This window comes from Myotis nattereri (assembly GCF_964212035.1).
Source record: "Myotis nattereri genome assembly, chromosome: 3".
Classification (NCBI taxonomy): domain Eukaryota; kingdom Metazoa; phylum Chordata; class Mammalia; order Chiroptera; family Vespertilionidae; genus Myotis; species Myotis nattereri.
In genome coordinates, this window is record NC_138077.1 from 189,812,421 (window position 1) to 189,943,074 (window position 130,654).

At 43.7% G+C, this 130,654-nt stretch overlaps 4 protein-coding genes and 2 pseudogenes across 10 annotated transcripts; 2 read left to right on the plus strand and 4 right to left on the minus strand.

Annotated features, from left to right (window-relative positions):
• Window positions 1-4,756: 4,756 nt before the first annotated feature.
• Window positions 4,757-52,894, minus strand: SMAP2 (small ArfGAP2). 4 transcript variants are annotated; one of them, XM_081085867.1, is made up of 11 exons: window positions 52,348-52,876; window positions 44,831-44,937; window positions 19,214-19,347; window positions 17,672-17,757; window positions 16,637-16,715; window positions 12,867-12,953; window positions 11,774-11,855; window positions 10,707-10,816; window positions 8,979-9,144; window positions 8,233-8,549; window positions 4,757-6,118 (listed from the first exon to the last, which is right to left on the minus strand). In XM_081085867.1, the coding sequence occupies exons 4-11, from the start codon at window positions 17,752-17,754 to the stop codon at window positions 5,993-5,995; spliced, it is 1,050 nt and encodes a 349-aa protein (XP_080941993.1). In that variant the 5' UTR covers window positions 17,755-17,757; window positions 19,214-19,347; window positions 44,831-44,937; window positions 52,348-52,876; the 3' UTR covers window positions 4,757-5,992. The 4 variants fall into 4 exon arrangements, with proteins under 4 accessions (XP_080941993.1, XP_080941991.1, XP_080941992.1 ...); XM_081085865.1 differs by lacking the exon at window positions 44,831-44,937 and having other exon boundaries at window positions 52,348-52,883; XM_081085866.1 differs by lacking the exons at window positions 8,233-8,549; window positions 44,831-44,937 and having other exon boundaries at window positions 52,348-52,894.
• On the plus strand, window positions 46,790-47,406 carry LOC308516940 (large ribosomal subunit protein uL13-like; annotated as a pseudogene). The gene has a single exon. The product of its transcript is annotated as a large ribosomal subunit protein uL13-like (transcript).
• Window positions 52,895-53,560: 666 nt separating the features above from the next.
• Window positions 53,561-62,844, minus strand: LOC308515567 (pre-mRNA-splicing factor 38A-like; annotated as a pseudogene). The gene is made up of 2 exons: window positions 62,731-62,844; window positions 53,561-54,400 (listed from the first exon to the last, which is right to left on the minus strand). The product of its transcript is annotated as a pre-mRNA-splicing factor 38A-like (transcript).
• On the plus strand, window positions 62,843-77,804 carry COL9A2 (collagen type IX alpha 2 chain; the record flags this gene model as incomplete). Its single annotated transcript, XM_081085871.1, has 32 exons — window positions 62,843-62,914; window positions 64,002-64,076; window positions 65,312-65,347; window positions 65,430-65,492; window positions 66,665-66,718; window positions 66,845-66,880; window positions 66,984-67,007; window positions 67,298-67,351; window positions 67,646-67,699; window positions 67,821-67,868; window positions 68,108-68,164; window positions 68,247-68,300; window positions 68,584-68,637; window positions 68,994-69,047; window positions 69,142-69,195; window positions 69,313-69,366; window positions 70,485-70,538; window positions 70,934-70,987; window positions 71,219-71,272; window positions 72,026-72,070; window positions 72,444-72,497; window positions 73,047-73,100; window positions 73,391-73,444; window positions 73,530-73,601; window positions 73,837-73,872; window positions 73,987-74,031; window positions 74,117-74,149; window positions 74,277-74,423; window positions 74,663-74,717; window positions 75,011-75,199; window positions 76,522-76,599; window positions 77,030-77,804. The coding sequence occupies 32 exons, from the start codon at window positions 62,843-62,845 to the stop codon at window positions 77,227-77,229; spliced, it is 2,067 nt and encodes a 688-aa protein (XP_080941997.1). The 3' UTR covers window positions 77,230-77,804.
• Window positions 77,805-78,098: 294 nt separating this feature from the next.
• Window positions 78,099-119,617, minus strand: ZMPSTE24 (zinc metallopeptidase STE24). Of its 2 annotated transcripts, none has more exons than XM_081085862.1 (10): window positions 119,354-119,574; window positions 117,400-117,546; window positions 113,219-113,305; window positions 108,381-108,497; window positions 107,860-108,012; window positions 106,410-106,551; window positions 100,538-100,722; window positions 88,872-88,976; window positions 86,408-86,551; window positions 78,099-79,305 (listed from the first exon to the last, which is right to left on the minus strand). In XM_081085862.1, exons 1-10 carry the CDS (start codon window positions 119,474-119,476, stop codon window positions 79,054-79,056), a joined length of 1,455 nt encoding a protein of 484 aa, XP_080941988.1. In that variant the 5' UTR covers window positions 119,477-119,574; the 3' UTR covers window positions 78,099-79,053. The 2 variants fall into 2 exon arrangements, with proteins under 2 accessions (XP_080941988.1, XP_080941989.1); XM_081085863.1 differs by lacking the exon at window positions 78,099-79,305 and adding an exon at window positions 82,149-83,942 and having other exon boundaries at window positions 119,354-119,617.
• Window positions 119,618-122,803: 3,186 nt separating this feature from the next.
• TMCO2 (transmembrane and coiled-coil domains 2) lies at window positions 122,804-125,896 on the minus strand (the record flags this gene model as incomplete). The annotated part of the gene is made up of 2 exons (XM_081086082.1): window positions 122,804-123,118; window positions 125,657-125,896. 2 exons carry the CDS (start codon window positions 125,894-125,896, stop codon window positions 122,804-122,806), a joined length of 555 nt encoding a protein of 184 aa, XP_080942208.1.
• Between the last annotated feature and the right edge of the window lie 4,758 nt (window positions 125,897-130,654).

Consider the following 130,654-nt stretch of genomic DNA (forward strand, 5'->3'; position numbering starts at 1 on the left):
CAAGACAAGGGGCCAATCAGAGGCTGGTTGTAGGCCCCTCCAAGGAGGCCTGGCCCCCTCCACGCACCTGGTGAGCCCATGCACATGTGCATGTATTAACTTAAAGACAAATATTAACTCCTATTATGATTCCTGCTTGAGTCTACTTTTTTTCATTCTGAATTTCTACAATCAGGAGAAAGAAAAAACCCCAAGACATCCATGTTTAAAAGTGAGGTCACCTCCCAGTTCATGCTGGACCAACTGTGACGTCACTCCTGGTCAACACAGAGCCGGACAAGCACAGTCACTCCTGGTCGACGCTAACCCCGGGCCAGCACAGTCACTCCTGGTTAAAGCAGACCCCGGGCCAGCACATGAGGAGGAGCTGGGAGCTCAGGCTGCACTGGTCCCAAGAGTCAGAAGACTTGAGCTCAGGATGCAGACACTACACATTTGGGCGACTTCCCTCTTGGGGCGCAGTCCCATAGCTCCAAGTCCTGGGGGCCTAGCGAACCAGGACTCCCACAATGCAGCGCTCCACCCACACACGTGTGTTTCCACCTGTCATTGTCCATCGTGAATTTGGCTGACACTTCTATTATAGAGAAAGGGCGAATAGTGATATTAAAATATTTCTTGTACCATCTCACACCTGTCAGACTGGCTATCATCAACAAATCAACAAACGACAAGTGCTGGAGAGGATGTGGAGAAAAAGGAACACTTGTGCGCTGCTGGTGGGAATGCAGACTGGTGCAGCCACTATGGAAGACAGTATGGAGTTTCCTTAAAAAACTGAAAATGGAACTCCCATTTGACCCTGTGATCCTACTTCTAGGAATATATCCCAAGAAACCAGAAACACCAATCAGAAAGGATATATGCACCCCTATGTTCATAGCAGCACAATTCACCATAGCTAAGATCTGGAAACAGCCTAAGTGCCCATCAGTAGATGAATGGATTAGAAAACTGTGGTACATCTACACGATGGAATACTATGCTGCTCTAAAAAGGAAGGAACTCTTACCATTTGCAACGTCATGGATGGAACTGGAGAGCATTATGCTAAGTGAAATAAGCCAGTCAATGAAGGAAAAATACATGATCTCACTCATTCATGGATAATAGAGACCATTATAAACTTTTGAACAATAATAGATACAGAGGCAGAGCTGCCTCAAACAGATTGTCAAACTGCAGCGGGAAGGCCGGGGAGGGTTGGGGGGCAGGAGGTAGGGGGGTAAGAGATCAACTAAAGGACTTGTATGCATGCATATAAGCATAACCAGTGGACATAAGACACTGGGGGATAGGGGAGGCTAGGGGACTGTCTAGGGCGGGGGGATAAAATGGACACATATGTAATACCCTTTGTAATACTTTAAGCAATAAATAAAAATAAAATAAAATAAAATAAAATATTTCTTGTAATTTGCCCTTACCGGTTTGGCTCAGTGGATAGAGCATCTGCCTGCGGACTGAAGGGTCCCAGGTTCGATTCCAGTCAAGGGCATGTACCTCGGTTGTGGGCACATCCCCAGTGGGGGGTGTGCAGGAGGCAGCTGATCGATGTATCTAGCTCTCTATCCCTCTCCCTTCCTCTCTGTAAAAAATCAATAATATACATATATATATTTTTAAAAAAATATTTCTTGTAATTAATTTTCTTTCAATGTGCACGAATTCATGCACTAGGCCACTAGTTTCTTATAAAACTAAACATACTCGCCCTGGATGGTGTTCTCAGTGGTTAGAACATAGGCTCTCAAACAGAAGGGCAGATTCTCTGGTTTGATTCCCGGTCAAGGGCATGTACCTGGGTTGCACGTTCAATCCCTACTCCTGGTGTGTCTCTTTCACCTCTCTCTTTCTTTCTCTCTTCTTCCCCTTCCCCTCCTTCCTTCCACTCTAAAAATCAATGGGAAAAATGTCCTCCAGTGAGAATTAACAACAACAATAAAAAAAAAAACCCAACAACGAAAAAAACCATAAACATACTCTTATCATACAATCCAGTCATCACACTCCATGGTACTTACCCAAATGAATTAGAAATTTGTCCACACAAAAACCTGCACACAAATGTTTATAGTAACTTTACTTATTTTTTTATTATCTTTAAAATTATTTTTTCAGCAGTTTATATTTTCTAATCCTTGTTATATAAATTCACTACTATATACCAGTAAAGCAGCATTTTAAGACAGGCTAAAAAGTATAAAGATCCATATAACAATCACCTGCTTATTTTTCCTGTAGTTTAAGAAATAAAGCATTACCTAAGTTGTTGGTTCTCCCTGGTAATCTGTCCCAGCCTCTTTCCTATAGTAACTTTACTTATAATTGCCAGAACTTTGGAAGCAACAAAGATGTCCTTCAGTAAGTGAATAAATGGTAATATATCCAGACGATAGAGTATTATTCAGTTGTAAAGTATACGAGCTATCAAGACATGGAGGAAACGTAAATACATATTGTTAAGGGAAATAAGCCAATCTGAAAATGCTGTATGTAGTATGATTCCAACTATGACATTCTGAAAAAGGCGCAACTATGGAGACAGTAAAACAAAACAAACAAGCAAACAAACAAAAACCTGTGGTTGCCTGGAGTCAGGAGGGAGGGAGGAATAGGTAGACCTCACAGGATCTTCAGGATGGTGAAACTGATCTGTGTGATTCTATAATGTTGAGTTGGTGTTACTATATATTTGTCAAACCCCATAGAATGTACGCCAAGGGTGAACCCTGATGTAAGTTATGAATTGGTGGCGACAGTGTTGTGTCAGTGTAGGCTCATCAGTTGTAACAAATGTACCTCTCTGGTGTGAGGTCAAAAGAGGAGGAGGCTGGGGAGGGGGCAGCAGGTATATGGGGAATCTCTGTACCTTCCACTCAGATTTGTTAACCTAAAACTGCTCTAAAACAGAATTAATTTTGTAAAAAGTCTTTACCACAAGACTTTCCAGAGCCATTACCATTGGGATGTCATATTCCAGATGCACAAGAGGTGTCATAATATGCAATCTTTCCCAAACTCCTTTCAGCGTTGTTATGAAACACCTTTGAGCATCTCACATACCTCAAAAGCAGTTCATGGATTGCTGCTCTCAGCCACTCCATTCTCCCCTACCCCTTCTACCATGGCCCTAGTTCAGCTCTTACCCTTCCTCTGTCCCCTAGATCTGGTCTTACTCCCTCAAACACATTGTTCTCAGTAGCTGCCTAAAACTCAAATCTGACTATGTCTCTCCACTGTTTACAACACTTCAAGCTAAACCCCTTCCTAGGGTATAGGAAGCCCCTGTCACCTGGCCCAACCCCCCCTCAATCTTACCTCTTACCACCCTAATTCACATACCTTAGAAACATCGAACTGCTGTGCTTGCCCGAATGTTCTGTGCTCTTGTAGGGCTCTGTTTACACCCTACTATCTGTCTGTAATACTCTTCTCCCCACCCACTGGTTAACTACGGCCACTCCTCTAAGTCTGTTGCCCCATGAGACTGTGAGCTGAAGAGTGGGGACTATGTCAAATTCCTTTTTTCTGATCTATTTTTTCCAAATTCTAGAAGCCAATGGCCCCCAGGCTCAGTCCTCGTCCCATGGGGCTTTCTTAGGTGACAGCCCCAGTCTCAAGGCTTTCCGTACCATCAATCTGTAACAGCTCCCAGACTGACACTCCAGCCAAACAATTTCCAGTGCAGACATTGACCTTTTTCTGTCGGCTCCTTCTCCAGATCCCCACACAACTGGCGGCTTATTCAGGCCTCAGTTCAAATGGCACCTCCTCCTGAATTCTCTATTCGAATGGTCCCATACCCACTTTTCCCCCTTAACTTACCTTGTATTATGTTTGAAATGAAATCATTTTACTTTATTGTCCACCTCTCCTACCACACTACCCTATGAGATTGGGGAGTTTTGTGTGTTTTTTTAAAAATATATTTTATTGATTTTTTACAGAGAGGAAGGGAGAGAGATAGAGAGTTAGAAACATCGATGAGAGAGAAACATAGATCAGCTGCCTCCTGCACACCTCCTACTGGGGATGTGCCTGCAACCCAGGTACATGCCCTTGACCAGAATCAAACCCGGGACCCTTCAGTCCGCAAGCCGACGCTCTATCCACTGAGCCAAACCCCAAACCGGTTTTGGCAAGAGATTGGGGAGTTTTGATTCATTACTTTATTTCAGAGCCTAAGCCACTGTTTGGCACATTGTAAACACTAAACATTTGTTGAATGCATGAATGCCTAACATAGGTCTGATACTTGCTAACGCTTGAGTGATGAGTGCTCGATACTGTGCTACATGCACCACAGGAACTGCTTCCTTTTACCTAAGTATTACCTTAGCCTCTTTCACACTGAGACATGGGGTTTATTGCTTGCCCAGGTCAGACAGTAAGCAGGGATATGAATATTGGCAGCTTGATCCAAGCTTCCTTTCTTAGCCACTGTGCTATCCTCTCACATCTGGAAGTATTCACAAGGTGTATTCAGAGGAAGGCAGGGAGGCAGGGAAGGGGGAAATGCTTCTAGTTCCAATGTTCTGCGACTCTAGCAGGTGCAGATGTCCACGGTTTCCTCAGCTCACAGCTCTAGACACTCCTGGATAAAGGCCCCCTTTCTGCGGCCTGGGCCTGGGCCTGGGCCTGGGCCTGGCCCTTGGGTTTGCCCCACACAGGAAATGAGAAAACTGGCCCCCGAACGCGAAAATGTGGGTGGAACTCACCCTCCTCCAAAAGTGACACACAGTAACAGCAAGCAAACGGTGCTTCCCTGCAATATTTATTAAGGAATTTACACATACACAGGAGAAAGGCAACCAGGGATTGTGGTTCCCACAGCTGAAATCTTTTAAGCAAAGTTTTCTTGTTTTAATTTTCAAGTAGGGTGAACAATGACTGAGAGGAAAGCTGCCCGGGCTCTCTGCCTCATCCCTGGCACAGGTGGGGAAACAGAGCAGCCCGGATACACAGGCATGAACGAGTGATTAGCAGGTTGGGAGGGGAAAGGAGGGAGAGAGCCATCAATGAGACTGCAATTCTTTTTTTTTAACTATAAGAAAAACTGGCAACAGTTTTAGGCTGTTGATAAATTAATTCCTCTCTGTTGTAAACCTAAACCTGAAAAACCAAAAACAAAAATACTCAGAGCAGATGGGGAGAGAGTGGGAGGAGGAACACACACACACACACACACGCACGCACGCACGCACGCACGCACACGCACAGTACACGCGTTAAGCTCTGCGTTCCCTCTGGAAGGGCTGGTCCCGCAACCGCGGAGCCAGATCCTACTGCAGGCAGGATGGAGGCAGGGGAAGGGCTGTGTGTTTTGTGAGGGACCTCCGTAAGTCTTTGGTGTTAATAAAGGCTGACTGAAGCAGCAAGTCCTGAAGCTTCAGATCCAGAAAGCAATGCAGGGGACCGGGGAGTAATGTTTTTGCTCATCCTCATAGATGGGGTTTGTATCTCCCCAAGGTTAGGGGCCAACCTGATCTCAGACCCAGTAAGTATTTGATCTTATTTCAGTACTTTCTTCATTCCCATGAATCATGGGAGCATAATCCTTCCCTCTTCAACTAATAATTTAAATATGTAGAAATAGTTTATTAACACACATGGAAGTATCTCCAAACCCTCCCCTCTTTGCCTAAAACACACCTACAGACCCTTCTGAGAATCTGATTGGAGGTTTAACCTTCCACAGTAAGTGCCTTCTGCCAAGAATTCCTAAGGTGCTGGTGCAGGAGAGGACTGGGGTGACCGGGAGGAAGTCGGAATGGCTAGGGGACATGTACATATAAAACAACAGAGAGGTCTGCGTGTCTCGGAAGTGGCTGGGCTGGGCAGAATGCCAAACCCCAAATGACAGATTGAGCAATTTCTAAACCAAACAGAGAGAGGTAGGAAAAGGGGAAGGGGTGAAAGAGCTGGAGAAAGAGGAAAAGGGGGGAGAGAGGGGGTGGAGGAGAGCGGCAGCCATATAGGTGATTTGTATTCATTTCCACATCTGAGAGCTGAGAGTCTGACTTGCTGCCTGTCCATTTCCGCCGCTCATCGACGGTCCATAGCTCAGCATGCCATTGGCTCCACATAAGTTCATCCCAGCCATCTGCTGGGTCATCTGAAAGGGAGAGAGGAGACTTTCAGACCAGGATGTGGGCATGCAGCCAATGAGTGCAAAAGGCAGGGCAGGAGTCCTTCCGTTAGTGGGGATGGGAGAATGAGACAAAGAACTCTTATGGTACTTAACTGCTCTGAACCTCAATAGAGCATTGCAAGGACACCAGACCACGTAAATGAAGGACTTTTCAGAAAAGAGATATTGACAGAGACTAATCATACTCAGGGAGGGAAGAAGGAATCCTGGAGCGAGACAACATAAAAGCAGCATGAGAAGTTATTGTTTTTTCCTTCCAGGCCCTCATCCTAAAGAGAAGGGGCTGACTGTTCATTTGCCGCCAACAACCCCGAGAGTACAGAGAAACCCCCTCGCCAGCGCCCAGCCTGATCTCCAGCAGAGTTATTACTGCCAGTGAAAGTGCTTGCGCACGCTCCAGCAGAGAGAGAAAGAAACTGGAGTGTTCGGATGAACAAAGGAAGGCACACAAAAAAGCCCACCGTGTCTTCGGTGCCTGAGAAGGGAAGTTGTCGGGAGAAAAGAGGCAGTGGGGTCAGGGCCTCTTTTTGAATTAGACTGAAAGACCAGCCTCTGGCAGAGAACGGAAGAAACAATCCATCAAAGCAAAACACCTTACATTTCCTAAGCCCAGGACATTTTCTCTAGAAGTTCTTTTTCTTTAGGAGTCTATTTTTCTTCCACCAACTTCTAAAGAAAATTTCAAGCTTACAGAAAAGCTGAAAGAAATAGTACACTGAAGCCCATCTATTCCTTTCTTTCTTTTTTTTTCTCTATTCCTTTCTTAAATTCACCAATTATTAGCATTTTGCCATCTTTTCTGATACATCTGTATAAACTTGAAAAAATTTGATGGGCACTAAAAACTACAGATATTGTGACATTTCACCCATTACGTCAGGATGCATTTCATAATAAATAACACATTCCTGGAACCACAATATAATTAACATGCTCAAGAGATTTAAGATTAATGCAATATTCTGATATACATTTCATTTTCATATCTCTTTAGTCCCTTTAATCTAGAACACTTCCCCCACCACATTTTTCTTTTTTCCCTGACACTGTTTTAAGAATCTAGGCCACTTACTCGGCAGAAAATCCTTCCATTTGGATTTTATATGATTGAATCCATTTCTGGCAATAATTTATGAAGGTGATATTATGCCCTTCTTAGGTCTTAGCGCAAGATACCAGAAAGCACATGATATTAATTTGTCCCACTGTTGGTAATTTTATGTTTGATCACTTGGCTAAGGTAGTAACTGTCATTATGTTTTTCACTGTAATTAATACATACCTGAAGCATATTTCTTTGAGAATATGTGATACCTATTTTTCTACAATTATTAGTTGTCATTCTTCTGTTACAATCCATTAGTGCCATTTTTAGTTCAAGAGCACCCTCTTCTGTTAGTACAGTGAAATGACTATTTTGCAGGGAGAAGGATGGCGAAATACACCGTCCTTCGAAGAGCACATTCTCCTTTTAGGTCACCCCACCTCCCCTAGAAGCCACGTCTTCCAGGGCTATCATCTCTAATCCTATATATTTCAATCCCTTATTTTTGATTCTACATATAACGAGAGCCCTAACCTACCAGGTCTCAGACCTCTTCTCAGTATGTTCCCAGTCAGGGTAGGTCTTTCTCTTTCTGGGGATAATTTCATCTATAGTCTGCCACCTCCTCCGTGAGGCTGGCTCTGCTGGGTTTAGGTGTTTATATGCCAACTGCCATGTAATCTGAAGTCTGGAGCATTCTGTCTACTGGACGTGGTAGCCATGGGTAAGTTATAGGTTTTATTTGCGCTCCTTGTTTATCTGTAAAGGTTGTTTTTGTTTTGATGGATGCATAGAGAGATTTAGGTTTTGGCAGTTACCCTTATTCTACAGGAATCCAGAACTCTGCAGAAAGTCTGAATTTGGATAGACCTTCTAGAAAGAAGAAAGAAAATAAATGCAAACGTAAGCATAAGAATGTTTCTCGTGTTATCTCATCTACTGTGAAGATTTAAAGGATAAGAGAGAGACACAAAGTGAGGTGGCCTTGAGGAAGTCTGAAAACTCTTGTCCCAAATAAAACGGGGTAGCTTACCTGAGTAAGGTTCCATTGCAGCTGCTGAGCTGGCTGAACCCCATACATAGTCTGGGGCATAGCTGCCATGCCTGCCATGTAGCCAGCCTGCTGGGTGGTCATCATTCCATTTGGCACACCCATCATTGATGCCTGCATACCACCCATATAGCCTGCAGGCATGGCCATGGGGGCAACCATCCCAGAAGCCCCTGGCTGAGCTACCATGCCTACTGGTGGGGGCATCATGCTCCCCATTATGCTATTAGGAGGTGCAACCCCAGGGAAGCTGGGGTAGGCTGTGGGATATGCCATCTGAGCAGGAGCCATGAACATTGCTGCCAAGAGAACATACGTACAGATTTGTTAGGAAAGCACACAACGTCAGCCCAAAGTCTCACTGGCTGCTCCTTTCCAACTAGAATTTCTCAGGACTCAACTCAGAATGCTCTTTTATACAGCCACACAGTTACACAGATGCCTACACGCCTTGTCATGGCTTCCCACCAGAGGGTTCCTGACCTAGCTACTTCCCCTTTACGGTCTAGATCCAGGCTTGCGTCAGACTTCACAGACATGTGACACCAGAGCCCACAGAAGAATCTGCTGGTACTCTGTGGCTTCACAGAAATGTCATTCACGTGCAGGCTTGTTTGGAGTATGATATCACAGCCCCCATAGCAACTGCCCTGTCACAACAAATAACTCCTACATTGAAGTCCTCGTGTCTCTATCTGGCATATTGCCAGGCCCTCCAAGAACTCTACCTTGGGCAGGCATCTGAGGCGTCTGGGATCCGTACAGTGAGAGGATGGAGTCTTTAGAGAGCTGTTTCTTGCCTGTTTCTTCTGATTTGCTTCCTGGCTCTGGAAACAGGTTCAGGTTTTCAGGAACAGAGCCGGCACTCCCTGCAGTTGGCATGGAACCTACCACCTTAGGGCAAAGAGGGCAGGGGGACAATTGGAATGGTCTTCATGGGAATCTCTGTAAAGATCTCCCTCATTTCTCTGTTGCTTCTAACATGTGCATTAAGAATTGATGGCTGGCCCTGGCTGATGTTTCTCAGTGGTAGGAACATCAGTCCACACACTGAAGGGTTGCTGGTTCGATTCCCAGTCAAGGGCATGTACCTGGGTTGCAAGTTTGATCCAGGCCGGGCCAGAGTGCATGTGGGAAGAAACCAATCAATGTCTCTCTCACATCAATGTTTCTCTCTCCTCCACCCCGCTCCCTTCCTTTCACTCTTAAAAAAAAAAAAAAAAAATCAATGGGAAAAATTTCATCAGGTGAGGATTAACAACAACAACAACAAAAAACCCCCAAAAAGTCCTAGCCATTTCAGTTTAGTGGATAGAGCATCAGTCTGTGGACTGAAGGGTCTCGGGTTGGATTCCAGTCAAGGGCATATGCCCAGGTTTTGCAGGCTCGCAATCCCCAGTGTGGGGCGTGCAGGAGGCAGCCGATCAACGATTCTCTCTCATCATTGATGTTTCTCTCTCTCTCTCTCTCTCTCTCTCTCTCTCTCTCTCTCTCTCTCCTTTCCTCCCTGAAATCAATAAAAATATATTTTAAAAAATAAAACAAAAAAAGAATTGGTGGCTGAGGTTGGTAGTTGGCATGGAACCTACCTCCTGACATTTTTACCAAACAAATATCAGAAAACACCTAATAGTTAAGCTCTGGAACAATGCTTTGTTCTTTAGTAAAACAATGTAATTTGCTAAACATATAAGACAAATTTTAAAACTAAAAGCAACCGCCCTAACCAGTTTGGCTCAGTGGGTAGAGCATCAGCCTGCGGACTCAAGGGTCCCGGGTTCAATTCTGGTCAAGGGCATGTACCTTGGTTGCGGGCACATCCCCAGTAGGGAGTGTGCAAGAGGCAGCTGATTGATGTTTCTCTCTCATTGATGTTTCTAACATCCCTCTCCCTTCCTCTCTGTAAAAAATCAATAAAAAAATAAAAATAAAAATAAAAGCAACCTATAAATGATACAGCCAGAAAGAACTGAGTTTAGATGCTGGGCACATAAATTTTCTGAACTAATGTTTCCTCATCTATAAAATATCATTTTGCAGGATTGTAATGAAGATTTTAAATTATAAGCGAAATATACAAAAACACCTAGCACTGTGCCTGGTACATAGCAGATATTCCACAAATAGTAGCCATCAAATGTTTCAAGTCTTTCACACCTACAAATCCTCTGGCAATAACTCAGGCCGAGGAGTTGACCTCAAGTATCAGCTGTACAACCTGACACACCTTAGACAGAAGTCCACTCAAAGAGCCCACCCTTTTTGGGCAGGAGAGAATGGAACGAATAGTAATCTTAGGCTGTAACAGAGACAACAGTGTATTAAGGAAAGAATCAAGAACCAAGAAAACCAAAGCCTAGTTCCACCAAGGAAGCATGACTCAGCTCCATGATTAAGTGATCAAAATCACTCTTTTCAGAATACTCTTTAAATCCTGAGGAGCCTGCCAGACTCACCTTTCTGGAAGTGGAAGAAGAGGGGGATGGAACAGAGGCCAAAAGATCTAAGTCCTTCTCTAGGGCATTGCTGGTCTTACTGCTGGTAATGGAGCAGGCCACAGGAGCATCTGGAAAGAAAGATTAAAGTAAAAAAAATGTAGCACTGCTCATTAAGCCCAGGCCCTCCTTCTATTGTAGACACAATGAAGACAGGGAAAGTCCATATACTCCATCATGGATCTGGAAATCTAGGCTTCTGGAACCATCTAGCTTGGATGGGGCATCTCAAGAGAGGCCTTGCCCCACATTCCCAAGAGCACTCAGGAGAAGCCTGCAGCCCAGCTATCAGGCAAAGGGGGCTGGCTGGCTCCTTTCTGGCTATTTGAGAGACAACCCTGTGTAGGGTTCATTTTCAGAGATAAATTAAAGATACATTAAAATTAGAAGCCTAAGTAGCCAATAACCTAAATCAGCAGAAATGGATTGAAATAAAGTACAGCCATCAGTACTGTGAAAGATAAAGAACAGGTTTACTTCTGAATGGGGCAGGGTTTTCAGGTTTAGAGAAAAATGAGCACAAGATAAGGGGCATCTCAGAAACAGGCTGCACCTAAAAAATGAGAGGGACGGTGCAAGGCTCACAGGTGCTGGTTTAGTGAAAACTGCTACCATGTCCTGAGTGCTTAGTATGTGCCAAGCAAGGGGCTAAGAGCTTTAGAGGCATTATCTCACTTCATCCTTCCAGCAACACCTTTGACATGGACACTTATATCATCCTCATTGCATAGACAGGAAAGGAATGTTCAGAGGTTATGTGAACTACCCAATGTCACATAACAGCAAGTGGCAGAGCTGGGACTCTGGCTCTCAAGGCTGTATTCTTAACCACTCCATTGTACTGTCGCTCTGAAAATGTCACAGTAAAACTTTCTTAGCACAACTGCTCAGACACAAAACAATAGGAAGAACACGAGAGAACACTCTTAGTGACAGGGATACAAACTGCAAGACTCCCATCTCTGCCCAGCTTCCCAGGGTCAGAGAGAATTTGCAAGATTATGGGAGTAGGAAAGTCTGACTCTTACCAAGGCCTAACAAATCCATGACAGGTGCTGTGGATTTCGGGGAGCTTTTCCGAGGTAGCTGTGGATCTTCTTTTTTCTGTGGCTAAGGCGAAAACATGTTATTGAAAGAAATAAGCAGGTGTTTTGAACCCTTTCCCCTCCCCACTGTAAAGCCACAGGTTTCCTTGTGGTATGGTTGATGTTATTCAAAGAGAGTAACCAAAGAAACAAAACTCAGGAAGTGTCAGGTGAAAGAATCAAGTCAGAGGTACAAGTGCATAAATCAAACCTAAAGTGAAAAGCAAAGGTGTCATCTGTGCTTGTTTGGCTTTCCAAAGAGACAGGTCTGTCTGAAACCAAGACAACCACAGATCAGGGGTCCAACAGAAGTAGCAGGTTTTGGTTCTGGGAAAAACCAAGAATAAAGGTAGGTGTCTGATGGTGCAAGAGCCAAAAGCCAGCAAATCCCCCAGTGATTAGAAAACCTTTAATACCAAAAGGGAGATCAGTCTAAGGATTACCTAACTCACTCTGCCAATATCACTAATGACTGTGTTCTTTAGACAGTGCGATTCAGAATGACGATAAAACACTCCTCCTTAAGCAAACAGTAAAAAGTCCTCTCTCCTAAGATTCCAAGATCTGATATTAGATATCCACTACCACAGCCACAATATGTCCTGTGGAAAGAAAAAGGTGTCTACTTCAATATGACAGAGCAAGAATACAAGAAGTGATTGCTTAAAATGGATCAGTCTGGCCTGGCTTCTGGACTGTTCTTAACTGTAACAGGAAATGAGATACAGAAGATCTAATAAGAGGTAACATCTACTCAGAAGGTGTCATACAGCCTTGATATTCTGGCATGGAACATGCCTTTTGCTTAAATGGAACAGATGTGGTTCCTAAGCTGCCATCTAACTCCAAAGAAACTGTTACAGAGCAGATTAGGTGACAATTAGCTGGGAAAGAAGCTGAAGTGGCAGCAGATGAGCTCATCTAAATGCAAAACCCTTTAGTCCCAGGTACAATATGCTATCAACCGCAGGCCACCCCTCCACCCTTATAAACACACCTGAGGCCATCCACAGATTTCAAATACTTTCCCACTTACCATTTTCACTTTCTCAAAAACAATAGGTTCCATTTTTTTCTCTGAAGCTGGCTCATTCCCTCTTTTCCACTTGTCATCTTTTTCTTTCTATAATGATTTAAAAACAAGACAAAGGACACAGGCCCAGTAGTGACTAGCAGTTTTGATAAATTGTCATTTCAAATGTCCAAAAAGGAAACAAAAAGTCCCTGTTGACTCTGAAACAGGAGTCTGACAAGCTTTGGAGTTTCTTGGTGTGGGGTATGAGAGTCGGCCCCGTCCACATCAGCCTCAATGCTCTAAGAGGCATCCTTCAAATACCTTAAGCACCCGCCCTCCCTCATCTGTCTTATGACTCTTGAAATGTGCAGGTTAGACTATCTACAGAGGAAAAAACATTTTGCCCGTCTGCTGCTCCTTTCTGACTCAAGTTTAATTTGCTCATGCTTTGAGGGGTCCCCCCTCATCTTGGTGAAATAAGTTCATGTTCATCTAACTAATACATATCCTTTGTGATTTTATAAATTCAGTTATAACTTCTTTCCATCTTTACCTTTTTTTTATATCAGGAAAAAAATGTCAAGCTTAATGGTTAGAAAAATAATAACCAAGGAAATAGGGCCAAAAAAGAGTAAAAGGATTGCAAAATATCCCAAATGAGCCGCCTGTATAAAACCAACACGTACATCAAAAAAATATATTAGAAAGTCTCTCTCAGTTTTTGTTACTTTCAGAGGCTGTTTCATAATATTTTCACCCGTGTTATTGGTCATATTTTAAAAATCATATAAACATTTACATGTCAAACAGAACCACAAAGTAAACTCAAGAACCAAAGAGGTAGACCACACATGTGAAAATGTAAGGCTTTGCTACTGATCAAAAAGTGCAATTTAAAATGCCCTTTTTTTGCGGGGGGGGGGGGGGGGGGGGATGACAAAGATCTTAATAATACCTAATGTTGGTAGAGATGAAGGAAAACTAGTACTCTAATATAGTGCTAAGAAGACAGTATAAAATAGTACAACATCTGGAAAGTATACTGGCAAAAGTATGAAAGACAAATACTGAAACCCTATGACCTAGATAATACCATATTTTGTAATATATCTTAAGAAAATAATCCAGCCGAAACCGGTTTGGCTCAGTGGATAGAGCGTCGGCCTGCGGACTGAGAGGTCCCAGGTTCGATTCCGGTCAGGGGCGTGTACCTGGGTTGCGGGCACATCCCCAGTGGGAGATGTGCAGGAGGCAGCTGATCGATGTTTCTCTCTCATCGATGTTTCTAACTCTCTATCTCTCTCCCTTCCTCTCTGTAAAAAATCAATAAAATATATATATAAAAAAAAGAAAATAATCCAAAATATGGAAGACCTCAAGACCTCATAGGTACCAAGTAATTCACTCCATAATTATTTATAATAAATAATTATGCAGAAGAAAAATGTAAATCACAACCCTTATGCCACAAAAGGAAAAAGGTAAGATAAACTGTGATCTAAGAATATCAAATAAAAAAATTGAAATAGCCTTTTGGTAAACAGGAGTTTTTTCCTTCCTAAATGGAAATATCTAGTGAGTAAAACAGGCTGTTTTCATGAGCACACTATCTTCCTACAGAAACTCTTCCCTCATCTTCGGGATGACCTCAGATACCCTTTTCTGAGCTCATCTAATTTCACATCTTCAGGTACAACGAACAAACGTAGGCAGACAGACCACAGTTTTCTACAAATAAAAGGCAATATATGTACTTTGGTTTCAAACCCTTTCTGATGCCATGCAAGCTGTAGCTATATACTGGGTTAATCTCCCTTGGAACAGTTAAGATAACTTCCAGATCCCTTTTCTGGATGACTATGAGGTAAGAGTATTACCTTGCACTTATCTATCTGCATTGAAATTCACCTACCAATTAATGCCTTTTCACATAACCTCAAAAGATCAATTTGGGCCGAAACCGGTTTGGCTCAGTGGATGGAGCGTCGGCCTGCGGACTGAAGGGTCCCGGGTTCGATTCCGGTCAAGGGCATGTGCCTGGGTTGCGGGCACATCCCCAGTAGGGGATGTGCAGGAGGCGGCTGATTGATGTTTCTCTCCCATCGATGTTTCTAACTCTCTGTCTCTCTCTCCCTTCCTCTCTGTAAAAAATCAATAAAATATATTTTTAAAAAAAAAAAAAGATCAATTTGGAGCTCTAAATAACCTGGCAGGGCTTAGAGCCCTGTGTAAACTTAATGACTTCACTAACTAGTGCATCCTCCATTAGAATAACTAACTAGATGGATGACAGATAGGATCTGTGCTAGAATTCGAGAATACCATACTTTCTATCTTTCTGTGGCTCAAGAAATAGTCAATTACATCTAAAGAAATTTACTGTAGAACCTTGTCAAAGGCTTTTTAAAGGTCTAAAGCAGGGGTCCTCAAACGACGGCCCACGGGCCACATGCGGCCCGCTGAAAACATTTATCCGGCCCGCCGGGTGTTTTTGCTGCCGCTGCCTGTTGCTCAGCAGCCAACTAGTTTTTTTTTTTTTTTAAAACTATAGTCCGGCCCTCCAACGGTCTGAGGGACAGTGAACTGGCCCCCTGTTTAAAAAGTTTGAGGGCCCCTGGTCTAAAGAGTCATATTTATTGGTTCTTTAGTTGTCAGTAATCAGGATTACAGTCTTCTTCCAGAAACCATGTCATATTTCCTCCTGTATATTATACTTGTCCTAGTTATCATACATCGTATTTCAGATTCTAACCACATGCCTAGGATGAAAAAGCATACTTGGCAACTGGTAGTCTCCATCTAAAACCTTTCTTAGGAACAAGGGTCATCCCATTAGCAATCAGTCCACCAATGCACAGGCAATACATGCTGGTCAAGCTGAAGGAAACTGGTGATTTAATTACACTTAATTGTTGACTTCACTTATGGAAACAAAATTTAAGTATGCATGAAGGGTTTGTATGTGTGTATATATAAATAATATAAATTTACATGTATACACATATACATATATATGTATATGTACATTTTCTATTTCATCTCATATGCCCAACATGTCCAGCTGAAGAAATAATTTGGAACTGGGAGTCACTAGCATCCAAATGCAGATCAAGACAAAGAATTCACTGATGGTTTGCCCTGTCTGCCCTTGAGGCCAAACTTTGCTTCATGATATTTCATGGTCTTGATTCAATAACTGGCTTTTTTCTACCTCTATATCTTTATTATTTTATTGGTTTGAGAGAAAGTGAGAGGAAGGGGGGGGGAGATATAAAAAGGGGGTGCGAGAGAGGGGAGGAGGGGGAGAGAGAGAAAGTCATAGATAAACATAGATTTTTGTTGTTCCACTTATTTATGCATTGATTGGTTGATTCTTGTATGTGCTGACTGGGAATCAAACCCAAAACCTTGCTGTACTGGATCGATGCTTTAACCAACTGAGCTATTTCTTAAATGACAGTTTTTGAGCATGTTAGTAACTGATCTTCAAATTCTTCCCTGGCCCAATTAATAAGCAAATTACTTATTATGAACAAAACTTGAAAGAGGCCGAAACCGGTTTGGCTCAGTGGATAGAGCATCAGCCTGCGGACTGAAGGGTCCCAGGTTCGATTCCGGTCAAGGGCATGTACCTGGGTTGCAGGCACATCCCCACTAGGAGATGTGCAGGAGGCAGCTGATCGATGTTTCTCTCATCGATGTTTCTAACTATCTCTCTCCCTTCCTCTCTGTGAAAAATCAATAAAATATATTAAAAAAAAAAAAAAAAACTTGAAAGAGTTACAACCAACCTTAAGGGCACTGATGTCTAGACTTCGGTCCATGTATTTCTTCTTCTCATATTTATCTCGAATAAATCCCTCGACAGCTCTGCAAAAAGCTTATTAAGGATAAATCAAGCAAGTCTTTCCCAGGATGACTAGAAAAGGTCAATCTGTATCCCATGGAACGTTGTTCTCGCTCCCTCCTGCCTGGCTTCCCCATACGGCTTCTGTCTCTTCACATGTAGTTTCCCTGACCAAAACCTTGAAATGCCTCCCTCCCAGTTATTGCAGGGAATCCCATTTCCTGATTTTCCCTCGGAGCACTGATAGCATCAAATGGGATTAGTCTTCATATTGCCAGCAGAGGAGCCTGTGGCTGCTCTAGAAGACAGATAAAGCAGCAGTCAATTACCTATTTTAAAGCCCTTAGGTCAATAGGCCTTAAACAAAGGCAACTAGTGACCCTAAAAACTATAAACTCTTGTGCCCCGTGGCCAGATTCTGTGGCCCCAAATCTGCTTTTTAACAAGTTCTACCTGCACCAACCAAAAAGCCAACTCTAACAAGATGGTCAACAAACCATGGCTTTTGGGCGTTGGTTTTGTGAGCTGGGTGCTCTCCCATGCAGAGGGGACGGGAGAAAAAAGTTACTAATTGGTCAACAACAGCTAATTCTTTCACACAGAACATAAAAAGGCCTTAAAAAGCGAATGGTAGTTTTGCTGATTCAACACAACACAGTAAACGATTTTTACCAAACAATAGCTTCAGAGACCCAAATAACTACTGGAGATGTCACTTTACAGAAGAAGTCACAGTGAAACTGAACCACTGCAGTCTTGATTCCTGAGTTTTCCCCCTGTGGCACCACCATTCTGACACAGAAAGTATACATGTGCTTTTCGTAGGCCTTGGTTGCAGGAGAGAGAAAAAAACAAGATATGGCTAATCCACATAGATTAGATCTGACTACACAGACAGACCATGAGATGTGACTATTACATGACTCTCCCAAAACACCAAAATACCACTCAGTCTTCTAAGTCGCTCCAGAAAAGATACGGGTCTATCTGAGGTCGCCGGAAGGTCTCAGGAAGGTAGGCTTCATAAAGTCGGTTTGCCTTTCCGTTCCCCATCTCTTGCATACACTGCAGTCAAAGAGATGTGGAAACACGGAATGTCAGATTAGGAAAGAATTTTAAAACTTCTCACCCAATGGCAGCATTTTCATTGAAGAACCAACCTAGAGGGGTAGAACCAAGATTAAAACCTGTGTATTTTGAGTTCCAATCCATGATTCTCTCTACTTTGCTCGCAACCATTTGCCCCCACAGCTGTCTTTCCTACCTCATCCCTGAGTTCCGTTTATTGAAAGATCTGTCTGACAAGATACATTTAATTTAGTAATAATTCAAAATTCCATTTTAAAGTCCAAGACACAGCTACCAAATGTCTGCTTGGCAGGCAATACTCAGTGCCTGATCTGGCAGGCAACATACAGGCAGTAACTACACTCGGAATTTATACTATTAGTTAACCCATTCAGCTTTATTACCAATAACTGTGTTTTACACTAGGCTTTTGAAATAGATTCCTTAGCACTTGTGAGGGATAAATCCCAAGATCTTTTAAAATCTTCAAATTCCCAAATACCTCTATGGCATGTAGTTTCCTTCATAAGATACAGTAAAGTGCAACTGAAAGTATAACTAAACTTTAGACTTTTAAAGAATCTATAAGCCCTTGCCGGTGTGCTCAGTGGTTATGGTGTTGGCCCGAGCACCAAAGGGTAAAAGGTTCAATTCCCATTCAAGAGCAAGTATCTAGGTTGCAGGTTCAATCCCTGACCCTAGTTGGAGGACGTGTTGGAGGCAACCAATCGATGTGTCTCTTCCACATCCACGTTTCTCTCTCTCTCCCCACTCCCTTTCTCCCTTCCACTCTCTAAAAATCAATGGAAAAAATATCCTTGGGTGAGGATTAACAAAAAACAAAACACACACACACACATACCAGTCTAAAATATTTCTAAGGCCATGTTCTGGTTAAGAATAATCTCTTATTTCTACCATCTACTTTAGCAACTGGTTTTCTTTGGATCCACTCTCCCCAAGAATTTTTTTTCTTAATTATTATAAAAAGTTTCAATGCAGGATGAGAACAGAGAACAATGAAGCCACATTGAGGTGCAGATCTTGGGCCAGCTGGACTCACTAACTCTACTGTCTCACTCTCAGCCCACCAGCCTAACAGCAAGCATTTTATCAATAAAATGTTATAAGTCTATGAGAGGGCTTTTTAAATTTGTTTTTAGAGAATATCTAAAACTACAAATGTTAGATCTGCAGATGTCAAGGGTCTTAGAAAATAATCCAAAGATCCTCCTTTACATCTTTCTCGATCCATGGGGTCCTAGACCATAAACCATTGGAGGTAAAATATAGGTGGAATAATTTGTACTTTAAATAGAAAGATTAACATTTTCACTATTAAGGTATGAGAACTGGATATAGGTGTCTGACAACTAAACTTTCCTTTATCTTTGTGCCCAGTTTGAAATTTATCCAGAACTACTTTAGCACACTCTTGGGTTGTATTAAGTACCTGAATCTGTTCTTGAGTCCACTGGTCAAGGTTAACTGATTTTACCCTGGATATGTGCACCCCCAAATTCCTGTGGATTCCAGCACATCGAATGCAGATGAACACACCAATGTTCCAGGAGGCCCATCGTGGCCCTGTGAAAGTCAGGAACAGTCAATAAAGTACAAATTAAAAGAACATTCAAGGCTCAACCTGTAATATTTAAATTATGAAACATTTCAGCTAGAACACAAGTGAGAGGATTGTTATCTCAATCACCTTTTTATTGGTTTAGTTCATTCCTCCATGAATAGGCTTTCCTTTTTTTCATTTAGCTTTAATTTTTTTAAGTGTACAAAATAGTGTTTTTTAGTATACAGGGTGAGGCAAAAGTAGGTTTATAGTTCATATGAAAAATAACACAATAATTAATAAATAATAATATAAGAATAAACCCTCTGCTTTGCATAGTCACAACTGTAAACCGACTTTTGCCCCACCCACCCTGTATTCACACAGTTGTCCAACCATCACCACTATCTAATTCCAGAACATTTTCACCACTCCCAAAAGAAACCGCAAACCCATAAGCAGGCATTCCTCGTTTCTTCCCAATTCCTCCCCAGGCCCTAGCAACCATAAATCTAATCTGTCTCTATAGACTTGCCAATTCTGGACATTTCATATAAATGGGATTATGCAATATGTGGACATTTGTGTATGGAGCAGCCTTTTACAATGTCTGGTAATATGAGTACTGAAATGTAGATGTTGAAATACTGTTACTTATATAAAAAAAAAATCCTAGGAGAACAGTGAAAAGTTATATCACATTCTATTTAGTATCTTACATGAACGGCCCTCCCTCAAGCAACTTTTCCATGGTGGTGGGGCCTGGATTCACTTTTCCTACTAGGAAAAAAGATACAGACATGCCATACTGGCCTAAGGTTCAACCTGAAATTTAAAACTTTGTTTATCCTCCCCTCCCTAGCAGGCCTATAAAATATGCATCCAGATTAGGTTAATAGGATCCTTTCTCCTTGGGCCGATGTCCCTACTTTACCCTATAGAATTACCTAGATTCAAGAATGTCAAGTAAAGATGTTTACTGAAATAAAAAAGAAATCTCAGATATGTATTTTAATTAAAAATGGTTACATAATCTCCCATCCCTTGCCAACTTTGCTCACCCTAATAATCACTCTGGAAAGTTATCAAACTCCTCTTCATAATCTTTTTTTCACTCTTCATAATCTTTGTACAGGAAAAGCAACTTATTTTTATATAACACCTGACAAATACTTACTGAAAAATCACTAATATTTCTTCTCCAACATTCTACTAGGCAGAAACTTACCACATAAAATAAGCATGATATCAAAGTTAGCAGTTGCAATAGAGATGAAAAGACACAAAATTATTTTCCTCCTGAGATAAACAGGATCCTGGGTTTTGAACAACTAAGGGCACAAGACTTCAGTTCTGCTGGACACAATTATTTGGTTGGTCTGCAGTTTTTGACAGTAGTCTCAATAAAGGAAAGCTAGAATTGTATGCCAGATATTCTCAGAAATTTGAATCCACGACTATCATAAATAAGAATGTAATTTTTAAACAAAGATATCATTCAGATACTATGGCGAATACTACAAATACAGAAGGCTCAAATCCTCCTTATAACCACCAGGTGGTGTTCTCTGCCTGAAATTTTACCCCAATATCTTCTTATTGCTATATCTCGATAGCCTCAGATTTATCTTCTAAAAAGACCTTCAGTCCCTTCAAATCCCTAGATAGATTTGCACAGTAGATCTGCCTTATAGCTAATAAACATATAAAGGATTCACACATTTCTTTCGGTGGCAGGGAGTTACATAAACACAAACAAAAAACCTAAACAGATATGAAGTTTCATAGGGGGCTGTATGTCTATTTTAGGTTATAGTTTTCATAAAAGAACTCAGATAATGGTCTAAGTTATATAGAGTTAAAAATGGGACCAAAAGTTAATATCTCATATTTCTTTACCATTTTCCCTTTGCTTTAGATTCTAGAATTCATGATAAAATAAAGTACAGTTGTTTGTGAGCAAAATCAGAAGCCAAAAACATTAATTACAAGTTGCTGTGGAGCATAAGGAATAAAGTCAATAATCCTATATAATAAAAGCCTAATATGATAAGTGTCCAGTCATCCGTTCAATCAATCAATGTGTAATATGCTAATGATATGCTAAGGCCGCTCAACCACTCACTATGATATTCACTGACCACCAGGGTGCAGACAGTCAACTGGTTGACCAGTCACTATGACGTGCACTGACAACCAGGGAGGACAGATGCTCCAACCGGTAGGCTAACTTGCTGCTGGGGTCCAGCCGATCTCGGGACTGAGCGAGATGAGCTGGACACACCCTGGAGCCCTCCTGCGGTCCCTTCCCTGGCTGGCCAACCTCCTGCATCCCTCCCCTACCCTGATCATGCACCGGTGGGGTCCCTCGGCCTGGCCTGCGCCCTCTTGCAATCCAGGACACCTCGGGGGATGTTGGAGAGCCGGTTTCTGCCTGATCCCGCAGGTCAGGCCGAGGGACTCCACTGGTGCATGAATTTGTGCACTGGGCCTCTAGTAATCTAATAACTATGTACGATATCAGAGGTACTAGACCTATCAAAGTGATCACTTCATATGTTATATAAATGTCTAACCACTATGCTGTACACCTGAAACTAATATAATATTGAATATCAACTGTAATTTCTAAAAAGTTTTGCCTTAGCTGGTTTTGCTCAGTGGATAGAGCACCAGCCTGCGGAATGAAGGTTCCTGGATTCGATTCCGGTCAAGGGCACATGCCCAAGGTTGCAGGCTCAATCCCCAGTGGGGGGGACGGGGTGCAGGAGGCAGCCGATCAATGATTCTCTCTCATCACTGATGTTTCTCTCTCTCTCTCTCTCTCTCTCACCCTCTCCCTTCCTCTCTGAAATCAATAAAAATACATATTTTAAAATGTTTTAAGACTTAAATTAAAAAGTTAGATGTGGAATGTTATGGTTTGCTTCCTGGCCATAAGTCAGAAAGTGCTTCTCAGTCATGTAAGCCACCATCACACTGTGGAAGTTCTCCAGATCCTATTGCAGAGTATTTAAAGACTCTGCCTCTGAGGAGTGTAAGACTGATATGCTGGAACTACTAATAAGGCCTCAGTACAGAAATACAGGGAATAACATGTTCATGAAAAGCCAGGAGAGCCTCCTCTGGCCCCTCCCATACCACATCCCTCCTACAACCTTTTCCCAGTGAAATAATGACAGTTCTACCCCAGACACTCAGCCTCCTTTAGTTTTAAGCCACTAGATTTATTAGTCAATAGCTGTATTCTCCATAACAGATTCTGAAATTGGGTAAGAAAAATAAGATACAAAAATTACTTATATGGCTGAAAATAGTGTCATTATTAAAAGTATAATCTTTGCAGCAACATAAAATTTAGTTTGTATGTCAGCTCCATCAATAATTAGCTATATGACCTTCAGAGATATTTAAATTTCCTAAGTCTTGGTTTAATCATGTTCAAAATATGTACAATACCACCTACCTCACTGTGCTTAGAATGTAGAGGGATAGTGGCAAAAGAGAGTTCCGTAAGTACATGGTATAGAATGAGACTTCCACAACCCATTTCCAACTCATCTTCTTCACTGACAAGGACTGGTTAACTCATTCAGATGTATATACCAACAATCTACGCAACAGTGGAGAATGCTTTTTAGACATGAGTTCCAGACTGAAAATGTCAGAATCAAAGTTGACTGACTGGATAGAAAAAAGAAGGAATTTACTCTAGATCCAATGTCAAAGTCTTCTAGAAAACATGACATTTAAGCATCTTCCTTTATCTCCCTCAAAATATTCCTTGAAAATGCACTATCTAAACCCCCACCCACTTCCCTTCTCCACTACACACTCCCACCCTGCCCTGTGCGCACACATGCTTCCACTGCACATACCAAGGAAGGCCCAAAGCTGCTGGCCTGCCATGCCTGGGCTCCACAGCATCTGGTATTGCTGCTACAAAGCCAGATTACTTAAGTCTGGTATACTTGCAAAGATAAACCAATTGCTCAATACACATCAGTCAATAAGTAAAAGATGCCATTTTGAAATTGAAAATGGAAAGGGACTCTGAGAGGCAATATTCTGAACAATTTTAAAAGCAAAGAGGATGGACAAGTGATATAAATTGGTAGCGATGAGCACAACACAAGAACAAGGTCATAGCTAAGTGAGCATATTCAACAGGAGCCTAGGAGCAGGCTCAGGAAGCATGAGGCAATATTAAAATTAACATATAATCACTGTGCAATAAGGAATCAGTGAAAATAAAGTATATGGATGAGGTTGATGAGTCAAGAAATCGACTGTAGTAAATATCAGCCGAAAACCAGGGAAATCTGGGATGACACTGATAAATACACTAGGCTTTCATTTTGATGTCTCTCTCGGGCTATGACTCCATTTATAAAATGGAAAGTATATAAGTAATAGCCAATTTATATTCAAATGCTGAGCAGCTTCTAGTGTTCAGTAACTACTGGTGCCCTGCTGCAAACATCCCCCCCACCCCCTGCCCTTGCTGCTAAGACTTCCCCCCAAGGACCAGCGCTGCTAGGCTTAGACCGATTCTGGGCTTGAGGAGTCAGCAGAAATGAGAACTAGAGTTATAGGCAGCTTGAAGAGACTAATTACAGATCAATGCCTCTAACCTATGGAGTTCCAAACAAATAAATGTTGAGGGGGGGATGATAAATTTTTAAAATCAATGTAAAATAAAATCAAATCTAGTCAATGTCTATGCAGAGACTTGCTGGCATCATGGAGCTGTTGAAAAGCTCTTCAACAGAAGAAGAGTCAAGGATGGGAGAGAAAATATCTTCCATCTTACATGCAAGCCCTGTTGAACCTACCTTGGAAATTTTCCCTGAATCTATCCCTCTTTACCTAGACCTTCTCAACTCTCATATCTAAGCATTCATTCTGTTAACATTACTTATTGAGTATCTACTACATGCCAAGCACTCTGCCTGCTAGTTATTATGGATAAAAAGGCAGAGATAATACAGATGAGATTCCTGATTCAAAGAATTCATGGACTAACAACTAATTGGTCTCTAGACTCTCACCAGAATCTTTCTAAAACACAAATCTGTACAGATCAGGCCTCCAATTATAAGCCTTTTGTGTAGTCTCATGTATACTAGTAAAGGTGAAAATGCAAATGGGTGCACATTTTCTAGGCATATAACAAACTGAGCTCTCTCCCTTGCCACAAAACCTGCTCTTCCTCCATTTTTCCCCATTTTAGTCAGTTATACCTCCAATCACTCAGATGCATCAGTCAGAAATTTACACATCATCTTTGATACCTCTCTCCTTCAGCCTTCATATCTATACCATCACCAAGGCCAAAATATCTCTCAAATCAGTATCTCTTCTCTCTACATGCAACACTGTCACTAATCCAAAGTCACCAGATCCCTTGGACTAGTGCAACAACCTCCTAATGTCTCTCTACTTTTACCTTTATATTTCCTTCTCTTCCAACCCTGAACCAAAACCATTCTCCACCAAACAGCTTGAGCCCTACAAGAAGCAAATGTAGCCGAAACCGGTTTGGCTCAGCGGATAGAGCGTCGGCCTGCGGACTGAAAGGTCCCAGGTTCGATTCCGGTCAAGGGCATGTACCTGGGTGGCGGGCACATCCCCGGTGGGGGATGTGCAGGAGGCGGCTGGTCGATGTTTCTCTCTCATCGATGTTTCTGACTCTCTGTCTCTCTCCCTTCCTCTCTGTGAAAAATCAATAAAATAAAAAAAAAAAAAAAAAAGAAGCAAATGTAACCTTGCCACTCAGTTACTTAAAACCCTTCTATAGAAGGCCTCCTTCTGCACTGTTGGATTAAAGAATAAAATATTTAACATGGTCTCCAAGGTCTTATATGATCTGGCTCATGCCTACTTCCTCAGCCTCTCGACTCTGACAACACCAGCTTTCTTTCATTTCCTCAAAGCACCAACATGTTCTTTACTTAGGGCTTCTGGCCTTTTTACACGCTGTTCCCACTGCCGAAAAAGTTCTTTTCCCAACCACCACCCACCACTGGTAGCCTGGTCAACTCCTACATTATCACAAAGGTCTCAGCTGAAAAGTTTCTTTCCTTGGCCCCTGAATGTAGACCGGTTATAACTTCACTTCCATCTTTTCTTCAGATTTATACATTCCATTATGGAAAATTTCAAATGCATAATTAACCATCAGCTTCGACAATGATCAATCTCAGGCCAATCTTGTTTCAGCTATACTTCTACCCACTTTACCTCACTCCCAACACCTTGTAATATTTTGAGGCAATTCCCAACTATTGTACCATTTCATCTGTATATACTTTGGTATATATCGCTAAAAGGTAAGGACTCCTTAAAGATAAACTTCTATTTACCTTTCACTTTCCCCAAGTGATACCACACTTTAGCATATATTTATTTGACTGTTTAATATGTCTTTTCCACTACATTGTAAGGGCCGCAAGAGCAGACAGCAGATTTGTGACATTCACTGTCATATTTCCAGGGTATGGCACAGTTCCTTGCATACAGCAGTAAGGCAACATTTTTACAAAAATTAATTAAAAATACGTAAATCCTTAGACTCCTCCCTCCCACCACTTACAAGAATTCATCAGGGAAACAACAGGGCAAGTGCATAAAGAAATATAGTTAAGAATGTTCTAATACAAATTAGAAACATCAGCCGAAACCGGTTTGGCTCAGTGGATAGAGCCGTCGGCCTGCGGACTGAAAGGTCCCGGGTTCGATTCCGGTCAAGGGCATGTACCTGGGTTGCAGGCACATCCCCAGTAGGGGGTGTGCAGGAGGCAGCTGATCGATGTTTCTCTCTCATCGATGTTTCTAACTCTCTATCCCTCTCCCTTCCTCTCTGTAAAAAATCAATAAAAAAAAAATAAAAAAAAGAAACATCAACAGATTACATGAAAGAATTATGGTATCACCATACAATAGAGAAAAAAATTTTCTAGCTCTCTATTTAATATAAAGATATTTCCCAGAACCAAGATGGCGGCATAGGTTAATGCCGGAGTTTGCTGCTTTGAACAACTACTTCAAAAGTGAAACCAAAAAAAACGGAAGGGACATCACCCAGAACCACAGGAACGCTGGCTGAGTGGAAGTCCTACAACTAGGAGGAAAGAGAAACGCATACGGACACTCAGAGGAGGCGCAGTGCTGAAGTCAAATTCTGAGGTGCGGAGTGCGCGGAGCGGGCTGGCAGCTGAGGGCACGGTTGGCGTTTTCAATCGGGAGGGAGTCGCAGACTCTGAGCTCCAGATCCGGGCGAGTCTTTAGGGACCCAGACTCAAACGGGAGAAGCGGGACTGTCTGGCTTCGGTCAGACAGAGTGCAGCTTTCTCTCCGAGGTTTGCAGCCATTGCTGGGACTCAGAGAGGCAGAGCCCCTGGGGACAGGACTGAGAGCCGCCATAACTGCTCTCTCCGGCCCACCCTGTTGATCCTGTGCGACCCGCCCCGCCCAAGTCCTGCACACAGGCATTTGCCGGATAGCCTCAGGCAAAGGCTAGATTAGCACCTCCCTAGAGGACAGAAGTTCTCTCACTGCTGACACAGCTGATTCTCATAGCCACTTGGCCTGGAGGTCAAACCCTCCCTGGAATTAGCTACAACAATCAAGATTTAACTATAAGACTGCGAACAAAGACCACTAGGGGGTGCACCAAGAAAGCATAACAAAATGCGGAGACAAAGAAACAGGACAAAATTGTCAATGGAAGATATAGAGTTCAGAACCACACTTTTAAGGTCTCTCAAGAACTGTTTAGAAGCCGCCGATAAACTTAATGAGATCTACAAGAAAACTAATGAGACCCTCGATGTTATATTGGGGAACCAACTAGAAATTAAGCATACACAGACTGAAATAACGAATAATATACAGACTCCTGACAGCAGACCAGAGGAGCGCAAGAATCAAGTCAATGATTTGAAAGTCGAGGAAGCAAAAAACACCCAACCGGAAAAGCAAAATGAAAAAAGAATCCAAAAATGCGAGGATAGTGTAAGGAGCCTCTGGGACAGCTTCAAGCGTACCAACATCAGAATTATAGGGGTGCCAGAAGATGAGAGAGAGCAAGATATTGAAAACCTATTTGAAGAAATAATGACAGAAAACTTCCCCCACCTGGTGAAAGAAATGGACTTACAGGTCCAAGAAGCGCGGAGAACCCCAAACAAAAGGAATCCAAAGAGGACCACACCAAGACACATCATAATTAAAATGCCAAGAGCAAAAGATAAAGAGAGAATCTTAAAAACAGCAAGAGAAAGAAACTCAGTTACCTACAAGGGAATACCCATACGACTGTCAGCTGATTTCTCAACAGAGACTTGGCAGGCCAGAAGGGAGTGGCAAGAAATATTCAAAGTGATGAATACCAAGAACCTACAACCAAGATTACTTTATCCAGCAAAGCTATCATTCAGAATTGAAGGTCAGATAAAGAGCTTCACAGATAAGAAAAAGCTAAAGGAGTTCATCACCACCAAACCAGGATTATATGAAATGCTGAAAGGTATCCTTTAAGAACAGAAAGAGGAAGAAAAAGGTAAAGATACAAATTATGAGCAACAAATATGCATCTATCAACAAGTGAATCTAAGAATCAAGTGAATAAATAATCTGATGAACAGAATAAATAGGTGATTATAATAGAATCAGGGACACAGAAAGGGAATGGACTGACTATTCTTGGCGGGGAAAGGGGTGTGGGAGATGCGGGAAGAGACTGGACAAAAATCGTGCACCTATGGATGAGGACAGTGGGTGGGGAGTGAGGGCGGAGGGTGGGGCGGGAACTGGGAGGAGGGGAGTTATGGGGGGGGGAATAAAAGAGGACCAAATGTAATAATCTGAACAATAAAGATTTAATTAAAAAAAAAAGATATTTCCATGTCATATTAATTTTAAAATGCAGTTTAAAACCAGTATGCACAGAACAATGCCATTTTTGTTTAAGAATGTGAATAAGTGTATATGTATGCACAGAAAAAATGTCTAGAGGATATATGTAAAATATTAAAAGCTGTTATTTCTGGTAGTAGGGTTATGAAATATCTATTTTTTTTCTCTATATGTTTATATATTCTCTGACTTGTTTGCAATGAGTTTGTATTACTTTTGTAATGAGAAAAATAACAGTACAGGTCATTTAAGAAAAAACACCACCACTGTCCATGGCTCCTCACTGGCTGCAGGATAAGTTGAAACTCCTTAACATGACATAGAGAGCCATTTAAGAGCCTGTGTTTTGTGAGTGCTGAGCAAGTCATCATTCTGAGCATGCCGTCACTCTTTGCCTAAACCATCCTTCCTACCTGGAATGGCTTTCTCCCCAGTTCCCTGCTTGACAAACTTCAAAATGTAGTCCACTGTCACCACTTCTGTGAGGCCCTCCAACGGAATTAATCTTGACCTTCTCTTTGGCTAATAGTTCACTGTATGCTTTGTTCTTCTAATACTATCTTATTATAATTAGTTGCTTATAGGTCTCTCTTGCCCCAAATAGACTGTGAGCGCTAGAAGGCAAGGCCCATGCCCCTTCATCATTTATCTCAAACACTTAGCACAATGCTTACAAACAGTACATACAAAATTAGTATTTGTTAAATGAATTCATCAATAAGAAAGATAAAAGTGTACAGAACCAAGATGGTGGCATAGGTAAACACCAGAGACTGCTGCCTCGCACAACCACTTCAAAAATACAACTAAAAGCCGAGACCGGTTTGGCTCAGTGGATAGAGCGTCGGCCTGTGGACTGAGGGGTCCCGGGTTCGATTCCGGTCAAGGGCATGTACCTGGGTTGCGGGCATATCCCCAGTGGGGGATGTGCAGGAGGCAGCTGGTCGATGTTTCTCTCTCATCGATGTTTCTAGCTCTCTATCTCTCTCCCTTCCTCTCTGTAAAAAATCAATAAAATATATTTAAAAAAAAATACAACTAAAAGACGGAACGGACATCATCCAGAACCACCGGAAGGCTGGCTGAGTGGAAATTCTACAACTAGAAGGAAAGAAAAGCATACCGAGACTCAGAGGAGGTGCGGTGCGTAAGTAAAATACAGAGGTACAGAGGCGCGTGCGGAGAGTGTTGGCGGCTGAGGACACGGTTGTCTTTTTCAATTAGGAGGGAGTCTCAAGCTCTGAGCTCAAGTTCCGGGTGAGTCTGTGGGGGCCCTGACTCATATGGGAGAAACTGGACTGTCTGGCATTGGTTGGAACTCGAGGGCAGCTTTCTCTCGGGGGTGCTTGCAGCGATTGCTGGGACACTGAGAAGCAGGGCCTCTGAGGGCAGGACTGAGAGCAGCCATAACTGCTCTCTCTGCCCTGTTGATCCCCTGGGACCCTGCCCTGCCCAAGCCACGGAGGCTTTTGCATATGAAAGGCCTGGCCCTTTGCAATCTGATAATTACCTAACAAACTGCAGCTGGCCCAAGGCCCCAGGGCAACTTGCAGTGCATCACAGCTGGCTCCTGTGACAGGATCGCAAGAATCAAGTCAACGATTTGAAATACGAAGAAGCAAAAAACACCCAACCGGAAAAGCAAAATGAAAAAAGAATCCAAAAATATGAAGATAGTGTAAGGAGCCTCTGGGACAGCTTCAAGCGTACCAACATCCGAATTTTAGGGGTGCCAGAGGAAGAGAGAGAGCACGATATTGAAAACCTATTTGAAGAAATAATGACAGAAAACTTCCCCCACCTGGTGAAATAAATAGACTTATAAGTCCAGGAAGTGCAGAGAACCCCAAACAAAAGGAATCCAAAGAGGACCACACGAAGACACATCATAATTAAAATGCCAAGGACAAAAGACAAAGAGAGAATCTTAAAAGCAGCAAGAGAAAAACAGTCAGTTACCTACAAGGGAGTACCCATATGACTGTCAGCTGATTTCTCAACAGAAACTTTGCAGGCCAGAGGGAGTGGCAAGAAATATTCAAAGTGATGAATGCCAAGAACCTACAACCAAGATTACTTTATCCAGCAAAGCTATCATTCAGAATTGAAGGTCAGATAAAGAGCTTCACAGATAAGAAAAAGCTAAAGGAGTTCATCACCACCAAACCAGGATTATATGAAATGCTGAAAGGTATCCTTTAAGAAGAGGAGGAAGAAGAAAAAGGTAAAGATACAAACTATGAACAACAAATACACATCTATCAACAAGTGAATCTAAAAATCAAGTGAATAAATAATCTGATGAACAGAATAAATAGGTGATTATAATAGAATCAGGGGCATAGAAAGGTAGTGGACTGACTATTCTTGGGGGGAAAAGGGGTGTGGGAGATGCGGGAAGAGACTGAACAAAAATCGTGCACCTATGGATAAGGACAGTGGGGGTCGGGGGTGAGGGCGGAGGGTGGGGCGGGAAACGGGTGGAGGGGAGCTATGGGGGGAAAAAGAGGAACAACTGTAATAATCTGAATAATAAAGATTTAATTTTAAAAAAAAGTGTACAACTGTTTCCTGTTTTGGAAAATGAAGGGAGAAGTCTTCAAACACCTTAAAAGTGAAGCTATCACAGAGAAAAGGAATTAGTTTGCTCTGGTGAGGCTCCAAAGGCAGAACTAGCATCAATGAGTGGAAATTGATTTCAGCACACTCTGGGGAAGAGTTTTCCAACAATTAAGGTTGTGTGAAAACAAATGTAGCATATCCAGAACTAGTAAAAGCCCAGTAAGTATAGCTGTTCAAGCAGAGGCTGGATGATGCACTCTCAAGGACGGTAGAGAAATGATCTCCGCACAGTGGGTGGGGGCACGGTGAGCCCGAGGGTCCCTTCTACTACTGCAGTTCTACCACCTAACTGAATGGTTCTCAAAATGCAACACGAGATAATCAACTCATGAAGATGTTAGGTCTTGATGAATCTAAAAAACTGAATCAAATTCAGTTCATGGAGCCTGAGACTAGTATAAACATGATTACAAACAACAACAACAACCTGAAAACTGGCTTAAATGTAATAGACACATAAGGAAGAACCTATTGGGGTGGTGAACACATCCTACATAATAAAAGCCTAATATGATAAGTGTCTGGTCGTCCATTCAACCAATCAAAGCGTAATATGCTAATGATATGCTAAGGCCGCTCAACCGCTCGCTATGACATATGACCACCAGGGGGAAGATGTTCTGAGTGGTAGGTTAGTTTGCTGCTGGGGTCCAGCCAATCAGGACTGAGAGAGACGGGCCGGACACACCCTGGAGCCCTCCCACATTCCCTCCCCAGTTGGCCAACCTCTCACGTCCTGCCCCATCCCTGATTGTGCACCAGTGGGGTCCCTTGGCCTGGCCTGCGCCTTCTTGCAATCTGGGACCCCTCAGGGGATGTCGGAGAGCCAGTTTCAGCCCAATCCTGCAGGCCAGGCCGAGGGACCCCATTGATGCATGAATTCGTGCACCAGGCCTCTAGTAATACAATATACAGATAATATATTATAGAATTGTATACCTGAAACCTATATAATCTTATTAACCAATGTCACCTCAATAAATTCAATAAAATGAAAAGAAGGGAGGCCAAAATTTCAGTAATCCCAAAGACTCCATTAAATTTGTACTATACTTAGGGTGCTGATGAACAAGTAACAACTTGGACATGACCTGTGGTCATTGAAGGAGCAGCTACTAAAGAATGGTGGTGTTAGGGTGCATCCTGATAACTTTTCATTTGAAGTTCAGGAAGGAAGTCTTAATAATATATTTTTCAAGGTGTACCAAATACAAACATGCTACAGGTCACATTTTAAAATAAAACAAAGAACCTGTGGTTTCTTATACATTCTTGCTAATTTATCATGTTGTTTCTACTGAACTCTGACTATGTAACATCAATCTGAAATAACATTAAAGAGGAAGTGGATGATTTTTCAAAGTATTAAGCTGTAAGACAGAGGGGCACATAATAAGTAGCTCTACATTGAACAGCTAAACAATGCCCAGGTGGCATGGCTTAGTGGTTGAACATCGACCTATGAACCAGGAGGTCACGGTTCAATTCCCTGTCAGTGCAGATGCCCAGGGTTGAGGGCTTGATCCCCAGTGTGGGGATTGCAGGAGGCAACCAATCAATGATTCTCTCTCATCATTGATGTTTTTATCTCTCTCTCTCTCTGAAATCAATAACAATATATTTAAAATAAATATCTATATATATAAAAGTCTAAGTGACCATTTGACCGATAGCTATGATGTGCACTGACCACCAGGGAGCACACACTCAATGCACAGGCATGGAAACATGGAACAGACTGATGAATCTCAGAGGGAAGAGATTACCAAAAATCTCATATGCATACTAGAGGCCCAGTGCATGGATTTGTGCACCGGTGGGATCCCTCAGCCTGGCCTGCAGACATAGGGCCAAAATCGGCTCTCCAAGATCTCCCAAGGGGTCCTGGATTGTGAGAGGGTGCAGGCCAGGCCAAGGGACCCCACCAGTGCACGAACCCATGTACCAGGCCTCTAGTATAAAATAAAAATAAAAAAATAAACAGCTAAGCCAATTGTCTTTTGCTGCTTCTAAGGACAGGTTAACTTGTGGCTGGCATAACTACATAGAAAGAAATAATTCAGACTTTTCTTTCTTCACAAAAGGATGTAGGAAAAGCTATATGAGATGCTGATTATCAAACTTAGAGCTGGCTGAATTGCAGATCATTCCAAGGTCAGTACTGTATATCTTTAGTTCTGAAGTAAAGATTTTACATTAGTCAAGAGGAGTCTTAAAGCAACATAAGGGAAACATTGATGGCTGGTAAAGGGAAAGGAAATATTTAAACTTACAAAGAAAATAAAGGAGCAGTTTTATGTGCTGAGAACAAATGACAAAAAACAGAATCTGGGTTATCTTTTCTCCTATTTTTACTCATGATTCACATTTTTTTCAAGCTGCTCCATGTGTGTACCATAGTTGGCTCACGATAAGGGAGATAATTATGCACTCCACCTGGATTACATGGCGATTATACTATTCTGACCTGGATTTTTTCCCCATCACATCAACAGTTAAGAATTCATATGCAGACACAGGGCCTTGTGCCCTGCAAAAGGCGCCTGGTCCCAAACTGCTCTTAAGGACACATTCTGCATGTTGCTAACTCTCGCTCCGTAGAGCCAACTAGGTCATCCTTAAAAAACAAACAAATAAATACATAAATAAGGAAGAACCTAAATCAATAAACTCTGATTTGAAAACACAATTTAATTCACTTTGATTTGGCCCGTTATTAACTCTAACACAAAAATTGGGAGTCAAAGTGAAGAAGAAGCAGTATTTGTTTTAAGAACAATTCTAATGCCAGTTTCCTCAGTTCTACTCATTACATCCCTCCACCCCAATTCACTACAGATACACAGAAACACCACTGCCATCTTGGAGCATTTAAGTGGGGCCTGAGAGGTATGTCTACACAAAGGAGAACTCACCTCGTCCTCTATTCCAAAACAACAATAAACAGTAACCTTGAACTCTGTAAGTACAAACATTTTAAGGAACCATGAGACCAAAATAAGGACTTACTCAATCAACCTTTGTTCCCATCCGGTCCCTCTCGCAAGAATGTTGTTTCCTTTTGTCAAAAAGAGACACTGTCACAAATACTGACTGAACTACATCAAGAACATATAGTGAAACTTTGCCGATAACTAATCAAGGAGGGAATTTACTGCTTAGAAAAAAAAAACTGAAAAAAAACTTCCCCAAATATATGAAAACACCAAAAGAAATGCAACTCCTGTGGAAAGATGGCCAAAAATCTAGAGAAAGAATTAGAAAGAAACACTTCTTTCTATTAAAGATGGATTATGTCCCATGAGAAAAAAAAACTCAACAAAGTTGATTGGCATCCTAGCCACTGAGGAAAAGCTCAACGAGCTAAGGGGGGAAAAAGGTCACAGCAGACAAAAATTGGCTAAAACAGAGCTTAAATCCCAAGCTTCTCCACAGTGGGCCTCAGGGTCACATTCAGGTCAGCTTCCACAGCAGCAGCCCCCTGAATATCCACAACCCCAGGAAAACATTTACCTATGTTTTCTCTCTTTAAAAAGTAATTCTGATTTATCTGTTTTTCTTTAATGGCTATTTAACTGATGCTACATTTGCTCTTATAATTCCTAAGATAGTGTTTCATATAATGCTTAAGAGCATATTATTTCTACTTCACTAGACTCTAGAAGCGGACACTATAACTATTGTATTTTGACTGAAATAAAAGATCCCCTATTACTTAAACCATTCATTGAAGTTTGACATGAAACAATATAGGACATGCAGCAAGGTGTTATTGTAAATCTACCAAAGTAACTTAATATTTATCTCAATAAGGTTTGATTGGTTTTAAAAACAATGCAAAAAAAACCAACCCTAAACAATAATACCCCTAGCTAAACTTAGCAATATTATTATTAGTTTAACCCCAAATTCATAGATTAGTTTAGGGGAATTGGCATCTTGTAATTATTTGGGGTTTTTGTTGTTGTTGTTAAATAAATATTCTCACGAGAGACTAGTGTAAAAATGTGATACATACTGCTGGATCTCCAAGTGGGAGCCTCATTCTTTCTGGAGAATCTTGAGTTTCACCTGCAGGACAATGTCTCTATGCCAGTATCCTCAGTAAAGGGCCGGGGTGCCTATCTACTGAGAAATGAGCCCTAAGTGAGCAGCAGCACAAGAACGCTAGTTCGGCTCTTACTTCTAGGTCAAGCTCTAAATTCATGGGTGGTGGATTCCTACATAGCACCTTACATACACAGGAGGGTCTGGTGCCAAGAAAGAAGAAATCAAGCAAGGTAATTAAGAGTCTACACTGATCTGTAACACTTTTAACAATAAAGATACATTAAAAAAAATAAAAGACTCTACACTGGTCCTGTAAAGCTGAGGCACAGAGATCTCAGGACTGTGAAGTGGAGCAGGGACTGGGAACAAGCCAAGGAAGGGTCAACAAGTAAATCTTAAAAGAGTGACTTTTTTGTTGTTATTAATCTTCAGCCAAGGATGTTTTTTCCATTGATTTTTGAGGGAGGGAGACAGAGAGAAACATTGATGTGAAAGAGACACATTGATTAGTTGCCTCCCACATGGGGATCAAGCCTGCAACCGAGGTACGTGCCTTGACCGAAATCGAGCCATAAACCCTTCAGTCTATGGGCCGATGCTCTAACTACTGAACCAAACTAGCTAGGGTGGAGGAAGAACAATTTTTTTCATATATTTTGTGGTAATTTCCATTCTTTGCTTCCCCTTTGTTGTTAAAGTTCTAAAAAGTCTTAACAGGGCTAAGGGGAAAGAAGCAAACGAAGTGGTTGATGTGGTGTCTGCACGTGAAGCAGAGCGTCAGAGCAGAAGCAGCAATGTGATGAAAGCGCCAGTCACCCGAGAAGCAGCCCCAGCGGGGGAGAGAAGTGGGACACATGGGGGCCACCTGGGCAATTTCCATCTATGCTTGTGGATTCTCCTTCCTGAATTCATATTTTGGAGGTTCTCTCTTTTGACCAATAAGGAAAACTAGACTACTCATACTTCTGGTTTAACGTATAAGCTTTACGGGGCTATTGCTTCCATTAGCAAAACATCATTTTGTGAAAATCTTGCTCCATCCTATTCTGACTCCCACAATCTGTCGTTCTGCTGTGACACTCATCTATGATTGTTCTGTTGCTGGGTTTTATTTTTGTGAGCTCCTTTAATATAATTTTGTATACTTAAAAAACTAGTATTTGTCTTATGTGAACTTGAGATTCAAAACACTTATTACTCAGAAAATCATCCAAAGGTCACTGAAATAACTTACACAGAAAGCTGGGGGAAAGAGTATAGAGTATCCTTAACATTCCTCGACTCGGGTTAGCCCACAGTATTTTGGCTGTAGACAATTATTTCTGCACAAAGACCTTGCTTAAAGCATTTATGAATAAACTAGGAGTCTCGGTGAGGCATGGCTTCCTGAAAAAGGGAGGAAATAAACAACTGCTTTCATTGGGGGCAGGAAGGACATTATTTCATTTGGAGCTAAACAGCAAGATTATCTCCGTACAAACAATTGTTTGGCTTGAAGGCTCCCTGCGGCCAATCACTCCAGTAAAGGCTCAGCTGAAATGGAACCCAGGACTTGCCGGGACCGAGGGATAGGGACTGACACAGGCTCAGTGTTGGCTTCGTCATGGCTTTGGGGTCCCAGAGCATGCCAGCAAGGATGCTCACAGAACACACTCTACTCCAATCAGCAAATAGCACCATTCTGCACCCAACCCAGCCAAGAATGTAGATTTAAAAGAGATGAAGAAAAGATGGCATTGGGGCAAATACATTTATTCAATCTAAAACTGACATTTTATAGCAAACATGACAAGTATAAAAATTAGATCTCGTAAGAGAGGTAATACATTTCAATCACTATCTCAATGGCTAACAGCAGGCGCAGGGAGGAAGTGTGCAGGGAGGGACTGCTGAGCTAACAGCCAGGCAATCATTTCAAAGTCTGCAAGTTGGACCTGATATTTCAAATTTGACTTTATAATTAAAGTAATTTCCCATCAGTCATGACCTCACTTCAGGTAACAAGTGCTAAATCTAACTTGGTTCGCTAGAAGTCACTTTCTTCACTCCCTGGGGATGTTCAGTTCTTAACATTTTAACATTCCTTCAAGTTAAAGTCTTAACTTCCTCTTTGCAATAACCAGTATCCTACTCCTAGTCTGAAAACAAACAAACAAAAAACACTGAAGATGCACAGTGTCCATTTGGGGTATGCATATCTTTGAAAGAAGCTACTAAAGAAGGGTGATAGGGCCATAAGCGAAAGAGGAACAATGTAAAAAGGGATGTTAAAAATAGCCTACATCCAAACAGCACCACTTTCTTTCCTTTACAGCAGTGGTTTTCAAGAGAAGCAATTTTCCCAAGGGGCAACGTCAATGTCTGGACACACTTTTAGTTGTTATAATTGATAGGAGGTGGGGGTGCTCCTGGCATCTAGTGGGCACAGGCCAGGGATGTTGCTAAATATCCTGCAATGCACCAGACAGCCCCACAAGAAAGAAGTATCAAAAATGGCAAGAGAACCCAGCAAGTACACTTCTGGGAATATATCCCAAAACACTAACTCAAAGGAATATATGCACCCCTATGTCACTGCAGCATTATTTACAGTAGCCAGGGTTTGGAAGCAGCCCAAGTATCCATCAGTGGGTGAGTGGATAAAAAAAGCTGTGGTACATTTTACACAATGGAATACTACTCAGCCATAAACAAGAAGGAAATCTTACCTTTTGTGACAGCATGGATAGACCTGGAGACTATTATGCTAAGTGAAATAAGCCAGTCAGAGGAAGACAAATACCATATGATCTTACTTTATGTGGAATCTAATGAACAAAATAAACTAACAAACAAAATAGAAATAGACTCATAGATATAGAGAACAGACAGACAGGTGTCAGGGGGAGGGGGTTGGGAGGCTGGGTGAAAAAGGTAAAGGGATTAAGCAAAGAAAAAAAAATCATAGACACAGACAACAGTATGGTGATTACCAGAGGAAAATGGGGGTGAGTGAAGAGGGTAAAGGGGGGGATAAATGGTGATAGAAGGAGACTTGAGTTGGGGAGGTGAACACATAATACAATATACAGGTGACATATTATAGAATTGTACACCTGAAAACTATATAATTTTATTAACCAATACCACCCCAATAAATTCAATAATTTTTTTTAACCTTAAAGAAGGACTTCCCTTTAGCCAGTACCATTAATATTATATTCTATGCAGCACAATAAAGATCTTTGTACCATAAATAAATAAATAAATAAACAAACAAACAAACAAACAAATAAATATCAAGAGTGCTGAGGTTGAGAAGCCCGGCTCTAGAGGAACCATTTATAAGCCATTTAGTTTGGAGCATGTGAGATAAAAGAATATACCAGTTCTTTGGAAAAGCCTCTTCTGTTCTGTAACAAACAATTTAGAGTACAAAATTCCAAAATTGGAAAGAACCTTAAGGGTTATCTAGTCCAAGCACAGTTGGAGAAACTAAGGCCCAGAGAAGTCAAGCCATTTACCCAATTTCACAGAAGAAATCATCAGCTGGACTGAATTAGAACCATCTTTATACTGGTATACCCCAAATGTGTGTTATACATGGTAGGTGCTGAATTACAGTCACTGAATTGATACCCTGTTCTTTTCTATTTCAACACTCAACTCACCCTCTGCTGCCAGGAAGCCAACACCTGAGGCTGTGCATGAAGGCTTATTCACACCACTTCCCACCCCCAAAGGAAGCCCAGGAGTGGAGGACAGTATCACACACTAGAGCTCAGAGACAGGTGCCCAGGCTGGGATGCTTTCCCGTTGTTGGAAGGGAATCTCATGCCTTTCACCCAGGCAGAGGTTTCACACAAAACCTTCTGAGTCAGCAGATGAACCCTTGTGCAAGATCACGAACATGTAAACTTCTCTCCACAATGACGTGCGGCAGCTTCCCTGACACATCAGAGGAGCGCCAACCAATGGCAAATAGACAGAAAATCAGTGCCAGGTTAACTGAATCCCAACCGTATCCAAACAAGCTAGACCTTCATTTCTAAACCAGCAGCAGAACAGAAATGAATTCTGGGGTCAAAGAACAGTTAGTGCAGTGGCATGCTGAATGTTAGTCATCAAAACGGCCCTGGCTAAAGGGAGGAGAGCAAAAGTGGAGATAGGCCCTTTCAGAAAAAAAACATTCACTACTGTGTTTCAAAACCTAGGTATTTCAAAACTGGGTATAATGAGGTCCAGAGGAGTGGGGCGAAGATGCCAGTCATGTAAATGGAAAGAGCCTGTAAAGCAGCGGTTCTCAACCTGTGGGTCACGACCCCTTTAGGGGTCGAACGACCCTTTCACAGGGGTTGCCTAAGACCATCGGAAAACACATATACAATTACATATTGTTTTTGTGATTAATCACTATGCTTTAATTATGTTCAATTTGTAACAATGAAATTGGGGGTCACCACAACATGAGGAACTGTATTAAAGGGTCGCGGCATTAGGAAGGTTGAGAACCACTGAGTTAGAGCAACTGTTTTGGACCAAGGATAATTTTGAGAAGAGATCTTCCTTAGAGTGAGTGCCATAATAACGTCCCCAGCTGGTATGTGAGAGAAAGTGTCATTAAGTGCAACACTGGACTCAGAAGACTCCAAACCAGCTCCTCTGAGCATTCTGACTTGGTTCTGAGCCTTATCTGTGAACAGAAAGCAGCCTGACAGAAGTCACTCAAATCAAGGGTCTAATATTGGGTGCAGAGTAAAAATGGGGTTCAGTTTCATTAGACTTCTTATGTATTTATGGGGGAGAGGGGGGGAGAATTCTATATAATAAAAGGCTAATATGCAAATTGTCCCCTTGGGAGTTCTACTGATCAGGAGTTTGACCACTCGCTGTGACATGCACTGACCACCAGGATGCGGCGTGGAACGAAGGCAGGCCCCGGCCGACAGCCAGAAGGAAAGCCCTAGCCAGCAGCCAGAAGGCACTGATTGGCCCTGATCACCTGTCAGGCCTAGGGACTCTACCGGTGCACAAGTTTTGTGCACCCGGCCTCTAGTTGTTACCATAGGATCAGACTCCCAGACCAGCTGTTTTTTGTCTTGTGGGATTTGGGGGAGTGGGGAGGTAGAAGAGTCCTTGTGCTTATTAGCTAAACATCATTAAATGTGATTTCTTTAGAAAGCAAATCTTTATTTTTCTGATTATGAAAGTTACTCACATTTGTGATAATGCTCTTTGAGAAGAATGAAGTATAGTGATGCAGAAGATATTGCCCATACCCCATTTTGCTTATTTTTTACTTGAGCTTATGTTTTCATTATGGTTTTTGTGTAACATTTATTATAAGTGTTTTTCATGACAATAAAAACATCTAAATACCTTTATTGTATTCTGTTTGTGTATCATTTGGTGTGCAGGCCGACGCTTAACCATTGAGCAACACCAATGTTTTGTCTTTTGAAAGTTGCCTTCATACTGTTAACACAGATATTTGAAGATCTATACATTCCAGGAAGCTGAGCAAGGGAATCTCATGGTTGCTTTGTGGTAATCACTTCTTTGTGCCATTTTTTTGTGTGCTTCTGGCTTTGGTGCCACATTGAAAACCGGAGCCAGTCACCCAGCTAGTACTCTGCCCTCTCACTAGGAGCTTTTAGAGTGACACATCGTCTTGGGGGAAATGTAGCATGGGGTGTGAAACAGGAGGCTAAAATAGCGGTCCCTTGGCCTTTTTGTGGGAGGGAGTAAGTGTGTAGCCCTGTTCTCAGCTGCCGCAGACATGACTAATAACCTGGCGGCAGCTTTAGAAGGTCCTTGTCCCACTGGAACAGGTGTGTTTACTTTGAAGAACCTTGCTTTGACTCTTTTGAAGCTGTGATTTTTTTCCCTAGAGATTTGCTCTGGGTTTATCTACATAATGTTCCCTAACCCAAGTCCTCATGCCTAACTTCAGACAGAGGAAGCCCCCAGTTCCAAACAGCTATTCTTTCAGTAAAAATGCTTTCAACATAACAGAGGAGCCTGAATCTTCTCATTCTTTCTTTCTCAAACCAGCGGTCACACTTAAATCGGTTTCCATTAGCTCTGCTGTTTACAGCTATTTTGAACAAAAGCATCATGGTAAGAGCAGGGAGTTTCCTTCCTACTTCTCATCAGAGGGCTTGTGTTAATTATAACCCTAGTGGTAAAGTATCAACAAGAAAAAGACACCGGCACCCCTCCCCCCATGAGCTTTAGACTGCAGCCAAAGATGTTCCCAGCTCACATAGAAGATTCTGTGAGAAATTATTTTTTGAAGACACAGAACAAGAACAACCACCTAAATAATATTTTTTTCTTAAATATATTTTATTGATTTTTTTACAGAGAGGAAGAGAGAGGGATAGAGAGTTAGAAACATCGATGAGAGAGAAACATCGATCAGCTGCCTCCTGCACATCTCCTACTGGGGATGTGCCCGCAACCCAGGTACATGCCCTTGACCGGAATCGAACCTGGGACCCTTCAGTCCGCAGGCCGACGCTCTATCCACTGAGCCAAACCGGTTTCGGCCTAAGTAATATTAAGACAATTTTTAACTCAGGGCTTGAAACACTAGAGAACTTAGTTCAAAATCCACACACTGGGGACTTCCAGAAAGACAAGAAAAGAGGAAGAAGTTGACATTTACTTGGTGTGCACTTCAGGAAGCAACGTTGTAGGATTAATATGTAAACCCACATCTAAAAACATAAGCTCTGTGGTAGAAGCTTGGGGATTTATGATCTTTCCATCACTAGCAACTGCGGCAAAAGACTGCCTGGTTATTTGAGAAAAGGCTATTCTCTCTCAAATCGCTATGCTAAGACAGGCTTCCCAGCTACAGACATCAGATCTCACTTCCTCCTATTTCTGCTTTACCATTTTCAATAAATCATAAAATGAGGATGTTGCACACTTGTTTTTTGGTTGAGGGGAAATGACATGAAGCCTGAGGAATCCAGTTCTCACTGCTTTGGATTAAGACATTTCTTTCTGAAAGTTTTGACTTAAAGTAAAAAAAAAAATCAGTACAGCATTCTTCAAGTGGGCTTCTGAAATCCAGTACTTCCTCAATAAACTATATTCTATATGTATGTAAGAGCAAACCAGAATACCCATAGGAAATATACAAGGGGGGGGACTGCTATGTCAACAAAAATGGTCAGAAAACTACTTAACATTACTTAAAAGTGAAAAAAGCAGCAATAATAAAATCCTGTTAACCACCCATTGATATGTTACGAAGGTGGGATTCCAGGGCAAGTTTCAGCCACATATGAGGGAAGTCAGGGGGGAATGGGAAAGTTGGACAAACTGAAGACGACCACCAGGGCAACCTTACACTGATGGATGGCCACAGCCGAAGGCAGATTTGACTCATCTCTGAGGCTTTCCACTGGGGAGGGGCCTGCCGTGCAGCCATCAATGGACCAGCATCCACAAAGCCTGTGGGGAAATACAGGATCCACAGGAGTGGGGTAGGGAAGGAGAAAGTTTGGAAAATGGAAGAGTCAAATACAATAGTGAAATATTGTACTTATTAAACATGAGGCTTCAAAAATGCATACATGTGCCCGGCCAGCATGGCTCAGTGGTTGAGTGTTGACCTATGAACCACGAAGTCACCGTTCGATTCCTGGTCAGGGCACATGCCGGGGTTGTGGGCTTGATCCCCAGTGCAAGGCGTGCAGGAGGCAGCCAATCAATGATTCTCTCTTATTATTTATGTTTCTATCTCTCTCTCCCTCTTCCTTCCTCTCTGAAATCAATACAAATTTTTTAAAAATACATAGATGTACCTCTTAAGTTGAATGGACTGGCTGAAAAGAACTGGTATTCTGGAAAGCAGTCTCATACACTTTTTAAAATACAAATTACATTTTAATGACATCTGGAATTATAGTAATACCTGCCAAGAGGAAATTAATTTTTTGAGAAAAGAGAAAAATAATGAAACCTGTGCAATTTTTACAGTTGGTAACCTTACTCGAACAATGAGGGTCCCTTATCCGCGGCCTCTGTGGAAAATAGCCTAAAAGCAAACATACTTACACTCCACTGAAAACCTTTGCTGGCCTAGTTCCACCAATTCCATTAACGTAGCAGGGGCCCAAAGGCAGGTGACCTGATTGACAAAAAAAGCACTTCTAGAAAGTGCTAAACTTGTATCATGTAACTCCTTAAGCACTTTATAATCAAGAAGAAAACTAGTAGCAATAATTTGGGAAGTTTTGCCTTTAAATGGAGCAGCAGAAACTTTCCTTACAAGATATACTTTTCAGGCCCTGTATAGAAGAAAGTAGATCCAGTGATCTCACCTCCCTCCCCCAGTGCTAACCCATCTGAAGATGTAAGGGTGGGGGAGACAGACAAAGACCAGTAAAATATGTGGCACAAGGGAAATCAGCCCCACCACAATTACCTTAATTATATAAAAAAATAAAGAGTAAACTGCACCATGTTTTAAAGCTGCAATCCTCAAAATTCTCTCTGTATGTCTTAGGTGTAACTGACTCAAGTCTTGCAGTTGTAGAAGGGACAAACTCAATGTATACACATCCTGCTTAAGGATTCCCAGAATAGACAGGGTAGGAACCTATTTTCTGAGTAACCAAATGATAAATCACTCCTGGCAGCGACCAACAGTCAAATCGGATTCAACAGAAGCCAGTTTTCCTAGTCACGCATCCTCTTTGTATGACCAATGACTGAGTTGTTATATTACTTCCTGATACCAATTATTGTTTCAGTTTCAGCAACAGTTAAGAACCTTTAGAAGCATATAAAGTTGTACCTGCTTGAAATCTCTTGCCCGAAATAACCCAACTATTTATTTATTAGGAGAAAGAATATATCTTAGAGGTTTTTTTAAGTGCTTTTGCCTGTTTCCACTTCGATCCTTCCCTTGCTCCACTCTGTCACAGGGAACTACATCTCCCTTGCCAACTGATTTCTGGGTAAGTTCCATCAATGGTTGGTACTGATAAGGATAAGAAATAGGACAGGGGAAGCCAGGCTAATGCCCTCTCTCTTACTTGGTCTGAGTTCCAACTGCCACCAGACAGCTCTTCTTTCCATGCTTCTAGCTCACACCAGATGGCTCAGGCTTCTGGTCTTTGAAGCACCTTCTAATTTCCTTAGGGGTATATATAGTAGCTCCCAGGTTGCTAATCTCTGGGTTGCCTCACCAGCCCATTTACCTTCTCAGCTCTTATATCATCTGTGTAACTTATTCCATATATTAAATTCCCTCTGCTTATACTACCTACCGTTGTTTCTGTTTCCCTAATGGGTCCCTGACTTTAAAAAATATTTTTAAACTTAGCTTCCCTGCCCTAGCTGGTTTGACTCAGTGGATAGAGCGTAGGCCCTCGGACTGTAGGGTCCCGGTTAAATTCTGGTCAAGGGAACATACCTGGGTTGCAGCCTTGATCCCCAGTAGGGGGTGTGCAGGAGGCAGCCAATCTATGTGTCTCTCTCACATTGATGTTTCTGTCTCTCCCTTTTCCCTCCACTCTCTCTAAAAGTCAATGGAAAAATATCCTCGGGTGAGGATTAACAACAAAAACTTAGCTTCTCTAAAAATTAAACTTTCAGATAACTTGTAAAAGATGTCTTCTAGTAAGAAACAACGGATTTATGAATGACAAAAATCAATTAATTCATTCTAACAAATATTTAGCGAGAGCCTGATCTGTGCCAAGCACTGTTCTAGGTGCTGGGAATACTACAGTGAACAAAACAGGCACAACACCCCTGCCCTCACAGAGCTTACATTCTAGTGGACATGTCAACTGTGGCAAATTACCGTTTTAAAAAACTAACCAATATAGGAATATGTCTTTAACAATAGAGGAATTTGGCAAAAATGAATTCACTTTAAGGTGTTCTACTCTACACAGACGTGGTTCCTACCTTTTCAATGTGGTATGCTGAACTGTCACATTCCAGAGGCCAATACAGAACTTCTTCAAAGTTAGTATCTACTTAAACTGGCCACTTGTGCTCAAACAGAAGTACAACTGTGATAAGGATTTAAGCAGACAATAATAAAAGTTAGGCACAGTATGCTTAGAATGTACTAGTAAAACATAAATATGTTTTATGCAGATTTCTGCTTGGCATCTTTTTCACAAGGGATATCATTTGGAAGAACTGAGTTTGGGTCTATTTAATAAGTCACTTTATCCTCATGTATGGCACAGGTAAATACCATCAACATAACATACAAAGCCAGCTGCAATGTACATAATGAGTAAAGTGTTGCAGTCACCAATCGCATGACATTATTCCCAAGATGAAATTTTCAGGCAGAAGAACAGAAACAGACAATGACTCATGTGCTGAACAGTTATACAGACAACCGTGCCCAAGAAAGCTGCCACCTACGTAACAATGACATTAGATGAAAAATGCAGAAAGAAAGTAGTTTTCTGATTTATTTGAAAGCAATAGATTTGCTGAAAAGTGTACTGAGATCAGGCTGCACTTCCTGTTTACACACCCTAAGCACTGAGTAACTACAAGCACACATCAAATATTCAGTACTTTTAGACTGATTATAGCAGCATGTCCAGACTCAAAAACCAATGTCATCCATCCAGAAATGACATAACACTTATTGCTGCCATTTCACTAGACTTTTCTAAGATAATTTAATGTATTCTGGAAGGTGCGCTTCCATGGAGATCTTGTGGGCATAGTACTCAGACCTTTTTTTTATTACTCAGCAATCAGAAAATATTTCATAACTGCAATACTTATACTTCTATCTGAGTAGCAGGTAGACTTCCAGTACTATGGGAGTCTAAAGCATATTCATAATCTCAGTACCACACAGTAAAGTCCCTTGCCACCCCCCAAGATGTAGGTAAAATATACTAAAGATTCTCCTCACACACACATACACGTGATACATCTGGCAGCCTTTGCACATTGTTTCTTCTGCCCAGGATGCAAAGTCCCCTAAATTTACCTGGCAAAGTCATGCTCATCATTCAAGATACAGCCTACATGTCTCTTTGAAGCCACAACTTCCTGAGGCCGACTTTTTGCTTTCTTCAATGCTTTCATTTCTCCCTGCACACAATGCCATAACGCTAATGACAGTATTGCATCATTTATGTGTTTACACATCAGCTTTCCCATTAGACTGTAGACTTCTTGAGCCCTAGTTTTTAATCTACATATCCTGGTACAGTGTCTGACACAAAGTGCGTAAGGAATATTGTCTGAATAAATACCTGTAGTGTGGGATTGCAGGCTTGCAAAGAGTTCTCCCTAAAAGTTACGACATTTTGTAATCTCTGTCCCACTGCCACAGGATATTTCAAGTACAAGGAGAACAGATAGGAAAGTATCTCCCAGGGAACAGGTTTAACAAGTTGATATTAAGACATTCTAATTGGGAATTGGACAAATTAATCTCAGTAAAATGGAGTCAAGCTAACCACAGCTGTCAGAATTCAGGTGAATTAGCTGTTAAAAACCCAAAAAGTTATTTGATCTTGGTTGGAGAAAGCTGTTGGACTATAGATGGAAGCAAAACTTCTTCAAAGCAAAACTTCTTCTGTTGTCTAGGTCTGATGGAATTTTTTAACCTTTCAAAAGGTGACATAGATACAGCGAAAATAATTAAAAATTTATGGGGAAGTTCATGTTTTAAGTAATGATGTTTAACAAGCAATGGTTTAGCTATCAACAGAAACAAATGTAAAGCAAAACTAGAGATTAATTTACTGGAGCTAAAATTTAGGACTACTATTAGAGAATTTAATACAAAGATTCCCTGGTGTAATATTTCAATCAAGTTTGAAGAGTCAGGAAACATCCAGAGACCATCCTCAAGGGTCCCAATAAAGTACATTTACAAAAATGCCAGAACCTCCACTTCTTTCCCAGGTGGCTGCTGAAGATGGCGTTGGGCAGATGCCGGTGCTCCACGGCCGAGGCCATCCTCTGGGTCGCCTGGCAGCCATCATGACCAAGCAGATTCTGCTGGGCCAGAAGATGGTGGTTGTGCACCGTGAGGGCATCAACATTTCTGGCAATTTCTACAGAAACAGGTTGAAGTACCTGGCCTTCCTCCGCAAGCGAATACACACCAAGCCATCCTGCGGTCCTTACCACTCCCTAGCCCCCAACAGCATCTTTTGGCGACCCTGCAAGGAACACTGCTCCACAAGACCAAGCCAGGCCAGGGATGGGATCCTGCCACCCTGTGACAAGAAAAAGCAAATGGGGCTGCAGCCCTCAAGGATGTACGTCTGAAGCCTACATGGAAGTCTGCCTACCCGGGTGCCTGGCTCATGAGGTTGGCTGAAGGACCAGGCCGTCATAGCCACGCTCCAGGAGAAGAGGAAGGAGAGGCCAAGGTCCATTGCCAGAAGAAAGAGCAGCTCGTGAGGCTTTGGAAGCAGGCAGAAAAGAACACGGAGAAGAAAGCTGACAGATACACAGAGGTCCTCAAGACTCATGGACTTCTGGCCTAAGCCAAATAAAACTGACTGTGAATTGTTAAAAAAAAAAAAAAAAGCCGGAACTCCCATATGTAGGAAATGGTTTTGGCTTAAAGACTAGGGAATTATTGCGTGAGTCATTCTCATTGTGCCTTCCAGGAACTAGAGTATTTAAGGGAATAAAATCAGAATGGGAAATGAATAAAATCAAGATAAAATAAATAAGAGCAGCAATGGTAATAAATAATGCTTACATCTGTGTAACACTTTTGTTTACTCAGCACTTTTGTTTTCAAAGGAAGGAAATTAAACTGAGAATGTCAGGTGGCATACAGACGGTCCCAAAGCTAAAATAAGTAAAGGAGTTTAACTGGATATTTCAACATCACGTCTACAGCCCCTTCCACTGCTCTGCTTCTTTGCACCTGTAAGGTGGGCTATGTGCTATGGATGGGCCTAAGACACTTTCTAAGATGCCTTTAATGAGATCAGAGGTTTCCAAATCACTTAAGCATGATAATCTAGGTATAGCCTTAGAAAATACCTTGAGCCCTAACCGGTTTGGCTCAGTGGATAGAGTGCCGGCCTGCAGACTGAAAGGTCCCAGGTTCTATTCTGGTCAAAGGCATGTACCTTGGTTTCAGGCACATCCCCAGTAGGAGGTGTGCAAGAGGCAGCTGATCGACGTTTCTCTCTCATCGATGTTTCTAGCTCTCTATTCCTCTTCTTCTCCCTTCCTCTCTTAAAAAAATCAATAAAATATATTTAAAAAAAGAAAAAGAAAATACCTTGAAAGAATGAGGAAGCCCCTCAATCCTGTGAACCTTCATGTTTCCCATGTTATACTATTGCCTGAAAAATGCAAGGTGCAGCCCTGCCTAGGTAGCTCAGTTGGTTAGAGCATGGGCCAAATGTGCCAAGGTTGTAGGTCCGATTCTAGATCAGAGCACATATAAGAATCAACCAATGAATGCATAAATAAGTAAAACAACAATCTGATGTTTCTCTCTCTCTCTCTCTCTCTCTCTCTCTCTCTCTGCTTTCCTCTCTCACTGCCTTTCTCTCTTTAAAATCAATCAATAAAAATACATTTTAAAAATAATTTAAAAGAAAAATGCAAGCTGCCATTAAGTGGGGTAACACCTACTCTTTGCACAAAAGCACTATTTAGGAATATATTTAAATGTAGTTGTTTGTCTATGCATAGATTATATCTTAAAAGTCACATAAAAAATTACCAACAGTGGTTACTCCCAGGAACGAAAATGGTGACTAAGAAATCAGGGACAGGAACACAACTTTTCACCGTACACATTCCCTTTTAAACCTTTTGAATTTTGAACCACATGCAAGTGCTACCTTTTTCAAAAGGTAAATTTAAATTTAAGAATATATAATGGGAATTGAACAAGATGCAATGGTTAGGTGATTCAAGGTGAAAGGTTTCAGAGATAGGATGCAGCAGAAGAGAAAAGTAAAAAGTATTACAAAGTTTCTGTCAGACTCCAGAATTCCATGTGGTGCTTCAAAGTCTGAAGTAAATATTCCTCAAGGCCATCAAATTTCTTTCTGTTTAATTCTCTGCTCATTATACAGTTCTCGATTTTTTACGAGCCTCGATATTGAGAAAGGAGTGTCCCAAGAGCGGACACAAGTATTCAGGTCATCAGAGAGGTAGATCCTTTCATGGCAAATAAGATACTGACTAATTTAAACCAGTCTCTGAAGAGGTCGATAAGGAGTTATTTCAGGCACACTGATAAAACATGGAACTGCAGAGCTAAAGACTACACCGTGGGCCAGTCAGACCCCACCAAGGGTCTGTGCAAAAACAGGACCCAGCCTTAACTGGGTAGAGCTACCATTGGCATACCTGGAATTTTCAGTATGTCTGTCCTCTGTTCTACCACTAGATCAGTCCAAACAACTTACCCTAAAGGTCACAATAACTTGAAGGCTTGGGATGGTGAGGAAACCACATCTTTGGGCCTAAGCGAGTCACAGTATTTTTTTTTTTAAGGCAGTGCCAAATCAGCTTCCTTTCCCACACAGGAATCACTGTGCCTTAGAGGTACCAGAAAATGGCGAGTCTTGTGCTCAAGAGATTTAAAAAAATCCAGGACTAACAAAACGTGCACTGTATAAGAGAACACATTCTTGTTCTCTACTCTAATGTTTAAATTATGTATCTAAAGATAATAAAATTCTTAAATAAGTATAAGGAGACTCATTGCCAAAGAGTTATTTCTGGACACTGCAAAAATACCTGCTCACAGGTCTGCAGTCCAGGCTACATCATCTAATTTAATATGAATGGATCAGCAATCACTCAGTGATTTTTAATCGGATCAAACCATGAATCTTTGAGGACCCAGTTAGCTCTCAATTTTCTAAGGTAAGAAAGAACATGAGACACAGAGATAAGCTCACATCTAAGTCTCATTTTAGCCAACAGTTTTTAAATTCCTCCTCCCACTAAAGATACCACAGCTAACAGGCAACGTAACCTATTGATTGCAAATGCCTCTTCTTTCCACCATCTGACAGTTGTTCACATGATCGTTATGACAACCAAAATCAGGAAAAAGGAAGAGGAAAATGAGTGAGAGGGGCTGAAATAGTGGAGGGTTTAGATAATTCATAAACTGGGTAAACTGAGGCCTCCACAAATGTCTTATTTAACTGAACTGAAAGATGACTGACATCTTGTCATCTCAATTTTAATACAATAGCCAAGTCACTGAAGCCACCAAGCCAAACTGTTAAACTAACTTGTGAAAAGAAATTGTTTCAGGAACCTGGATTCTACCATCAACAGTAGTTAATAAGGTTTACAAGCCATCATTTACTAGTTCTCATTAAGAATTAACTAATGTTTCATTACCTGATCCCCAGTTAATGCTACTGATAAAGAGCAATGGAAAATTTGGAGAAGTGATCAATCAACCTCTTTCTTCCATATGCTCTATTGGAATATGAGTAAGAATAAGAGTGGTATGATGGGGAAGTGGGGAGTCAATAAGAAAAAAAGGGGGACATCTGTAATACTTCAACAAAAAAGATAAATTTTTTAAAACTTCAATAAATAACTGTTTATAAAAATTCCTTTAAAAAAAGAGTAGTATGACACATGAGGAGTGGGGGTGGGACTAGTCATCAAAATGGCATCTGACTCCCCAAATGTAGCAGGCTCACTCCAGTGGGTTGCTTCACTGTGACTCAAGATCTGTCAACCAAGGACACAAGGGAATTTGAGTAAAATCAAGAGATACACTCCTAAATTTTAAACAGAATCTTCTAATAGATTTAGGACAAAATCTAGCCAAGAGTCAACTTTAAGAAATTAACCTACTCAACATAAACTGATTCTAAAGTACTTTTGAAAATGAATTCTTGCTAATGCAAAAATTCAGAAAAGAAGTCTGAGGACCTGGTTTCCTAATGACACATTTATCTATTGGTAGAGGGCACTAAAATAGATTACTAGGTGTCTAGCAGTATCAATGTATCATCTCCCTGTTCTCCTCACATAACCTTATTTTTCTAAAATAAAAGGTAATAAACCCGGCTGGCGTGGTTCAGTGGTTGAGCATCGACTTATGAACCAGGAGGTCATGGTTGGATTCCTGGTCAGGGCACATGCTTGGGTTGATCCCCAGTGGGGAGCATGCAGGAGGCAGCTAATCAGTGTTTCTCTCTCATCATTGATGTTTCTATCTCTCTCTCCCTCTCTGAAATCAATTAAAATATATTTTAAAAATAAATAAAACAAAACAAAAGGTAATGAGTGAAAGCATCGATTATGCATATACTTCCCTTGTCAGTATTGATAAATACAAATGCATTTGAATATTTCTTGTATGCTATATGCCCAATATGTTACATGGCAAATCCACGGCACGATGAACAGAAGTAAATTAACAATAGTTCCCAAAATATAACTATCTTTCTCCCCAACCAAACAAAAAAAAATTTTCCCAACTCCTCTACTTATATTCCAAATTCAGAAAGATAACAAGGAAACAAAATATTTATAGACACTCGTATCTGTAAATTTCAAGTGGAAACATTTCACTAATAACCATGCTTTCCTATCACACTGATTTTTAATTGGATCAAACCACGAATCTTTGAGGACACAGAAAACAAAGACTACAAGACTGTGCCAATTTATAATGACCATATTTCACCTTTAGAAGGGTAATATCACCATGGAAGCAACAAATTCAATGCGTCCCTTGCTTCCTTCTCTCCAGCGATTATACGGATCCTACACTAAGGCCACAATCCGCTAGCTTCTGCCACCACATACACATTAGGCCTCAAACGCACTCCGGAGCCAGGGCTAGGCTGTCTAGAGACCCGCGCTGTGTCACTGCAGAAAGCAGTTTCCCACTGCACGTATCCAGGAAGAAAGCCACCTCAGCACTGTCAGATCCCAGCAAGTCGGTAAAACGACAGAAGGCACTGCTCACCAAATGGCCGGCAGCAACAATCATCACCTTTAAAAAATCAACTAAGCACTTTTCCTCCCCATCACCACCTCACTTTTCTCCTCTCCCCCTTCCCTCACCCTCTCCTCGCTGTCACAGTCACACAAACTGCAGTTCATCCCCAGCTTTGCAAGTGGAAGGCTGTAAGCTCTGGGCTGCCTCTGGAATGACAGCCCAGAACTCATTCAAAACCCTGAAATAGAGACACCCTCACCCGCACACACCACGCCACTCCCCCACCGCCATCATCACCCCCCGCCCCCCCAACCCCGCAACACACACGCACACTCGCCCTCGCAACCTCTGGGCGCTGCAGAGCCCCTAGCAGGCCAGCAGCAAGAGGAGCACGAGGTTACCGTTCAGGATGACTGGGACGGCCGAAGCTCCAGGAACCCCTCCCCACACAACCACCTCCCAGGCGCGGCGCGGACGCTGGAGGACCTCCGCCCGCCGGGGTGGGGGTCGGGGGGAGACACGCTACCTTTAGACTGGCAGTCCGCACAAAACTTGTTATCCTCCTCCAGCAGCAGGTTGGCCAGGACCGCCTGGTACCGATCCACGTCCTTCACTGACTTGCCCGTCATGGCCAGGGTGCCGGCGGGGGCAGAGGGCGATGCGCCCTCTTCACCCCCAGAAACCTTTGCCTCGGTCCGGAGGTGAGGACTCCCCGTCCCCCACCCAGGGTCACTTCCTGAGCGGGGCAGGACTCTCTCCACTGCCCCGCGCCCCTCCTCGGGTCAGCCGCGCCCGCCCCCCACTCTGCAGCCCCTCAGCGCTGCGCCCCCTGGCGGGCTTAGGAAGGCAGAGAAAGCTGCCGGACCAGGGGCCCTCGGCCCATGCAAAGAGGGCTCTCGGGCCTCCCGGGTGCCTGGCACAGAAACGACTGCCTGGCCTGCCTGTCTGCGAGCCAAGCGTCCCGGGCCCCCGTTTCCCAGGCAGCTGCCGGCCGCTCCGCCACCACCTCTGCCGTCTACTTCCGGCAGATCTTCCTCTTCACTTCCACCCTGCCCAGCCCGCGCATGCGCCACGCCCCCACCACTTGGTACTGGGCTCTTCCCGGGGCTCCGCCTCTGAGTAACCAATCCGGGCAGACGTGAGGGGCGGAGCTTGGATGGGGCGGAGGGAGGAGTGGACACGCCCCTAGCATGCCCTTGGAAGGGAATGAATGGAGCCAGGCAGAAAGACTCCCTTTGAAAGAAAAGAGAAACAGCAATGAACTCCCCCCACCCCCAGCACCTCTTTCATTTAATAAAAAAAAAATCTAGAGATTCTTTATGTCAAAAAGTAAAAAAACACCCCTTGCCTAGCCGGCATGGTTCAGTGGTTGAGCTTTGACCTATGAACCGGGAGGGCACGGTTTGATTCCCCGTCAGGGCTCATGCCCGTGTTGCAGGCTCAATCTCCAGTGTGCGGCAGCCAATCAATGATTCTCTCTCATCATTGATGTTTCTATCTCTCTCTCCCTCTCTCTTTCTCTCTGAAATCAAATAAAAATATATTTTTTAAAAAAACACTAAAATATTCTCATAGCTGCCTCAGGAGTAGATCTTAACCCTTCCATATAGAGAGATGACTTCATATCTGCAGGCCATTTGGACTAAACCTAATCTGAGTTCATTATGCGTTTCCTCTGGCTCTTCTTGTGGTTCTTCTTAGATGTTTTTGGAGATTTTGAGTGTACCCTGTGTCTGTGACTAAGGGGATCTGTGAGGTCTTGGACTCCTGCTCTGATGCCTCTCTCGGCGGCGGGGAAGGGCTCCTCCTCTTGGGAGACCTACTCCGCCTTCAGGGAGACCCACTCCTACTCCTGTAGCGCAGTGTGGGCAACGGGCCTAGTCTCCGTAGCTGGCTTCTCCAGCGGTGATCAGGTGATGGTACTACCCTCTGCAAGTTCTCATCCTCTTCACTGGACTGGACATCATCCATGTCCTTTCCTAGAGCGCTAACCCGAGGCTCCAATTGCTCAGCTTCCTCTAGCAACATAGCGTTTCTGTAGCCGGGGCAGAATGATGTCACATAGACTCTCTCAGCGCAGTAGTTCATCAATGAATTCATCTACGTGCATCAGCTCAAAATCCCCATTTCGGTTCTGGCTCTTGATTTTTCTATAGCCATTGTACAGAGGCTCCATGAACTCGTAGCAATCTATTGCAGTGCCTGTCAGCCTCATGTAAAGTGCTCCCGACATGCGAATGCACTTGAGGTCTTCATTTTTTATAAACTCAACAATGATATCCTTCTCTGGTTGAATCTACAGCAACTTCAAGGTCAAACACAGAAAGGGAGTTGGCTTTATGTTGCCACCGTAGACGCCACCCACAAACTTTAACTCCATGGCTTTATCGACTACAAGTTCAGCCGTCAGTCCAAAGCACTCCTCTTTCCAATACTTGGGCTCATAGATTCGATCTGAATGATCTCCTCCACCAGATATTGAAGGTTGGTGCAGTGGATGCTGTGGGATCCTTCACCCAGCGGTTCACCAATTTTAGAACCTGGTTCCACTTATCTAGGCGTTCATGGATGTGTCCTGACTGGGGATCGGACCGCAACCTCAGCGTATCTGAATGACGCTCTAACCCACAGAGCTACCGGGCCTGGTTCAGATCGATTGATTTTGTAAGTGTCCTGGTCCCCATTTCTCTCATCATAAAGGCACATACTCCACCCCTCCCTGTCCCCTTTCCCACCGCAATCCCACCCCCAGGTAAGTAATGTGAAATCCACAACTGAGCTGCCACCAACGTCCCCCCGCCCCCTCCCCCCACAAGCTTGTTGTCTTTGTGCAGAGCCAGATTTCTCTTAAACCTTTATGTGGTTGCGTTTATCATTCATACACAGCAATCAACATTTACTGAGCACTTACTTTGTGCCAGGCACTATGCTAATCTCCTGACATAAATTATCGTAATATAGTCCTCATATCATTGTTAGATACATTCCTGCGCTCCATTATGCCCTGCTTGGGGCTCTTGCCCCTTCCTGGCGATTTTCCTGTTATTCTCATTATAGGTTTCATGATTAATAGCCTTCAGTTTCCAGGAAACTGCCTCATCCAGTTTCTAGTGGATTGCCTACACCTGGCCCCCACCTGTACCTGGTCTGACCACTTATTGTGACTAAACTTTACTTACAAGAGACATAAGTATCGCTGCCCCCCTGATGACATTTTGGTTTCAGCCCTTCTGCTAGCAGAGGTAAAAATAAGTTTATAATTCTTTTTTAAAAATATAGTTTTATTGATTTCAGAGAGGAAAGAAGAGGGAGAGAGAGGAGAGAGATAGAAACATCAATGATGAGAGAGAATCATTGATTCGGCTGCCTCCTGCAAGCCCCCTACTGGGGATTGAGTCCACAATCTGAGCATATGCCCTGACCCGGAATCGAACCGTGACCTCCTGGTTTATAGGTTGATGCTCAAACACTGAGCCACACTGGCCAGGCTGAGCTGGTGGGATTTAGATAAGATTTTGGACTTTTAGTTAATACTTAAATGGGCTGGGACTTTTTGAAATGAGGCAAATGTATTTTGAATGCAGGACAGACACACATATTGGGGGTCGGGTCAGAGAAAGGACTGTGGTAGGCAGAATAATAGTCCCCCAAGGATGTCCATCTTCTAGTCCTCCGAACCTGGGAATCTATTATATTACATGGCAAGTGGGTCTTTGTAGATACAATTAAGGATTTTGAGATGGAGATTTTTATCCTGGATTATGCAAGTGGGTCTAATGCAATCCACAAGGGTCTTTAAAGGTGGAAGAGGAAAATAGGAGAGAAGCAGAGAGAGATGTGACGATGGAAGAGTGGTCAGAGAGATGTAACTTTTCTGGCTTTGAAAATGAAAGAAGGGGGTCATGAACCAAGAAATATGGGAAGCCTCTAGATTCTAGAAGGTGGAAAAGACTAAGAAACAGGCTCTCCTTGAGAGCATCCAGAAGGGTACACAAGAGACAAGCAAGGGGTAAAACTGAGGCAAAGAGTCAAGTCCAGAGGCAGTTGTAATAATCCAAGCAAAAGAGGATGGTGTCCGAGTCACAGCGGGATGGAGAGAGGCGGGTGGATTAGATAAACATATATAAGGCATAGTGACTGGAACATGGTGATAATACTTCTGGGGGAGGAGAGGGAGGGAAGAGTCAAAGCTGACAACCACATTTTTTTTGCTTATGCACTAGGGCAAAGGATGGAACCATTGGCTATGTAATCAACACAGGAAGAATGGGTTTGGAGGCAAGCAGATCATTTCATTTTGGACATATCGAGTGTGTGGTGCCTGTGGACCATCCCACAGAGGCAGTTGGATAGTGGGGTTGAAGCTCTGGGGAAAACATCTAGGTGATAGTCAAAGTCAGTGGAGTGGGTTAGGAAGAACATGGGTAATAAAAAGACAAGGACAGGATAGGACCCTTTGGCGTGAGAAGCTCGGGCAGATGAAAGAAACCCACAGAGGAACATGAGAAGGAATAGCGAGAAGGAAATCAGGAGAAAATAGCTCGTGGAAGCCAGCATAGTTTACCAGTGTTACCTCAGAACTGGGCAAGAATCAGATGGAACACGTAGGGGCCAGGTGGAACCAGGATCAGGACTGGCCAGTCAGATGAGTTTGGAAGAGCTCTGCTCTACTTGGGAAGGAAGCAGACTGGTTGGCTTTTCTGCCCAGGCCTGTGAGGGCAGCCAGAGTCCAGGTAGGCAGACCTGCTTAAGACTGGGGCTCGGCCCTAACCGGTTTGGCTCAGTGGATAGAGTATCGGCCTACGGATGCAAGGGTCCCAGGTTCGATTCCGGTCAGGGGCATGTACCTTGGTTGCGGGCACTTCCCCAGTGGGGGATGTGCAGGAGGCAGCTGATCGATGTTTCTCTCTCATTGATGCTTCTAACTCTCTATCCCTCTCCCTTCCTCTCTGTAAAAAATCAATAAAATATATTAAAAAAAAAAGACTGGGGCTCAACCTAGAATGAGCAGCTGATTCCAAGAAGGGTTTCCAGCTCCTCTCACTGTGCTATGGTTAAGAGGTTCATGCCCGCCCCCCCCCCCCCCCCCGCCACCTTGCTCCATGGGACTAACCTTCTTCCCAGAGGAAGAGGAAGCATGTCACCTGCCCTGTGTTCTGAACATTTTCCCTGTCCCCTGCCTTTGCTTACAAAGTTCCTTCTACCTAAAATGTTCAAAGCTTGCTGGGCACTTCATGGACACCAAGAGGCATGCTCAAAGAGGTGAAGTGACTTGCCCAGGGTCACACAATTAGTATGTGGTAGAATCAGGGTCCAAGTGTAGCTGAATATAATAGCTGAAATTAGAAGTTCCAATTCCCCAGAAGCCATGATATCTCCCTCGTTGAGTTCCCACAGAGCTTTTGGTCTTTTCTCCCCATTTCATCTCCCAAAGAGCTCCTTGAGAAAGGGGCTTTTATTCAATTTGTTCTCATCGTGTGCTGCAGACGATGACCACTAGGAGGCGCCAGAGCCCCAGAAAGCTGATTTACTGCTGACCAGGAACAGAGGACTTGGTGGGAAAACGAAGAAAACAGGTGGGCTGCCTTTTCTACTTGCCCTCACGTCCACCCCTCCTTCCTATCAGAGTTAGGGAGAAAGAATTAGCAGATTGGAAGGTTAGAGAATAGAGGTCTGAGGATTGTATACTGGAGTGGCCCAGCCCTCAAGTCAAACAAGATTCTAAGAATTCTCTAAACGGGATAGGACCAGCAAAACAACAGCTGTGGCAAGCTGGTGGCCGGCTCTGCTATCTATTTTTGTGCAGAGCCCAAACTGCACAATATTATGTGTGGTCTTAGTGGAAAAGGAAGGAAATGCACATTACTGGTACCTACCATGAGTCAGAAACAGTGGAAATATGTAATCAATACAGGAAGAACAGGAATGAAAACTGTTTTATTCCCTAAGCCTCAGGCTTGGAGGAAATAATCACACGACCAGCATCACATCAACCTGCTGTGAAGACTTGACAAAATGCACGCAACACACAACTACAATGTCTGTTATGTTGCAAGTGCTCAATAAGTATTATTATAAATATAATTTAATGATATACATATAGGGATGATAAATGTTATTGTTCCCAGTAGGGAGTGTGCAGGAGGCAGCTGATAAATGTTTCTCTCTCATCAATGTTTCTAACTCTCTATCCCTCTCCCTTCCTCTCTGTAAAAATCAATAAAATATATATTTTTTAAAAAATGTTATTGTTAATAACAATAGCTCCTGGCTACTCTTTTTATGATTATGTTGTTTAAAGATTTCCTCACACTACAAGCCTGACACATAGCTGTAAGAGCTCTGAGTCTATCCCTCTGAACTAGACCCTGCGAACCTGCCCATGAGAGAGAGGGCGTGGTAGGGAGGAGGCTGAGGGAAGTGTCATGCATGTTAGGGGTTGATTCAGTGACTTGTTACTTGCTCACGCAGAAATCTGTGGACATCTGCAGTTTGGGAGCACAGCGATGAATCAGGCAGACTCAGTCTCAGCTTAAACATGAAATATCTCTATGACTAAGATTTAAACTTTTATTGGAAGAAAGAAAATAAGTTTTGAATTAACTTGAATGAGAAGGAAATAGAAGGGACTTTTCTCTCCCCTGCTACATTTTTGTTCTAGGCTGAAGGGAGGATGCTCCCAGGCTCTGCGCATTCTTCAGGAGAGATAGGATGCGTAGGGTGTGGTGTCAGTCTTCTCTCTGGTCCAGGACCTGGCTTCGTGGGCCCACATTTTCAGACTTGTTCTTGCAGAGGAATTAGCATGTTGTGTGGAAAGACAAGAGCAGAGCCCCGCCGGTGTAGCTCAGAGGTTGAGTGTAGACCCATGAACCAGAAGGTAATGGTTAGATTCCTGGTCGGAGCATATGCATGGGTTTCGGGCTCAATGCCCAGTAGGGGGCATGCAGGAAGCACACAATGTGTGTGTCTCTCACACTGATGTGTCTGTCTCTCTGATTCTCCTCCTCTCTTCCACTCTCTCTAAAAATCAATGGAAAAATGTCCTCCGGTGAGGATTAAACAAAGTATTATGAAGTCAAGTTTAAACATTTTTTCATGGTTTTGTGTATTGCTCAGGAAAGTTTTCTTTACCACAAAATTATTTTTAAAAATTTTCTTTTAGATTTTTGCAGTTTGTTATTTTTACATTTGGGTCCACAATGCATTTGTCCAGAAACACATGTTTTGTACGCTGATGTAGAAATCTAACTTTAATTTTTCTGAATATATATACAGGTGCCTCAACATTCATTAACTGGTCTATCCCTTCCTCATTTACCTTAAATTTAACCTTTATCATAAATGAAATATATAGACTTTTATCATAGATTAAATATATCTGAAAAATGTGTGTGTTTCTTATCTGTCTCTCTTTTTTTTAAAATCTGTTCCTGAGCTGGTAAAACACCTATTTGAATAATTCGTTTTGTACTATGTTGTTGTGTTTTTTTTGGGGGGGTGGGGGGTTTGTACCATGTTTTGATCTCTCATAGGAAAAGACCTTTCTCTCTCTCTCTCTTTTGTTTGTTTGTTTGTTTGTTAATCCTCACCTGAGGATATTTTTCCATTTATTTTTAGAGAGAGTGGAGGGAAGAGGGAGGGACAGAGGGAAACATTGATGTGAGAGAGACACATCGATTGGTTGCCTCCTGCACCAACCCCAACCAGGGCAGGGAACTGAATTGAACCGGAGACCCTTCAGTCCACAGACCAATGCTCTATCCACTGAGCCAAACCGCTAGGGCTCTTTTTTTTTCTTCTCCAACATTTGTTGTCTATTTTCATGCTGTTTTTCTCCTAGATTCTCTTTAGAATCAGCTTGTCAAGTTTCATGAAAACTGCATTGATTTTGATTGGGATTGCATGGAATTTATACATTAATTTCACATTTTTGCAACATTGAGTCTTCCTATCCCGGAATGTGGATAGATGACTATTTATTCAGGTCTCCCTGCTCCTTAAGAGCTGTATGCAATTGACTGGAACCTCTAGTCTACTTCTTGTGGTCCCAAAGCTTTCCCTAACATTTCTCTTAGTCAACTTTGGCTTTGAGCTTCAACTTCCACTGAATCAATTCAGGGTATAGGCCCAAGTGGGATAGGCTGTATTTTCCAAAGAGAGCTGCACCAATATATGTCCCATCCTCCAAGCTCTTCTTGAAATGTCATATTGATGCTTGTCCATCAAGAGGTGAAATCTCTGTTCCCTCCCTTTGAGCCTAGGCAGACTTCTGTAATTGCCTGGACCAAAAGAAAGTGGTGACACTGATGCTGTGTGACTTCTGAGACTAGGTCCTAAGAGGCACTTCTGTTTCTGTCTGGTGTTCTCCCTGTCTCTGATCTGCTATGTGAGAAGTTCAGCTACCATGCTGATGAGACTCCCTGGAAAGCCCACAAAGACGCAAAGGAGAGACAGGGAGCTGCCCAGGAAATTCCAGCTGTTCCAGCCCCACCTAGTGGAGGCTTCCCGTACAGGCACCAGGCATGTGGGTGAAGAAGTCTTCTATGATGCCAACCCCAGCCGCCTCTGCCTGCACCCTCCTAACAGATCCCTGAGTTAGAAAGAATCAGCAGAGCCATTCCTGAATTCCTGATCCAAGACATTGTCATTTTAAGCCACTACATTCTTAGGTGACTTGCTGTGCTGCAATAGACAACTGATATACTAATGTGTGTTGTCCAGATGTGAAGCTCATCCCCGTTCCATAGTTCCCATGAAGCATCCATCTTCTATATAAACTGCTGTTTGAAATTTTAACCCTGCTAGTTGGCTTCTGTAAATGCTTGCTGGCTTAAATAATAAGGAAAATAAGACTACTCCCATTTCAGAGAGGGCAATAAACCTTCCCCAGACGAAGTTATCAGTGCTGGCACCAGGCCAAGTCTTTGGTTGCGGTCTAAAAGCCCCAGCACATAGGGGCTCTTTAAGAACTTGCAAAGGGGCCCAGAAAAACCCATATTTGGGAGACAAAGAGGGTAAAATGGCATAAATACAGGAAATTTCCTGTGTGATTTGGCCCAGAATTTGAGAGACATTTTCCTCTGGGCCCACGCGTAATAATAATAAATGTAACTCCATCTCTCTAAGCGTTGCTTGGTTCTTCTCTGGTTTTCTGTAACACCCACACACAAAAAAGGAAACTTACTCACACAAGGCCTTTGTGTGTTTAGCCCACAAAGAGATGAAGAAATGAATAACATGAAACCAACAGCCCTAGCTGGTTTGGCTCACTGGATAGAGCGTCCGCCTGTGGACTGATGGGTCCCAGATTCGATTCCTGAAGTTATGGGTTCATCCCCACTAGGGGGCGTGCAGGAGACAGCCGACCAATGATTCCCTCTCATCATTGATGTTTCTATCTCTCTCTCCCCCTCCTTTCCTCTCTGAAATCAATAAAAATAAAAATAAAAATAATAAAAAAACCCCAACAACTTTGGACATCCTAGTTCTTAGAAATCCTTTACACATATTACCCTACCCATCCCAGGCAATGCCCATCATCCCTCTCCTACCTCCTCCCATCATCTTACTTCCTACTAACTCAGATCAATGAATTCTCTCCAGCCCATTTTCCTGAGCTCAGCTCCAGCAACACCCTCAAAACCCAGGGACCTTTGCCAACATGCCTCCGGCATTGGACTTTCCTAGGTTCTAGAGGATATTCTCCTGGATTGTTTTGGCTGATCTGCTTGTGGTCATCTTCCCCACACGGGATGCAAGCCTGGTAAACAGAGGGTCCTCAGCAAATCACAGTGACAGCTAAAATAGCAAGCACCTACTAGGTGCTGGTGCTAGGTTAAGCATTCCACATGCAGAATCTTATCCAATCTTTACCAACGCTCTGCTCTGTGAGGTAGGGACTCTCATTATTCCCTTTTACAGATAAGGAAACTGAGACTTCCAATAGTTTTAAGTGCTTGTGGTTATACTTACAGTTAGTAACAGAGTAGGATTCCCGAGCACTTTGCCAACATTGCTTAAGTAAATGAAAGGGAAGGGAAGGGGAGGGAAGGGAAGGGGAGGGAAGGGAAGGGGAGGGGAGGGGAGGGGAGGGGAGGGGAGGGGAGGGGAGGGGAGGGGAGGGGAGAGAATGGCCATGCTGGACAGGTAGGTTTTGGAAACTGGTATAGGAGGTGGTGGCTGTTTCCATGAACAGGAGGGACATCAGCCTAGTGAGGGAGAAGGCCCAATCCTAGAGACGCAGGTGCTTAAGGGAGCTGCAGGGGAGAGAAGGCACTAGAAGAGGGGCCGGGTGTGGAAGCCTGGACAGGGAAGACTTCAGGACCGAATGGCCAAAGGCTGGACTCCCAGCGGAGGCAGAAGCAGGGAGGGGAGAGGGAGAGGGGGAAGTTGAGGGGGGGTGGCAGACAACTCCAATAAAGAGTTAGCAGCGAGCAAAGGGGGAGGAGGCAGATGGGGTGCTCACAGGCTGGCTGACCCAGGAAGGCTTCGCTTCGGGACATTTTCATGTGGAAGAGGCCTGCTTGTGTGTGTAAGGGGGCTGGGCAGACGGCTAAGAGGCCTGAGGCCCCTCCGCCTGGAGAGGGGACTGGCCGGGGCTCTCCGGCAGCAGCGGCTGAGGACGTGGGCCAGTGATGGGCGTGGGCGCGGCGGGTCAGCGGGAAGGTGCAGGGCCCTGGAGGTCAGGCTGGAGGGGCGCCTGGACCGCCCTCTGCCTCCTCGTCCAGAAAGAGGACCACGCACGGCGCCGCTCCTCGGATTACAGAGCCGGGCTGCGGGAGGGAAGGCCGGGCGGGACGGAGGGTGGGCGCTGGCGGCTGGACGGAGCGGGGCGGAGGGGGGCGGAGGGCCTGGGCGTCCCTCCCCGGTCCTCTCAGGTGACAGACCGCAGGCCCCCGCCCCGCCCCGCCGCATATTCAGGGGGCCGGGCCCGCTGCGTCCCAGAGCCGCCAGCGCCGCGCGGAGCCTCAGCCGTCGGTGCGGCGTGGACCCGGCCCTTTCCTCCTCCGCCCGCCGCCGCCATGGCCGCCGCGGCCGCCCCCCGCAGCCTCCTCGTCCTGCTCCAGGTGCTCGGGCTCGCCCTAGCGCAGATCGTAAGTCCCACGGCCACCCGGCGCCGGTCCGGGGTGCGGGGTCTGGGGTGCGACGTCCAGGGCCTCCCTCCCCCCTCTCCCGACACTCCCCAGCCCGTCCGGGCCGTCCCCAGACGCCAGTCCCCTCGGTAGGTGAGCGCACAGGGTGCATCCCGCGCGGTGAACGGGGGTGCATGAGCCGGGGAGCCGGAGGGACCCTGTCCCGAGATGCTCAGCCCTGCCGGGGACAGCAGCGTGCAGCAGGAGCTGGCGCTGGGTCCTGGCAGCCCGGCGAGCCCAGGTGGCGGGGGGACAATGGTGCCCATTCACGGGGCTCGGGAGCCGCAGCCCCTGCCGCCTCCCAGGGGGCGCCGGCTCCAGCCAGACGCTGCTCTCGCCCGCCCGGCGACTTCCGAGGGCATCTGGGGGCCCGGGGTCTAAAGGGACGCCCACTGGTGCCCGGTGTGGCTCGAAGCTCCCCTGCGGGGCTCCAGCGTCGGGAAGGCGCGGGCGGGCCCCTGGCAGCGCGGAGCCCGGCCTGGGTCGGGGCTGGCCCCACCAGACGGCCGCCCCAGGAGGATGGAGGGGCGGTGTTGGTGGAGGGGAGCGAGAGTGGGAGGCGAGAACAGCCCCCACCCCCGCCCGGTCCCAGCCTCTCCTGCTTTCCACTCGGGTTTTACCCTCGCCGGGGGGAAGGGGAGAGGGCGCCTACTCAGCATCCATACCTGTTGGTCAAATAAAAATAATAATAATACCACAACCCTTCATTGTACTGTCTGTGCCTTATCTGAGCCACCAGCATTGCCGTCTGTCCTCACCAGACCTCGCAAGGACGACGTGCCACAGCGGAATCCTGGCGCCACCTCTTACTCCCTGTGGTCCTTCTTAACCTCCGAGTCTGTTTGCACAACTGCACACTAGTATCCGCCCCACAGCCCGAGCATCCTCTAAGATACGCTTGTAACGGGACGCGGTGCCTGGCGCACCCCAGGCTCTCAGCGCACGGGAGCTGGCTGCTCCCGCGGAATTCTTTCCCGGGGGAGGTGCAGCCCTGGGATGCCCTGCTTCCTGCGCTGTCTGAGCTCGCACACCCTGTGTGTGTTTTCAGAGAGGTCCGCCAGGAGAGCGAGGCCCCCCGGGTCCCCCGGGGCCGCCGGGAATGCCAGGATCCGACGGCATCGACGTGAGTCTCTAAACCTGGGACCGAAGCGGAGGGAGGGAGGCTGCGGAGGGAGGGAGGCTGCGGACAAAGGGAGACTTTGTGAGCGCGGGGAGCGGGGAGGGGGTGGAGGGGTTCCTGGAGATGCAGTGCCCTCTGTTGCCAGTAGGCGGCACCGCCCGCCCCACAAGGAACCTGTTTGTTCTGTGGAAACCTCAACCCAGCAGGGAGATGCAGAGCCCGTTATAGCTGCCCACAGACAAGGAGCTGCAGTGCTGTCCACCCTCCACAGCTCACAGCGATTCCTTATCCCCTTCCCCGCCTTTCCCTCCTTTTGAACGTGGGAGACGCCTTAACCCCTGGGCCCTCCCACTGGCACGTCTGTGCGCTTCTTCGGGATAGTTTAGAAACTATGGCCAGACCGCTGACCAGCTGGGGCCAGACTCCTGTCTCTTCCTTTTGCATTTCTTCCCCGATTTAGAACCAGCTGGGCTTGCTCCCTGATCTCCCCAGCATGGTGAGGGTTAAAGCCCTCATTCAGCAGGCTCCGGCAGGAGGTTAGCTCCATGTTTACCCATCTGGACAGACGTCTATTCAGCCTGGTGCCCCCACCCCCAAACACAGGGAGCTGGGTCCCTGCCAGTTCTCTGGCTGCTGCCGGCTGAGATGCCCGGAGGCCGCTCTGGGGCTGAGTCTGACTCCAGGCCCTGCCTGTCCTCCACCAAGGGTCCTTTGTCACCAGGGAAAGGAGTTCCTTCCTGCCTTGGGAAGTTGGAATCTGCCCCTTCAGAGGCCCCCGTACCCCACCCCAGTCTCTTTACTTCACTTACCTCCCCTTTGCGTTTTTCTGAAAGTTTCTTCCCACACTTGCCCAAATCCAAGAGGCACCAACCAGCTCTCCAAGGTAATTTGGAGCCCACGACTCCATTTGCAAGTCTCATAACCAGCACCTCGCCAGCATTGGTGTGTCTACAGCCATGTTGATATCACCTTCTCCTGCCTGTCTGGGGATGGTCTCAATCAACCTATGATTATTTATTTATTGAGAGAGAGAGAGAGAAAGAGAGAGAGAGAGAGAGAGAGAGAGAGAGAGAGAGAGAGAGAGATGGAGCTATTTTCCTAAAAAGTGCAAGGCTGAGGGGATCCAGGACAGGAGGAGAGGGCGAGGAGAAAGGCAGGGGGACCCAGCCGCCGGGGCCTGTGGTGCCGCTGGGCAGCATGAGCCAGAGCCTGCTGCCTCACCAGCTTGTCTCTTGCAGGGTGACAAGGGGCCCCCTGGGAAAGCCGGCCCTCCGGTAAGTGCCTTTTCTCCTTTGGTCTCTGGCTCTTGTGGTTCTTGCCCTCCTCTTGCTAGTATTTGCTTCGCCTGTTTTCAAGGGACCGAAGGGAGAGCCTGGCAAAGCGGGGCCCGACGGGCCGGATGGGAAGCCGGGGATTGACGTGAGTGGCCTGGTTCTGGCGTCTTCCCTGACGTTGTGTTCAGATGGAGCAGCAGGATGAGGCTCTACAGCTATGAGCCCGTCCCCTCCATGAGACGGGTGACCTCACTGGAACCGCACCCCCAGCCCAGGAGCACTGACTCATGGGCAGATGGAGAGGGGCTCCGTTGTCTGCAGCAGCCAGGATTTAGTGTCACATTTCTGGCTTCCAAGCGTCAGGCTGCATCTCTGCCCAGAGCTGTCCTGCACACCCGTCCGCTCCTCCTCCCTTCCCTTCCCCACCCGACCCCCTCGAAGCGCCAGTGCAGCTCAGGAGAGGAGCATTATGTGGCTGATCCCACAGAGTTCCCAGGGGCCCCAAGGTCCCTGGCTCCGGGACACGGCCAGGGCCACTGGGATAGTCATCTGGTTGGGGAATACACTTGGGTCAGTCACCGAAAGATGGGAGGGGGAAGAGGCCCCCGTGAGTTGGTTGGCCTTGCTGGCTCAGGAGGCCCCATCAGAGCTGTGCCCAGCCACAGGGGCTCCTCCAGCTCACCAACACCTTGCAAAGGTTACAAAGCACATGGCCTTCCACATCAATTCTCACACACCCCCCTACAGACGTAAGCAGGATTATTAATCCATTTTGCAGATGAAAAATTAAGGCTCAGGCAAAATTGCCAAGGGCAGACATCAAGAACATGACCATTCCAGCCCGGCCAGCATGGCTCAGTGGTTGAGTGTCAACCTATGAACCAGGAGATCATGGTTCGATTCCCAGTCAGGGCACATGCCTGGGTTGCAGACTCGATCCCCAGTGTGAGGCGTGCAGGAGGCAGCTGATCAATAATTCTCTCTCATCTCTCCCTTCCTTTCATCTCTGAAATCAATAAAAATATATTTTTTTAAAAAAGAAAATGACCATTCCAGATCTTCATCTAAGTCTTCTAGATCCTAAATTGGGAGGCAGGAGGCCCAGGCTAATGGATCTTTGAGATTTGGTTTCTCATCTTTCAAAAGAAAGATAACCCTTCTGCCTGCCCACCTCCTAGGGTTACTGTGGGAACCGAGGAAAGAAAAGTGAGGTGTTTAAGGCCTTTAAGGAGTTGGGTGAAATGCAGTCTGGGCCCACCCAAGAGAGACCTCTGTACCCGCCCTGCCCCTCACTGATCTACCTTCTTTCTTCCCCAGGGTCTCACTGGGGCCAAGGGGGAACCTGGCCCTGTTGGCATCCCTGGAGTCAAGGTAAGGGCCTGCTGGGGACTCACTCAGCATGGGCAATGGAGAGCCAGAGTTTGGGAAGGGCTGCAGTAGAGAGGGGCAGGGACCCAGGAGACCCCAGCCTCTGAGCCTCTCCCATTGCTCTTGCAGGGCCAGCCCGGGCTCCCAGGTCCGCCTGGCCTGCCGGTGAGTATAACCTCCAGAGGCTTTGATGACCTTGTGCGGACTGGGGGCGGGGGAGAGATTTGAAGAAGGGCCATCAACCCAATCTCCTTTCCTTCTGTTCTAGGGCCCTGGCTTCGCTGGACCTCCTGTAAGTCCTCAGGGGAGGGGCAGGGTCCCCGAGACTCCGAGGGAATGATGATACAGGAGGGCTTCTAGGGGACGGGCCATCATGGGCAGGGGCCAGCATGCTCTCATGTCAGGAATGGGCAGACCTGCCAGAGAACTCTGAGCCAGCCCACTCCCGGCCTATCCACTGGCTGTGGGATTCTCTGGTCCTTAAAGCCCTCCCGTGTCAGTCTCTGGCACCTGTCCTTACCTTTGCCCCTGGGATGGGCTAACCCTCTGAGGCATCCTGGCCAGTGATGTCTCTGTTCCTAGGGACCACCTGGACCTGTTGGCCTCCCTGGTGAGATTGGAATCACCGGCCCCAAGGTGAGCCCCAGCCACCCCTCTACTGACTCTGCCCCCTGCGCTCTGCCTCCAAGCCTGCAAGCTAGGTGTTTCTCCAGAAGTTCCTGGGCCTGCTTCTGGCCACCAGGGAGCTCCTCCAGGTCTGGGGCAGAAACCCCTCTGCTGAGCCCACCCTGTGGTAGGCCTTTCAGGGAGACCAAGGGCTGGGACCATCCCTTACCAGTCAGGCCTTGATCTCCCCAAGAGCCCAGATTGCAGGAGGTGACTGGAGGGGAGGCTGCACAGGGGTATGATTTGGGCCTCTCTTGCTTCCAGGGGGATTCTGGACCAGAGGGACCATCAGGGCCCCCGGGACCCCCTGGGAAACCGGTAAGTGTCCTCAGACCTCCCACATGGCAGTGTGTAGCCGAGGAAGGAGAAGGGTACTTGAAGCATGCCTGGGATGGGGTAGGTTCGGGGTCAGATTTCATGGTCACACATCTCCTCTCAGGGCCGCCCCGGAACCATCCAGGGCCTGGAAGGCAGCGCGGATTTCCTGGTGAGAGGTGGTCGTGGGGCAAGGCTAATGCGTTTTGGGGCTGGTCACCTGGAGATGGGCAGTGGTGGAGATAGGATGGGTCTGGAGACAGGACAGTGGGATTTGGGGAGGGGCTTCACAGAGTGGCTCAGCCAGATGGGGTGGGAGGAGGGTTTGGGAGTTGGCAAGATGGGGAAGCACTGCCCAGCTGGCCTGAGGCAGGCCTGTGACCACAGAGCCCTGCGGGATTTTCTTTCCAGTGTCCAACCAACTGTCCAGCGGGTGTGAAAGGCCCCCAGGGGCTGCAGGGAGTGAAGGTGAGCTCCTGGCCTTGGTCTGGGGAGGGCAGAGCCGGTGGTCAGGTGGGGACCTCACACTGAGCTGCCTCTTTTCCTTTAGGGGCATCCTGGGAAACGCGGGGTTCTGGGAGATCCCGGCCGCCTTGGGAAGCCGGTAAGTGAGGGCAGAGAGCCATGGGAGAGACTTGTGGAGAGGACCCCACTTCTTCCTCCTCCCCGCCCCTTTTCCTTCCTCTGTGGTCTCTGGGGACAGAGTCTTGAGCTGGGAAGCAGGAGGCCCATGTTCTAGGTCAGTGTGTCCCTGGACAAGTCCCTTCTTGCTGGGCCGCCATTTCTCCACCTGTCATGTGGGATTGGGAAGGAATGCTATCTTTGGTTGCCTGAATACATGTCTCTCCACCTGCCCACCTGTCCGATCACTCAATCCTGCCCCTTAGGGTCCCAAAGGAGATGTAGGTGCTTCCGGAGAGCAAGGCATCCCTGGGCCACCGGTAAGGAACACTTCCCCTGGGCCTCCTCCCCTGTCCTGGGAGACCTTAGTGGGGTCATGCCCCTGCTCCAGCCCCTAACCTGTAGCAGAGACGCCTGTGCCCGTGGGAGAGGGAGGCTGAAGCTGAGTGTCGGAAGTTGGGGGACAGAACCAAGACGGTCCCGGGCTGGGCTGAGACCCAGGTTGTGCCACTGTCCCTTTGAGTGACTCCGGTGCATGTGTCCCTGGCTCTGAGCCCCAGTCCCTCCTGTGAGACAGGGACGCAGAGGAGCATTGTGAAGTCTGGGCTGGGGTCAGAGAAGGAACCATGAAGCGGGCCTTGCCACTGCCATCGCTGTCATTCTTCTCTCCTGACAGGGTCCCCAGGGTGCCAGGGGCTACCCAGGCATGGCGGGGCCCAAAGGAGAGACGGTGAGTGAGTCTGCGGGCGTCCTGCAAGAGCCGCCCCGACAGCCCTCTGGCCTCTGGGGTCTAGGGCTGACCCGCACCTCCTTCCTCTGCCCAGGGTCCTCGTGGGTACAAAGGCATGGTGGGCTCTGTTGGCACCGCTGGGTCTCCGGTAAGTCTGCTCCTGCTCACCTCCCCGCACATCTCCAGGCTGGAGTTCCTGGGGACGCAGCGGGTGCTGCTCCAGCTGAGCCCGTTAACTCGGATTCCCGTTTGTCCTTCTTGCCAGGGTGAGGAAGGTCCTCGAGGGCCACCAGGCCGAGCTGGCGAGAAAGGCGACGTGGTGAGTCCTCCACTCCTCTGGTCCAGTTAGGGCTCCTGGGAGCACTGGGCAGGGCTCAGCTCCACCTAAGGCTGGTGTGTGTGTGTGTGTGTGTGTGTGTGTGTGTGTGTGTGTCTTGGTGTCTGCATGGGAGTGTCTGGTATGGGAAGGAGAGTTTGTGCCCAGAGCCCAGTCAGCTCTGCCAGCCCCCACTCCTTGAAGCCCAGCCCGTTCCTGATCAAATTCAGATTTTGGGAGAAGCCAGGAGATTCAGTCCTATGGTCACAGGGGCCAGACAATTAAATTCCAGCAAATCAGCCATGGGGCTAATGGGATTTGGTCCAGATGCCAGTTCACTTAACTCTTTATTTATTTTTAATTAATAGACTTTATTTCTCTTAGCAGTTTTGAGTTTACAGAAAAATTGAAGAGAGTAAAACTAACTGTTCTTTTTTAGTTTTTATTATGCAAGTTTTGAAAGATACACAAAGGTAGAGAATGATATAGTGAACCCCCATATAACCTATCTCCCCAAATTAACATTTTGCCAAATTCGCGTTATCCTTCCTTCCTTCACTTTGTTATTGTTTCACGCTGATATTTTCAAGCAAGTCCTTAACATCATGTCATTTCACCCCTAAATACTAGTACTTCTGTGTATATCTCTTAAAAATAAGCACTTTTTCTCACAAAATCACGGTATCATTACCATGCCAAAAAAATTATCAAGTATTCCTAAACATCATCAAATAACCAGCCTGTGTTCAATTTTTCCCAATTACATCAAAAATGTCTCTTCAGGATTCTTGTTCAAATTAAGACCCAAACAAAGCCCACACGTCACATTTGGTTGCCATGTTGCATAGTGGAGCCCAGAGTCCCGCTGGGCCTCAGCGAGTGCTGGCTCCTTCCCACCCCCAGCCCAGCCCCTTCTGCTTGGATTGCCCTCCACTCCCTCCTGCTGGGTCCAGAGCCGAAAGGGCACTCCCAGGCCCTTCTGCTCCAGCCCCTGCCCAGCGTGGCCTGTGCCTCAGGGACCCTGGGATGCAGAGGCCACTGTTCTCAGCTGTTCCCCTCTGGGAACCACCAGGTAGGACTTCAGTGCCCTAAAGGTGACCTGATCTCTGTCTACTTTGCAGGGAAGCCAAGGTGTTCGAGGACCCCAGGGAATAACAGGCCCAAAGGGAGCAGCTGTAAGTGGTCACCCAGACAGAGGGCAGGTTCCAGTCAGCTCTGCCCAAGCCCCCAGGGACTCTAGACTGAACTCTGTTGCTGGCCCACTGGCTCTGCCACCTCGGGAAACGCCCCCTTTCTGTGCCTTAGTGTTTTCAGCTGTAAATGCTGTAGGAGAGATCATGGGAAGCTTGCAGCAATCTAGGACACTTGTCACCCTACAGGGAGGGCGTGTGGTCCATCCCCGAAGTCCCATTCCCACGTCCATTCCCTTCCCCCAGTTGACTGATGGGGCTTCAAGCGACGACCAGACCACTTCCCTGCACACTGCAGCTGTCACAGAGCGACATGGGTGGGAGGCCTGACCCCAGGCATCTCCCCATTGTGAGTCTACCTTCAACTCTCCCCTGAGCAGGGTCCCCCAGGCATCGACGGCAAGGACGGGACCCCAGGCACACCTGGCATGAAGGTAGGAGTGGGGACCGCTGGTGGGATTGGGGCAAGAGTCAGGGCCCCTCCCAGCTCAGGCCTGAGTCCCATCACTGGGATCTTGGAGGCCTATGAGCCTGGGACTCTCAGGTGTGTCATCGACACATCCCTTCTTGCCCCTGGGCCTCAGTTTCCCTGCCTGCATTCTGGTGGAAGCCATGGGCCCTCTGGGGGTAGCTCTCATTTGTGCCTCTGGCTGTCTCTCTCCCAGGGCAGTGCAGGACTGGCGGGACGGCCAGGAAACCCAGGCCACCAGGGCCCAGCGGTGAGTATGATGGAGCCACGGTGGCCGCCCACTGCAAGTTGTTTCTCCTCCTCAGAAAGACCAAGCATTCTGTTGCCCACCTCCCATGGTGGCAAATCTACACGCCCGGGCTCTTGCTCTCGTCCTTGTCCGCACCCAGCCTGGACCTCATCACCACCCTGTGGCTTAGGCCTCATCATTTGGGCGATGGCTCCAGCCTTCTCTGTGGCTATTCCAATCCTCCATCATGGCTAAGTGGAATCTGACCCTTCCCTGATGCAGCACCTTCCATGGCCCTCAGTGCCTCCGGAAGGTCATTCCATGCTCAGTCAAGAAGTACTTGTTGAGTACCAAGGTACACTAAGTGGCAGGGAAACAGGAACAGAGAGCTACCATCCTTGTCCTCCCAGCTCATCTCAGCCTTCAAGGACCACATAATCGGACCATTTCCTGCCTCTTCAACCACTTCTCAACACTGCCTTGGCTTTTCTTAAAATATGTGTGTGTGTGTGTGTGTGTGTGTGTATATATATATATATATATATATATATATATATATATATAAATTTCAGAAAGAGGAAGGGAGAGGGAGAGATAGAAACATCAATGATGAAAGAGAATCATTGATTGGCTGCCTCCTGCACGCCCCATCCTGGGGATTGAGCCTGAAACCCGGGCATGTGCCCAAATCGAACTGGCAACTTCTTGGTTCCTGGGTCGATGCTCAACCACTAAGCCACACCAGCTGGGCTCTGATGTCACTTTTTTCTCCAGGGTGTGCCAGGCCAGCCCGGGACCAAAGGAGGCCCAGGAGACAAGGTGAAGTGGCCCCAAGCTGGCAGCAGAATGGCTTCATCTGAGGGAGGGAGCCTAGGGGCAAGGGACCAGGGCATGTCCTAGACTGCAAGGCTCAGGCCTCACCTCAGGCTCAGCGACTCAGCCTGTACACAAATCCCTTGGGCCTAAGCACTTCCCTCCTGGCACCTCCCGCCACGCCCCACACCTCAGCTCAGCTCAGCGGAGACAGATGGCATGGCTCTGAATCCAAAGGAGAGACAAACAGGGAAATCAGTGGAGTCCAGAGGATCTGACCAAGAACACCCTCTCCCTTCCACAACTTATTGGGTTCCAGAGTCTGTTTAGGGTTCATTGGGCTTCTCCCAGACTGACCTTAAACTGTGTTTTCCTGCAGGGTGAGCCAGGCCAGCAGGGCCTCCCTGGAGTCTCTGGTCCCCCTGGGAAGGAGGTAAGTGCCCTCTCCTTTGACACAAGGGCTCTTGCTTTGTCCCCCGTCCCCAGGCCTGAGGACCCTGCACTCAGTTTATGGGGTCTGGGTGAGACTATGGAGTGAACCCTTGACATGGAGGTGCCCTGGGTGCCAGCCAGGGCCCTGCCACTGCCCCACTATCCTAGGGAAGCTCCCTCTCCTCTCTGTACCAGGCAGTAGGGATAAAGGGCTCAGAATCATTCATTCATTCATTCACTCACTCATTCCATAAGCATTCACCAAATACCTGCAACTGTGGTAAATGCTGAGATACACAGTCTCCTATTCACACGGAGCTTACGGTTTGTTAGCAGAAGAGACGGACATTAAATAAATGAACACATGATAACTAACTACAATTGTGTTGAGTCCTATGAAGGAAAAGTACAGAGACCAGAAGAGAAGAACAGGGCGTAGGAAAAGCTTCCCTGAGGAAGCGAACTAGCTGGGACTCAGGAATGGGCTTTAGCCAGGTGTGAAGGGGAGGGACCACCAGGACTGCTTAACTCCAATTTCTCTGTCCCCCAGGGAGAGCCCGGGCCTCGAGGAGAAATCGGTCCCCAGGGCATCATGGGGCAGAAGGTAAGTGCCTGGCACAGCGCCCTCCCCGAGGGCCTCTGCAGCTGCTGGCTCTGCTGGATGCAGGATCTGGGTCCTCGCAATGGCCCGGCACGTGCGCAGCCCTGTCCACCCTGAGTGAGGCTTCCCGGCTGGGCCTCAGTGTGTTGGTCTGTGAAGTGGGGCCAAGGACGTGTCATGCTGGTGACAGTAGAAATGGAGGGCACCCTGGCCATGCAGGGTCTGGCCTGGGGTCCGCAGGGCGAGGCTGCCAGTGCGGATAGCCTGGGTGTGACCCTTTGTTTCTCTTCCAGGGTGACCAGGGTGAGAGGGGGCCCGTGGGGCAGCCAGGCCCTCAAGGACGGCAGGTAAGCGAGAGGCGGCTTGGATGGGCAGTGGGGAGCACGCCTGGGCACCTCATTTGCTTGAGCTTCTGGTTTCTTCTCGTCTCAGGGCCCTAAGGGGGAGCAGGGGCCTCCGGGAATTCCAGGACCGCAAGGCCTGCCCGGCATCAAGGGAGACAAGGTACCAAATGGCCCTGGAAAACCCTGGGAAAGAGCCCGGAGACTCGGGGCGGAGGACGAGCGCTCACATGCCTCCCGAGCTTCCCAACCTTCGGGGGAAATGACTCCCTCTGGGCCCCAGGGGGTCCTGGGGGCGAGGGGGCGGCAGAGGCAGGGAGTGGCCGGGAGCCAGGGGGAAGGGACCCGCCCTCCCTGGAGAGGAGAGCTCACCGAGCCCCGACGCCCGCTTTCTCCAGGGCTCCCCAGGGAAGACCGGGCCCCGCGGCGGAGTGGTGAGTACCAGCGCCCCCTCTTCTGGGGCTTGGGGGGCGCCCCCGCGTCCGGGGGTTGGGGGCGGGGTGGTGGCGTCACAGCCGCAGCTCAGACTCCTGCTTCTCCATCTGCAGGGCGACCCGGGCGTGGCCGGCCTCCCCGGCGAGAAAGGCGAGAAGGTGAGCGGGCTGCGCGGGGGCGGCCGGGCGAGCGGCGGGTGCCCCGGGCCCCCGACCTGGTGACAGGGCTTCCTTGTGCCTGCAGGGCGAGTCTGGCGAGCCGGGGCCCAAGGGACAGGTGAGTCCTCCTCCCCCTCCTCCCCGCTCCGCACCCCGCGGCGCTGCCCGGACCTCCGCGCCCAGGCCCGCCCCTCCCGCTCCGCGCGCGCCCGCTCACCCGCCTCTGCACCCACCCCGCCCCGCAGCAAGGCGTCCGCGGAGAACCCGGCTACCGCGGCCCCAGCGGGGATGCGGGCGCCCCCGGGGTGCAAGGCTACCCCGGACTCCCCGGCCCCCGAGGACTGGCTGGAAACCGCGGCGTGCCCGGGCTGCCCGGGAGACAGGGCGTGGCGGTGAGTGGCCCCGGGTGGCGAGGAGTCTTCCCGGTGGGAAATCTCTCGGAGTGCCGCGTAGTCCCAAGGGCTGGGGGCTCCTCGAGGAAGCCGAGGTCCCTGAGGCTGGTCCCAGGCCCCCAGCAGAGGATGGCGTGGGTGGCGCAGGAGGGGTTCAATCAGATGCTGAAAATGCTGCTGGCGAGAAACCGGGAGCAGGGAGCAGCCGGGCTTCTTCCTGAAAGGCCTTCTCCGTGCAGGGCCGAGATGCCAGCGACCAGCACATCGTGGACGTGGTGCTGAAGATGCTGCAAGGTGATGGGAGGAGCCGGCAACCCCTCCGCACCCGCCCTGTCAGGGCATCACCCCTCCAAGTGGCCTGGCCTCAGCGTTGAAGTCCCGGGCGCTCTTAACAGCTCCGCCTCCAAGGACTGGGAGCTTGAGACCTTCCTGCCCTGGCTGGACCTCAGCAGAATGGCCGGGGGAGGGGGAAGTTAACCGCCGCCTTTCCTGTCTGCACACCCAGCGGCCAGGGTCGGGATGCTCTGCCTTCCTGTTTTTCGGAGCAGCATCCATGTCAGACCTCTCATCTCCCTCCCTCCTTCCAGAGCAACTGGCAGAGGTGGCTGTGAGTGCCAAGAGGGAAGCCCTGGGTGCAACCGGCATGATGGGTCTCCCCGGACCCCCTGGGCCTCCTGGTTACCCAGGCAAACAGGGGCCTCATGGGCATCCGGGCCCTCGGGGCGTTCCTGGCATCGTGGGAGCCGTGGGTCAGATTGGCAACACAGGGCCCAAGGGTGAGTGCTGCTCTGTGTGTGTGTGTGTGTGTGGGGGGGGGGGCGCTGGGGATGGGATTTGGCCAAGGTGGGCCCAGTTCGGCAGGCTCATTGCTCAGCCGCCTTTTCTTTTTTCTTTCTCAGTAGCAAATTGATAGAAACAAATGTACGATTTTATAATTTGGGTTTTTGGGGGGATTGTTTTCTGTTTTAAATTTACTTAGTGGTACCCGATAAACATCTTTCCATGTATCTAAAAGTAGGGAGGCAGATTAACAAAATAGTGAAGCACACAAGCTCAAGAATCCCAAGATGGGTGTGTGTCCAGACTCTGCCACTTGCTCGTTGTGGCTCTTGGACAAGTTACCTGTTAATCTTGCCATCTTACAGATTCCTTAGAGTTAGCATCTGTAAAACGGCAAGAACCTCCTAGTGTTGCTCTGAGGATTGCATTCAGAGTTGGTATACACAGAACTCTTAGTTCAGGGCTTGGCACACAGTAAATGTCAGCTGTCCTCTAATGAATTTTATCAGCTGTATATAGGGTGGGGCAAAAGTAGGTTTACAGTTGTGAGTACATGAAACAGAGTTTATTCTTGTATTATTTTTCCCCCATCTGCTGGGTTTCCATTTGAACTCTTTTCTTTATTATTATTATTATTATTATTTTTTTAATATATTTTATTGATTTTTTACAGAGAGAAAGGGAGAGAGATAGAGAGTTAGAAACATCGATGAGAGAGAAACATCGATCAGCTGCCTCCTGCACATCTCCTACTGGGGATGTGCCCGCAACCCAAATACATGCCCCTGACCGGAATTGAACCTGGGACCCTTCAGTCCGCAGGCCGACGCTCTATCCACTGAGCCAAACCGGTTTCGGCATATTTTTTAAAATATATTTTATTGATTTTTTACAGAGAGGAAGAGAGAGGGATAGAGAGTTAGAAACATCGATGTGAGAGAAACATCAATCAGCTGCCTCCTGCACACCCCCTACTGGGGATGTGCCCGCAACCAGGGTACATGCCCTTGACCGGAATCGAACCTGGGACCCTTCAGTCCGCAGGCCGACGCTCTATCCACTGAGCCAAACTGGTTAGGCCTATTGTATTATTTTCCATATGAATAACTGTAGACCCACTTTTGCCCTGCCCTGCCCTGTAGTCTTCCATCCTTCGGACTCCTCTATTTAACCAGCTCTGCAGTCATTTCCAGCTATCCTCTATTGTAAACTAGGACAAAACAGGAATGATTGCTGTGTGCAACATGTAAGTTTAATTGCAACCAAAGTAGAAAAAACATTTTCCAATTCTGAACTCAGGCCCCATCTTTCTCTGCAGGAAAACGAGGAGAGAAGGGTGACCGGGGGGACATGGGACATGGGCACCCCGGGATGCCTGGGCCCCCAGGGATCCCAGGTAAGACCTTGGCCCTGCCCAGCAGCAGTTCTGTCCCTCAGCTCTGGGATTAGTGACTCACAGACAACTGGTCTCTTCCGGGGAGGACTCATGCTCAGCCAACTCAGTGCCAAACCCCAGCTCTTGCATCCCATTGGCGCACCCAGGAGCCTCCAGCTGGGGTCTGGCTGGGAACTGGACAGCTGAGGACTTCCTGGGTTGTACCAAAATCTGCTTCATGGAGGGAAAGGAAGGGCATGTGCTCCTGAGAGTCACTGTTTGGGGGCTGGGATTAATGGGCAGGCACAGGTGACTCTCTCAACCTATGTGTCTGGGGCAGAGCCCCTTCTTCGTGTGGTGTCCTTGGCTTCATTTCCCCATCTGAAAAATGACCAGTTCTAGAGCCAAGACAGGAGCAAGCCCTGATGTCTTGACCTTCTCCCATTCACAGGACTCCCTGGCCGGCCTGGCCAGGCAATCAATGGCAAAGATGGAGACCGAGGGTCCCCAGGAGCCCCAGGAGAGGCAGGCCGGCCTGGCCTGCCAGGCCCTGTGGGGCTGCCAGGTTTCTGTGAGCCTGCAGCCTGCCTTGGAGCCTCAGCCTACGCCTCTGCACGCCTCACAGAGCCTGGATCCATCAAGGGCCCATGAGCAGCAGGCCAGGACAGAGCCCAGCAGGCATCCCGGGGGGGAGGAATAGGTCCCCTCTGGATAGACATGCAACCCATCCCTCAGCCCAGGAAACGAGCCTTCCTAGGACCTCTCTCTGGGACCCAGGAAGGAGTCTTGAGGAAAAGAAAATTCTAAAACATGAGGGAAGGGGAGGGCATTGGAGTGAAAAGGTGAGGCCAAAGGACAGGGCAAGTGTCCCTGGAGAGTCCAAGCTCCACAGAGGATGGGGTGGCTTCCCTTCCTGGAGCATAATTCAGATGTTACCAAAACAAGCATCTCCTTAATTTGCGCCATCCTCCGCTGACCATCTTGTCCCTGGGGCAGGTGAACTGAGGTCTTCGCTGGTTCCTGACCCATTTTACCCCCTGGGCTTCCTGGGTGACTGCCGATAGGTGGCCATCCTTAAGCCATCCCTGCTCATTCCTCCCTGCCTCCCTCCTGAGTATTTAAACACCCGCTCCCTTCTTTCTGGCATCACCGTCTCCCATCCTCCCTCCCCTAGGTCCATACAGGCCTTTCTGTAAATAAAAGCCCACAACTTGGGTACAAACCAGGATGTGAGTTATTGGGCTTAATTTCTCATGGGTTGGGGCTGGGCCTCCACTGCCTGGGCAGGATGGGGAGGGGCTCCACTCCAGAAAGGGAGGGCAGAGGGTGGGGTTCCTTCACCTGGGCACATCCCGAATTGTGAGCGTTAGGATGGCACCCCATGCTTGAGGGACATCTGATGGAAGAACCTGGGGATGGTCAGGATGGTGACCTGCTGTGTAATTTTGAGCAAACCCCTTCCCAGCCTTTGTACAGCTGGGACAAAAACTTGGCCAGGTGTTATTGGTCCCAGTAGAGCAGCGATTTTCAACTGGTATGCTGTAAGAATTGTTAAAACATGCAATACCTGGCTACTTAGTTCAGGGGCACTACCTCTTTTCCTTTAGATTGTCAAATTAAAAAATGACAACAGCCAACGCAACAGCTGCCTGGTGTGAACCTGTCTTACACCATAAATATACGTCATATAATAGAGTTGCATCTTATTGGTCATGTCGCATAATAAGGTTGTATGTGATTGGTTAATTCTTGGTACCAGAAATCCTCATATACAAGTAAGTCCCTTGATTTTTTAAAAAGTCACTTTGGAGCAAAAAGAGTAGGTAATTACTATTATTATTTTGTTGCCGGGGTCCAACCCCAGCAGGTCCAGGGGTTCCCAAAGGTGTAGACGGAGTCGGCGAAGAAGGAATGACACAGAGACAGCGTTCAGTTGATCAGCAGCCTAGCCAGGATCTCCAGCCAAGTTGTGGTCTCGATCTCCAGAGAGGTTCTGCTGTTTATTGTCTTGTTACATCCGTATTTATCCCAGTTGCTTTTAATCCTGTCAATTTCTATTGCAAAGGTTAGGGCGTTTCTTATCTCCATTCCAGGGAGTAAAGATTATGTAGCTTAAGCATGATTGTTTGTAGTGATTAACTACCCGCCTGGCACTTAGTTAAGGAGTTTCATCCCCTCCCTGACTTCAGGGAAAAATTCCTACCTGGGGAAACAACCTTTCTAGGAGAGGCATCCCCTCCCTGACTTCAGGGAAAAATTCCTACCTGGGGAAACAACCTTTCTCGGAGAGGTGACCTTGGTCAAAACACACAGCGCTAAGGGGAGCAAACATATCAAGAACAGTATGCTATATATGCCAGGTCCCTTGAAACATATGCTGTGCAGATGTTTCTCTCCTGCAGTGACTGTGTCAAGCAGCAAGGATGGACCGGCTTCCGGCATTTTGTAAATCAATCAAAATTATACCATTTTTGGTCAGATCGGCAAAAATACATTTTTGATGTGCCACAGAATTTTATTAATAAGTTTGTGTGTGCCATGAGATGAAAAAGACTGAAAATCGTTGCAGCAGAGCGTACCTGGTGTCTTGCCAGGGCCTGGCACACAGGAGGTCCTGTGTGTCCACACCTGCTGTGTGCTGGCCCTGGGACAGATCTCGCAGCAAAATATTAGAAGACGTGGTTCTGACTTCCCAGGGGCTCCCAGGCCCTGAGAAAAGACCTGGACCTGGATGATGAGAGCAGAAGTGACAGTCCCACCATTTCCACTAAGGAGATGACGAGGGGAGATCTGACCTGTGCCCCTGGGGGTTCCCAGCCTCAGCTTTGTAGGCCAGCAAGGCTGCGCCAAGTAGCAGGAGCAGGGAAGGGGGTGGCAGGTGTCTCTGACCCATGCAAAGATGGAAGGTTTTGAAATTCAGGGAATAACCAATCCCTTTGCTCCATTACTGATGTGGGCTTTTTGTTGCCCCAAATAAAACCTTCTGCAGCCCCAGACCCTTCTGGAGACACAGGACTCCAGACTGAGGTCTGCGCATTTTCTGAAGTCTGGGCCCTCCTCCATGTCACCTTAAACTTGGCTGGAAGCCCTCACCTACGCTGGAGCATTCTTTTCCTCCTCTGGCCAACAGAGGCAGAGAACTCCGCTTACTAGCCCACCCTTTCCTCCCTCCCCCCGAGTTCCTACAATGGCCTGTAAGTCCCTGTAAAATCTGCTTCATCTCTACTCAGCACACTCCGTCCCAGCCACGCTGGTCGTCTGGTATTTCTCAAACACATCAGGCTCGCACACATCAAGGCCTTTACACTTGTTCCCTTCTTGGGACACTCTTCCCTAAACATCTGCTTAGGTCGCCCACTCACTTCTCAGTTCTTTGTTCATTACCTTTGGCGATGTCTTTTTATGACCACCCTATTTAAAACTGCAATCCCACCACCACCATCACACACAAACACCTCAGGCCCTCGTTTCTCTCCAAGACATGTATCACCGTTTAATATATATATATATATATATATATATATATATATATATATATAAATATATATATTAATATATTTTATTGATTTTTTACAGAGAGGAAGGGAGAGAAATAGAGAGTAAGAAACATCGATGAGAGAGAAACATCGATCAGCTGCCTCCTGCACATCCCCCACTGGGGATGTGCCCACAACCCAGGCACATGCCCCCGACTGGAATCGAACCTGGGACCCCTCAGTCCGCAGGCCGACGCTCTATCCACTGAGCCAAACTGGCTTTGACAATTTTATATATTTTGATTGTCCCCACTAGAATGTTAATTCCATGAGGTGGGATTTTTTTATTGTTCCTTCATTAATGTATTCCCCAGCACCTAGAGCAGAGCTTGGTACAGAGTGGGGGCTCGGTATTTGTTCACTAATAACAGATGGAGAAATGAAGGCTCAGGGAAGTTTCTTGCCCAAAGTCTCACTAGTACATGGTATGTTGGATTCTAGAGCCCTGGATCTTACCCTTAAGTTATACACCCCCTGTTCATCAACCATCATCCAGAGAGCCACAGGGGAGCTCTGATCCAAAGGCGGAGGCTGTCATCTGAGATGCTGGCTTCATTCTGCTCACTGGTGCGGCGGGTGGGGGGGAGGGGAGTCCTGGTTTTACAGGTTTTTAGAACACATAGGGGTAACCCTAGCTGGTTTGGCTCAGTGGAAAGAGCATCAGCCTGGGGACTGAAGGGTCCCGAGTTTGATTCTGGTCAAGAACATGTTACCTGGGTTGTAGGCAACCAATCAATGTGTCTCTCTCACATCAATGTTTCTGTCTCTCTCTCTCTCTCTCTCCCTTCCACTCTCTAAAAATCAATGGAAAAATATCCTCAGGTGAGATTAACAAAAGAAATACCTATATAGAACACATGGGGCTATCTTCCTATCTGACAAACTGTTTAGGAAATCCTCCTCCCTAGCAACCACCCTGGGGAGTATTGTCTGAACATGGCTACACCATGCCTCGATGGGTCATTTCTGCCTTCCCACCAAACTGTACTTAGCTTGACACACAAAGTTACTCATTCACACCATTGTGGTCTTGAATCAGAAGTTTTGGATATGAGTTCTCTGTAATTTTCTTTGTATAGCACCTAGGACAGAACTTAAGGCCCTCAAATGGTACTGAGCTTTCTGCCAATGATGACAGAACAAGCAAAACAGTCAAAGCTACATAAAGTGTACATGTACAAAAGAGTCCAAAGGATTGATGAAAAAGGCCAAAGAAAGAATGCTTCCTCAGGGAGAGAAATACTACATAAAGGACTGGGGTTGACAATGAGAATACGAAGGTAAAGGGCAAGGTGGGACCAACATTGGTACTAAAACCACTAAATCCCTGGGATTTTGCTCCTATTCTAAATGGAGGCAGGATTTACTAGCAGCTCTCAGATGTCAGTAAGGGCCAAGACAAAGGCAGCATACACACATAGCTGACTCTGCCTTAAATTCAGAACTGAGCCCCGCTGAGGCCATGCTATTTTACCTGAGGCCTTGCTCTACTTCACTCTGCCCCCTGCATACCCACCAGGGATGCAAAGTGCCACCTCTTTCCCTCTTTGGTTGGCCTCCCTACTCCTTCCCCTAATTGGGCAAAACTCAGGAAGCTACCAGGATGCTCTGGCCTCCCCTATGCCTCTGCCATCCATACATGGTAGGTAACCAGATGAAAACAATTACATATTAATTATATACAATTAAGCTAATTACTGCTACATATAAGGAAGACCAAAGAGGCAGCTGGAGCAGACCAACACAGGCCCAAGACAACTGGAAGTCATGAAAGTGGAGAAGGAATGGTTCCGAATGACGCTTGAGAAAACACCGGTAAAAACTTGTAACGCTCTGACACACAAGTGCAGCAGGAGGCAGACTCTGAAGAGGCCTGTGTGAGGGAGGTGTGATGGCGGCAACATCACTCAGCACCAGGGCTGTTTCTTCCCGCTGTTCTTCGTGTCCTAGCAACTCAGTTCTCTAGGTAATAAACAAAGCTAGGTGACAAATGACGCGCAAATTTTGTCAAATCAAAGACAAAGTACATCAATCTGTTATTGGCAATTTTTAATGTTTCATTTGTACAGAACTAAAATTTGTGTTTAAAGGCACAGGAGGGAGGAAAGGCAGTTAACACAGCATGGATCCACAACAAAGCTGGATAAAACCACAGGATTGCTCCTCTTTAGCCTTAGGGAAATAAATAATGCTGTACTAAGCTAGACAGCACTCAATTATGAGCTGAGCAAAAGACTTTCTGGCCACATACCAAGGGTGCACAGTAGATCCCACTTTGGAATAAATGCCCAGAAGGTAAGCATTACCCGCGGGTGGCAGTACAGCCACAAAGTTCTCATACAGGAAGTGTACAGAGATTTGAAGCAAACATGCAGCTTTTTAAACTTAAAAGAGAATCTTTTGTGACATTTGTTTTAAAAAGGAAAAATTATCAGCATATCAAGAAGTGTAATTTTAAAAAATGCAACCAGGCTCGATTAAATAGTACTTACAACTTACTAATAAAAATTATAAAAATAAAAACCGAAACTCTTCTGTCCTTGAAAGAGATAGAAAACTATATATTTTCCTATAATATTATAAGAGAATCAGCATTTTCACCCTTATATCTCTTAAAATATTACTTCTCTTCTTTCCACATTCTATCATTTTAAAAATAGCAAAATCTGTTCAATATGGCAATTTCTGTCAAGTGAAAGGATATACCACCTATTGAGTAAAAGAGTATGAATGAGGAAAAAGCTGAATGTTCTGAAAAATACTAGTTTACCGCTAATGGATCTGATCATACTAACCAGGTGGAAGGAAAGATAAAGACTAAGATTTTCTTAAAAACAAAACTAAAACCCAATGATTCGAAACATTCTACACATAATTTCAAAGCACTATTGGAAATTCTTGATCAAGTGTAGCAAGAGAGGGAACAGAGAAATTTGGTAGAATAATAGGGCATATTTCTAACCACTTTCATTTAAACAACATCAGCCTTACCAATTATCTTTCTTCCTCATTTAAAACACTGATTGGCCAGATTAAATCATAACAGCATGAAAGTAAAAACGAGTCTCAACTTGGGTATGAGCACAGTGCTTCGAAAGCAGTTTCTGTATTACAGATAGGACTCAGAGCTGGTGTGTCCTCTTTTAAATATATGCCCCCAAACACCTTACATGGCTCAAAAGCTTACAAGTTGATGGCCCTGGCCGGGTAGCTCAGTTGGTTAGAGCATCCTCCCCACACACCAAGGTTGCAGGTTTGGTCCCCAGTCAGGGCACATACAAGAATCAATCAACCAAGGAATGCGCAAATAACAACAAATCAGGGTTTCTTGCTCTCTCTCTAAAAATCCACTTAAGATTTTTTTTCTACAAGTTGATGGTAAATTCAATGTTAAAGTACAAGCCTTAAAAATTCATCCAGTGTTTTCATTGAGAAATGAATTATTAAAATAATTTTTGAAATGGGATTAAATATATTTAAATCTGGACTTTTCTGTACTTAATAGTTTTCTTTAAAAAGAAAAGTTTAAAAACATCAAGAGCCGGAACATGCTGTCAGGACAGAAATAATTAGAAATGCCGTCAGTTGCAGAAGCTGGGCAACTCAGTCTTGTTTAGAATTTTTCAAAGCTTGAAGTCTCTCTATTAGTGGAGGGTGGGAATAATGCCACATGGAAAATAGCCAGTCAGAAACAGGGAATCCCAAGTTATCTTTGTTTAGTTTGATTAAAGCAGAATATAAGTCTTTAGCCTTTCCAAGTTTCTTGGCAAATGCATCAGCTTGAAACTCAAATCTGCGGCTCAGCACTGTTAGGCAAAAAGAAAGAACCTGAAAAAATAAATACAAGGGTTTTAACCACTGCCCACTTCTTTGTTGTCACTGAAGGTTTCCAGAGCTAAGACTGCAGAGGAAGTTCTGCTCAGGGTAAGAGAAACAGCAGGCTCAAGAAAGATCACTAGTACTTAGGAAACCTAGGATGAGGGAATTATTATATATTGAGCTTTCCCCCCACCCCAAGCAAATATACCAGAAACAGATATAGATCCAAACGACCCTTACCAAAAAATACTAATTTTTAAGAATCTGCTATTTGCCAGACATTTTACATATTCCCCAATTGCTCCTGTTTTACAGGAAGGTGAAGCTCAGAGAGGCGATAACTTGTTTGAGGTCACACAGCTAGAAGGTGGTAGTGCTGAAATTCTCAGTGATTCCAAAGCCCATGCACACCACCTTCCTCAGAGACAGAGTGAAGGCATGATCACTTATATTCAGACTTTTTTTTTCTCTTTCTAAAAAAATACTCTTAATCATATATCTACTTTTAAAGGATAATGACAATCTTAACTGAGAATATTCTAAAAAATATGCTACAGCTTCTAATAACAATCTCAAAAAGGAATTTTCTAAAATGTTCTGAGCTATGGAAGTGTTGTTAGAATATCCACTCTCCATAGGTGACAGCTATGAAGGGGACAAATTTCATCTCAAAATATAAATTTCTGAGGGAAAAATAACTTCTTTGTATACTGAAATATTGCAGGTTGAATAACATGATATTTAAGATATTTCTTATCTTAAAATACTTCAGCATGAAAACAAACAAAAAGTCTAAAATGTCTCTTGTTTGTCCTCTTATTTCTACTAGCAAATGTAAGTTTCAAAGTAAAGTCTGGGAGTTCCTAATACATTCTAACACATGTTCAAAACCTAAAAACTTAATTCTGCCTGAAAATTTTTTCCAAATCTTTAATATACTCTTTGGGATAGAGTGTGTGTAATTTGAATCTCACTGTAACACATAAATAAAGACATAAGCAGTTACTAATCTGCACTTACCTACTCTTACGTAGGTTTCCAAACTCTTCTTAATTGGGCAATTTTCCCCAGGAAAATCTCTTTCCTATCATGACCTCTTAAACACTGGCATTACAAATAAGATTTTTTGTTTAAGTATCTAGTCTTTTTGAAACAAATCTTATGGGCCCTCCAAGATTTTAAAAGTTGGTATCTTTGCCCTAGCCTGCGGACTGAAGGGTCCCGGGTTCCATTCCGGTCAAGGGCATGTACCTCGGTTGCAAGTTCAATCCCCGGCCCAGGCCCTGGTCAGGGCGCGTGCAGGAGGCAACCAATCGATGTGTTTCTCTCACATCGAGATTTCTCTCTGTCTTTCCCTCTCTCTTCCACTCTCTCTAAAAATCAATGGAAAAATATCCTCTGGTGAGAATAAAAAAAAAAAAGTTGGTATCTTTGTGGATTAACCACTTCAAATTACTTTACTACCTCACATATTTATTTAGACATTTTTTGAAGTGAACTCAACTACTCAATTTAAGGAAACTAACAAAACAAAACCCCCTTGAGGAGCCCAATTAAATGCCACAAATGATAACTACTAACACTACTTACAAGAGGACCTTTCTCCTCAGTTCCTTATACCTTCTAAGATAAATTCAAACCTAAAAACTGAATTCTGCCTGAAATTTATATATAGTAACTCTTACCTAATGGGAATGATTATCTGATTTCCCAGTCTATGGCAGGTTAAAGAACATTAGAAGGGAGAGTGACCATAATGGAAAGTCACACTGATAGCACCAAGGATTATTAGCCTGACTGTGAGGGAAGACAAGAAAAGTAGTTAAATAAATAAATAAATGGCACAACTGCTGCAAAGGCAGCGTGGCCTGGGCTCATCAGGACACACAGCTCAGTGTCCTCAAGGCACCACAGAATCGGGGTGGAAGACAGCAATGACAATGCACCGCAAGGCAGCCTGCAGCCTCTAGCAGTAACCAACTGTGTAAGCTTTTATTATACGGGATTATCTAATTCTGATTTTGAGGGTGTGCAGCAGGACCCGAAGGCTATTTTGAAGCAGGTGGTTAGAGAACACAATCATACAGCCTCCCTTATCTAGCCATATACCCCCAATTATTTGTTCTATCCCCTCACACATGGATTTTCACACAAGCATTGGTAAATATGTGGTCTAAGGCACAGCATTCCATCCACCAAGACTCTGAGATATAAGTTACATCAAGGTTTATACTACTAAAGTCTAATGCTCTACTTTTTTCCCTAAACTGTATGCAAGCTTTGTTTATTTGGGCTTGGGTTTTTCTGCTACTTTTTTATACTGGCCAGGAAATCAAGGGACTAAAAGACTTTGTTTCATTTCCTTGTTAAAAACTAGTTTTTGTGTTTTTTTTTGTTTTTTTTACTACTCTAGGGGTTCTAGATTTGAAACAGGCAAGGGCACATGTGAGATAATTTTAAAGGTTATACATTACCTCATTGTACGGTGAAAAAATAAACTGGAAGATGATCAATAGTCCAATTAGAGTGGGCTGGCTGTCAAAAAAACCAAATGCAGCAAAAAGCTCCTTTCGACCAATTAATGCAGCAAACAAGAAGAAACACAGGAAAGAATTCATCTAGAAAGGACACAAAATTTCTAAGTTATTACTAAGCTGATTTCACTGCAGTACCAAAAAGTGCAATAAGACATCATGGTGTGAATTTAAGGATGGTGTTTGTGAGCCCTAGGCAGTTTGGCTCAGTGGATAGAGTGTCGGCCTGCAGACCAGAGGGTCCTGGGTTCAGTTCTGGTCAAGGGTACGTACCTTGGCTGCATGCTCTTCCCCAGCCCTGGCCCTGGTTGGGGCTCATGCAGGAGGCAACCAATCAATGTATTTCTTTCACACTGATGTTTCCTCTCTGTCTTTCCCTCTCTTCCACTCTCCCTAAAAATCAACGGAAAAATATCCTAGGGTGAGGATCAACCAAAAAATAAAAATAAAATAAAATAAAAGGAAATACTCTCCATGAGGAACTTTAAGCAGTTTATATAATCGTTCACTCAGTCTGGAAGCAGAGAGGGAGAGAGGGTCTAAGCTGAGGCTATATATACTAATTCACTAGCAGTGGACAACAAATAGTTTGGCTGGATCAGGGCTTTGGAACAAACTAGAGGATGGCTAACAAGATTTGGAAAAAAGGGATGTGGGAAAACTTCCAAAATTAGTCCAGAGTATGTTAAATCTGTGGTCTAAGGTGAATGTTCACCAAGAGTCCCACAAGAGGAGGCTCTCAATGATCAGGTGGAGAAGATGCCTGCTTTGTCACTCAAGAACTTGGTTGAGGAACTCATGAACAAAACAGCCAAGGCGATAGGGATGGTCAGTGCGCTAGTCAACAACATAAGACATCCCCCCACTGACTCCTGCTGGGTGCGCAATCTCAGGGGAGGCAATCAGCCCCAGCCCCAGTCCCAGCCCCACACCTTAGGGACCAGCCCACAACCTCATATGAGGTAAACTGATTCCACTGGACCCCTATTTTCATGAAAAGGGCAGTGATTTTCCGTATTAGACTGAACTTGGATTTATTTAAAGTCTTACTCACTGATGTGTATCCATACAACATAGCTTCAAGCCAAGGAACTCATTTTTATACCTAAAGATGTTAAGGCAACAGGAAAGTACCTACAGGATTCATAAATTTTCCCACATAATTCATCACCCAGAACCACGTGGCTTTTAGAAAGGTACAAAGTCTCACTTAAGATTCAGTTAAGCCCATAATTGCTCGGCTCTAGTCAACAAGATGCAGTGCTATTTCACCCGGGGCCTGCAAATGTGTGGTCACTCTGTGGGTTTAGAGGTATTAATACCCAAAGGAGGAAGGTTACAGGAACTGTTTTCTTCTTTATATTCACTACATTTTCCAATTTCTTATCAATGGATGTATAATGACTTTTAAATGAGAAAAAACACATTATATATATATAATATATATATATATATTATATATATATAATATATATATATATATATTTTAATTCGTTAGTCGGGACACTCGTAAGTCAAGGCCCCACTGTACTTTATTGATTTTTTACAGAGAGGAAGGGAGAGGGATAGAGAGTCAGAAACATCGATGAGAGAGAAGCATCGATCAGCTGCCTCCTGCACACCCCCCACTGGGGATGTGCCTGCAACCAAGGTACATGCCCTCGACAGGAATTGAACCCGGGACTCTTCAGTCCCCAGGCCGATGCTCTATCCAGTCAGCCAAACCGGTTAGGCCGCAGCCGTGGGCAAACTACAGCCCGCGGGCCAGATCCGGCCCGTTTGAAATGAATAAAACTATTGGAAAAAAAGACCGTACCCTTTTATGTAATGATGTTTACTTTGAATTTATATTAGTTCACACAAACACTCCATCCATGCTTTTGTTCCGGCCCTCCGGTCCAGTTTAAGAAACCATTGTGGCCCTCGAGTCAAAACGTTTGCCCACCCCTGGGCTAGGGCATAAATGAGAAAAAACAAATATTTTTATAAAAGCATTTTAATGTCCAATTTACTTGAGCTCATTTCTTTTGATCTTACAGTTCCCACAGTTTGGTAACTCAGGAGGTAGTGATGATGATGGTGATAACCATAAATGCTTTATAGTACTTACCAATTTTCAGGTACTACCATAAACTCTTAACATATATTAACTCATCTAATACTTATATTAGTCCTTTGAGGTGTTACCATTCAAAAAGGGACCATTCAAAAAGGGAATGGAGGCAGACAGGTTCAGGAAAGTGCCTGAGGTCACATAGGTAGTGAGTCAGGGAGCCGTGATGTGAAGCCTGGTGGCCAGGCTGTACAGTCTGTCTTAACCTCTCTACTCTATGATCTCTCATACCTGCCACACTTCAAATTTGACTACCATGCCATAAAAAGAGAACTGTCATTCCAAACTTACCTGGCTAATAATGATATTTTTGACTGTGTGTCCCAACTTCCAATGCCCCAGTTCATGGCCTAGTACAGCAAGGACTTCCTCATTATTGCATCCTTGTTTCTTATTCTGAATCAAAGAACAAATTGAAAATAAATGATCAAGAAACTTCAAAAAGTTTATACCTTTTACCCCAGTAAGAGCCCATATTTGATTCTAACTTAAGGAAGCAATCTGACTTTTGTGCGAAACTGTTCATTTACTTAACAGAACATTCTCTAAACCACTTATATTAGACACTGTGTTAAGCACCAAGGAGAGAATCAAGAACAAAACATACTTGTTTAAGTTTATATGCTGACTTTCTGAAGCTTACATCCTAATTTAGATTAGGAAAAAATATAATCTTTATCAATAGACTACATAAATAAATCATGACAATGTCATATGACAGCCATATTATAAATCCATTAATTTTTTTTTTTATATATGGAATGCTTTACAAATTTTGTGTGCCATCTTTGTGCAGGGGCCATGCTAATCTTCTCGGTATTGTTCCAATGTTAGTATATGTGCTGCCAAAGCATGCACAGAAATTTTGTTTTTAAAAATTAGGCTGTGATATGGGAAATTGCTGATGAATAGTGTCAAATAATAATTATATTACAGATCCATTAGTAATGTTTTCAAAGATTATGTTCTGCATGGAAAAATGATTTAATTAGGTGAAGAAAGTAGGAAACAAAACTAAAAACGCTATATAATTCTAATTATGAAAAAATGTGAGCCCGGCTGGCATGGCTCAGTGGTTGAGCATTGACCCATGAACCAGGAGGTCACAGTCCAATTTCCAGTCAGGGCACATGCCCAGGTTGCAAGCTTGATCCCCAGTGGGGGGCATGCAGGAGGCAGCCGATCAGTGATTTTTGCTCATCATTGATCTCTCTCTCTCTCTCTCTCTCTATCCCTTCCTCTCTGAAATCAATTTCTCTCTCTCTCTCTCTCCTCTCTCTCTCTCTCTCTCTCTCTCTCTCTCTCTCTCTCTCTCTCTCTCTCCCTCCCTCTCTCTCTCTGAGGCCCAGTGCACGAAATTCATGCACAGGGGTGAAGGGGTGTCCCTCATCCTGGCCTGCACCCTCTCCAATCTCAGACATCCTCACAATCCAGGACCGCTGGCTCCTAACAGCTCGCCTGCCTGTCTGCCTGCCCCCTAACCGCTCCCCTGCCAGCCTGATTGATACCTAACTGCTTCCCTGCTGGCCTTATCTCCCCCAACTGCCCTCCCCTGCTGGTCTGATCGCCCACAACTGCCCTCCCCTGCCGCAACCTGCCTCCTCCACCGGGACCTGCCTCCACCACACAGCGTGGAGCCGCAGGACTCCCAGGCCTCACTGTGCGGAGCAGCTGCCGGGCCCCGCCTCACCTATGTGCACGGCCATCTTTGTGGCAGCCATCTTGTGATGACATCGCACACGAGGGCATGAGGACCACCTAGGCTTTTATTAGTATAGATTATATATATATATATATATATATATATAGTAAATGTCTATGTAAAAATACATAAACCTAGAAAATAGACTGGAGGTATATCAAAATGTTAACAATAGCCAAAGCCGGTTTGGCTCAGTGGATGGAGCGTCGTCCTGTCGACTGAAAGGTCCCAGGTTCGATTCCGGTCGGGGGCATGTACCTGGGTTGTGGGCATATCCCCAGTAGGAGATGTGCAGGAGGCAGCTGATCGATGTTTCTCTCTCATCGATGTTTCTGACTCTCTATCTCTCTCCCTTCCTCTCTGTAAAAAAAAAAATCAGTAAAATATATTAAAAAAAAATGTTAACAATAGTTTCTTCTATATGGTAGAATTATAGTGTTTAACTATTTTATATCTTTCCTATATTCTAAATTATCTACACAAATAAAAGACAAATATGCAAATTGACTGTACCTTTGCTACACCTTAAGCCATGCCCACCAGCCAATCAAAGCAACTATATGCAAATTAGCCCAACCAAGATGGCGGCCGGCAGCCATGGAGCTGGAGCAAGCAGGAGGCTTGGTTGCCCCAATGATGGAGGAAGCCAAGCTTCCTCCCTGCCGCAGCCGGCTCTGAGCTCCACTCAAAGCAACGAAGTTTCAATTATAGAAGGTAAATAAACCCTAGATACCTGCTTTCAGCCGGCTGTGGCCACGGAGCTGGAGCGAGCAGGAGGCTTCCCTCCCACCCGCCCTGGCTGGCTCTGAGCTCCTCTCAAAGCTACAAAGTTTCAATTATAGAAGGTAAATAAACCCCGAATAAAAAAAAATAAGAAAGAAAGGAGAGGCTGGGAGCTTCCGTCGTGGGGCTTGGCCAGCCTGAAAAGGGCCCTCAGCCCCTCACCCAGACTGGCCAGGCACCCCAGTGGAGACCCCCCACCCTGAAGGGGGTGTGACCAGCCTGCAAACACCCATCAGCCCCTCACCCAGGCTGGCCAGGCACCCCAGCGGGACCCCCACCCTGATCTGGGACATCCTTCAGGGCAAACCAGCCGGCCCCCACCATGCACCAGGCCTCTATCCTATATAATAAAAGGGTAATATGCAAACTGACCCTAACAGCAGAATGACTGGGAAAGACTGGTCACTATGACACACACTGACCACCACGGGGCAGATGCTCAATGCAGGAGCTGTCCCCTGGTGATCAGTGTGACCACAGGGGGAGCTCTGCTCAGCCACAAGCCAGGCTGACGGCTGCCAGCACAGCGGTGGTGGCGAGCAACTCTCCTGTCTCCTCAGCAGCACTAAGGATGTCTGACTGCAGCTTAGGCCTGCTTCCCGCTTTCAAGTGGACATCCCCCAAGGGCTCCTGGGCTGCCAGAGGGATGTCTGACTGCCAACTTAGGCCCGATTCGCCAAGGAGCGGGCCTAATCCAGCAGGTGGACATCCCTTGAGGGGTCTCAGACTGCAAGAGGGCACAGGCTGGGCTAAGGGACCCCCCTGAGTGCACAAATTTTTGTATACCAGGCCTCCAGTCCTATATAATAAAAGGGTAATATGCAAATTGACCCTAACAGCAGAACGACTGGTCACTATGACACAAACTGACCACCACGGGGCAGACGCTCAATGCAGGAGCTGTCCCCTGGTGGTCAGTGCACTCCCACAGGGGTAGCTTTGCTCAGCCACAAGCCAGGCTGACAGCTGCCAGTACAGCGGTGGTGGTGGGAGCCTCTCCCGCCTCTTCAGCAGCGCTAAGGATGTCTGACTGCAGCTTAGGCCTGCTTCCAGCTGGCAAGTGGACATCCCCGGAAGGCTCCCGGGCTGCCAGAGGGATGTCTGACTGCCAGCTTAGGCCCAATCCCCCGGGGAGCGGGCCTAAACCAGCAGGTGGTCATCCCCCGAGGGGTCCCAGACTGCCAGAGGGCACAGGCCGGGCTGAGGGACGCCCCCCCCCGCCCCCCCCGAGTGCACAAATTTTTGTTCACCGGGCCTGTAGTCTATATATAAAAGCCTAAGTGACCGGACGATCAGTTGCTATGACGTGCACTGACCACCAGGGGGCAGATAGTGCAATAAACAATTAGAAAACATATATCCTAGAAGGTGAAGGTTAAAGGTTTTGAAATAAATTCCAGCTACTTAAAGGGTGAAGTACCCCCCAAAAACAAACAAACAAAAAACACACAGCCGAAGCCGGTTTGGCTCAGTGGATGGAGCGTCGGCCTGCGGACTGAGAGGTCCCGGGTTCGATTCCGGTCAAGGGCATGTGCCTGGGTTGCGGGCATATCCCCGGTGGGGGATGGGCGGGAGGCAGCTGACCGATGATTCTCTCTCATCGATGTTTCTAGCTCTCTATCTCTCTCCCTTCCTCTCTGTAAAAAATCAATAAAATATATTTAAAAAAAAAAACAAAAAAAAAAACACAGATGAACGTGGACTTGATTTTGCTTTATACAGTTTAGATGATGGTTTCTAACTTTTCTATTACTTTAATAATAAGCAAAAATATGGCTGTTTTTAATAATGATGATACTAGTTCCCACTCATTATTGGGTTATATACCAGACAGTGAATATTAGGTATTTTACATACAATTCATTCATTTCTACTTCTATAAGGCAGGTATCATTGGCCTCATTTTATATAAATTAACAGTCTTCAGGCTTCTGTTTTCATCAGTTCTTAATTAGATAGCATAGGCTCATGTCTTTGGTTTGATATCTGGATTTCGAAGCTATTCAGAACTGCACTGGAGTCACACTCAAAGATATGGATTGAAAGAGATTAAACAAGGATCATTTTCCAGAAAAAGAATTACTTGCTTGTAGTGGACTTTTAGGCAGAACTGGATTTTCTTACTTTTCCACACTAATTTCATATAAAAGAACAACAAAAATACCACACATCTTCCTTATCTATACTTTCCTTTTTATAAAATTCACACACTGATTCATTTGATCTTCACAGCACCAAGCTGGGCAGGATGGAAAGTATTATCTTCAGTTTAGAGATGAGGAAAAGGAAGCTAAGAAATTAAATGTCTTGCTTAAGCCTGGCCAACATGGCTCAGTGGTTGAGTATTGACCTATGAACCAGGAGGTCATGGTTTGATTCTAGGACAGGACACATACCCGGTTTGTGGGCTCGATTCCAGTGTGGGTGTGCAGGAGGCAGCTGATCAATGATTCTCTCATCATTGACGTTTCTATCTCTTTCTCTCTCTCCCTTCCTCTCTGAAATCAATAAAAATATATTAAAAATATAATAAATTAATAAATGTCTTGCTTAAGATAACTTGCTAATAAACAGTGGGTAAAATCCAAACCCACATCTGAGAAGCCTGTGCCATTTCTATTATACTTAACAGGTAGGGAGACTTTCACCTAACCCTACCACGTGCAGCGGAAATACTTGTTTTCTTCTATAAAAGGGCAGCTTTTCTGTTCAGTTTTTTGTAGTTTTAATTTTCCTTTTATTTAAACTGCTTTTGACACAGGTTGTTCCAATTATGTGTTCTATTTGTCCCCTGAAGGGTAAAATTCCAGAGAGTAAGTTTCCTAGACAGCTTTTAAAATGTTAATAGCCAATATAGACATTCACAATGTTCATAGCAGTTATCTCTAAGAGGAGGGACTTCAAATAGCTTGAGTGTTCTTCCTTAAACTTGTTAAAAATCAAACTATTCATCTTCTCTACATTATCCAGACTTAAAACCATCTTTGCATCCCCCACTGTACTGTACATACTAGGTGCTCAGTAGCAGGTGCTGAATAAATCACTGTTTTCTAAACTTCGGCCACATCTGTGTACTCTCTGTGTCTCTCTGTCTTTCTTTAAACCAATTCACTTTTTTAAAAATATTTTTTTATTGATTTCAGAGAGGAAGGGAGAGGGAGAGATAGAAACATCAATGATGAGAATCATTGATCAGCTGCGTCCTGCATGCCCCACACTGGGGATCCCACAACCTGGGCAGTGCCTTGCCTAGAAATCGAACTGTGATCTCCTGGTTCATAGGTCGATGCCCAACACTGAGCCACTAACCCAACACACTTTTTAAAACTGAGCCTCGCCGAAACCGGTTTGGCTCAGTGGATGGAGCGTCGGCCTGCGGACTGAAGGGTCCCAGGTTCGATTCCGGTCAAGGGCATGTGCCTGGGTTGCGGGCACATCCCCAGTGGGAGATGTGCAGGAGGCAGCTGAGGCGGCTGATCGATGTTTCTCTCTCATTGATGTTTCTAGCTTTCTATCTCTCTCCCTTCCTCTCTGTGAAAAATCAATAAAATATATTTAAAAAAATAAATAAAAATAAAAAATAAAACTGAGCCTCATCCTAAATGACAATATTCATGAAATCATAATATGCTAGTTTTCTTTTTCCTAATATTCAGTAGTAAATATAGCTATTCAAACTCACAATGATATACTACTTAAAATCACCTCACCAGTGGGACATACACTGGAAAGCAATATAGTTAATGAATGTTGAGTCCATCTTTGACCTTCTCCTTCACTCCACATACCAGCAATCAGCAAGTACTTTAAATCCATCTTTTATTGTTATTCTCCTACTTATTCTGACCTCTCACTCTAGTGCAGGCCCTCATTGTCTCATGCTTCTCTTGATGCAATAGGCCTCAAGAAGCCTGTCTGCCTCCAGTCTTTGCTCTCTCCTATATGCTGCCACCAAATTTTTATCTTCCTAAAACAAGATCTGGCCTCTATACTCAAGTCAATCTAAACTTTTCAGGCCACTGGAAACAACCCCTTGATGTCTTCAAGAAGGAGTATTTTATAAACTGGTCCTGGCCTATGTTTTCATCTCATTCTCAGAGAATCCATTCAGTCATCAGTCTCAGAATAGCCACTGTACAGTGAGTTGTTGTTGTTTTTGGTCTCTTTAGCTTTATTAATTCCATGTCTTCAATGTGAAGAGGCCCATCCTCAAGTCAAATCCTGCCTAGTTCAAATATTCTCTTTTAAGAAATCTGTCTGATCATTAGAATCTGCATTAACTTCTTAATTTCTAAAAGCCACACTACTTCGGCTACTTAGGATATTTACCACACTTTGCCATAAAGTATGGGCTATTTGTGTACATATCTAGTCTTCTTCACTATAGGTTCTTTAGGGTAGGGCTATGTCTAATATATCTTCATCTTGTAACTTATACATAGATGCTAAAATATTTGCAGTTATCAATGAAATAAAGCAGGCTCTTTAAGAAGCCAGAAAATAATTCAAATTCCATTCAACATGCTTCAAAGAACTAAACAATCTTTTTAAAACTTTAAGCCAAAGAGTACTGTTCTCATAGATACTAAAGGTCTAATTTCATTACATTGCTTAAAGTTAGTGAATCACTACCTATGTCTAGGTTTGGCTATAATGCAATCCACCCTGTATGTGGATACCTCTTAGTAGGTTGCTTTGCTGAATTTGTATGACTCTTCAGTGTTGTCACTGGGTTAGCCTTTCTGGACTCCAGTTTTCCTAACTACAAGATGACCTTAAGATCTCTCCCTGGCTTAAAATCCTATGACCCTTGGTCAGACCAAAGTGGTCTTTATTCCAAAATCCTAACAAGTGGGATAACCACACTTAAAAAATAAATACAATCGCCCTAACCGGTTTGGCTCAGTGGATAGAGCATTGGCCTGCAGACTACAAGGTCCCAGGTTCGATTCTGGTCAAGGGCATGTACCTTGGTTGCGGGCACCTTCCCAATAGGGAGTGTGCAGGAGGCAGCTGATCGATATTTCTCTCCCATCGATGTTTCTAACTCTCTATCCCTCTCCCTTCCTCTCTGTAAAAAATCAATAAAAGATATTTAAAATAAAAAAATAAAAAAATAAATAAATACAATCAAATGAGTTAAGCTTCTCCCAATGCTATTTAATCCCTTCACAGAATTTTGTTCCATCTACATATTTATAACAGGCTAGGCATTTTACTAGACCATCATTTTAAGTCAAAGCAGATGCTTGAATGATAGTAAATATATTCTGGTATGTAGACAATATAAAATGAACTAAAGGTATTTCTAATACAGGGTGGGGCAAAAGTGGGTTTATAGTTGTTTGTATAGAAAGTAATACAATAATTAATAAACAATAATACAAGAATAAATTCTGTGTTTTGCATACTCACAACTGTAAACCTACCTTTGACCCACCCTGTATATTATTTCATTTAATCTTCATGACCCTAAAAGGTAGGCATCTTTAGCCCAGTATCTCTCAACTCAGAGTGATCTTGCCCTGCAAGCCCCCACCCTCATGGATATCAGGCAATGTCTAGAGACGTTTTTGGTAGTCACATCTGTTGGGGTGGCAAGGCGGTGGTAGTGGTGCTGATGCTGGCATCTAGTGGAGAGAGGCCAGGGATTCTGTTAAACATCCTATGATTCACAAGACATCCTCCCACAACTAAATATTATCTGGCTCAAATGTCAACAGTGCTGAAGTGAGAAACCCCAGTAGCATCATCTTTTAGTTAAGAAACCAATGATTTGCCTGGCCAGCAGTTGAGCGTCAACCTATGAACCAGGAGGTCACAGTTCAATTCCTGGTCAGGGCACATGCCTGGGTTGTGGGTTTGATCCCCAGTGTGGGGCGTGCAGGAGGCAGCTGATCAGTGATTCTCTCTCATCATTGATGTTTCTATCTCTCTCTCACTTTCCCTTCCTCTCTGAAATAAATAAAAACATATATATTAAAAAAAAACACCCAGGAGAAAACCAAGATGGCGGCATAGGTAAACACCGGAAATTGCTGCCTCCCACAACAACTTCAAAAATACAACTAAAAGACAAAACAGACATCATCCAGAACTACAGGAAGGCTGGCTGAGTGGAAATTCTACAACTAGAAGGAAAGAGAAAAGCACACTGAGACTCAGAAGAGGTGCGGTGCGGAAGTAAAGTGCAGAGGTGCGGAGGCACACGCAGCAAGGACTGGCAACTGAGGACGCGGCTGTCTTTTTGAATCGGGAGGGAGTCTCAAGCTCCCGACTGCTCTGAACTCCAGTTCTGGGAAGTCTCTGGGGACTCAGACTCATACGGGGAGAAACTGGACTGTCTGGCAGCGGGCAGAACTCAGAACTCAGCAGTGCTTGCAGCGATTACCGAGAAGCTGAGACGTAGGGCCTCTTAGGGCAGGGCTGAGGAGCAGCCATAGCTGTTTGCTCCCCCCCTGTTGATTCCCTGAGACCTCGCCCCACCCAAGCTGCGGCAGAGGCTTTTGCATATGAATGCCCTGGCCCTTTGTAATCTGAAAATTACCTAAAAAACTGCAGCTGGGCCAGACAGACCCAGAACTTCCAAGAGAAGGCCCAAGGCCGCACAGCAGCTTGTATTGCTTCACAGCTGGGCCTCATCTGGGCACCTCCAAACCCCAAACAAGGAAGGGGAATCTGCAGATCTCTTCGTAGCTCCTTCTGGGTAGCCTCAGGCAGTGGCTAAATTAGCACCTCTTTAGATCCAAGAGCCAGTGTACCCAGTGGTCAGAGGGGGACCATCCAGACTACAACTCCTCAGATCCACAAGGGACACACTCAGGGAGCAGCCTCAGTGAGCACCAAAGCCCCACTGAAGCAAGTCTTGCCCCAGAAGGGTGTCTTCAGCACAGAAGTTCTCCCACCGTAGACAGAGCTGATTCTCACAGCCAACTGGCCTGGAGGTCAATTCCTCCCAGTGATACCTACAACAATCAAGGATTAACTACAACAAGACTGTGCACAAAGCCCACAAAGGGGTGCACCAAGTGTGTCCACCTCATGTAATTGGGGAGGCTGAGCCACTGGGCCCTATAGGACACCTAGCACACAAAGCCACTCTACCAACACAGGGAAGCATAAAAAATGCGGAGACAAAGAAACAGGTCACAAATGACAGAAATGGAGGAAAGCAAACGACTGGATATAGAGTTCAAAACCACGGTTATAAGGTTTTTCAAGAGTTTTCTAGAAACCGCCGATAAATTTAGTGAGACTCTGGAGGATATGAAAAAAGACCAACTAGAAATTAAGCATACACTGACTGAAATAAAGAATAATATACAGAGATCCAACAGCAGACAAGAGGACCCCAAGATTCAAGTCAAAGATTTGAAATACGAAGAAGCAAAAAATACCCAACCAGAAAAGCAAAAAGAAAAAAGAATCCAAAAATATGAAGATAGTGTAAGGAGCCTCTGGGACAACTTCAAGTGCACCAACATCAGAATTATAGGGGTGCCAGAAGATGAGAGAGAGCAAGATATTGAAAACCTATTTGAAGAAATAATGACAGAAAACTTCCCCTACCTGGTCAAAGAAATAGACTTACAAGTCCAGGAAGCACAGAGAACCCCAAACTAAAGGAATCCAAAGAGGACCACACCAAGACACATCATATTTAAAATGACAAGGGCAAAAGACAAAGAGAGAATCTTAAAAGCAGCAAGAGAAAAACAGTCAGTTACCTACAAGGGAGTTCCCATACGACTGTCAGCTGATTTCTCAACAGAAACTATGCAGGCCAGAAGAGAGTGGCAAGAAATATTCAAAGTGATGAATAGCAAGAATCTACAACCAAGATTACTTTATCCAGCAAAGCTATCATTCAGAATTGAAGGTCAGATAAAGAGCTTCACAGATAAGGAAAAGCTAAAGGAGTTCATCACCACCAAACCAGTATTACATGAAATGCTGAAAGGTATCCTTTAAGAAGAGGAAGAAGAAGAAAAAGGTAAAGATACAAATTATGAACAACAAATACATATCTATCAACAAGTGAATCTAAAAATCAAGTGAATAAAAAATCTGCCGAAACCGGTTTGGCTCAGTGGATAGAGCGTCGGCCTGCGGACTGAAAGGTCCCGGGTTCGATTCCGGTCAAGGGCATGTGACTGGGTTGCGGGCATATCCCCAGTGGGAGATGTGCAGGAGGCAGCTGATCGATGTTTCTCTCTCATCGATGTTTCTAACTCTCTATCTCTCTCCCTTCCTCTCTGTAAAAAATCAATAAAATATATTTAAAAAAAAAAATCTGATGAGCAGAGTAAACTGGTGAATATAATAGAACTAGGGGCATAGAAAGGGAGTGAACTGACAATTTTTGGGGAGAAAGGAGTGTAGGGGTGCAGGAAGAGACTGGACAAAAATCGTACACCTATGGATGAGGACAGTGGGAAGGGTAAGGGCAGAGGGTGGGGTGGGAACTGGGTGGAGGAGAGCTATGGGGGGAAAAAAGAGGAACAACTGTAATAATCTGAACAATAAAGATTTAATTTAAAAAACAAACAAACACCCCAACAATTTAGAAAGCTTAACATACTTGCCCAGCATTACACAGATTCAAAATCATCTCTGAATGACACCAAAGACAACAGAACATCATACCTACAAATACTGGTGACTACTTCTGATTACATTTGTGTCGTATCTTATCACTGTCTTCCCCCTCCCCCCATTAGTCTTAGCACTTTAGACTTTGCTAGTCAGCATCAGCTGACCTCATCCAGGAAAGGACTCAGAAAAAGCTTTCTCAGACTCTCAGGTCAGATTTAAGAAATGCCTTTTCTTGTGTTCTCACTGCATCCAGTATACATAGCTTCACTGTGGCAATTACTATGTTGTACTGTGATTGTATAAGCTCCTTGAGAGCAAGGGTTTGCCTCTTTAAGTTTGTATTCCAAGTGCCAAGCAAAATATCTCAGCACAGAGTATACATTTCATAAATATTTGTTAAATAAACAAAAGAAAACTGACCAAATTACATAATGTACCCAAGGACACACAGCTACTAAATGACAGAACCAGGATTCTAATCCAAGTCTCTCTGTTGCCAGAGCCTATAATTATTGTCTCAATGAAACTAAAAATGAGATGTCTATCTCCTCTTTATCCTGCCTGTGGAATTTCTTTGATCATAAACATATCAGGAATAAAGATAAAGCCCCTGTTTTAAAGATAGCTTATAATCATAAGAATTTTCCTATCTTATACTTCTAATTTTAATGTGTACATTTGCAAAAGCTGCAAGGTAGTCAGCATGTATAATAGTGAGGATCTCTCCCAAATACCAGAATTATGAAGGGGCCATGGTGTTTGTATCTGATAGTCTCCCTGAATTCAACACTTACATAGAAGCGGATGTTACCTAGAGTCGTCACAGAAACTGTTTATAAAAACTAAACCAGAGTCTCTTAGGAAAAGAAGAACTCACTTTAACTTTAGCTTTTATTTCTTCACTGTCCCCTTCTCCATCATTGCGGGGTTCCATGCCAGACTCCTCCCGGATGTCTTTGTTTAGTACAGAATACTCTTCTAGTAGAGTGTCAAACAAAACTATTCGCTTGTTCTTGAAGAAGCCATAAAAATAAGCATTGCTGTGGGAAGAGCGTTTAGATCCTAAGGAAAAGACAGTTCAAAGCACGGAAAATAATTAAAAAGTCTGGGGTCCTTTGGAGAGACTCCTAGAAATTGAATTACTGGAAAGGACATTAACATTTTCAAATGGTTTAATACCTGAAGAAACTGTATCAACATAAATCACCACCAGCAGTGGAGAGTGTCTGTTTACCTGTAGTCTTGTCAACAGAGATGTGTGCTCATCAGGGCTGTAGAGCAATAAGTAAGTAAGGAAAACCTAAATATCCCGCAGCAGCAAAATGATTAAATTATTGTAAAGCTATGAGATGGCAAAATTATACTAGAGTTAGAAATATTGATGAGAGAGAAACATCGATCAGCTGCCACCTGCACACCCCCTACTGGGGATATGCCTGCAACCAAGGTACATGCCCTTGACTGGAATCAAACCTGGGACCCTTCAGTCCGCAGGCCGACACTCTATCCACTGAGCCAAACCAGTTAGGGCCAAAATTATACTTTTGAAGACTGTTAACAAGACAGGAAAAAGTTTCACCAATATAATGAGGATTAAAACTTTATGTACCTAAGGTTCCATTATTGTCATGAAAAAAATATACATGTAAATAGAAAAGTATAAACAAAGGCCTATTAAGAAATATATCAAAATACTGAAGTATTAAAAAAAACCCACTGCAGTGTTTATCACTGGCTTCTAGAACTATGGATTTTTGTTCCCCTTGTCTATTTTCCAAGGCTTGTAAGTATACACACTTCTATATTCAGAAAATAATTAAAGCTATTTTTTAAAAGACTGGGGAAAAAATACCTAAATTTTTAACAGTGGCTAACAGTAGCTGAACAAACTATGATTACTTTTTATTTTCTTCTTTATTTATATATTTTTATTTTCTAAATGTTCTATAATGTGCAGTGAATTTAATAATTACGAGCAGACTTTGGGTTCAAATCTTGGATCTGCCATGTATTAGCTGTGGAGTAAGAAACTTTCTCAAATTTCTTTAAGCTTTATTTACCTGTTTATGATGCAAGCCAATATCTATGTCATTGGATTAGGGTAAGGGTTACATGAGAAATTCTAAGTAAATCAATTAGTATACTGCCTGATCCATATAAACTATTATTATTTACATACTTTTAAAAAGTAATAATAAAATATTTGTTTCTCTTGAGAATTTTAGATCTCTCACAGAAATGTGAATTAAAAAATATTTTTTTATTGATTTCAAAGAGGAAGAGAGAGGGACAGATAGGAACATTAATGATGAGAGAGAATCACTGATCGGCTGCCTCTTGCACACCTCCTACTAGGACTGAGCCTGCCACCGGGGCATGTGCCGTGACCGGGAATTGAACCGGTAACCTCCTGGTTCATGAGACAATGCTCAACCATTGAGCCACGCTGGCCGGACAGAAATGTGAGTTTTTATCTACTCTTATTTCTAATGTAAAGAATGTCTAGTAGTATATTTAGAATATAGTATATTCTATATATATATAGCAGTACGTTTGACAGTATGTTTAGAATACAGTAAGGCTTTGATAAATAGTGGCATTTCCTTATTTATTTTTCAGTTTTTGTTTAATTGCCAAATATGTGGTCCAATTTTGCTAGTCATATAGGGTCTGGAAAGCCGTGTATCAATCTGAGGTCTTATACTTTTCATTTCTGTCTTGTTTTTTAAAAAAATTAATTTAAAAATATTTCTTAGATGGTGCCTGAAGTTATTTATGGAAGCAGGCAGATTGTAGGCATAAAAATAAAATTAACATCTTAATATCTCCCACTGGTCCAAGTGTCTCAAAGTATGGCCCAAGGAACCCTTCCACCAAAATCACCCCAGGCGCTTGTTAGAAAGTAAACACCAGAAACACCTATGAGGTCAGACCTCTGGGAATGGAGGCCAGCAATTTATCTTTTAACAAACTCTCCAGGGAATTCTTATACAGTTCTCACTAAGGTTTAAGAGTCCCTGCACTAGACCATAAGCTTTTTGTATTGCTGTGCCTGGCACGTAGTATATATTCAATAGTGCTTGTTTACTAAATGGATTAATGATGCTACTTGAGGTGTGAGGCAATGTATTTGAGAACTCAAAAAATCAAAATGTTCTATGCAAATGTAAGGCACTGCCATCTGTATCATTTTTGTTTATGATCTTAATCAACCTCTCAGCAGCATTTGCAGTTGACCACTCCCTCCTTGAAACACTTTCTTTTCCTATTTAAAAAGAAACAGCATTTTCTCCTCTTTTCCTTCCTATCTCAATGGTCTCTCCTCTGTGTCCGATGCTGGCTCTTCCTCTCCTGCTGACTCTGACCTGAGCCCCACTCTCTTCTCTAAATGTCCTTATCCGTGGCATTAAACTCACCTACGTGCCAGATACTTCCCTATCGATATTGCTGGCCCTGCCCTCTCCCTAGAACGCCAAACTCATACACCCAGCTGACTATTTGCTATCTCTACACCTTCCCATGAATGTCTATAGTGTATACTTGTTGCTTATATTCTTATGTGTGGCTTCTTCCCTGCCCAGGACTGGAATCTCTGTTCAGAGTTAAGGGAATTCAAACCATGTAAATCTCGTGAGAGACTGCTTCTCATTTAAGAAATACAAAAAGACATATATTTGCTTCCCCAGCATTCCTGACAGCTAGCCCTGTGCCTTGGCTCAGTCAATCAAATGCACCCATTGGGGACTCTGGATAGTTAGCACTAGAAGCAGGGCAGTGAGGAACTAACTCTGTAGGTGCTAGTGGCAGGGATATTAGGGGTGCAAACTGCTGAATCCAACAGAAGGAGGCAACAGCAGTTTCCTCCCAGACTGGTCTGCAGTGAAATTCCGAGTTCCCCATCTCCCTATGGAACAGCCCACCTTCCAAGCTTGGTAAACTTAATTTCCTGGTGATTCTGTAAGCTATCAAATAGTGTTTCAATAAGCAATTGTTTTCTGCTTACATAGCCAGTTGGTTTCTACTACCTGTTTGCCACTAACTATTGCCTGCAGAATTCTAATTCAATGTTCAATAGATATCTCAATATACAGCACATCCAACTTAAGTTCGCATAAACCTGCTGTTCCCCAGTTTTTCCAATATCAGTAAACTATCATCTATCCAATTGCTCAGGCTAAAAATCTAGGTTATCATCCTTGATGTCTCCCCTTCTCCCTTAATCTTTTCCATATAATCTATTAGTATAGTCCCATCAACTCTACCTCTAAAACACATCCCCAGTGCATCCACTTCTCTCCTTCAATCTCTACTGCCCTAGTCTAAGCTCCTACTCTCCCCTACCTGGATTACTAGAACAACCTCCTAACGGCTCTCCCTGCTTCTACCCTTGCCGCCCCTACAATCTATTCTCCATAGCAAACCAAGATATTTTAAAAAAACAAACCAGACCATGTCACTTTCCTGCCTAAAACCTTCAATGGCTTTTCCCCTTGAAGTTAAAATAAAACTCAAGCTCCTTCCCCTGATTTACAAAGGCCCTCGTGGTCTGACTCTTGCCTGTCTCAGATTTCATGTCCTAACACTCCTGCTAAGTGGCAGCCACATTGGACTATTTTCTGTGTCTTGATGATTCAAAGCTCTAGAAGGTCTTTCTATTGATTTCAGAATGTATGTCTCCTTTCTTCAGGTCTCAGCTTACATTCATTTGCTCAGTGAGGTCTTGCCTGATGACCCTCTAAAGCAGCGGTTCTCAACCTGTGGGTCGCGACCCCTTTGGCGGTCGAATGACCCTTTCACGGGGGTCGCCTAAGACCATCCTGCATATCAGATATTTACATTACGATTCATAACAGTAGCAACATTACTGTTATGAAGTAGCAACGAAAATAATTTTATGGTAGGGTCACAACATGAGAAACTGTATTTAAAGGGCCAGAAGGTTGAGAACCACTGCTCTAAAGTATCTACTCAGTCATTCTTCATCACATCACACTGGTTAATTCCCTGCACAGCACTTGTTCTCTGATATTTTCTGAGAGCAGGAATCTTGGCTTCTCACTACTACATTCATACTAATTTACAAATCTGTAATGTGTTGTTATTGTTAGTAACAACATTCACTCATTCAAAATATTTTTGAGGACTGTTACCATTATTAACAATAAAAGCATACATTACCAATGAGAAAACGTCTGTTTAGCAAAGTTAAGTTGCCCATAGTCATACAGGTAACTGTGATAGAGCTAGGATTCAACGAAGACTATTAACTCCTCAGCCTACCCTCTGAAATTCTACCCCTCCACCTACTCAAATCTTGATTTTCTATAAACTCTCAGCTTATATTATAACCCTACATAAAGCCTTGCCTATTTTATCTAAAATCATATATCACGTATGTAAATATCTCTATTGTCATATCATCACTGTGATTTCATGTTATCTGATTATAACTTAAGTGATTAGCAACTTAGGTTGCTTCTTTAGTAAAGACCCTGAGAAACTGTTCTACTGTACTAATTAGTGTGCTACTGTTTAATATTAATTAAGAGTAGTGATTCTCAGAGGCTAAAGAAGTAATATGAATCGGCTTATTCTCCTACCATTTCCCCATGGAACTGTTCCAACTGTACCTTTAGCTGACCTATATAACCTCAGAAGCTACCAAGTATCTGAGATTTCTACTCTCCTAGTTGCTGTTAATTCACTCTTTCCAGTTGTGACCATCTCTGTTCTTACCTGGACCCGAAATTACGTAATTCTGTTTCTATTCATTCATCTAATATAACTGCTTCTCATTGGTGATTTTTTAGTTTAAATGATGGATGGACAAACTATGGCTTGCAGGCTCACTCTAATCTGCTACTTATTTTTATACACAAAGTTTTATAGAACACAGCCATGCTCATATTTATGTATAATCTATGCTGTTTGGCACTATAATGGCATAGCTGAATAGCTTCAACAAAGAACATACACTTGCAAAGCCTAAAATATTTATTATCTATGGCATTACAGAAAATGTTTGCCAAACCGTGGTTTAGAGGAAGCAAAACTGAAAGCCAGAGTGGTAAAGTGATCTGTCCAAGATTCCACAGCTGGTAAGTAACAGAGGCAAAACCAGCCTTGTTCATGTACATGGATTTTAATGTAAGGATTCTGAAAGTCATGGTACCACACAACAGTTTTAATTGACATCTCTGTAAGCTTCCTTGACACTTTAGTAGTCTTATGTAAGCTCCTAGATAGCTTACCTCTACCCAATGGTAGGACAGTTTTTGGTAATTTGCAGGTTTTCACAATCAGAGTCTTCCAGAACACTGGAAGTTTTGTTGAAAGAGACAAAGCCAATAACAATGGCTTTATGAGCCTAAAACTAGTGCTAAATGGAATGACTATACAACAGTCCTACTTAATTACTAGGTGCCAGGCAGGTAACAAAGTCCATAAGTCAGTCTAATATGCATGCTATTAAAGGGAGTGATAAAGGCCTTGGCCCAAAATTAAAAACAATATTGTAAAGCCAACCAAATACAGCTTCAGGCAAGAATAGGATTTGACACCAAGCCACCAGCTTCTATCCCTGGACTATATCATCAATTCCTATAAATCTTAAAACGTCAAAATGTAAAATCTTAACCTTTAGATAACAAAATTTTAAACAAACTGATTTGCTCATTTATTAAAGTTTTAAGAATAAAGTTCTCAGATAAACCACTCAAACGAAATCTTCTTACCCCCAGTAGCCTTACCTTCAACAACATACACCTTAGTCAAAGGAAAGTCAATACTCTTTGCCATTATTTCAATTTCTTGTTTAAGCTTTCCCTCAGGTAGAGGTGTGAATTTGTCAAATAAAGGGGCAATATAATCAGCATAGATTGTGACAAGCACCTGAAAAGTAAATGTCAGAACAACCTATGAACATGTTCTTAAAAAATCTACTCATTATACAGATTCAATTACATTGAAACAATTATGTGACCCTAACCTTGAGAGCAGGGACCATATCTACTAGTATTTGTTCTGGTTTTCCCAGTCCCAAACCATACCAAACTCATCAATCTGTTTGACGAATTAAATCAATATGAATAGTCTCAAAGTGGTAATAACTGAAAAGTCAAATGGTCCATTCAAAACTATCTTGGGAATTTCATAAGCCCATAAGAAGTTGGAATGCTGCCTTTTAAAGTAACCATGACAGATCTGAAGTCTTTGCTAAAAAATTACTAGCACCTGACTGTGTGCTGTCTTATTTGGTTGGTCAGCTAAAATTAATTACCTACAGTTCACAACTGTACACTTGGTTGAAACAGCACTTCTTTAAGTATTTTGGAAGCATTTCCTCTCACTTCATTTGCCATTCAACAGATATTTGTAAATCCAAGTAGTGCCCATTTTCTAATCTTGATTCCACCAGTGGGAAGTGAAGTAATGAGCATCACGCTAATTCAGACTAAAATAAACCTGCTCATTGGTGGAGTTAAACGATGACAGATGATATTTTCTAGGGGCTGTCAACAGAAAATTTTCATTGTGTTGTAGTGTTTGTGTTGTGAAACAGTTTAGAATGTGGGAAGGAGAAGAGGAAAAGAAGATGTGAATAAGGGAAAATGAAGGGGGATGAGAGAAAAAGGGAGGAAGAAGGAAGAGAGGAGAGAAGTAATGGGGAGAAAAGCAGAAGGGGAAGGTAGGGAGAACGGGGGGAAAGGAGGGAGGAAGGAACAGAGAAGGGAGAAGGGAGAGAGGGAAAAGGGAGAAAGGAGGAAGGAAAAAGCAGAGGAAGAAAGCAAAGAAAAACCAGGTACATTTATGCTTTCTTCTTGTCCCTCTTCAATCTATTCTCTTCAAAACAGCCATGATTTTTAGGCAACGGAGCTCAGTCAAGAGTCATTAAATTACCAAAGTGTGTCATCCATTCTGGTGGCAACTCATAAATGCATAGCCCAAAATTGCCTGACAACTGGATCATTAAAAGTAACAACTAGCTTCTAGGATCTGTAAAAGTCAACATAAGGAGAAGAAAATCTGTCAGAGTCAATTCTCCTATTTTTATAACCAAAAGCAGAAACCAATAGGGGAATTTATGAGCACTTATGTGTATTTTATCTGCTTCTTAATAACTGTTTACTAATGAAGACTATACCATAATTACCCCACTAAGGAAATTTGTAAAAAACATGAAACAAAAGTTTTACTCACCAGAGAAACAGCTAATGTGAACAGCCAGGCGTAAATAAAAAAATAGTCACCCCCAATTTTAATAATGTAGAGTAGAAGTGAAGACACAGGCAATAAAATGCACTGAGTCACAATAAATTTTTTGATTGCATCTTTCATGAAGAACCCCAAAGTCTGAAGAAAGAAAACATCACAAGAAACTGAGAAACTGCTATTAAATAACTAATTAATGAATATAAAGGATACATTATTAAAGTAAATTTAAAAATTAAAAGGCAGTAACACTATATTATATGACATTAGATAACCCAAGACAATAACTAAATGTCTTACATTCTACAGTTTAAAATAAACTCACTTAAATGTCAGCTGAAAAGCATTAGACATTAGAGTGCTAGAAGAGCTTATGGCAAGACTTTAAACTACAATCTTTGCCACATGCAGTTCCCTTTTTTCTCAACTAATTCATGCTCTACAACAGCAAATTATGAGCACAAAAGGTCTTCACATTTAAGAGAGAACACTTGCATTTTCTATTATACCTGTTGATTGAAACCATGTTTTTCTTCTATCACAAAAGTATTATAAAGACTCCATGGCAAACCAGTCAATGCACTGAAAAGTGTAGCCATCAGCAGAAACACCAAAGACTGAGTGATCTAAAGACAAGAAGGAAAAAACAAAAAGAAAACATGGCAGTTTTTATAGTGTAATATTAATTCATTCTTAAAATGAATTCTTAGTGAACAAATTGATAAGCAATTGCTGAGTACCTACTAGATCTCAAGCAGTGTGTCTGATTCTATGGCTAATACAAGGTCTGAAACATCATCTATAACCCTCAAAGTTTACTTCTTAGAGAAGGAGGCAAAAAAACCAATTCCTCTTTTCTTACACAGGCACTGTATGAAGTTACCTAAAGGCATATAAACAGTTGAAAGATTTGGAAATCCCATAGGCAGCAAAATATCAGACATATGTCATAGCACTATCTTTACCAATACATCTCCTAGGACAATGGAAACTAAGGAGAAAAATCAACAAATGGGACTACATCAAAATAAAGAGCTTCTGCACTGCAAAGAAACCATCAACAAAACAAGAGAGCCCAAAGCATGGGAGAACATATTTGCCAATGTTACATTTGATAAGGGTTTAATCTCCAAAATTTATAGGGAACCCATACAACTTAACAAAAGGAAGATAAACAATCCAATCAAAAAATGGGCAAAGGATCTAAATAGACACTTTTCGAAAGTGGATGCACAGAAGGCCAAGAGACATATGAAAACATGCTCAAAGTCACTAATCATCCTTGAGATGCAAATTAAAACGACAATGAGGTACCATTTCACACTTGTCAGAATGGCTATCATCAACAAATCAACAAACAACAATATTGGCGAGGATGTGGAGAAAAAGGAATCTTTGTACACTGCTGGTGGGAATGCAGGCTGGTGCAGCCACTGTGAAAAACAGTATGGAGTTTCCTCAAAAAATTAAAAATGTAACTCCCATTTGACCCAGTAATCCCACTTCTAGAAATATAGCCCAAGAACTCAGAAACACCAATCAGAAAGAATATATGCACCCCTATGTTCATAGCAGCATAATTTACAAAAGCTAAGATTTGGAAACAGCCTAAGTGCCCATCAGCAGATGAGTGGATTAGAAAACTGTGGTACATCTACACAATGGAATACTATGCTGCTGTAAAAAAGAAAAAACTCTTACCATTTGCAACAGCATGGATGAACCTGGAGAGCATTATGCTAAGCGAAATAAGCCAGTCAGAGAAAGATAAATATCACATGATCTCACTCATTTGTAGAATATAAGGAACAACATAAACTGATGAACAAAAATAGATAGACACAGAAGCATCGAACAGACCGTCAAACCTTAGAGGGAAGGCAGGGGAGGGTGGGGGTGTGAGGTATGAGATCAACCAAAGGACTTGTATCCATGCATATGAGCATGACCAATGGACACAGACAATAGGGGGGTGGGGGCATGTGCTGGGGGTGGGAGCAGGCAGGAAGAGGTCAATGGGGGAAAAAGGAGACTTATGTAAAACTTTCAACAATAAAGAATTTTTAAAAAAAGATTTGTAAAACAAGACATTTGCTTGTCTATAATCTTCTGAAACATCCCCCATTCTCTCTAGTTTATCAACAAATCTTAATAATCAATATAAAAAATGATGATTGTTTTGAGCTTTATAATTTTTGGCTATCTCATACTGTCAGTTCTAAATATGTAAGGATATGAAAAAATAAACTAATATTTATTTAGTATACTATTATTTATTTAAATTGTATTTTTATTGATTTCAGAGAGGAAGGGAGAGGGAGAGAGAGACAGAAACATCAATGATGAGAGAATCATTGATTGGCTGCTTCCTTCATGCCCCCTACGGGGGATAAAGCCGGCAACTCAGGCATGTGGCCAGTTCCGGAATTGAACCATGATCTCCTGATTCATACGTCAATGCTTAACCACTGAGGCACAATGGTTGGGCTAGTATACTATAACTGAAACCATTAGAAACATTAAGAATTAGTGTTTGCCTGGCCAGAGTGACTCAGTGGTTGAGCGGCGACCCATGAACCAAGAGGTCACCGGTTTGATTCCCGGTCAGGGCACATGCCTGGGTTTCGGGCTCAATCCACTGCAGGGGGTGTGTAGGAGGCAGCTGATCAATGTTTCTATCTCTTTATCCCTCTCTCACTTAAAAAAAAAAATCAATAAAAACATATTAAAAAAACGTGTTTTATTTCTTTGTAAAAAACTTAAGAGTAGTTTGAACAATGCTCGCCTTCTTGTTGTGTAACTTACAGTATGGAAATGGCACCTTTTCTCTGTCTTGATAAATTGTTATACTCCTCTCAAAGTTTACATCAGCTTCCAACATTTTAACATTTTACTATTTGAGCTTTCAATGTCATAAAATATCACTGAGGCCTTTTAATGTGGCAGTTTTTTGCCAGTCACACTAAGTCTGGGACATAATCCTTTTTGTCAAAGCCACTTTCCTCATTTATACCAATAAGGTCACCTTCACTAAGTTCCTCTGGCCGCAGATCTAAATCTGTCTAATGGTAGCAGGGGCAGCATTCCCGGGGCCAGCTATTTCTTCTATAACTCCCCGTATGTCAGATTTGAACTTCACTTCCGTGTTATCATTTTTCATTTCTTTGCTACACTTTTATCTTTGTTGACCAATTCCTTTTCAATTATCTATTTAAAAAAATGTTAAGTGGATATATATCCATTTTTAAAAAATGTCAGGAGGCAACACAATGCATAATTAGAATAATTGATAACAGATGTGCAATGACTAATCACTGACATACTTTGGAAAAAGGGAGGTGATTGGTCATTGATGACAATGAGAATCTGTTATTTGTAAGTGACCTGTGGACTAAAGAGCTAGCAAGGAAGTTTGTACTTTATGTGATTACTCATATAATATACTATGGTAACTGAAAGTTGAACCATGTTTTTAAGGTACTGGTGTTATTTCACTAAACTGTGTAACTGAAATTTGTGTATATCAGAACTGTGCAAAGGATGGACAACCAATACCACACAGCCATCAAAGAGAACAAAGATCACCCTGGAGCGGTGGCTCAGAGGTTCGATCCCCATTTGAGGCAAGGGTGGGAAGTGACCGATCAATGTTTCTCTCTCTTTCTCTCTCTCTCTTTTAAATCAGTAAAAGTATATCCTCCAGTGAAGATTAAAATTTAAAAAAATACCCACACCCACACACCCAGAACAAAGATCTGTATATAAGAACAGGAAGAGATCTCCAAAAGATGTTAAATCCAAAAATAATATATTAGAATATGTATATAGAGTGTGTTCATTCATTCAACAAATATTTATGGAATACCTACTCTGTGACCGGCATTTTCTAGGCACTAGTGACATAGCAATGAAGAATACAGGGGATGGCAAAAGTTTACAATTGTAAAACAAATAAATACAATAATTAATAAATAATAATATAAAAATAAACTTTCGCCGAAACCGGTTTGGCTCAGTGGATAGAGCGTCGGCCTGCGGACTGAAAGGTCCCAGGTTCGATTCCGGTCAAGGGCATGTACCTGGGTTGCGGGCATATCCCCAGTAGGAGATGTGAAGGAGGCAGCTGATCGATGATTCTCTCTCATCGATGTTTCTAACTCTCTATCTCTCTCCCTTCCTCTCTGTAAACAATCAATAAAATATATTTAAAAAAAATAATAAAATAAAAATAAACTTTCATGTACTCACAATTATAAACCTACTTTTGCCCACACCTGTATATATAAAGTCTCTGTCTCCTTAGAACTTAAAATTCTTGTCAGGGCGATAAAAAGAAAACAAACAAGATTACTGCAATAGCCGAAACCGGTTTGGCTCAGTGGATAGAGTGTCAGCCTGCGGACTGAGAGGTCCCGGGTTCGATTCCGGTCAAGGGCATGTACCTGGGTTGCGGGCACATCCCCGGTGGGGGATGTGCAGGAGGCAGCTAATCGATGTTTCTCTCTCATCGATGTTTCTAACTCTCTCTATCTCTCTCCCTTCCTCTCTGTGAAAAATCAATAAAAAAAAAAAAAGATTACTGCAATAGTGGTAAGTGGCTTTATATAGAAAATAAAATAGCCCAGCCAGTGTGGTTCAGTGGTTGAGCGCTGACCTATGAACTGGGAGATTGTGGCTGGATTCTGGTCAGGGCACATGCCAGGGTTGTGGGCTCAATCCCCAGTGGGGGGCCTGCAAGAGGCAGCCAATCAGTGGTTCTCTCTCATCACTGATGTTTCTATCTCCCTCTCTCTTTCTTCCTGAAACCAATAAAAATACATTTAAAAAGAAGGGACCTTAAAAGAATTTGGCTGCTTTAGAAAAGGGACATAAGATGAGCTGAATTAAAGCCCAAGGTACCTATATATGTAGAAGAGACCCATCATTTCAAAAAGGAACCAGGAAAGAGGGAATAGACTTGGAAATTTCTAAGGAAAAGTCAGGAAGTAGTGTCTCAACATCCTTACAGGCGGGCAATCTCAGGTTTAAGGCTTTGCCTTCAACTGGAGTTCCTGCAAGAGTGGGCAGACAAACCAAGCAGCTCAATGGAGACTGTAAGATACACACTCTGTCTTTGTCTGAAGTATCTGCTAAGTTATGTGGCACAGAGTACCTGCTTAGTGTAGGTTCAACAAAACACATGCTTTCCCATTCATTGCTGAGTTGTTCCTGAGAAGCAGCTGCCTAACCAGAGACTACATTACTCAGCTCCCTTGTGTCTGAGATTAAATGAGTGGTTCACCTACAAAATGTGCAAAGGACAGGTATCATTTCAGAGCCACGGAAGCTAAGAAAAGGATGTACATACCTCATATTCTGGTCCAAAGCCAGCATAGCCACAAAATCGTCCAGAAAGTCTCCAGAGATAAGGGATTCCTCCAAAGAGAAGAATAAGCTATAAAACAAAGCATACCTTGCTCACATTTGAGCAGTACTAGAAACCATCATGGTAGAGAAAAAATGACCTGTCTTATTTAGGATAAAATACACATTTAGATGAATATAAACCAATTGAGATACTAAATTTAGACTGTTAAAAGGTATTTGCCTGTACATTTTATATGGGTGAATTGTGTAATATGTGAATTATCTATAATAATAAAAGTGTAATATACTAATTAGACTGGATGTCCTTCCGGATGTTTTTCCAGACGTGGCTGTGAAGGAGGGATCCAGGCAGCCACTTGGGCTGCGAGGGAGGGATCTAGGCAGCCGCCATGGCTGCAAAGGTCTACTCTTGCACGAATTTTGTGCATCGGGTCTCTAGTAGCTCAATAAAGCTGTTTAAAGAAAAAGAAGCCCTAGCTGGTTTGGCTCAGTGGATAGAGTGTTGGCCTGCGGACTGAAGGGTCTCAGGTTTGATTCTGGTCAAGGGCACATGCGCAGGTTGTGGGCTCGATCCCCAGTATGGGGCATGCAGGAGGCAGCTGATCAATGATTCTCTCTCTCATCGCTGATGTTTCTATGTGTCTCTCCCTTTCCTTTCCTCTCTGAAATCAATAAAAATATATTTTTTTAAAAAAAACTTTTGCCAAGACCATAACAAAGGCTTTCTGAATCAGGAAACAAACTTAGAATGGCTAAGCAACTGTCCAAAATCCCACTGCTACTGAGTGACAGAAATGGATTGAACCAGGCTCTATGACTCCATAACTGGCTTTTCCTAAAAAAGAAACAACAAAAAAAAACCAACAACCCCCCCACACACACACAAAAACCCCACCTCTTCAGCCAGGACAAAGTATTAGTATTGGTATAAGTGGACAGTCCTGTCCACTTATCAAATTGGGACAGAATGGAATCTCTGTACCTTCTCCAGGTAAGAAGGTGAATCCTGAGGTAGGAGTCAGGGTTTCATAGGAGGCCCCTTTCTCAGCACACCCTTTGTCTTGGGCAGATAAAGTGAACACAGATATTCACTAAATCACTTGGACATTTGAGTGAGGAAGCTCTTAAAATCTGAGAATACATGCTGAAGAAACACGATTTCCCACAACAGATACAAGTTTGTGAAACTCATTTGGTCAAGAGGCATCACTTTATTGTTTTCTTTCTGTGGAGTCTCAGGAGTACAATGATCAATCACACTTTTTGGTTAGAAGCACAATATCTCACCAGTTCCTTGTGCTTTGAGGGTTTGAGGCACTATAATATATAGTTTATGGGTATCCTCCCAATCTACTTTGCATTTTTATCTATGAATCCATAAATAATATCATGGTTTATACATGCTTTTTAAGAATGTATATAAATGACATCATACGATACAACCTGCCTTTTACACTCTACATTTTTTTAGATCCATCCTTGGTGAGTTTTAACTTTATTCAGGATTATCAGCTGTTCTCTAAAGTATTTATACCAAATTATGCTCCCATCAGCATTACCTGAGTGTTCCTGTTTCCCCACAATCTCACTCACAGTTGATCCCATCCATCTTTTAGGTTTTTACAAGTATACTGGGTTGGTTTAATACCAGGGATTTCAAATATGATCTCTGGACAGTAGCATCACCTGGGAATATGTTAGAAATGCAAATTCTCAGGCTCTACCCCAGAACTACTGAATCAGAAACTGGAAATGGGGCCCAGCAGTCTCCAGATAAATCTGATATACACCCAAATTTGAAAAATACCGTTTTAATAAATTGCTTTTAAAGGCTCCATTAGCTCTATGTCCAGCTATTTCCACTTTACAATAACTAACTCAATCATAGGTGTAAACCCTATTTTCCCAAAAGACATGCTTTGGCATCAATGCATGGTATATGTTCCACTTGTTGAATTAATCGACTTGGGATGGCATTTCTTTCATCCTATTTTCAATACTAATAAATAATACAGAATTAAGGATTTATAATGCCTTTGGTGAAGGGCTGAAACACTTATAATTAAAAGTCCAGCTTTTCAGTAAGTACCAAGGGTAGCTCTAATATGAACTTTGAGTGCATCTATGAATGCATTTGGATACTGCTGTTGCAACCTTGTTTAGTATACTCTGTGGAATGAAAAACAAAGTACAGTGAACAGTAAACCTTCTCTATACTGATACTCTCCCTGACCACGCTCCTGGGATATCCTATAAAAGAACTAATGATCTCAGCAATAATAAGTCCAGTGCTTTTATAATTATTTCACTGAAGTTTTGAAAAGCAGGCAGGGCAAGAGCACAGTCATCTCTGTTTTATAAACCAGGCAACTGAAACTCAGAGAGGTTGAAGTAATTTGCCTAAAGAAACCCAATGACTAAGTAATTGCTGTGTGAAGCACTGTACTAGGTGCTTCATTTACTTTATCTTATTAGTCCTTGCCATAAAACACGTGCAACACGGTTTAATATCTACTTCTCATCTTAAAGAGGAGGAAAATGAGGCTCAAAGAGGATAAACTACTCACCCCAAAACACGCAGAAATTAAAGAAGCAACAATTTGAACTTTTCTACTCTGCCCTACGCTACTCCTCAGCCATTCCATTCTTGAGAGGGCTCCTTACTGACATCTATGAGATGTGAGGAGTGTCTCAGGGAGGCTGGACATTTCCGCTCTGGGGGCTGTCACCTATGTGTGAACAGCGGCACCTGTGGGTACACAAGGCCTCTGCTTATGTTCCCTCAGGTAAAAAATGCCAAGGCAAGAAAAAGAGTCTAAGCTAATCTTTGTACTAAAGCATATAAGCCTATTGATTTTAATCAACACAAAACAGGAATTAATGAACTTGTTTTCAAACAGAACAGGATTTCAAAGTAACACAAAATGCTCCCTATCTCATGGCAAATGTAGCTGCTAATTCCCCCAGGAGAAATAGCACATTCATGTTGCAGTCCCTCGAGTTTCAAGAATGGTTTCTTCAATGTAATTTTAAAGACTCAAAAGAGCAGCGTTTGAAACCCATTCTCCCATTTACTAGTGTTACTTAGCCATTAAATGGGCAAGCCATTTAATTTCTCTGAGCCTTCACTTTCTCAGCCATAAAAAGTGAATAATGCCTATACTTTCTACCAGAGACTGTTGTAAACATCAAACAAAACAATAAATATGAAAACAATACACGAAATGAAAAATCACTACCTATACAACTATTTTTTTTAATATATTTTATTGATTTTTTACAGAGAGGAAGGGAGAGGGATAGAGAGTTAGAAACATTGATGAGAGAGAAACATCAATCAGCAGCTGCCTCCTGCACGCCCCACACTGGGGAATCCAGCCTGCAACCAAGGTACATGCCCTTGACCGGAATCGAACTCGGGACCCTTCAGTCCGCAGGCCGACACCATATCCACTGAGCCAAACCAGTCAGGGCTACCCATACAACTATTATAATGACTATTACTGTTCCCACCTTTCGCCCATCAGTACTGCTTCTAGCTTGAGCCACAGCAGATTACAGAGCTCTCATTCTGGTTGTACTCTCCCTACCTCTATCATCTCCTAGCAAACTGAACCACTCCCATGTCACCAACGGTAACCATCAAGCTACTACCCAGCACCACAAACCCCTTCCCCTCTGACAGCTGTCAGTCTCTTCTTTATGAGTATCTATGAGTCTGTTTCTATTTTGTTTGTTAGTTTATTTTGTTCATTAGATTCCACATATAATTGAAATCATCACAGTTACATTTCTGCCTCTTTTGCTTCACACCTATCAATAACAAAGATCAGAAAAAAAATTCTCGGATCTGTAAATGTATTTATATTACAAAAATATAAAAAGGAAAACAAACATTACAAAGCATTAAACAGCCCAGCCAGCATGGCTCAGTGGTTGAGCGTCGACCTATGAACCAGGGGGTCACTGGGTTCGATTCCCGGTCAGGGCACATGCCCAGATTGTGGGCTCGATCCCAGGAGGCAGTCGATCAATGATTCACTCTCATTGATTTCTCCCTCTGTCTCTCTCTCCTTCCCTTCTTCTCTTAAATCAATAAAAAAATATATTTTAAAAAGTATTAAACAATTTGATAGTCTCTTCATGAAGTAAATTACTCACAGTGCCTTCAATCTCTGAATAGAGTCCTGACCAGAAGCTGAAGGTACTTTTATCCAGCTGATACAGTCGAGATTTCTCAAACGTTTCTGAATCTATGATCTGTCCTAATTCCATTGGTACATGAGTTGTTGTTTTATATATCCGTCTCTGAAATATTTTGAAAAAAACAAAACACTTTAATGAAACAGTCAAACCAACTCATTATTTATTACACTAGTCATTTATGATCAAACATTGAATAGTTTATAATGTTAATTTGTCACGTAAGCCTGCTGAATTGCTTTATACATACACAAATAATGTATTTATTTGATCAAGCACATTGTCTACTAAAACAACTGTGCAGAAAAGTAAAAGAACAAGAGAATCTGAGGCTAGCTGACTATGTAAGATTAAAATCAGGGTTGTTATCATACTTCAGTTTGCATATGTAAACCAAAACTGTAACTTCACAAATGATACCATTCATTTCAGGTATAACATATATCCTATAATACAAAAAACAAATTCATGGGAAGGACAAGGAACCAAATATGCTAACCATGAGTATTAACAGATCTTGTGGCTAGTAACTAAATTTGGTCCAAGCAGCCAAATTAAGGGAAATTTGGGGAATAACAGATACAAACATTATCAGGTCTTCAAGAAAGACCAATTTTCTCGTTAAACCAAATGCTAAAAGATACTTTAAGCCCATGGGACATAATACAAGGAACAGATACCAAACAATATAATGGACAGAATCTTCTACAGTGGTTTTATGACAAATGGCTTCTCTATTGATTGTTATGCATTTTACCAAACCTTCATTAAAAGGCACTACATGAAAGCATAACTGAGTAAAGAAGACACTATAGAAAAGTAGTTACTGAAATAGGCTTATTATTGAAGTAAGACGGAGAGACATTCCAAACCCATCCCCAATTTGGATACTACATATTGTGAGCTTCCTTTCAGCAAAGTACCTTCTCTAGGCGAACAAGACTCTGAACTAACGAAGCTATCCAAAGAGCTATTAGGTCAGAGAACCTAATGCTATTCATATTAATGCCTCTTTGAATATTCTGGATTGAAAGAAGAGATCAAGATATAACCCAAACACTGACAGATATAGAAAAATTAAATTTTCCAATTTAAAGATTCATGCAGAATGTCAAACGAGAGAAGAAATTTGCAGAGGAAAAAGACTGTAATGCTCAAGAAAAGAAAGGTTTTCATAGCCATCCTGGCTGACACAATCCAGCAACAACACAGAAGGATGTAGGTAAAGCAAACCAGCGGTGAGAGATGGCAATAAAGCAGTCAACTAAACTGAAAACCTATCCCATTTAAAAGTTCAGATCTCTAGTCCATCAAGCTGTTATGAACATCGCCCGGGAACTGCTAAGTAACTTTCATGTCTACTTTACTGTTTTAATTGCTTAAACAAAAATAATAAAGAAGCTTTTGATAAAAACAAGAAAGATTGTTCTTCGGGCAAAAAAAACACCAAGTTTATTTTTTAAGGAAAAAGAGTTCGGGCCCTCGGAAGGATTTATTTTCAGAAAATGGTTTCCTGATTCTATGGTTGAGCATGATTGTAAAAAGGTCATGAGGAAGTCGTGAATCTGAAATGTTAGGATCTTCCCTTTGAAGGCTTATGCGTCGCTGCCATAGATCACAAAGATCAGCCCCCCGGGGAGCTTAAGGAAGCCGTGGGGCAGGTGTAAGGCTGCTTTCCCTTCCAGGCCCTAACCCGCCCGAGTCCCTCCATCACGTTGCGGAAAACGTGCCCAAGGCCCCGGGTCCTCTCAAGGCCAATCCCAACATCGAGCCAAATGAGAAGGTTCAGTAGGAACTCCAGAGGGTCGAGGCTGGGTGCTGGGGCTGCAGCCTCATTTAGGCACTTGGGGTGAGACCATGGCTGGCCTAGAGCTGGCCGGGCGTCGGCATTAGCTCCACTCTGTAGGCTCACCTGCCGCTGCGCTAGGAAGGTCTCCCAGAGATACACGGTCCAGGAGAAGAGCAGCACGGCCCCAAAGATACGCTTCTCGGCCGGCATCTCCCACATGGGGTCCAGCGACGCCCACATCCCCATGGCCACCGGGTTCGGCCGGCTCCTGAAGCGTGCAACAGTGCCACACCAACACCGTCCCCTCAGAGCGTCCCGTCGGTGTTACAGCTATTTCCGTCCCTTCCGAGCGTCCCCGGCTCCGACAGTCACCCCCATCCCACGCCCAGCTCGCAGCCGGCAGTGTTACACAGATACTCTTCCCCGTGCCCACGCCTCTTTGGACCGCCTCGTTTCTGCCGGAAAAGGACCGTTCCGCTTCCCTCCCTTCCGAGAACTGAAACCCTGACGCCGCGTTCCGGCCTCCGCCAACCCCCAGCTCCGGCCGGCGACCTGGTCACGCTGTGCTGCACACCAACGTGTTTCCCCTTCAGCTCCTTGCCGAGGGCCGGCCGAGGCTTCCGGCTTCCCTCCGGAGCTGCTTTCTAGCTTCCAGATCCGCAGTTGCATCTCTTCGCTTCGGGGCTTGCCCTGCTGGGCCGCGACCTGAGCCGTCTTTCCCCGCCAGGACCAGCCCACTGGTAGGGGGCCGAGCGGGCACTAAGGCAGAGGGGACCGCCGCTCCCGCCCCGAAGTAGCTGGGAAGAACCAGGGAGGAGCGGACGTCTCAGGCTCTAGAGGCCATTCCTCTAACTAATGCTATTCGGATTGTGGTATGTTCATCCCGGGATACCTTCAGACTAAAGGAATAGTCAACAGAGAGGCTAGGCGTTGTCAGTGCCGTGTTTCGGCCTGTCGGGGTATCTGAATTCAGGCGTGGTAGAGAATGGGCGGTAGTGATGAGATTTTCATTCCAAATCTCGCCTCTTCCACTTCAGGCGAGTCCAAGGCGGCATTTTGCCTGAGAGAGAGAGTGCTCTGGAGCAAAGTGGAAGGGCCTGCCTTGATGTAGGGACAAACTCCGATCAAAGCACAGTGCCATGTCTGTCTTGGAATTCAGGAGTGAAATGTGGTCACGGGGACGCCTGTTAACACATTGGTTTGACTTGACAAGTGAAGTATTTCCTGACCGAAGATAAATCTGACTTGGTTACTTGGATTGACCGAGTGGCGTTGCTACTGTGCATAATTATTATTTACAATGAATTGAGCTAAATCTGCAACTAAAATATATTTAAATTACAGTGAAATTGTAGTGCTAATTATGTGTGGAAATGAACACTCCCTTGAATTTCCCAACTTTTCCGAAATGCTTCTAAATGAGAGTAATTACATAATTAAATGCCAATCGAGAAAGTGATGGTCTCTAATGACAGGATAACAAATTGTTTTGCAAGTCAAAATATTTTCAGTTCTTTGCTTTCAACAAAATTAGTGGTGGACCTAATTGAACTGTCAGCTAATGAAGGGACAGTATTTGATTTGTGGTATATAAGTGAGAAGGAAGTTAAAGAATTGATTGACATGCCTATTAGAAAACTAGCATTCCTATTTGTGGAGTAATATTTCTCAGCACTATATCTACAAAAACAAAAAAATGAATCTATTAGTAATAAGTAGTCATTCAGACACATGATGAGTTAATTGGTGAGGAAGCCCTATCTCACTGAGAAATACTTTTTCAGTAGTGTTTTACATTTTATGTTTATGTATTATTAAATGTAATCGTATCATTTTGCACAGATTTTTAATCATTAATTGTAATGATAATTACAGGAACATTAAAAAAATTCTACTCCTAATAGGTACATATTTTTATCTCAAACAAGGATCAATTAAAGGTTTTACTAACAAAGAGTTACATTCTGATAACATTTAATGGGGAAGTGGAATATAAATGTAAATTAGAAATGATAAAAGAAAATGTAGAAATGACAAATATTAAAGAGCTTATTTGTGAATTTTAAATGGGTGATAGTGGTTATTCAGTTGTTATGTGGATTCTGTTGGATACATTATAAAAAGTAATTTTACAATTTTATCTTAAATTGTCATTATTTATAATTTGCCAGAATTTACATGCATTACAACTACTTTTTTAATCGAGGATATTTCCATTGATTTTTAGAGAGAGAAGAGAAAGACAGAAATATCACTGTGAGAGAAACACATTGATTGGTTGCCTCCTGCATGAGGCCCGACCAGGGCCTAGGCCTGGTAGGAGCCTGCGACTGTGATACGTGCCCTTGACCAGAATCGAACCCGGGACCCTTCAATCCACAGGCCCACGCCCTATCCACTGAGCCAAACCAGCTAGGGCTCCATTGCAACTATTTAAATGAATGATGAAAACTTTTAGATATTAACTTAAAATATGAGAGGATAAACACTTTTTCAAAATTCTCTCTCCCTTGGTCTGTCATTGCTATGCCCTCTTCAGTCTTCTTGTCTTCATCTGTCTAGGTCCAGCCAGCCTGCTGCAGTTGGTCCAAAATCTCACAGAAGCTCCAAACTTTGTGGCTAAGAGTGCACATTTAGTCAGGCTGCTTGAGTCCTGGTCATAGCTGTACCATATGTTAGCAAGTTGCTTAACCTCTCTGTCCATCAGTTTCCAATCAGTAAAATGAGAATAATAGTATTTGCTTCCTTATATTGTGAGGACCAAATAAGAAAAATCATGTAAATATCTTAGCAATGTGCCTGGCTTGCCCAATAAAGATTAGCTACCATCTCCCCATACTTGTGAAAATTGTGTCATAGTGTTGATCCTTGTATGTGCCCTGACCGGAACCAAACCTGCAACCTTGGCACATTGGGATGATGCTTTAAACAACTGAGTGTGCCAAGGCGCTGCCAAACTGATTCACATGAGAGTTCCCCTAAAGTCAAGTTCTGAAATTACCTGTCCAGCCAGCCAAACCGAGAGCTCCTGAAACACTCAGGACAGATTCCCAAGAATTATCACACTGCTCAGCACAGAGGAAGTATCAGCAAAAGATGGATAAAGTTAAACAGTCTCCTTTATGTCCACCCCAACCCTTGCCCACTTCTGAGTAATTAATGCAGGGAAACTCCTGGGCCAAATAGTTCATTTATACCCAAGACCAGCACAAGGGCCAGCCTACCTCTACAGGACAGTCCACAGCATCACCCTTCAACGGCACATTCTTGCTGTTTATTATATTCAACCCAACCTCTTTGGTATGGAGCTGAAGGCCATATCCATGACCTCTCTCCCTTCTTTTCCCAGTCCCTAGATTCGGGTCTCCAGCCTGATGAGCGGGCACCACAATCCCAGAGACATTTTAAACCACCACCCTTCCCAATATTACCCCAACACACAAGAAAAAGTTGGGCCCTACTGAATAGAGAGCCAGGCCTTGTAGGGTAATTTCAATACAGTTCTCTACCTTTATTGGTACACCACTGCACACATAAGGGAAACGGCGCTTGTCTGGGAAAGACTGGAGTCCATCAGATTTCAGATGTGGAAGTAAACCCTGATGTGGGCAAGGGACTCTGGCAGTCGGAGCAGCTGCAGTAGGGCTCAGAGGAGCAATCCCTCTTCGTGGCAGGTTTTTGAGAAATTATCATCCCCTCCAGGTTCTTCACTTTGCTTTCCACCATCTGAAGTTGTTTCAAAATTTTCTCTTGCAGACCCAAGGACAGGAGGATACTTTTGTCTTGAATTGGGAGACGAATCCCTTCTGGGTTGACCAGCAAAGCCTCCAAAAACTCTGAGCCCTTCTTGTAAAGTTTGTAGAGTGTGATTACAAACAACAACAGACTCTAAAATAAAACAACAGAAGTTGAACGTTACTTGTTTATTCACGTGAAATGCCAGTTTACTATAGATGCAGAATAAGACAAAAACTGAGTGGTAACAATAATCCCTCATTCCTTTTCCAAGCCTTGTTTATCAAAACGTCTTTGCCCCTATTTCATCTTTTGATTTTCACCACAAAATAGAGTAGTAGGCAGGTCAGGGATTATTATTTGCATTTACTTAATAAAGATTATAATAATAGATACCCTTTGCCAAAAGTTTGCCACATGCAGGGCTCTTTGCTAGGAGTTTCCTTGCCTGTGCGTGACCTAATTATGTAAAAAACAAAAAACAAACAAAAACACACAACTGAATAGCCATTTTGTTACCTTCCATTTTGGACCCTGTCATTGTCCAAGGTCATATACTTGGAAATGGTAGAGCCAGTATTGGAATCCAGGAATTCAGACTTACATGTATATTCAGGACACAGTGGTCTAAAAAACTGGATTTCCTGGTCATGGCAAAAACTTTTAATGTACCAGGACAGATTCCTGCCAGAATAAAAAACAAACAATCTTTTTTCCTTGTAATACCAGCACTACTTGCTTATTGGATATTTATGTGCTAAGCTTTATATATACAGTAGTAACTCCTTCAGTCCTCACAACAACCCTGAGGAAGGCACTGTTAGCAAACTCATCTTACAGTTAAGGAAATGGGCTGAGGCTAAGTGATTGCTCTTGGTCACACAGCAAGTGGTGGAACCAAAATTTAAGCCCCAGCAGGCGACTTCAGCGCCCCTGCTATTTACCATTCTGTTCATTACACTACCGCTTTTTCTTGGCTGAGGTTTGTGGAGGGCTGTAAATTCGTCTTTCTGATTGAGCTAAGCATTAACCATACAAGAGCAGAACTCAGAACTACAGATAGAGTTTGGTTTTTTGCCTTGTATTATCTGGTTATAATGTGTGTATGTGAATATGTATATACATACATATCCATATTGGGATTTAAGTCAGCTTATGTTAAATGAGATTTTGGAAAAGAATTGAATTTGAATCCTAAAAGTTGGGTTCAAATCTCAGCTTTTCTGGTCTCTGTCAACGTGGGTAGGTGATAACCAAATTTCCTCACCTATAAAATTGAGATGATAATCCCTGCCCTGCCTACAATCCAGGGTTTGAAAGATTAAGAGAATGCATATGACCATGGTTCCTCAACAGTAGTGACATGCTGTAAAATGATTTGGTAATAATTTCTTTTAGCGTCTGCCAAGTAAACCAGTCACTCTTTAAGACAATCTTTTTTAAAACCCTATCTCCTTTCATTTCCACTGAACCTCACGTCACCTCATTTTTGTTTTCCATATGAAAATAACTTCATGTCATGAAATTGTTGGGACTCTCAAAGCATTCTGACTATATTGTAAATATAGGTATTTTAGGTGATTACACAGAAATATCTAAAATCCTAAATGTTTCTCATAATCCCAGCCAATTATACTCCTCTTACCAAAAAGAGCCACTGTATACTTATGGAACCCTATCTTGTTAAAACAAGGAAATAATGAAAACACCATGATGACTAAATGACTGACTATTCATGCCTCATCAGTTACAAAGCAATGGCACAGTAAGAACCCAAAATCCTAGTCATACTCGCAGTGCCTATTCTAGAAAAGCTACCCCGAATGGCATCTGGCACATAGTAGATACTCAAAGATGGATCAGTGACCAAATAAATTTGGGGGTGCCTGGCTGGTGTTGCTCAGTGCTTGAGCGTCTACTCATGAACCAGGTGATAACAGTTCCATTCTAGGTCAGTGCACATGACTGGGCTGTGGGCTCAGTCCCCAGTGGGGGTCGTGCAGAGGGCAGCCAATCAATGATTCTCGATCATCATTGATGTTTCTATCTCTCCTTCTCCCTTACTCTCTGAAACCAATAAAAACATTTATAAATAAATAAATAAATAAATAAATAAATAAATAAATAAATTTGGGGGTAAGGCTGCCTTTTCAGGTTGTGAACTTGTTTGATCTACTTTACTACAAGGCAACAGTCTAATGACCCTTTCACAGGGGTCGCCTAAGACCATTGGAAAACACATATATAATTACATATTGTTTTTGTGATTAATCATTATGCTTTAATTATGTTCAATTTGTAACAATGAAAATACATCCTGCATATCAGATATTTACATTATGATTCATAACAGTAGCAAAATTACAGTTATGAAGTAGCAACGAAAATAATTTTATGGTTGGGGGTCACTGCAACATGAGGAACTGTATTAAAGGGTCGCGGCATTAGGAAGGTTGAGAACCACTGCTATAAGACAAGCCAAAGACAATTGTGAGAAAGCATTCTTATGCTCAAAACCTAATTGGGGGAAGTTTTTAAGGATAATTTAGTTTCAACCAACTAAAAAACCTTCAGAGACGAGTTCACCCTTGCCCATCTGCATGGTCTTAAGACAGAATGGTAGCAATATGGGGAAAGAATTAATCAGCTTTCAATGTATAACTATTTAAATTTCTCTAACAAGAGTATAACCTGAATTGACCGAACACTTCGTTTCCATAAGGCATATAGTCCTACTGCCAAGAAAATAAGAAAGAAAATCCCGAGGGCAACTTGCAGAACTGGAGCAAGATTATCTATTAGCCCCAAATTTGTTTGCTGAGCCACACTAGTCTGTCCCAGAAAAGTTGCTTGGAGCCAATTCCATATTGAGCTCAGAGAGGCATAATCTATGATGTCCCAGATAGAAGATGAAGGTGAAGATGTTGGCATTTTAATAAGACAGCAGCTCCAGAGCTACATGTTCAGAGTCTTCAGGACCCTAAATATGAGTTAAGGAAAGTGGCCTGGGAGCCCAGGTGTTCTAGAGCCCCTGTGAGCTGTGCTTTGTGATGTCACTGTCCCAAAAATCCGCTTGCTTCCCACTCACCCAGTGAACCTTCTCACTCAAAACCAGCCAGGTACTGACTGCCCGTGTTTTCAGTTTGGTCATATTGTTTTCATTGATCTTGACAAGTCCTAGCTGTAGCACAGCACTGTCCAATAGAACTTTCTACAAAGATGGAAATACATCCTGTCCAATATGGTAGCTACTAGTCACTTGAAATGTGTATACTGTGGCAGAGGAACTGAATTTTACATTTTATTTAATTTTAATTAAATTTAAGAAACCATGTGTGGCTAGTGGTTACCTTCTTGGACAGTGTATAGATAATTTCCAACAATCCATTGAATGCACAATATTTTCACATGAAAATGAGACAATTGAGACTACGTGGACATCTGAGGAGACGGGATTTAGAGAGGGCTTTACTAAAGAGTGAATAGTTTACCTGGTAAATGTGGAGAGAGATCATAACTGGATCATTTTGTAGCATCCCCTTTTTTCATGTGTTATAATTGTTTAAGAAATTGTGATCTTTAGGAAGACTTTTCACATTTGATCCTCATTTTGCTTATCTTTTTACAGAAGGGCATTCCACCTCAACAATTTATATCAGGGGAAAAGTGGCATCATTTTCTAAACACTTTTGTAAACAGCATGTTGCACTAAAATCTATTTGGTGTGTTATCAAATCAGTTATTTACTGATTAGTACCTATCTTCTCAGCAAGGCGATGTGAAAATATAGAATGTATGATCTGTTCCCCAAAAGCTTACATGGAAAAAGATAGTTCACACACAGCAAGAATACAAGAGAGTTTGCACCAAGTGGGGAGGGGCACAATAAGGAAAGAAAGGATCAGTTATGACGAATGATTTTTAGAAAACATTGTCTGGTGCTACTCCAAGTTGTTCACTGTGGTTGACTGAAACAACAGGAATAGGGAAGCTGGGTGGGGAAGGAATAATTGCTTTGTTCTTCCAGGAAGAGGCGGTATGATAAGTTGCTTGAGGTGTCAGAGACACTTCCAGAAAATGGAGTCTACAATGCTGTTGGAAATATAGTACTTGTGTCAGGGAGAAGTAATTTAGGAGTGACTGCTATGGATGTTAAGCCCATACTCTGCTAGCAATTGACTGTAGCCAGAATCCTTTTTAGTAAGGGCTAAAGTTACTCAGAAAAGGCTTGGGATTTGACTATAACAGGTTAAAAACATAGGTAAGAAACCAGAGAATGATAACAAGAAACTTTTTGGGGAAAAATAGGGATGTGACAGCTGAATAATGTAAGACTCCCCACTCAATTAGATCCCCGTTACAATGCACCTAATACTTTACTTTCAAAGCACTTAACACGACCATAGTGATTTGTGTCATTTTTGGTGTAATACAGGTTTTTCTCATCTATTGTAAATTCAAGAAAGACAGGGACCATGTCCATTTTATTGACTTTATCCCTAGTGCTTGGCACATAGCACATATTAAAATATTTTTAAGTGAATGCAAAGTCCCCCTAGAAGAATTCCAGATATCTATTCCAGACTAAATTGTTCACTCATCAAATGCCTATTAATTACCATATTTGTGTACTAGTTTGTATAGAAACTTTGTTTATACTAGTAGCTGTTATGAGGTCTTTGAGAGTATAATGGATCTGGGTTCAACTATTACTAACCTTGTTACCTTGGGAAAGTTATTAATCTGGGACTCAATTCTTCATTTGTAAAGTGGGAGTTATTCCTACCTTGAGGAGCTGTAATGAGAATTTGATAATTTTTAGATAAGGGCAACTATTATTTGTAGTGATATTTATGATCAAATACAAGGTATTGTAAATCTCAATAATATATGATGTCTCAAAGAGAATCTAGGCCAAAAAACCCATTTGTTTGATTTCCCACTTGGATACCTGAACAACTCCAATGACCAAGAATTTATCTCAGCCCACCTTAAGTGTCATCCATTCACCTAGCCAACCAGCCATCACACGGTTGTGTCTATTTAGTAGTCTTCAACATCATGCCTATGCCCTATTAGGGCTTTTTTTACTTACACATGGCAACTTATGACATAAGCAAGGTTTACTTTTGAGCCTTCAATAGGTTGACTTTCAAACAAAATCTGAAATCTAGAACATGGGTTATAAGGCACTAAAATACCTGGTTCCTGCTTACCTATCCAACCCTCTCCTTTCCCTTTCCCACTTTTTCTTTCAACTAGACTTGCAAATGTCACTACCATACCAAGCTGTTGCACCACAAAACCTTTGCACATAATTGGATTATCCTCTCTGGCCAACTCCTATTAATTCTTTGAATTTCTGTTTAAACACCACTTCCTCAAAGAAGCTTTTCCTGTCCTCTTTTTGGTTCCCATCACAGGCAAAGCTTCTATTGCAGCACTTTTACTTAACCACTTTTAGTATTTCATTTAATGTCTATCTTCCTTACTAGACTATAATCTCCATGATGCAGGAAACTCACCATGACATGTTCAACACTCTAATCCCCAGGAGCTAGTGATGGTATGTGCTTTGTAAATACTTGGCTACAGCTTTCCTGTGCCTCCTGTCTTTTCTTTTCCAAGCTAAACGTACCAAATACAGGTTGACAGATTAAATGTGACTATCCTGGTTACCTTCCTCAAAGTGGTTCAGACCTCTAAATGAAGTCTGTCACAATCTATTCCTGCAGATACTCTTTCTAGACTCAGCTTTATGCAAGAGGAGTGTTGCCCTGAATCTGTAGTACAAAGCCAGAAGGCATCAGTCTACTGTGGGGTGGGAGGTGGGAAGGACAGGGGACGGAGCAATTTTTCTGACTTTTAGATTCTTTAAGTTGACCTTTTTACAGGTTACATGTTACAGAAATAATACGCACGAGTTTTCCATCTCTTCCCTCACATGAGGAAATGTCAATACTGGACATATGGCTGGAGTTGGAGTTGCAGAACCTGGCTTTTACTTACACTTCAAACTTTATTTCCCACTATTCACTTTCCCAAACAATACACTGAGAACTTTGGTATTTTGGGTACTTTACCACCTGCAACTTTACATCTTACTTCCTGCATGCAAGTACCCCTCTCTGATATTCATCCAATCAGAAGAGACTGGAAACTAGGTTCCACCTCTTTCTAGTTTTTATTGGCTAGGCAAGACCCTTCAACTCTAAAAGCTTTTGCCTATCTAATAAGGATAACAGTACCAACTTCATGGAGTTACAAACATTCAACAAGGTAATTTTATGTAAAGTGCTAAAAAAAAGTGTTAATTATCCTGAATTCTCATAGAACATCCCACTTTGTACTCTAGCCCATTGCTCCTAGGACTTTTCTGTGCCTATGAATAATCTGAAGACCTTGTTAAAATGCAGATTTGATCCAGAAATTTTGGACATTCTACATTTCTAACAAGCTCCTAGGTGATGCCCATGCTGCTGGCCTACTGCCACACTTTAACAGTGTTTAAGCTACCCCAGCCTTCACATTGAAGTTCCACAACAGCAGATGCCTTGATGAACCTACTTTGGTATTTTTACATCCAAAGCATCTGAAACTATCTTTAAATAAGTGTGTACTTAAATATTTATTTGGTTAATGACTAAATCTGTCCTCTAAGACTATGTCTTTGGCAGTGCAACTCTGAAGTAGGCAATCTGGGACTGAGAAAGGATACATTGGGGATGGAATCCCTAGGAAAGCTCATCAGAAACTTTCTTCCCATTGTTTTCCACCCTCTCTTTAACACCATACAGGTGTCATGAACATGGGGAGACACTGAAGCAAGAGAAGTCTGGATAAAAAGAATGAAAGTACTTGGCACCCTCTATTTCTACCCATCATTTTTATATTGAAAAAGGTTTTGAAAACAAAGTCAATATTTCCAACTCTGGAATAAGTCCCAGAGACATCAAGAAAAATAATGGTACCTAAAAGCTACAAATATAACCCTTTGGCTTTCTGTATTCTCATATAGTCACACATGCTGCTTCTAATACAAAACACTGTTTTCAATAAAAATCAAGTGAAGCAAGCTGCTCCAACTAGAATAGGAAATGTTAGGATCAACCATTTGATCCTAAGTACTTGAAGCAAATTTTTAATTGGATTCTCAAAATTAGGGTTTGGTTCCATTGCAAGGGGACTCACTTGGTCCTTCCAGTGGGTGGGATTTAGGTGTGGCTGAATAAATATAGTTTAGTCTTAAGCAAATTAGCAGTTTTCTCTTGTTCCTGGTTAAAAATCTCTAGTATGAGGAATTTTTAAAATATGGCCACCAGTTGTTTCCCATGGCACACTCAGCCCATTGGGCGCCTTATGTGCCGTGCCAGCTCAGCCAGGTTTGGTGACCCTGAGAGGGGGCAGTGAAGGATTGAGAAAAGACAGACAAGAGAATAAAAGCTGGGTCTGGGTGGGACACTGTCCTCTCTGATGGAGAGCTAGTGACAGCACCATGGGTGTCTTTATTTATAGCCAGATTCCATGAGGCAAAGTAAGGGTGTGGTCAAGAAGGTTTTGATCCTACTCAACTACATGCACCTGAACGCTATTAAGCCCATATTACTCAGACACGTGGGCCACGTGTTCGGACCATAGGTTCAAGCTTACCACTATAGTTGTTGGTTATAATTGTGCTGGGAGGGCTCT

Excerpts from the sequence above, each read along its gene's own strand:
- SMAP2 (XM_081085865.1), bottom strand. The coding sequence starts at position 52,450 with ATGACGGGCAAGTCAGTGAAGGACGTGGATCGGTACCAGGCGGTCCTG. Across the intron at positions 11,856-12,866 it reads TTTTTGAGAAAGTGAAAATG|CCACAGAAAAAAGAAGATCC; the intron begins GTAAGTGGGAAA and ends TTTTCGCCTTAG. Across the intron at positions 9,145-10,706 it reads CTTCTTCCACTTCCAGAAAG|GTGGTAGGTTCCATGCCAAC; the intron begins GTGAGTCTGGCA and ends CTTTGCCCTAAG.
- ZMPSTE24 (XM_081085862.1), bottom strand. The coding sequence starts at position 119,476 with ATGGGGATGTGGGCGTCGCTGGACCCCATGTGGGAGATGCCGGCCGAG. Across the intron at positions 113,306-117,399 it reads ATTCAGAGATTGAAGGCACT|CTTATTCTTCTCTTTGGAGG; the intron begins GTGAGTAATTTA and ends TTTGTTTTATAG. Across the intron at positions 108,013-108,380 it reads AACATGGTTTCAATCAACAG|ACTTTGGGGTTCTTCATGAA; the intron begins GTATAATAGAAA and ends TTCTTTCTTCAG.